At 38.4% G+C, this 144,179-nt stretch overlaps 5 protein-coding genes across 7 annotated transcripts in view; 3 read left to right on the forward strand and 2 right to left on the reverse strand.

Moving 5' to 3' along the window:
• Window positions 1-25,327: 25,327 nt before the first annotated feature.
• Window positions 25,328-33,001, forward strand: adora1b (adenosine A1 receptor b). Its single transcript, XM_057357657.1, has 2 exons — window positions 25,328-26,608; window positions 30,454-33,001. Exons 1-2 carry the CDS (start codon window positions 26,271-26,273, stop codon window positions 31,130-31,132), a joined length of 1,017 nt encoding a protein of 338 aa, XP_057213640.1. The 5' UTR covers window positions 25,328-26,270; the 3' UTR covers window positions 31,133-33,001.
• A 1,782-nt stretch (window positions 33,002-34,783) lies between these two features.
• Window positions 34,784-37,738, forward strand: dclre1b (DNA cross-link repair 1B). Its single transcript, XM_057356867.1, has 5 exons — window positions 34,784-34,938; window positions 35,232-35,532; window positions 35,693-35,858; window positions 35,967-36,149; window positions 36,475-37,738. The coding sequence occupies exons 2-5, from the start codon at window positions 35,341-35,343 to the stop codon at window positions 37,599-37,601; spliced, it is 1,668 nt and encodes a 555-aa protein (XP_057212850.1). The 5' UTR covers window positions 34,784-34,938; window positions 35,232-35,340; the 3' UTR covers window positions 37,602-37,738.
• Window positions 37,739-43,151: 5,413 nt separating this feature from the next.
• cpne5a (copine Va) lies at window positions 43,152-110,754 on the reverse strand. Of its 2 annotated transcripts, XM_057357366.1 has the most exons (21): window positions 110,259-110,754; window positions 100,271-100,311; window positions 98,817-98,863; window positions 95,495-95,598; window positions 93,703-93,742; window positions 93,049-93,063; window positions 92,825-92,901; window positions 74,289-74,352; window positions 65,888-65,991; window positions 65,552-65,656; window positions 60,398-60,439; window positions 60,120-60,195; window positions 59,318-59,371; window positions 58,794-58,855; window positions 54,269-54,315; window positions 53,934-54,115; window positions 52,313-52,440; window positions 51,513-51,615; window positions 47,875-47,932; window positions 47,452-47,525; window positions 43,152-47,025 (listed from the first exon to the last, which is right to left on the reverse strand). In XM_057357366.1, the coding sequence occupies exons 1-21, from the start codon at window positions 110,366-110,368 to the stop codon at window positions 46,837-46,839; spliced, it is 1,722 nt and encodes a 573-aa protein (XP_057213349.1). In that variant the 5' UTR covers window positions 110,369-110,754; the 3' UTR covers window positions 43,152-46,836. The 2 variants fall into 2 exon arrangements, with proteins under 2 accessions (XP_057213349.1, XP_057213350.1); XM_057357367.1 differs by lacking the exon at window positions 93,049-93,063.
• Window positions 110,755-140,485: 29,731 nt separating this feature from the next.
• Window positions 140,486-142,421, forward strand: lhfpl5b (LHFPL tetraspan subfamily member 5b). Its single transcript, XM_057357241.1, has 3 exons — window positions 140,486-140,903; window positions 141,331-141,601; window positions 141,784-142,421. The coding sequence occupies exons 1-2, from the start codon at window positions 140,486-140,488 to the stop codon at window positions 141,579-141,581; spliced, it is 669 nt and encodes a 222-aa protein (XP_057213224.1). The 3' UTR covers window positions 141,582-141,601; window positions 141,784-142,421.
• The window catches only part of srpk1a (SRSF protein kinase 1a), an 11,180-nt gene continuing 9,045 nt past the window's right edge, over window positions 142,045-144,179 (reverse strand). Inside the window, exons 15-16 of one of the 2 annotated variants that reach the window (XM_057357240.1) lie at window positions 144,149-144,179; window positions 142,045-143,185 (exon numbers count right to left, since the gene is read on the reverse strand). The exon at window positions 144,149-144,179 is cut by the window's right edge and continues 62 nt beyond it. In XM_057357240.1, the coding sequence (XP_057213223.1) occupies window positions 143,001-143,185; window positions 144,149-144,179 (216 nt within the window). In that variant the 3' untranslated portion in view covers window positions 142,045-143,000. Of the gene's footprint in view, window positions 143,186-143,439; window positions 143,533-144,148 lie in introns of both variants that reach the window. The other variant, XM_057357239.1, reaches the window with a different exon arrangement.

Here is a 144,179-nt window from a genome sequence, read left to right on the forward strand (position 1 = left end):
TGTGATGTGCTGTCACTGCCAGTTGCACATGGGGGTTGTTTTGGTCCTGTCATTTTTACCCCCATGTGGTGGAGCAATCAGCGTTAACTCACGGCGCTGCTCGCCCAATCGGCCTGCACCTCTTTAGTGGCAGAAATGCAATATAATATACATAACTACTTCAGAGGTGTATAAAAACCTTACATAATGAAGCGTTACGTTTTTATTACTTTAGAATGAGCTATTTCTATCTATAAACACCACGGGTCCCCTTGCATGGTATTCACCATGTTGTTTCTACAGTAGCCCTAAATGGACAAACTGCTCTATAGAGCCCGTTTGATAAATACGTTATCTCCTTCGACGAAGCAGCGAAAATGTGACAACATCTTAGTCCTGTGTCAGCCACCGTAGTGCTTCGAAAGGAAGGGGTGGAGTGAGCCGTTGGTTGAAATTCGCAACCTCACCGCTAGATGCCGCTAAATTTCATACACTGGACCTTTAAGAGGGGATGTTTGTTGCACATATTAGCCTCCTATCACAATGCAAATTTCATACATAAATATAGCGTGATTTTCTGCATCTTTGGTTTGAAAATATGTCCCCAACTGTCCCCCCAGTGAATCCCGGTCCTATAACGCTAAGTTCCTGATCAAGCGTATTCTCTTCAGATGACGGACAGAGAGAGAAAGATCTGTTTGTGTGACTAAGATTCCAGCACATCATTATGTCCAGCATTTACCCCCTGTTTGAGCACATCCATGAGTAGACAGCTGTCACAGTTTGCGGTCACTAATGAGATAGTTGCAGCTGATTTGAAGTCAGTAAACAGACACAGAATGAAAAGGCCTCATCAGAGATCTCAGTTACAGATTCAGTGGAAAAATAAACATCATTTGGCCTTTTCTCCCACCTTATCTTAAAACGGACAGTTCCCACACTAAATTCTGATGAGACATGTTTACAGCTATCGTAAAATGACCATAAACAAACATCAAGTTAATTCCTTAAGTTGCTATGCTGCTACACAAACAGCCCACGGTTAGATTGATAGATGATTTTAATTTTACGTGTTTATAAATAAAACTCACTCAACACTCTAAAGGAAGGATATTTTTTCTGTGATTACTCTGATGAAAAGGGAATTGTATGATGAACTCCATATGTTTTGATGGTACTAAATGAAAGCAATCAATTCAATTAAATGTGAGGTTTGAACAAGCTGTTGCGAAAACAAAAAAATGACTGTAATCACCAAGGCTCAATAAAGTGGCACACGAGAACAATCAGAGATATAAATGGCAGTGCGAATTGGGAAAATATAACAGAAGAAAACAGAATATCACAAATCAATTCTTCATCTTAATCAAAAATAATTGTATTATTTTATGAACCAACATTTTAGTCACCAAAAGTAACCAGTAATCATGGAGTTCAGTGCTGGTCTTGCAGGAAGGAAACAGAATACAAACTAGGGCTGGGCGATATGAATTTTGGTCAATATCTCTGTATTTTTTTGATGAAAGGCGATATCCGATATGTACGTATATCGATATTTTCTACAAAGTGGAATAAATGTTTACTAGCAAGTCAAAGCCTCATGTGAGATGTCACAATCACCTTTATTAAAATGGCTTGTGAAAAGAAATTCAATGACAGGGTTTTTTCCCTATTTGAAAACATACACAGGGTTTTTCCTGGCTCAAAATGAGGCGGAGGTGGTGCCAACCTGATCTTGTACACACACATGTAGGCCTACCGTACCTTTAAGTGGCTTAACCAAAGTGACTTTGACATATTAAAAGTTCTACCAAAATTAGATAAAATGACAATTATTAAGTATTATTATACTTTTATTCAACCAAACAGAAATGTTTTTTTTAATCAAATAAAGCATTTTTTATCATTTTCAACTAACTTTTCAGCCCACAATAGCCAACTGAATTAACCAGTCCTTCAAAATGAGCAAAGCTCATTCACATCTCTCATTCTCTGTGGTTCACTTTAAATGATTCAATGATCTCTTATATTCGCTAGTGACTGAAAAGTTCAATAGTTTAAATGAATCGGTTCAAATGAGTTATTCGTGTGCGAGTCGTTCTAAACGCAATGTGCGAACTTGCTGTGTACAGTATACGCTGATTCAACGATCCAATTGCACAGCTAAAGACATTACAATGATGTACGTCATGTTAATTTAAGAAATTTCAAGAAATTAAACGTACTTGGATGCAAAACAAACAGCCGTGAAACACAGGCTGGCTCTTGTTCTGCATCTCTTTTTAGCGCCTCAGTGTGCTGATAACGAAACAGCGCCTCCACTGTGGCGTAATATCGCAACTGCAGTTACCACAGTCATGTCCTCCTCTCTCAGTGTGACTCTTTTAGTGGGAGTGAAAAGTACAAACAAAGCATATGCAAATGCATTCATTTCCATTTCGAGCTTCGCAAGTTCGCATGCACGTGATCCCGGTAAGCGGCTGTACATTGCGCATGCGCAAAGCGTGCGCTTAGAAGACCCTGGGAAATCACCCAAAAATGAAAAAACTATAATTAGGGTCGTTATTTCGTTTTGGTTTATTTATTTATTTATTGGATTTCCCTTTTAAGGCTGAAATAAGAAGAAAAACATCGTTTTTTTATTTTTGTGCATACAGAAAAACGGAAAAACGAAATCGACTGTTTTTTTTCTTTTTCCGTTTGTAATATTGAATGGAATAATCAAATGATCAGATGATACACGAACCCAAACTTCCCGTTTGGTTTGCTGCAGGTATTTAACCAAATATTTAGCATTTTATGAAATGTTCAGATTATCAGTGAGGACGTCTTCAGATCTTATTGAATATACTGTATATGGAACTAGCAATTTCTTTCTTTCAATCTCAAGCAAAAGTTTTGCACATATAGTAGTTTGGTAAATCAGGCATGAACAGCTGTTTGTCTGGTGAGAGTGGAATATTAGAAAGTGAGAAACAGAACGAGTGGGCCATCTGTTGGCTTTGTACGGATATAATAAAACTTCAGCTGTTCCCCAACGAATAAACCGCTTCAGTAGTGTGTGCAAATCACACATTTCAGATTTTTTTTGTATTGGGCAAATTACATTCTATATTTACAAAGAGTGTTTTGAAAATTAGTTTATGACACTTCCTTATTATGATGACAGACGTAAAATGGTAAAATAGCACTATTGCACTCCGAATTATTGCTCAAAAAATAAACCTCAAATTGGGACACAATCTGAATGTGCATGTAAGAATTGGGCTTCAAGCAATGTTTCCGGATGGAGCAACTAAATGGAGACAATGTTTCATAAAATAAAGCAACATTATCATTTCCACACCATTAGACTGATCAATGACATTTGAATGTGAGATTTTAATGTCTTACAAACATCTGCCATTTATTCCCTCACCAGCCAGAAATGCACACAACATTTGCAACGCTGTATCCCTGATTACTACCATGAAGAAATAAAGATTAATTTGAGCAGCTTTCACTCATTTTTTACCACCTGCACCTTTGTACCGCTCATGAAAATCCAAGCAAATCCTTGGGAAATCTCAGCAATGATTGCAAGTGTTAGAAAAGGAAATTCTGCTTTCTGTTCCAATATTTTTAGATTAAACAATCATCCGAACATGTCGTCTTTAAATAGTTGAACCTCGACTGAATGTATGTTTACACAAACGCAGCTTCTGTTCTCCAGCACGCCCACCTACACATTCAGCCAATTTCGTTTGGCTCTTTCGCCTTCCAGACCCTGTTGGCTTGGAGTTGTGCAGCTTTACAGCAGAGCACCCCGCTCCGCACTGAGGAGAAGAAAGAGATCTTCACTCATCAGTGATTAAATTTGTAGTTTTTCAAAAGAAGCAATACAGAAAAACAGAACAGACGTGACAAAGTTCTTCTGGGACAAAGACTGATCTAGGTTACGAGGGCAACAATACAACTCTCAAAGGTGTACTTCTAGAAAGGGCATAAAAAATGCTTTACGCATATACCAATGCTGAGTGGAACCCCATTGAGACAGGTTACCATTGGATTATGTCGGCCTATTAATGGATTCAATGAGCCCTGCGCTGTGTCTTCAGTAGGGTTAGTCCTCTGTGAAATAAGCCTGCAAATCTCTCTTAATGTCATTATTTTGCAGCATGCTGACTTTTGTCTCCATTACTAGCCACATGAAGCACACAGTGCCCGGAGAGCTATGATAAGTACCATCCTTAGGTCAAATATACCATTTATCTTCATCTAGCGCACCTGATTCGACTCTTTGGCTCATTAGTCGCCACTATATCACCCAAATTGGTAAGACCCCTAAAATGTTCAGTGCCACAGGGATAGCCTATTAGAGGTATAGTTCACTCAAAAATGAACATTCTGTCATGTTTTACAATGGCTTGCATTGGTTTTGTGTCTGTACAATAGAAGTCAATGGGTACCGCTGTTGTCTAGCTACCAACATTTTTCAGACTATCTTCTTTTGTGTTCTGCAGATCAAAGAAAGTCATACAGGTTTGAAATGACAAGAGGGTGAGTAAATAATAACAGAATTTTCATTTTATATATTGAAAAATATAAGCACTTGGTTCCAATATATGGCAATATTTTCCATGATACTGCCATACTGTATGTCTTTGTTTTATGAGGGCAGTATTTCACGCTCTCTGAGTAAACACAAACCCACTGTGCAAACTAACTTTCACTTAAAAAAATTCTCAACAATTCCAACTCAAAACTAATTGTAAAAACAACGTATATGCAGTGTAGATTGAAAAACCTGTGCAAAACCTACAGTATACAGTACATATACATATTTATACCATGGTCTGTTTGAATACTCGATTCTGATTGGCTGGAAGGTGTGCATTAAAACCGTTTATACTATGGTCTTTTTTAAAATACTCGATTCTGATTGGCTGGAAGGTGTGCATTAAAACCGTTCCAGTCAGTTTGACCGATGTTTGAAATTAACTGATGAAAATAACTGTCATTTTCTTGGTCTTCACGTCGTGCATTAAAATCCTTTTATGCACGGCTAGCCCTGGATTATCCCTTACATATATATGTTAATGCAATATCGCTCGAGTAGGAGTGTATATAGTGCTCTTATATCAGCATGGCTGTGATTTGGCCAGAGGAGGCAATCACAGCCGCTTATACAACAGTTCGACGGCACACATGTAGATAAATCAGAAACAACATAGGAGTGTCTTTAAAACCCTCTGGTTTTTAAAGGAACTGGGGTACTACTTTCATCCACTACGAATTTATAGTGGAATATATCAAACTATAATTGTTTTCGAGGATATTACCAGCCTTTCATCCGCAGTCATTTCACCGGTAAAAATATCCTTCAGATCACAATGTAATATTTATCTGTTCTGGTGGTGTGTCTTGTTTGAGTTATAAATAGCTTCTTTTCCTCCAGAGGAGACTGAGGCTAGAAACTGTTCTGCCACCCGCTTTCTCAAACTGTGAATCTCTGCACTACACCCAAGACTGAACAAGGGCTCAGTCACTCAAAATAAATCACCTTTGTCCTAAATACGTGTACCTAGCCTATAATTGAACGCTATTATAAAATGTTGTACTTTCTGACGCTGTCTTAACCAAGAGAAGTGCAGATGAGAGTAATTTATTCTGCTTTAGTAGGACAGGCATAAACAGAGGTGCTACATGCAGTCCTTCACATTTTAGAGTGAGCCTCCCTGTGCACGAGATAGAGAGTGACAGTTAATTAAAACAAATCTCACACTCATTTTACACATCTCGCAGTGTTCCGATGAAGCTGGCTATGCATAGATTTTCTCTGGCAGTATTTTTATGAACTGTGCAGTGTGGTGCCATCTCCACCAGTCAGTAGACGCGCTGTGTTCTCATTACCGTTTTATGAGACCCAGTGTGCTGTAAGGCCACAGAACCAGTGTTACAACCGACCAGCAGTTTCACACTGAAATTGTGCAATAAATTACAGAGAAAAGGAAGAACGCTGGTAACCGAACAACATTGGTACTCATTGACTTCCATTGCATGAAAAACATGTCAAAATATCTTATTTTGTGTTCCACATAAAAAATAAATCATACAGTATAAAGGTTTTAAATGACATGAGGATAAATAATCGTAAAATATTTTTTCTTTTTGGGTGAACTATCCCTTAAATATTGTGCTAGACTTGCTTCACCTCATGAGACAAATTCAATTGATTACTTACTTGTCAACTCCTGACAGTACATGAGCTGGACTGTTTTATTCTAGTGATCAGATTACAAACATTTTTTCTGAGGCAGAAAATGTCTATAACCTTGAGGATAGGGCAAGAGTTGAAGGTGTCAAGATAAAATGCATTATCAACCTGTTCAATAATTGATAAAATGCAACACCAACATTCTGCTACACTGCATTTATTTGTTGTCTGCGATTCAGACAGCATTCTGACTAGCCTTCCGGTTCACAAAGCAGAGAGCGACAGCTGCCGAGATGAAAAATAGCAATGCAAAGCCTGGGAACAGAGAGGAACACTTGTCTTATCACACTCTGTGAGCGATAAAAGTGCCACAAAACTCTTTGCTCAAGAGGGGAATACCTGACAAAACCTTACTAGGAACCCATGACATCATCTGACGTTATCACTAGGTAGTGCATACACTCTCTCTCTTTCAATGGCTTTCTCATATCAGATGACACCCGGGGCTGAGGTGACGAGTTGCTGCTGACTGAGAACATGAACAAATGGTCTGGAACATGTTTTTGTTTTGTTCGGTATAAATCGCTGTGCGCTCGTGGCCTCCAGACAGAACCATTAGCATTACAAAACTCGCAAATTAGCTTAGTCAGAACCATGGTCAGGTTTGAAGACTGTTCCATTAACGTCTAAAATAAACACCACAAGCATCATGTGACCTTTATTCTCACCGATATATTACAAACCAAGGCGGATTTTTATTGAGTTGGACAGGTGCAGTGGGTCACCTTCAGCTAACCAGCATATCCGTAAGCAATGTGCAGAAGAAGAAACGCTATGCTAATATGACTGCATGGTCACGTAACACTACAATGAGGCCACAATCATCTCGCCACATTAAAAATAGTGTGAAAGGTGGAATCCAGTCTGACCTAAAGCCCTGTTAGTATCACAGATATTGAACTGACAGTTGACTATGTGTAGTGACTAGAATTTTTGGTTTGAAGGAAATAACATGCTGAAGATACAAATGTTTTTAGACAAAAACTACCTGCAATACACATTCAACTTGATTGTCAAAAATACAATTTTATAATTTTGGAAGTTAACTTAAAAGTCTTAGCAGACAAGTTCTGCCTTAGTTTGAATGTGCAGGATGCTTTTGATCCCTTCATCAGATTTTCGGAATAAACTAAACATAATGAGTCTGGAAGTGCGTGCCAGTTATTGACCGCACTGCCGGGAGACGAAATTTGATATCGAATTTGTACTGAATCATAGTGAATTATTGACTTCTGTATTTTTAGACAGCGGAGCATTTATAATTGATCATATAATGACTGGCAGTGTTTAACGCGCTGAGCTCTGATGCCATTTCAGGTCTGTTTTTAGAAGTGTTGAGGCTGAATAAATGAATGAATGAGCGTAAGAGAGAGACCGAGCGAGAGAGATTGGCTGTACAGACCCCCACATTACACCACACTCAACGGAAGCATCTGCTTCACATATGGTTCACAACTGTGTCAAAAGCAGTTTCCTACAGACATACCCTTCGACCACAAAGCAGACAAATGTTATGTATGCGGAAGGACCACCCCAGAAGGCGCTTTGCAGTCTGCTTACCAACCTTTCCTGACATGCCCATCAAAGAGCAAGTCAGTCAATTTAGGACTGACACTGATAGACAGCTGACAGGAAGAGGCATCCTGTCTGGGAATGAGCTGGTCTCTAAGGGCCTTCTGTCTGACTTCTGGCCTCGTGACTGAACCCTCGTCTGAATACAAACTTTAAAATGGAAAGTGTACCCAAATTAAAATTTACTAATGCTTTATTTATTTATTTTTAATTAAACAGATATATAGGGATGTGTTTACAACTACATATCTTTGCTGTCCTCCCAAACCTCAGATGTCCATTTTTTGAGAAAATGAAAAAAAAAACTACTTTTTACAGTAAATAATTAAATACTGTGTTGTCAAAGTAGACAAGCATTATGAATGCATTTTATTGGTTAGATTTTAGTGAAAAATATAAAGGGTGTCTATTAATAATGATTTATAGCGAAAAATAAAAAAATCACGAAATACAAGGTTTCAGAAGGACAGCAGTGATCAAACCAATTCTATTTTGAGATCAATGTGGATGCGCCTTTTTAAAATCTGGCAGCAGACATGGAGTAGATGCAATTTTAAGCAGAGATTATTATCAGTGATGGCTTTGGAAAACAAGTTTTATGGTGCTTTTATGGTTCTTTTTTGGAGCATGCAGTCAATGATCAGAGTGAACCACTAAAAATAAATGTAATATAGGAAAATATAACAGCACACAGGTTTGAAACAAAGAGCGTGAGAAATAAAGCCAGAATTTTAATTTTCAGGTGAACTGAGTCAGTGAGGTTACAGTGGCTGTGGATGGTCTTAATGCTGCCGAGCGTTTCTGATTACTGGAGGTAAAGATCACGAGCGTGACCTGATTTCCCATTTCATTAAGAGCTCATGCTCGATTTAAAACATCCTCAGGCAACTAAAACTGACAAGCCTTGAGCAGGTAAAAGGGTGTAATGTGAAAGATGAAATGTCATGTCAAATACAAGCACTCAATGACCTGTTTTCCAGTGCACTGCTCTGGGACGAGCACATGTGGTTGTTACATTTTTAACATGGAAAAAATGCTTCAGACCTGTATCTTACGTAATCTCAGCTTCTGTCTGCATGTTTATGAGAGCTCAGTGTCTTTGCTCAAGGTCAGACCTGTTCGTAAATCATTAAAAAACAATATACTGTCTAGCATAAAGACAAGTTTCTGTGACCTCCATATTTGCATGTAAACAATCATGAGGAAAACATCTATAATACTGGGTAAGTCATGTGTGAATAGGGAAAAATATATATAAATATACACAGTATATACTGTATATGTTTAAATAATGGCACAGGGTCAAGTAATCACATGACATGCAATATATGATATTGTTATGTTCTGAAATATTTGCAAAATCATCTCTGATTTGCTAAATGAATTAGTTTATAATTTAATTCCGAAGATGTTGATTCCATCATTTGAAAGACTATCCTGCTATGCTTTGACTCTTTATTGTCCATCGTCCAATCAAAAGGCTTATCTGTGTGCCGTTACCCGTAATCGGGCTCACAGAGAAACAGGATGGAGAACAACGGAGTACAAATAACCAACAAGATTTCTAATAAGTTCATCAAATTTACTGTGATTTAACATTCACATATCGATCCTGAACTGTCTCTTTTCTACTATTAGCATCATCAATTTTGGAACATGTCATGATCTCACAACGCTCTCACAACAAATGATGTAATTGCCTCTTTTGTGTTGGCAATGAATGTCTAATTTTCAAGCACGAATCCTCACATTGCTCAAATTGTTTTAACAAATGCAACTAAAGACTTGCTGGACTACTCTGTAGTTTTAAAACTGCAATACAGAATTTCCAAGAGGGGTCTAGCTGCAGCCGATGGGGCGAGTGGAGCTCCACTCTCAAACAGGAAATACGTAACCTCCACTCAATAATAAAGAAGGGGCAAAATGGCGCCGCTGAGCTCTCAGAAGTTCAAACTTTAACTCGGGTAATTTAATCTCAGCATCCCTACACTACTTACAGACTGACGCTGTATTAACGTGCAATGCAAGCACAACGCATATGGCTTCCGTGAAATTACGCAAAAAGGATGAATAAACACAATGGATTTATATATTTTTGACGATCAATATTGATGTCTCGCCAATGTTAACTCATGTTGCATGAATTTCTTTAAAATATAGGTTTAGAAAATCTGATTTTTTTATATAATCCACCAAAGTACTGAAAACCATGATGTTACACACCCCGGTACCGTAGGTGGCGATATACACCTAAACATGTTGGTTGCGACCCATTATTAAAAGGAAAGAAGAACGTTCGTTGATCGTTATTTACTGTTACTTGCAGTTGATGTGTTTTGTAAATATAGTTTGTTTTTTACTCAAAACAATTAAAACTTAAATTGTGGAAATTATTCAACATTTTACTGTGGTTGTTTTGTATGTTATTTTGCTTTAAATATAAAATTCCTAAATTATTTTTGTTCACATTTTTCATTTTTATAAAAATTAATTTATTTGATGTTTCATTTATTGTTCACTGCAAACTATTATAATGTTTACTTTCTAAATACAAACCTGGAAGCAATGTCTGGATTTAGTAACATTAAAAGTATTTAATAACATTTAAACAATAATTTTGTAGCATTAAAACATTACAAGTATTTATTGACATTAAAACAGCGCCGTTTCATAAATTACAGAATTAGGTGACGTACATCCGCTTGGGCTTCGAGTGGAGGTGACGTATTTCCGCTTTTGAGTGGAGCTCCACTCGCCCCATCGGCTGAAGCCAGCCCCTATTGGAATTTCCTCATACATCATTTTTTTATGTTTAAACAATGATGTCAAACTGACATTTTCTATGAAATGTACCCAACAGCTAAAATGATTATAAATTATTATAAGCTTACCATTATGAATCGGTAGGAGGTAAGCAGACATTTTTTTAGCCATTTGTTTATGTACTTTCTTCTGTTATTTTTAACCACAAGATTGAAAGATTACATCTTAAAATAAATAAAAAATTTTTTACTGTCGGTTCTAAAACGTTTGTTTGACCCTTTGGTAAAGAAAAAGGCCAAGCTACAGTATTTACAGTCCACAGTAAACTGACAAACATTGCATACATTTCTAGAAATAACCTTTTGACACTGTTGGTGCAAACACTGGGTTGGACTCAGCTACAGCTCCACGGATTGTTGAATCTGTCTCAACTTCAGGGTGCAGCCTGAGAAAGAGCTCTTGAATACTGATTTATAATTCTCACATCACTGATAGTCTGGAAAAGTCAGCGAGTAGTAGAATTCTAAAGTCCACAGTTATGATTTCTTGCAAAAATTTGTTCAGAAGCTGATAATTGTTGCCACTGAAAAGGTGAACCTACCTACTGATTTTAACTACTGTTAAATTTGACTAAAGAAATACATTTCCAGATGGAAACATTTTCCTGTACATTCACATTCCTGGTGGTTCACGTCAGAAGCAAAATAGGAATCTTGTATCGCTGTACCTTTTAAATACTTTCATAACTTAAACGCATGTAAACTAGCACAGTTAGTCTTTCACTGAATTATGATGGAAGTCCCTTGGGTTATACTTGTTATTCATGAAAGCAGATATGTTCTATGCCCTTGCCTTGCGATATTGAACACTGCTGAGTAAGTACCCCCCCTCCCCGGAGGACTGAATGAAAACCTTGACCTTGACTTTTATAATCTTGTTGCCATGTTAACTTCCCTTACAATTCACCTGCCCAGCAGAAGATTAAACCGCTGTCTTGCACATAAAAAAATCACTTATTTTCCTGTGCCTATCAAATTGTATAGCTCAGGGCATCTTGCAGGTTACCAACTGTGTAGTTTACAAACCCTAGAACCAAGGCTTCCTCCAACCTGAGGCTGTCTGCAGGATTCATGGTTTGAAGTACAGGGATCAGATTCTCTGAACCTTCCCGAGATGTAATTAGACAGACAGGTAGGTAGTATCCCAGGGAGATGGACCTCTGATATTCAAACTGCTCCAAGTTTGCCAAGTCTGTCGCAGTTTACAATAATACTCTAAATTCCTTGACAGCATCTCTTCTCCGACAGGAACACGGCTGCCATGATCCTGCCTCACCTTGTCATGCTTTTCTAGTCTTGTGGCAGGATCATGACAGTCCCAGGTGTTTTGTGTGGAAGCACACGGCCATTGTTTGTTATGATGGCCATGTGCTCTCCTGTTGTGTCTTGATCCTGCCCCCTCGTTTCCTCATCTAGCTTCCCGCTTGTTAATTATTCCACCTGCCTAGTGTAATTATCCCTTGTTAGCTCCCCTATTTAGTGCCCTTGTGTTTGCTGTCCTGTGCTGTTTCGTTTTGGTTGCTTTGTTTGCTTTGCTCTACCTAGTTGTTATACTTACCTCATGTCCTAGTTCTGCATTCCCAGTCTAGTCTAGTTCTTGTAAAGTGTTTAGTTTTGTTATCCTGGATACTCCTGTTTTTGCCCCCTCGTGGGAAGTCTTTGTTTTCAAGTTTTCATTGTTCAGTTACCGTTTTACTCCATTTAAATAAAGTTTGAGTTTTTGTACCTGCCGCCTGCACTTCTATTTCCTGACGTTCATGACACACGGCATACATTTGTATTAATTATCTATAGGGATGCCAAGGCCCAGCTGAATAATTCTCTGGATGCCTTTGTGAGACTCAGACAGGAATCTTTGCTCTTGAGAATCTTCGAACTAACTCATTTAAATCGTTTTGCATTTAAAATGTAGAATGGGTTAAATGTGCACATTATCAATTTATGAAATGTATTTAATAAATAAACACACAAGTACTAGGGAATGCGTAGGTTTGTTTGTGAATAATAGGTGTTTGAAATTTGCGGATACAAAAAGCGAAGAGAATTGAGTTCGTTAAGCTAGCTGGGTGAGTCTGCAAAGAAAAAGAAAACTTGTAAAAAAATAGGGATATCAAATGAATGACATTTTATCACATATTCATGCAAATATGGATAAAAGGATGTCAGTGAGAGGAAAATACTGTATGTTGAGAGGTAGGAGAGAAATAAACAGAACAAAAGCACACATCCAAACGTGCCTATTATTGTTGCTGAACTGAATGGCAGAATTTGAGTCCATCTCTCCTGCCGAGTCCGCCTATTTGCGGCTAAATGCATGCAAAATGAGAACACACTGTGAAATTATCTTTTTCGGCATTATACCTGAATTACCAGCTGTGCTTTCAGATAATCGAGGATTATGCTGGCTCCCACAATGCAAGAGAACACCTCTAGGTATGCTCCAGTAGCCACTGGACTTGAGATAGGGAAGGAAAGTAAGGAGAAAACTGTTAATAAATTTGTGGGGCAAGCAACCCATTGCCGTATCATATACATGCAGATCGAACTTTAGCGTACATATTACAAGATATTGCAACAGCGTGTTATTTATATGCAATTGATGAGAATGGGTTGGGTAACCTTATTTAATTCCTCGTGATTGCTGTGAATTTAGTGAATGCATTGGAAATTTGGTGTTTAATTAATTATCACTCAATTCCCCATATAAAATGACTAAGAAAATGTCGTACGCTGATGGATTTTGCAATTCTAAGGTTTTATCTTCATTACGTTCAAGGAAACCTGCCAAACGCAGCTTCCCTATGAATTAAACACACAGGAAGACTTTGACAATTCTATGCTTAAGGTGAGTGTCCTCTGATCTTGCTGAAGACCCATGGTACTAAGCACATTTAGATAAATCAAAATGAATCTGACTAGTCCTTCCCAGAATTAAAACCACACTAAGAAGCTTTAAAATAAACTCTGGATGCTGGATGGTACTGTATTTGGTACTTAACTGACTGTCACATCCTTTAAACATCGCTTAGCGCTTCACTGAATGACTGCCACAACATAATTCTAAGATCTTCTGCTTACCTGCCTGTTGTACTATTTGTCTGTCTAACCATCTAGCATAAGCTTCTAAACATAAATGTTACAATTTATTGCATCTTCCTTACACAAAAAGGCAAGCAATTCTCAAAATGCTTGAGTTGGGGCTGCTTCTCTTTGCAGGCTTGGATACAAGCAGTCCTTTAAAGAATAGTGTCCAATATCTTGCAAAGTACAAGACAAAAGGTTCCAGTTAGAGCCAAAAAGGTTTTAAAAAATGTACTATGAGGTAGCTTTTTCCAGTTTATTTTGTAAAGAAATCTTTATAATGGATGAACATAAAATCATCATGCTCGTCCGAAGAACCTGCAAAATAATGGTTACCCCAAATGCACTGTAAGTCGCATTAAATAAAACCAATTTCCAAATGCATAATGTACATTTATGAGTTATTTAACCTCTGTGCTACCATTATCCCAATATATAAATTGTTTCTACCTAAAGTGGCATATCTGATGTCCATTCTGTATTTAGTTTATGCTGTCAATAAAGATAACAGCTCAACAGGCACTCCATGCGGAATCCATCGAGGTTGGATAATCTGTGTCTTCCAGAGGATGAGCTACCAATTTTCAAATCATTGGAACATATTTGTATTAAAATATGAAGAGACATCAGCTCTACATGAAGCCTCGATCATTAAAATTGGCCCTGATGTCGTCTCACAAAGAATATCCACGTAAACAACACACTCTCCGCTAACTATTCACATGCTCCCTTATTCATTAATTATATGACTAATTACAGAGGTTCAAAGCTGATACCTTAGAGTAAAAGAACATCATGCAGAAATACATGCAGTCAACCACAAAAGACAAAAAAAGGCTGAGTAAGATCTCACATAAGATGATGAGATGCACGGGCTAAAATAATGAAAAAACATCAGGCTGTTTCAATGGCTTGCAGATGAAAACACCAGCATGCATTTACAAAGAACTCCAGAATATTGTGCTTCCCAAACTAGGGTGTGTTAGGTGATGAAGTTTCTCATAGTCAAAACAATAAATGTGTACACAAATGTTTGAACAATAAAAGTGTCCAAACAGCCACAAAAAAATTATTTTGCAGTCAGAAGTCTTTTGCAGTCAGACATGAATGTGCATTTCAAACTCAAAACTTCTCATTAAAAGCAATCATGACAAAGTAATGCAAGTCATTTCATGCACTAACCAAGTTGTTTATACAAAATTCCATTATTTTCTGAAATAACCTCTTTGATATAAAAGTGTTTTTTGCATTATGATGTACAGTATTGTATATTGTAATCTATGCTTCTGCCATCTATATTGTAACAAAAAAAGTTAAAGGAAATGATCCGACGACTAAAATGAGATATATGAGACAAGAAAATGAAAATGGTGTGTTTGACTTAATACAGTTTACAAACCAGACTGCCTTATTTGAATCAGGCTTTACAGCCTTTTGACGACAACTCAGGTTTGACCCATTAGAAAGGTAAAAATCTGTTCAATAAAAGAAGTCACGTGCAACCAAACCAAGAGACAAAAGCGATACAGAGATATTGTGTTTGAGAAATTACATTTCCTTTATGAAAGAAAAGTGTGGCTGCTTGCCCAGATGCTATTTACACCTCAACACGGTTTATTACTGTGTCTAAAACAGTCCCTGTGAAACCACAACTGTGACAACAAACAAGATGACATTGTAAAATCTCTATTGTTTTAAACAAGGTAGCATTGGACTAATATACAGTTATATAGAATTTTCTTTTTTCTTATTGTCAACTTTGTGTTTTAGTTTAAGTATCAATAAATGTTTAGCATCACACCAGTCTCTTATCCCATACAGTTCAATTAACCGCATGAAACGCACAGATATTTACCAAAGCTCATCGCTCAGAAAAGCGAGGTGTGCTGTGATTGGCCAGTTAACCAGTGCGTAGTGATTGGTCGAATACTGCAAGCGTGTGACGGAAATGTAACGCCTCTTACCATATTTAGAACATCAGGTTCCAAAGCAATTGTACTGACAGGTACGCCCACCTTACTTGTGTATACATTTGGGCGGTCTTAGTCAACTCATACCACGAACTGACGTGGATTGGTGGGGGTGTGGTTACACGAGGCGTTTCAGGCAGGTTCCGACACTTTAATTTTTGCAATTTTACGTGTCTAATACATGCATGGGCAACTTATAACACACCAAAGACACAGAAAAACATGTGTTCGCGCCATATGACCCCTTTAAAAAAGTGGACTCGGCAAGGTCATGCTGTACCTTCTTCAGAACTAGCCTCAATTTCCTAGCTGTTTTGTTACTGCTTTTATCCAGCTGGTCTCAAGGTGATTTTTTAATGGATGTATGAACTCAAGTTCATGTATGTTCCCCTCAAGTTCAGATAAATGCCCTTACACAGTATCAACAAATAGACACATATATTCTGGATCTCAGACAATTTAATGTTCTGTTTGAAAAACGCTTGTACTATTTATTTTAAATAAATGGCATTTGTTTTGATGTTTCTATATTATGACAAAAATACATAGAATATATGTAGTTTATAGTTTCCAACTGCTATCTCTGGGTCACTGAATCTGCTCCTATTGTTTTAAGTCAGCAGCCTCCTTTGAAGACCATGAGAGGACCTGATCGATGCCAAGGACCTGAAATCCTGTTTTAGAGGTAGCTTTTCCCCTGGTGCCCTTTATGGCTTCTAGCTTTAGAATAGGGGAAAATACAAAGTGAAAACAATAGCATGTCTTTTAACCTTTGGACAGCTTTTCGGTATGGAAACTGAAACCAGGAAGCCTTAATCAAATCGACTGTTATTCTTGGTCTCTGTGGCACACACGCTCACACAGATCACTTAGCGATTGCTGATGTCGTAATTCTGTCTATGTCAGCATCAGCAACTTCTTATGTTGGTATCCTATATCTGCCTGCTTATATGAGCTATTAATTCCTACTTCTTGTATAATACTCCACAGCTTGTATCTAAAACAGGCCCTCACTATTTAGTTAAAGAGGACATTACTTTGAAACACTTATTGTAATAGAAACACTTACCTTGAGATTTACTGTTTAAAGGGTAATTTGTAACTGCTGGACTTGCTGACCCTTAAGGGCACTTCAAATTCAAACACTTTTGGACACTAACCACACTAGCCTGTTTCTGTACTGCTACGCCTGTTAGTATGACCATTATGAACGACATGAAGAACGCTTAAGAAGCCCGTTTGAAAACTGTGTGCGTACATTGATTTTGTGATTCATTCTGGTGACTACCCTTTTTTGATTTAAAGGACCCATTGGGTTAATTTTTTTCTGTGTTTAAGTGCTATAATTAGGTCCCCAGTGCATCTAGCAACCCAGATAACGTCAAAAACAAGATCCCAGTAACTTTGTTTTAGTAAGCCTTTCTCTGCAAGCATGTGAGAAATCGAGCCGTTCAGATTTCGCTCCTGATGTGACGTAGACGCAGGCTCTTATTATAATATTACCACCCCTTAATCTACACAATTCCACCCACGGCGCTGCCGCCATTGTTGTTTTCACCATTAAATCATTCATCATTAAAGTAGCCTAATCCAAATTACTCCAGTGTATCTTCCAAAGAGAAACAATAGGTTTAGGGCTTATTTAGTGAAAATGAAATGGAAGCAAGCAGATCCTAGCACTGAATTCAAATATGGCGCCATGTCAATAACTTGTAGGTTCTCGCATGTCTTGTGAGTAGTTGTCATGTGTGTTCCATCACGAGAAAATAACTGGAAACCATTTTGATGTAATATTTTAATATAAAATTATTTGTTTGTGTGACGAATGGTAATTTACATCTAGCATGATATGAGGGTGAGAATTTTCATTTTGGCTGAACTATTCCTTTAATGTTTAGAGGCCCAATGTGTAATTTTTTGGAGAATCTGTTGACAGAAATGCAATATGATAAACATGACTATGTCTTCAGAGGTGTATAAAGACCTTACCCTAAATGGACAAATTGCTCTACAGGGCGCGTTTCAGCCACCATAGTGCTTTGATAAAGGGGGGGGAGGGGTGGAGTGAGCCGTTGGTTGCAATTCACAACCTCACCGCTAGATGCTGGCAAATTTCATACACTGGACCTTTAAGGTACAGTCGATAACCTAGCTAAACTGAGGCTAGGCTAAAACTTGAATGACAGTTTAGAGTAACAGGTTGCTATACATACAGCAGGACTGACACGTAAATGAAATGCATTATGCTATAACGTGTATCATTTCAGGCCCAGCACCAATTTATTCCCCTTTAGGGAAGAAGAGTAATTTATTGGAACACTGTGAGATCAACCATGCACAGAGTTCATGCTTGCTGCAGTTGTCAAGGAAACAGACAGAATGCACGGTGACAAGGAGTATGATGTGTGTACAGTTCATACATTGGGATGACGGTTAACCAATTTGGGGGTTAAGAAGTCCCTCTTGTGTTTTTGATGAATGGAGCGCTGATGCCTGCATGTGGAGAGATGGACTGCAGTGAATGGAGGACATTTATGAGGTGACGAGGTCAAGGAATGCCTTTTAAACAGAAATATTTCAAGATGTAAGGTATATTTGCCCTCAGACATCCAGCTCTATCTACAGAGCAGAGCTTATCCTTTTGACTAATTCAGGCCATTTTAAGGAAGAGAGAAAAAGAGGTTAGCCAGAGATCAGGTTTGATCCAAGATTATTCAAATCCTCATCACTTTCTCTATTTTCTAGCTGTAATCAATCAGAGGGTCAGAAAGCAATTTGTCATTCACAAAATGGATTGTGCCGTATCATAAACATAACCTCATTTATTAGGGCTTAATCTTCAATAGTATTTTGAAAGCACAAAGCCATATTTAATAAATACATCATTCATTCTTGTTCTGATTGTGTGTTCTTAAACTATGATAATGAATTCATCCCACAGTTTTCATTACATTTCCTTAAAGCCACAGTGAGGATGCATATTTTTTTATTCAATTTATCATCAGCCGCAGGCAGAAACTGGGCCGTGCAAAATGCATCAGCACCTCTCTCTTTCTCTCTCTCTCAAAAACACAATCAGCCCTGAGAGTACCACTCATCTCACAGCTCTACTGAGATCCTTCCCATATCCTGCTATTTTCAAAAGGGGGGTGGGAAGGGGGCAGATGGTGGGCTGGTGTGGATGTGTAAACAGCTGTAATTTAGAATAAATAATGCAACACCATGTCCCAATGTCCCTTAAGATGGTACAAACAATATGTGCATCCACGCAAAATAAATACACCAACACACACACAAATTAACGGTCTGTAAAGGTCATGCAGGACCATGACAGATACAACATATTCTTTCTGTTTATCCTCTAAAATATCCAAATGCATGTTGTTAATTAACCTGCTAAATGAATAAGTGTATAAGTGTATAAGCGAAAGTGTATAAGTGAAAAGAGCAAATGTGAAATGGGCTCTAGTCACACTAGTCAGAGTGCTACAAGGCCATTTCTCCTTTCTAGACCTGGCTATTTTTATTTTTACATGTTTTTCCCTACAATCTTAACTTTTCCAACAAATAATCAAGCTTCAGCTCAGCCATTGCATCTCACCGGATACATTAGGGACTTCAGCCTCAGAAGTGTGTTCTGTGTGTGTGTTCTGCAAATGCAGATTTCATGTTCTCTTCATTCTTCTCTTTTATTTTATTTTCTCAGTTGTCAGAGATCTGTCTGTGATCACATTATTAATGTGTTTTTTCCTCCAAACAGCATAAACCCATGCTCACTGTTTGCCAAAGAACTTTCTAATCTCCCTCGTCTCCTTAGCTCACCTAGAATATAATAAAATTCCTTGCACCATCTTCAGCAGAACACATCTGATCTATTTTCTCCTGAAATAAAAGCAGACAAAACCCCCCAAAAAATGTATTTGCAATACACTTAAATTGCAAAGCAAATGCTTCATATGAAGTGTAATAAATATTTTTCTCTAATGGCCTCTAGAAAGACATGCACACATTTCTACACTATATGGCACATATACAGTTGTGTTTGCAAAAGGAGAAACCTTTTTATTAATTCTTCTGACAATTTTTTAACAAAAACTACAAAAACTATAACATCTATTCAACACTATGGAATCATAACAGTCTCTTTCATCTTTAACTCTTCCTCTGACTTTCATTCTATTTTTCCCTCTACGTATCACTCTTTTATTTCTGTACTGTGTCTTTTTGAGCTCTTTTCTCTATTTCTCCGTTCTATCTACCACTCACATCTCTCTATCTCACACACTCTCTCTCTAATAATAGGCTCCTCCCTGCTGAAGGTCCTGCAGATCGTCTGCGGGGGCCACTTCTCTCACTGAAGTGTTCCCAGTCTCCACGTGACTCCAGGACCTGAGGAACTGCACTCCATTGCACCTGGCATTTTTCATCATCTTAGATATTGCTCTTCTGCTAACAACTTTGTTAAGCTGTAAGCGCCATATTTGTTATGTTGCTCCCATTCTGTTCAGTTCAATCAGATTTTATCGCTAATGAAATGAACAGTATGACAGAGAATAAGCCGGCAAGCCATGCCAGGGTAATGAGTAATGAATCTCCTTATGGTGTGTGAAACTGTGCCTGAGCACAGCCCGTAACTTTATTTGAAGAATACTAGAGCATCTCAGAGATTCTACTGCCTTAAAGATACAGTATACAGTAAGTTTGGCCGGTTAGTATTGGTCAGTTAGCCCCTGCTGGTAGATACTGTAACTTAAGATATTTTTGTGCTGTAACATAGCAACCTAGTAGCTAGTAAACGACCTGGAAAGTGTACATGCTCTCAGCCAATCAGCATCTGGAATCGAGGGCTCCACAGCAAACACTAATTGGGAAAATTAAGGGATAGCTTTTTACAGTTCTTATAGACCTTGTGTACACCTGATACCTTTAATTTATGCGGAACGATATTGAGTACAATATTTGATTTTCATGAACTGAGAAGGCAAATGTGTGTGTGTGTTATTCAGAGAAAGAAAAATGTGACAGAGCAAGAGAAGAGAAAAATAGCAGAGGGGGAAACAAAGAATAAGACCTTAAGGCAATAATCCTGCATGGTGAATGGTACAAGATAACAAAACTGCATGGTGCCCCGCATCATGGTGGCCCGGTCTCTCTCTTTATGTTGGTAAAGAAACACTGCTCTCTCATAGACCCCCAGCCACGAATTATATGAATCTCAGAAAATAAGTTCTCATTTCGAGTGCAGTAATAGCCTTGAAGAGCATGGCATCCGGCTTCCAGTTGTGGATGGAATGAAGTGGAAAATTGGCCATTTGAAAGTTTGAAATTTCCTGACTGAAATTTTACTTGCCTTGGGGAAATAATATTATTAAAAAAACATGCAACTAAATAAACTAACTAACTAACCAAGGTAAATTTACACAACAAATCCAGATGTGACTGGCATTTGGTGTTCTGAGGCAGCGGTTCCCAAACCTTTTCATTCCAGAATTGTTCAACATAATTTTTCCTACTATGGTAGTCAATGGGGTCCAAGAACTGTTTGGTTACAAGCATTCTTCCAAATGTCTTTCTCTGTGTTCATTAGAACAAAGAAATTTATACAGATTTGGAACAACTCGAAGGTGATGACAGGCTTTTTTTATTTTTGGGTGAACTATCCCTTTAAAAATGGAAATATGGTGGGGAATACATTTTAGTTCTATCAGCTGAGAATCGTTTTTATTTTCATTGTCATTATATAAGGAAAATGTTTAATTGCAATACCAAAATACCCGGTACATATATCAAAACCATAGCTATTGCTAGTCGTTAACTGGACTTTGTGACATCCAACTCATCCCACTGTGTGACCCATAAGTGGGTTCCAACTCACAGTTTAAAAAGCCCTGTTCTAAGGTATTTTGCAATGGTTACCTCATACAGTGTTAAAGTTTTGAGAAAAAACTACAGAACCTGTCAAAGATAGACCTATAGAAAGATTTCAAATGAGGCTAAATCTGACTATGCAAGATTTATCCCATTTTTTTTTTCTTTTAAACCACATCCAGACACTTTTTTACTTCTTCAGCTTAATAGAACTTCGGCTATCTATTTTTTTTAACTATCAGTGGGCTTGCTGAGGGACCATCTGCTGATGTTTCTAGCTTTAAAAATCTCGAAGCGTGATGACAAGCTGCTCTTGCTCTGTGGAGACAGAGAGAGCTGGCAGCTCTGTTATCCAGGCCTGTGGAGACGAGAGCTGGCAGTTTTTCAAGAGGTCATGCTTCTCACAGAAACTTCACATTTAAAAGCTTTAAACGATTATTTAATCACACACTCCAATTATTATTGTCACTGGTATATGTACATTTATCATATGAGTAGAGTTTGACTAAGTGAGTCACCATTTATAAGGCAGGGGAAAAACGAGGGATGTTAGTTTATGAAAATTCTTCTTGAGAAAATCCAAAAACGAAACTGAAAAAAACCCAGTAATATGGATGATGTTTCAGAGGGCTTACTCTGAGGGTGTTGTCATAGAAGTGCTAAAGCACTGCATGAATGTGAGGGGTAAATGACACAATTCATGGGAAAAGTGAGACAAGAGCTTTGTGTCTACAGAAAATTGTGATGTTCGCAAAAATAATAGTTAAATAAAATGCACAAAATATTGTTATTTCTTTGAATTATTGCAGTAATTTTCTTGGTTTTAATAAATAATATGTCAATGTAAACATTTACAAATACAGCCACGGAAATTCCAAATTTTCAACTCAAATTAGCTTTTTTAGATGTATTGCGGCCATTCCAGTCCAGTGTTTGTGGAATTTCAACAAAATCAAACCTCAGGAGTGACAAAGTCATCCAACAGCAAATGTGAAAGACTGACAGAATGACAAGACACATGAAAACTGTGATCAAAATCAAGATTATCACATAAAAAAAATACTTTTGAACTTTTCCTAAATACATGTACAAATATGACTGTTGTTTTACTTAAAAGTGAATATGAACTTGTTTTCTTTGCCGTATTTGAGGTCTAAAAAAATGCAGAGCATCTAATATGTTATTTTGACCCATTTGTTCATTTTCTGCAAATAAGTGCAAAAAGAAATTAGGTAAAAATATTGTTAGTAGTTCACATGAAACAAAAATGATCATTTTACCTAAACACATAAATAGTACATTTTAAAATCAGAAAAACTGTCTCTGAAATGATCTCTTAATTTTTTATATATAAAAATATTATATATATATTTTTTTATTTTATTTTATTTATTTATTATATATATTGGTTGCTATTAATTGTTTAAGGTTAGTATTGTTTCATATGCTTTTAACCTGTAAATCATGCAATAATTAAATTAAACTAAAATATTCAAAACTGAAAGATATTGTTTCAGAAGTCCACAATATGTCACTGCTATATTTAGTAAATGTTTATTGGCAAAGCTTCCATAGGTTAAGCACAAAAATTAAACGTAGGCGTGAAAATCATTTCTCAAGCATTTTACAGGCTTCATTACAGAGTTTGTAATTAAAAGCATTACACTAAACATTACTGTACAACCTTTATGCATTTTATAAAAATAGGTAAGATCTCCACACTTGTTTCCCTGGTTACCTACGCAGGTTACATACTTTTGTTTGTTGCTGTGACAATGGTGTAAATTTTAGAAACCATTGCTTGATTGGTAAAACTTTACATCAGATGCTTGGCTATACTGCTCATCTGCTTAGCAACAAATGAGTCAATCCATCATAACATGATTGACAATTTCCTTTAAAGACAAACAGTGCTAAGCTGACAGCCTCATTGTGAATGGTTTGGTGTAAATAGGCTGTTTGTCTGCGCTGTCTAATTGGCCTAAATGAGACCAGACAGAGTCAATTTAACAATGTCACCTGTGCAAAAGCCCAGGTGTTTTCTAAAGGAAACCCAGGTGCATGGACACCACGAGTGGGCCATTAAGGTGCAAGCAAATACTTCTGAGGGCATAGTGCTGTTTTCAAACTGTGGACAAAGCAAATGTTCCTCAGAGACAGAATGGAAGTGAGAGTCACGGACAGAACTGCACATCTCTGGCTAATCACTACAAAACGTCCTTAAAGTTTTCAAATGTTTTGATTGTGAACCTCAGAGATTTTACTTACGCATATACATGATAAGGAGGTCTAGGCCATTAAATAATTTACACAACTGAGCCTCAGAAGAATGGCCCTGCGGTCACAAAAGTGCTTTCCGCATTGGTTTTTCTGAGCTGTATTTCTTTTCAGGGACAACACTTAATCCATGCCATCTAAGGGCCCAAAACCGCCCTAAGGATTATGAGGAATGCTTGTAATGCTGTTCAAGGTGAATTATTTGTGCAAGATATAATAGACGTAGCAGGCGTAACCCTGCTATATATACGACTATCCGATTTGTGCATCATTGTCTGACCTCTCACCCTCTGATGTATGACCTTTTGACCTACAGTAACCCCAATCCAAAAAAAACAGTGGAACGCTTCAAAATAATAGCCCGGTAATCCTACCTGGGAAACAAAGAAAACATCATCCCCACAATCCTTAGTAGCCTGGTTTCTTGTTTGTTGATCGCTAATGTCTTTTATTATCCCTTGAGTGAGATTCATGTGGTCGTGCTCAGCTGGGGTTTCGGTATCTCAGTACCAACTGTATGCTATGTAAAAAGATGTTTACCATCTGGACTTTCCTAAGATACGGCTCACAGCACTGAACCTGCCTCGGTGCATGAAAAGGGCCCCTGCAATTTATTCAGGCGTAAGCTCTTGTTTCTTGACTCAGCAAATCATTTAAACACAAGGAATGGCTGATGAATAATTGGTTGCTGCTCATGCAGCCATGCATTGATCTGACAATTCACACTGTACCCTAGTGCTCGTTCGAGAACTATTAAACCGCCAGAAAATAGACATGAGCCCAAATTTATGGCCATGGACTGATAGGATATAAAATAAACCACTTCTTATTTCTAATTTATTGTATTTCTTTTTACTGCGTTTTATTAAATAAAATTATATATTTTTCTGCTACAGCTTCTTTTTTTCAGCATGTTAAAATTGATAGAAGCGCTTACATCAAGAGTGGTATTTTATTTATTTTTAAGAATAACGGGGCCTCTGTTTCCCCAGAATCGACAGGATAATTCACATGCCGGAATTCTGTGAAGTGCATGGACGAATTCATAGCCCTTGATGGATCACCTAGAATTTTCCCGTATGGAAATGAGACTGTCACTGTGGTGCAGGCAGCTTATTCTAGCCACGAATCTCTCTGCTTGCTAAATCACTGTGAGCTACCTGCATCTATGTAGAGGAGAGTGTGCACTTCGTCTTGCCTGAGCTCACATTCAGTCCTGGAGAGGCTAAAGCACTGAGCGGTCTTTGTCCGGGGCAGAAGACTTCATTATGATTCACCTAAAAACAGCTATGAATAGAGATCACATGGTGGTGTTTGAGACACAAACTTTCACATCAAAAGGACACTGCAAAGTGTGAAATGGCTTATTTTGAGTCACTTCCCTTGTGGGTTGTGGAAGAATGCAGAAATGCTTTTAATGGATGCCTTATTTGGTATTTAAATTAATATAGATCTTCAAAGCCATTCGTTTTGTGAAATATATTTGACCATATATTTCATATTTTTATAGGGCGTGTTTTCATTATTCACTGCTAATCAGACAGTCATCACCTGCTTCCCTCCAATCTCATGGGTGCAATGGTGTCTCATCTACAGTGCGCACTAATATTACACTAAACAAGGACACCGACTGCCACACTCATCCCGAACGAGCCTCTCTATTTGTAGGCTACTACACGAATACAACATTGAGAAAAGGAGTTCGGACCCTAAACAAAAGAAAGTAGAAAAGCCTCCGTGCATCCTCAAGGAGAGAGCGAACCCAGCCAGCACCGTGCTTGGGATGGTGGGGTTCGCCTTTTTTCCTCTTATCAAAGGGAAACCGGAACGACCTCTGGGTTTGACATTCTGGAGACAGAGAATCCACGCGAAGTACGCATTTTGCTCCAAAAAGTGCTTTAAATTGGCAAGTGGGCGAGAATGAGTGAGACAAAGGGCTCTACCCATCGACAGTTATTCTGGGGCACCGCATAGCTTTCGAGTGTTGGAAAGAAACGCTGCGCTCTGGACAATATCGTTCCCATTTCCAGCAAGAAATATGGTGCGCTATTTTATCTTTTTCCCTACCGTTTGGACATCCAGAGAACTGCCGGAGAGTTGCAGGTGACAAATGAATATTTTGAATTGGATAAATAAGTGGCGCGCGCCTGTCTCGCGCAGGTGGATCTAAACGAAGAGGTGCCGTGCAACGCGAAAAGAAAACGCTTAAAACTGGGCATTTGATCATTTTGTATTCGATTACTCTTGTGTGTGTGTGCGTGTGGTTTTTTTATTCAATCTCGTCACTTGTAAATAGACACGAGTGAGATACAGCTACTCTTTTGACGGTCTAACGCGAGGATTTCCCCCCTGGACTACAGTTAATGATTTTACTCATCACTTTCACTCGAAAGCCAGTTGTGGCGTGGACAGTCATCATCATATCGATTCTCGTCGAGTGAAAGCATGCCCGAAGACTCCGCGGCCAAAGCCCTCTACATGGGCATGGAGGTGGTGATCGCCGTGTCTTCTGTCATAGGAAACGTGATGGTGGTTTGGGCGGTCAAAATTAACAAATCTCTGAGAGATACTACGTTTTGTTTCATTGTTTCTCTGGCACTCGCCGACATCGCGGTAGGAGCGCTTGTTATACCCTTGGCGATAACGATAAGTATCGGACTTCAGACTCACTTCTACAGTTGCTTGCTGGTGGCTTGCACAGTGCTGGTTTTGACCCAAAGTTCTATCCTTGCATTGCTCGCAATAGCCATGGACCGATACCTTAGAGTCAAGATCCCAACCAGGTAAAGTTATCATTCTCTCTGATGCAAGAGTGTTGTTAAGTGCATATTTAATGCATTTGATATTTTCTTGTATGATACATTATGTTGACCCACAGTATGTAGGCTAAACATTATTTACAGTCAACTAATCAAAATGATAGCTCTTTTGACATATTAATCAGCTTTTAGAGTTATTTTTAAAGCAGGAAAAATGATTGAACCCCATTGCCTCTATTTGGCCAGAATACTGGATTTATTGCGGGTACAACCCGACAGAGGTAACCACATGCACATGATGACATATGACTCATGCCGTTCCATTTTGCTTACACCATATTCAGAGCTTTATATTGAATGCATTGTCAGGCTTGCAGGAAGCCTAAACCGACACCTGATTCAATAAGCACATGGGCCTATTTTGTTGTTGTTTAGTGTTTAGGTCACGACCACACAATACCCTCACAATAGCTGCAGTTCTAGCTATAGTATATCATAGTTACAAACACAGTGTGCAAGGAGTTAACCACTGTCCCAGAGAAGACTGAAAAATCGTACAATTTTAAAAGATGCATTTTAGGGGCTTTTCTGGGCTTTTACACAAGTGCACAGAGTGTTCAAATCCCCAATATTTCTTTAAATAATGGATAGTTCACCCAAAAATTCTGTCATGAATTACTCACCCACATCTGTATAAATTTCTTTGTTTGGTTGAACACAGAAAGATATTTAGACAAACGCTTGTAACCAAACAGTTCTTGGATCCCATTGACTAAAGGAAAAATGACAATGGTAGTCAAAAATCCCCCAGAACTGTTTGCTATCCTACATTCTTCAAAAGTATAAAGTTATTTTTCCTACTATGGTAGTCAATGGGGTCCAAAAACTGTTTGGTTACAAGCATTCATCAAAATATCTTTCTCTGTGTTCATCAGAACAAAGATATTTATCCAGATTTGGAACAACTCGAAGGTGAGTAACTGATGACAGAATTGTTTTTGGGGGGATTGTTCCTTTAAATTATGAAGCAACAGGGAAATTTTGGTTGCGTTATATCTTGTAATCTGAACAGTTTGATTATTGTGACCTATACTATATGCCGTATTGACATAAAATCCATCCCGACAATCGCAACTCTTTTGGCCTCTTGTAAGAAAGCGTTTATTATGAGCTGACAGATAGCCGAAAAAGTGAAAGGAAAATATAGCGCTTGGTGCCGCCTGCAAAGTGACACTTTATTTTCAATGAGAGGGGTGGAGATTCGGTAGAATCCTGTTAAATTGCTATAGATAGCGATAGAGAAGTCGAGAGTGAGTCTTTATAGAGTTCCTGTCACTGCACAATGATGACAATATTGCAAAACTATAGCAGGCCATTGAACCGGAATTAAAATTAAGAAAACTTGGTCAGAGTGAATATTCAGAGATGACATTTAATCCATTTAAATTCCTTAAAAGTTTTGATATGTTCCTCAATTCAGTATGCAAAGATTAACATGGCAAAATATACAATAGGGTGAAAATATAAATTTATTGTTTAGTGTTTTAATAGATTAGATCAGGGGTGGGCAAACTTTTTACCTCGAGGGCCACATCAAGTTTTCGAATCCATGTTAAGGGCCGCTTATTATTTGCTCATCAAATTAAACCTTTTTTTATTTATTCCAAACTGAGATTTGATAACTACTGTGGTGTATGGACACGCAATTCCTTCTACCCTGTGTTCTGTAAAGATTTTTATATTGAAAAAAATGAGACATAAGAGTAAGACACATTATTAGCCATAATAATTTACACTATACATTATTTTATTTAATTTGATCATTTTGTCAATGATTCCTCTATAATTCAGGGGTGTGCAATTAATCCCAAGGGGCCACATGAGAAATGTGACTGTAGTGGAGGGCTGAACCAAAAGGCTAAACGTAATTCTGCTCAATACTGAATTTATGGCTTTTAAAATGCAGTAAATATCTGATCTCATCAAACACTTTTATATTAAAAAAAAAAGAAAAACCACAACCACTAATACACTTTTCTGTAGCTCTACCCTTTGTGCATATCACTGGTTATATACATACATACAAATGTGAAATCAGATGTGTAATATACAGTTCTAAAAATAAAACAGTGTAATATTCCAATCCGAGTTAAAACATTTGGCATTGCAAACAGCTCTCAATTTAATTTATATCTATTGTGAGCCATATTTACAATTATTCTGGTTCTCGAATCTGATTGGCTGAGAGCCATGCCATATTTCACCAGTATCACTACAGGAACCATTTCACAGTCTGTATCACTCCACCACTTAGCTAAGTCGGACATGTGAAAGACTCAAGTGTCTCGAGACGTGCTTCTGATAACAGAAATTGCCTGTCATGCTATAGTAAACCAAAGCTCATAACACAGTTTCAAAAGACATGAGACGCAAACGCAGTGTTCAATGCAGCGTTTAAAGGGGTCATATGGCGCGAATACGTGTTTTTCTGTGTCTTTGATGTGTTATAAGTTGCCCATGCATGTATTAGACACGTAAAATTGCAAAAATGAATGTGTCGGAACAAAAGATGCATTCTATCTGAAAGCGAATGTTCACCCAGACCTGCCTGAAAAACCTTGTGTAACCACACCCCCACAAATCAGTTTGTGGTTTGACTTGACTAAGACCGCCCAAATGTATACGCAAGTAAGGTGGGCATACCTGTCAGTACAATTGCTTTGGAACCTGATGTTCCAAATATGGTAAGAGGCGTTACATTTCTGTCACACGCTTGCAGTATTCGACCAATCACTGTGCTCTGGTTAACTGGCCAATCATAGCACACCTCGCTTTTCAGAGCGATGAGCTTTGGTAAATATCTGTGCGTTTCAGAGAGGCAGGGCAAAGAGGAGATACAAACATGCACGGTATGTGGAAAATACAGCGTTTTTTAACCTTAAATTGTGTATACACATTGCCTTACATTTAAAACAAACGATAATATTCGTTTTAGCCCGGTCATTTGACCCCTTTAAATACGTCCGTCTAGCTAGAGCTGCATCGCAGACTCGCGCCATCTAATGGGTTTTGTTTGTATTACATCAAATTTGTTATTTTCACCAAAATCCTAACTGAAATGTTATTGAATACATTTAAAAACCGCCTCGAGGGCCATTTGAATTTGCTTGAGGGGCCGAATGTGGCCCACCTCTGGATTAGATACTACTAGATACATACATTTGAATGATATAATTAAAACAAATTAGTTCAGTTGCAGTAAGGCTAAAAAAATGGTCAGAAATCTTAACCACTATGTTGAATCTTAACAAATACCCAGAGTGCCTTAGGATGGAATAGGGTTGAGCGAAGTCTACCAAATTGGCATCAGACGATGTCTACAGTGAAACAGCTAGAGAGAAACTTGAAAGTCTGTCATTAAATCACCGGTACCTTTGTTCTGAAATCATCCCCACCGAGAGAGTTTGAGAGAGTAGGATGAAATGTAGGCTTAAAGGCATCTCAGACAAGCGGCGGATCTGTTTGGTGGAGGACAGACTTGAGTGAAGCAATCTCACAGATGATGACGCTATATCACAGATTGACTCTGATTCAGGGTTGACAGCGGAAACACAGAGATGTTTACATGGCCTTGGTCATTTACAGCCTTCACACAGGCTTTTAAAGATTTGCAAAGGGATCATTACTCTGTCAGTGTTATGTATGAACAGTAATTCAAAGACACAATGCAACATCGGTCAATCCAGATGATTGGTTTGCACAGTAGTAACTTTAAAATGAGGACGTTTTGATACTGTTGTAATTGAATTATTCATAATGCACATACTCCAGTGAAAACATAGTTCCATACTATTCTTCTTGTCTTGCAGTTACAAGCGTGTGGTCACTCCAAAGCGAGCCGGAATAGCAGTTTTTGTTTGCTGGATGGTGGCCTTCATAGTCGGCTTGACTCCCATGCTGGGCTGGAACAATTTAAGCAACCTGCAACGTAAAAACGCCTCGCTCGGCCCTGACCTCATCATCACCTGCCAATTCGAGAACGTCATCAGCATGGAGTACATGGTCTACTTCAACTTCTTCGGTTGGGTGCTGCCCCCTCTGCTTTTCATGCTGATCATTTACTCTGAAATCTTCTACATGATCCACAAGCATCTGAATAAGAAGGTGACCAGCCACGCCGAACCAAACAAGTATTACGACAAAGAACTGAAGCTGGCAAAGTCTCTGGCTTTAGTGCTTTTTCTGTTCGCGGTTAGCTGGCTTCCTCTCCACATCATGAACTGCATCACACTCTTCTGTCCAAAGTGTGAGAAGCCCATGTTCCTCATTTACATCGCCATTCTGCTCACGCACGGTAACTCTGCCGTCAACCCCATCGTTTACGCTTTCCGCATCAAGAAGTTCCGCACGGCATTCCAGAGGATCTGGAAGCAGTACTTCTGCTGCAAGGATGCCCCGCCTCCTGAGAGCTATCCGAGCGAGAGACTGGATAACAACCACTACATCGCCGCCGCTCCTCCTGAACTTCATTTGGAACATAACGTCTGACCGACGTCCCAGCATTCTCGAGGAGGCCATATGGGTTCTGCTGGCTGGATGTCCAGTGGTGTCAAGACCTGGTTTGTTTGTTTTAAATGTGAGGGTGTGGTTGAGATTTGTCCCTTTATTGGAATTATGGGCCAGCATTGATTTAAGACTACAAAGGGCCAGAGAAGTGAGTTTAGGTCACTTCGAAGAGAATGTTCAAGAAGGGAACCTACAGGAAATCTAGCTTTATGAAGCAGCCTTGAACAAACTTTTTTAAGTATTGCACAAATGAGGTATCCAACATGATGTGATGTTATCTCTATTATAAAACATCACAAAGAACATGGTTAATATGGAAAGATCACCAGAAATCACTACTTTTCTTTGAATGTACTGTATGCAGTACAGTACAGAAATGACAGCACACTCTCAGGTTCTTGGACATTCTGCTTGTATTTTGAACCTTTGTGCACAATTCCAGGAAGAGGATGTCATAAACAGTGACAAGAAAGAGGTGGTACAAAAGTTTTACATGTATTTCGTTCTCTTCTTGGTTTAAGGGGTGTCTCAGCACAGGTTATTGTGGTGAAAAACAAATATGCTCCAGGCAGCTGAAACTGCATTTTACTCACAGTCGCAGTGAGGTTCTTTTACCTTTTAGCAAAACTGTGCGTAGTGTGTGAGCGATTGAATGCATGTCGCAGAATGACTGGACCTGTCCTATTTATCCTTTTAAATGTGGTGACAAGAAACCAAGAGGAACTTGCAGCTGCCAACGTATTTAGCAATGTATTAAATCCTGTACTATTTGAAAGTTTTCAGGGTTAAAAAATGATCAATGATCATGATGTTAAACCATACAGTATTATAGTAATTTTGGGTATTTACGCATACACGCAAAAGACTGGCATGAGTATGTTACACTACTGCTAAATACTGAATGCTTTTTTGTGTAGTTCACACAAAATATGAAAAAGCTGTCATTATTAACTAAACCTCATTTGGTTTTAAACCCATGCAAATTTCTTGTAAGAAAAAGAAGGATATTTTAGGCAGAATGTACGTAATGCTCTTTTTATCCTGTGAAAGCGTACAGGGACCAGAAGCTGTCCACCTCTTTGTAATGTTTTGCAGCATCTATTGACAAAAATGCAATATAACATACACAGCGATGTCTTCAGACCTTACATAATGAAGCGTTATCTCTTTATCACCTTAGAATGAGTTATTTCTATTTACATACACCACGGGTCCCCCTGCATGGAATCCGCCATGTTGTTTCTACAGTAGCCCTAATCAGACAAACTGCTCTAGAAGAGCGCATTTCGTAAGTACGTTATCTGATTCGGGAAATAAGCGAAAATATGATGACATCTTAGTGCTGTGTCATCCTCCATAGTGGTTGCTAAATTTCATACACTGGACCTTTAAATTTGAAATAATATGATGGTAAATTAAAAGTGACATATTTTGGGGGGGGTGATAATCCTTTAAAAATGAAGTGTAATGAGTTCTTGGAAATTTTCCCTGAAAAGTATAAACACCGTGGATTTGTGGCACTATCAAAGCATTCAATTTGTCTGACCGACGGCAGATGTTCGGGATGTTTTAATACAGGTAAAAGTCATTTTTTTGCAATTCTGTTTGATGACTCAAGTGATGCAGAAAACATTACACACTTCAGCTTTACCATCTGTCTGTCACAACTGATCTCACATGTGGATGTACTACCTGTTCTCTACCTAATGGCATCCAAACCGAACATGTATTTAATCTGTACATAACAATGTAATGCACTATATGAATACAGTATGTTCATAATTGTTAAACAAACAGTTGTGGAATTACAATCATTTGTACATGAAGGATTTCTGAGTAAATGGGATTAATGGGCTAATTAAATCTGCCTTCTTGTTTTTTACTTCATTCCAGCAAACAGACTCAGAATTAGACAGCTCTATAAACTGTGGTTTACAAGAATGAGTTTAGCTATACATGGATGAGGAGGTGGAAACATCCTGTTTGACACCCATGCAGGTATAATTATATCAGATTGTCATCGGAAACATCTACGAGAGATGACAAACAGGAAACATCACTTTGCGATCAATGGAAAATTGAACTCCTCTTCATCATCATTATTTCAGCTAATCAGAGTGTCAATACATTTACAGTAACATTTATGCATTTGACAGGCACTTTTATTTAAAGCGATTTGACTTAAAGTGCAACCACGTTATACGTTTTATTACCATGTACAAGTATGTTGCCTTGGAATCAAGCTCACACCTTTTGCACTCCTAATGCAATGGCCTATCAGTTGAGCAACAGGAGCACAGCTGGAAATGCATGCATGGCATTTCAAAGACTAATCTCTTTATATATGTGTGTGTGTTCTGCTCTGAATCACATTTCTTTGTCTTATTTGTTGTACATATCATTACACAATTTTTTAAGTGTAATGGCTGGAATACACTACAAGACTTTAAAATCTGAACAGATTTTTTTTAAACTAGACATACACTTACAGACTTTTTAAAAGTTTCAGATAGAAACACACTAACTGATCAAATCTGCAGACTGGCACAGACTGAAAACCTGGGCAAAATCTGAGCAAAAGTCTTGTAGTGTATTTGAGCCTTAAAGGTCTGTAGTGGGTGAGCTGTTTTAGACACACCTTGGGCAAAGTTCTCCTTTATGGTAAGTGCTCAAATGTGTTTCCTGTGTGCTAAGGAGCAACCCTTTACAGAAAAACAGTACAGGTGATCTTAGTCATACAGCCAACGTCTATATACTGCCAAATTCTAATCTATTAGGCTAAACAATAAGGTTTAAAAATGATATGATGTTGTATGTGAACAGGCCTTTTGCTTCCAATACAAGATTTTTACAAGCCTGCTGCCTAACTGCTTAGCTTTTGTTGCTTAATTATCTTAAAAATGCCTCAAGATTTTCGAACAAAAATAATAAAGCTCTCAGTAGGGTACACATAGCAAAGTGCACCATACTGTGTTGTTATATTGACCTCTAGTGGACTCCGCAGCGTGAACTCAACAGTTATTAAAGAAAAGCATTCTAGTTATGTAACTACGTTTTTGTACGTTATCACGGAGCTAAATATAAAACAAAGCCTGCCGTAAAAAGTTGCAAAATTTTGCCAGGTGTAAACGTATAATAGACGTTAAAACTGATTTTCCTCTTAGTATTAAATATACATTTTAAAAATATTAGTAAAATTCTATTATGATCTATTAATAAAAAACATTTAAGGAATACAATCAGCAAAATCAAAATATGTAAATAAGAATATGAATTTCAAATTTTACTGTACAGTAAAGCTGCATAACTAGGACAACAGTGACACCCCGTGGATGAATTTCAATAAAAATATACAATTGGTATTTTGTTAATTTTTCTAACAAATTATTGTCTCTGTGAGGCACAAACGGTGTTAAATTCGGTTTATCAACAAGACGGATCTACGATACTTGCAAAAAGTTTTACTTGCAAAGAAAGAAAGAAAGAAAGAACAGAGAATCATTATTTGAAGAACACTGCATAATAAATAAAAAAATGGATGTTTGTGACATTTAACAATGGGTCATTTTGGGGTCAAATCTGAAAAATTATGGCAACGCGTGACGTCGGAGAGCCCATGCGCGATGTGTGGGCGTGGCCAGCAGCTGTGCATTTTGGCGCACAAAACAGAAACAAAAATAGCAATGCTTGAAACAACCCGCGCTTAAAAAATGACTTTGAACATACGCGCCAGTGACTCCAGAAATCTCACGTGTGGGTTCAGCAGGCCACGCATCTGCACAAATACGGTATTTTAACCTGCATATAGCTAACTAGCCTGCTAACACGTTTGGATGAACACTACTTTGCAAGCCGTTGCATGCCTCTGTGCGTTTCTTGTCATTTCCCATTCGGTGCTTTTGTAAGTTTGATCGCTGCTGTTGCTGCCATGTCGCTACTTCCAATGGAGGGAGATCTAAACAGTTAACTGCTAGCGCTGCTCGCTAATGCTGGTGCCATTTTTATTGTTTCATCAAACAGTTTTACGTTACAAACCTTTTACAGTAAGTGCACGGTGAATGAATGTTTTGTGTTTCTAAAGGTTACACGTTTTCGAACATGAACAAATCTCGTGTACCGAAATACGGCCATTGTGGACATTAGTTTGGAAATAAGTAATAACTTGTCTGAGCGTCAAACAGCAGCATAAAATGAATGGAAAACTCATACCGGACACTCCCATAGCCGTTGACTTTTGGCAGCTCCGTAAGTGCCAAGGTGTGCGTCTGTTTTTCCTGTCCCACATGCACGCGGATCACACCTCTGGCCTGTCGTCCACATGGAGTTACAGACCCATCTACTGCTCTCCCCTCACTGCTAAGCTCCTCAAACTTAAACTGCAGGTGAGCTCTCTCTTTCTACCCGCTTGAAAACAAAGCATACACCGATGCATAAATGGAGCGTTAAATACCCTCTAGAATTTTGTGATTTAATATGTATCATAAATCAATGAATTAATCTGTGCACGAACTGCACCTAAAATTGTGTCATCTTGATCCACAGGTGAAAGAGAAATGGATTCGTCCTTTGGAGGTTGGGGAAGCCCACATGTTGTTGTTGGATGATCTCGGGAAAGAACGAATGACTGTTACTCTAATAGATGCCAACCATTGTCCTGGGGCAGTTATGTTTCTGTTCCAGGGATACTTCGGCACCATTCTCTACACCGGTGTGTGATGGATTGATTCATCTTTTTATTCATAGATGACATATGCGAAACTATCACGTTCATTGTGTTACTGTCACATTTACCTTTGGTTTCATATGTTCAATTCAGGTGACTTTCGTTATACTCCATCTATGTTACGTGAGGAGTGTCTGAGGAACAACACCACTATTGGTGTGCTATATCTGGACAACACAAACTGTGACCCCACTCGAGCTGTCCCGTCTCGCAACCTAGCCACTCAGCAAATTAAAGAGATCATCAGAGCTCATCCTGGGTACACCGTTGTTATTGGTGAGACTGTCATGCTTTAACTTCATTTAAAGCTCATTTATAAATTGTTTGATTCACACAGTGGCTACTAAAAGTGTCACCTCACTTAAAATGTATTTATTTCATTGTACTAGATTACAAAGTATTAAAAAAATTGAAAAGATGATTGAAAACCTTTACAAAATGCTATCTTAAAATCATAATTTGCTTGTCATTGGTTTCTAATTTTCTTGTAATAATGTTTATGCATTTTTAGCATCTTTTGAGCCTCTTGCAATACATTAAGTGTGTTTTAAAAGTGTAATGTTATATTGATAATCAGAAGTCTTTTATCTGAACTCTGCAGGACTTTACTCTCTGGGTAAAGAGTCTCTCCTTGTGAAGCTGGCTATGGAGTTTAAAACATGGGTGGAGGTGGATGTGGAGCGTTTGGAAACCCTGCGAGTTCTGGAACTCCCCGACGTTTTTACCACTGAGCGCGGCGCGGGCCGCATTCGTGTAGTGAGCCAGTCTGAGATCAACGCCTCCAACCTGCTGGCGTGGAATAAGGAGCAACCCACCATAGCTATACTGCCCACTAGCCGCCCCATGGTCTCCTCCCACCCTAATGTCCATGTGGTGCCTTACTCTGACCATTCCTCCTACCAGGAGCTGGAGGACTTCGTGTCCGCACTGCATCCTGTCTCTCTTGTGCCTATCGTGGGGAACTGCTTGCCATACTTCTCCTCCCATCTGAGCCCCCGTAAGAAGCGCGAAGCTGTGATCATCCCAGAGTCAGTCCAACGTTGCATGATGAATGAGACTAACATTCTTGCCTCAGCAAACAGCACATCAAACATGTTTCAACGAACCTCTCGCCCACGGGGGGTGGTGTTTGATTCTCCAGGGTCACAAACAAGCCACCTTGCTTGTGATGGACGATCAGATCATACAGATGCTGACACAAACTCTGAGATGGATGAAGAGACTGACTGCATCCTTGTAGATATGAGCCCTGACTCATTCCGTCGAGAGAACGGCCACCAGAGCAAACGCCTGAAACTCGTCCGGGTCGCATCAGATGATGTTGTCACGATTGGCAGCAGCCTTCCTCCCGATGACAATGAATCTGTTAATTCACTTAAACATGCAAGATCACCTGATTCCAACTGCACGTACGAACGTGAGCGTGAGTGCACGCCTGCTTCAAAGAAGAGCCCTCAAATGGGCAGCACCAATTCTAGAGAGACATGTTTTTCTATGGACAGTATCAGGATCCACGACCGGGCCTGTGTTGCTGCCGAGGCCCCCTTGACCACCTTTACCTTGGAGAGAGAGCATATTGAGCAGTGGCTCATCAGTAACTTCACAGCACCTGCTGAGGAACTCAAGGGTGAGCAGGTGTTGCGGGGCCTGGATGAGTTTCGGCTCACTCCAGTCGATCGTCCTAAACAAGTAGGCGATCCCCTGGAAGAACCAATAAAGATGCCTTAATAGACATTTTTGGGATTAAACAAGCACTTTTAAGCAGGTATGCATGCAAACAAGCTGAAACACTTCATTTTTACTTTAAAAATATAAATCTGTTATTTCATCATGTAGTCTTTTGTTAATAAACAACAGTATTGTTTACCCAAAAATGAAAATTCTGTCTTCATTTACTCACCCTCAAGTTGTTCCAAATCTGTACAAATGTCTTTGTTCTAATAAACACAGAGAAAGATATTTGGAAGAATGCTTGTAATCAAACAGTTCTTGGACCCCATTGACTACCATAGTAGGAAAAATGTCTAAACTTCTTTGTTCTGTTGAACACAAAAGAAGATATTTTGAAAAATGTAGGAAAGCAAACGGTTCTGGGGAACTTTTGACTAACGTTGTAATTTTTCCTGCTATGGTACTCAATGGTGGCTGCAACTAACGATTGTTTTGACGATTAATCGGATAAAAAGTCTAATTGGATCTTTTGCTTATAACTAAATCAGAAATGGGAAAAGTATACACAACTGAACTCATTAACCTTCTCCCAAAATGTTGTGGATGACTGCCTAATAAACACACCAAGGTTGATGAGTTGATTCAGGTATGTCCTATTAGAAGCAGCTGACAATAGTCTCTCCCAAACGTGGGAGAGAGGGGACGGTTGGCCAAGGAAATCATTATTTTTTTGTGGCATGAAAAGTGAGATATTTGTCATTCAAATGTAGTGAAGTACAGTAAAAAGTATGCCTACTTAGAAAAATATATACTCAAAAAGTGTACTTAAGTACAGTACAAATAAATGTACTTCGTTACTTCCCACCTCTGAACCAAATAAACCCCCAAATCAGAGTATTTAGCCACAAATTGGGTTTTGTGGGCAATGTCTGTGGTAATTAAATAACCAATTATCTTCTGATTATTAAACAAAAAAATGGAAAGGTAGTTGTTCTAATTCACTAATTCAGACTGTAAAGTTGTGGTTTAACCAGAAGGTGGCAGAATAGTTAAATACTAAAAACTTCAACCTTTACATCCTAAACGCAACATTAAGTAGGAAATTATTCTGCATTAATCTTCTTGATTTTACAACTGCATGTGTATGCTTGCTTTCCTACAAGATTACTGATTGTGCCAGCACAATCTGCATAATTTTATACATTTTACATCAAGATTCGAAATGTCATTTCACTTAAAATGCAATATCAGACTGCGGCAATTTAGCCTCCCAAGGCAAAACATTTAGACCTCTGAGAGTGTGATTAGATTAGTGAGAATAAGATTAGCATTCCCCTTCATCTCGGTATGTTCATGCCTCACAAATGAGCACCGAGTCAAAAATTCCTACAACTGGTTACACACCCAACAACCCCTTTGGAGAGGGATAAAAGGGGATTATAATTCAGCTGTGACCAAAAACATCGAGCACATTTTTTTCTAGGTGTGCACAGAACAAACATGCCATCAAAAGTTTCCTCTATATAATTTCATATTTTAAATGCATTATAGTTCACCCCAAAATGAAAATTCATCATTTACTCAGCCTCATGTAATTTCAAACCTGTATGGCTTTCTTTCTTCTGCAGAACACAACAGATATTTTGAAGAATGTTGGTAACAGAAAACCATTGGTCCCCATTGACTTGCATTAGTTTTGTGTCCATACAATAGAGGTGAATGGGGACCAAAGTTTTTTGTTTACCAACATTCTTCAACATATCATCTTTTGTGTTTTGCAAAAGAAAAAAGTCATACAGGTTTAAAACGACAAGAGGGTGAGTAAATGATGACAGACATTTTTGTTTTGGGGTGAACTATCCCTTTAAGATCACTGATCAATGTAAAACATTTGAAGGCAAAAGTGTATCAAAGATATCAGAGCATTAAAATTAAACATTCGCATGGTTGTGTTGATGCCTTTAATACATATGAGTAATTCAAATGCTTCTATTTACCATTGTATACACGTACTGGGGGGTTGTGGGCAAGCGATTGAAAACATACTACCAAGTCAAGCTGTCCTATATCCGTTCCAGTGGAGGGATGTTTAATTCACCTCTGGTGTCTGCATGGGCTTACTCTCTTCATTAAGAATAAATGGTCAGAAGTGTCAGGGGGACTCTTTGCGTTCCAGATGAGGCCCGGCCCACATTAAAATGCTCTTCAGATGAAGCTGATCCTGCATAGACGTCTTTGTATCAGTCTAAGATCCTGTGAATTAACGACCAACTGCTGGCTCAAGCACCTCAGGGAAACAACAGATGATGGCCCGTGAGAGAGAATACATTTAAATTTGCAAGTAAATCAATTCCTCTGTGTTATCAGTGAATGGTCAAACATCAGACTCAGTAATAATAGCATTGCAAATCTACATCATATACAGTTTTGGTTGCCAAGAGTATGTGAACAGCCATTTCTTATTAACAGGTTGTCAGTTTTAGCTATGCATTACTAAACATAGCACAAAATCAAGCGTACAACCATGCAATCTTCATTTCTAGAAAAAGATTGTATTTTAAACCTTTTTGAGAACAGGGAGCATGCAGGAAGCCTCAAGCGAATTGAACATCTTTGGGTTCATTTGGAACGCCTGTGTTCAATTCCAAGAACAAGCACCTTAAATTTAAAAATGTATGTGCAAAATCATTTGGAAAAAAGGACAAGTGAATGTTAATAAAAACTGACGATTACCATTGTTCAATGAGCACTGAGGCTGACTTCATGCTGAAATCATTATAACACTGGGGTGTGTACTGAAATATCTTATTTCTGGTTTTGATAACTGGTGTCGAGCACACATGTGAGAAATATAAGAATACAACCGAGCTTGCTCGCAGCTTGTTTTCATTAATCTTCATCTCGCTTTTTTAATACCGACTCACTCAGCCCCGGGCATTCTACACTGTTTTCTCACACCAATGCAACTTACTGACCTCGAGTTCATCAACCTTGGAAGTGCTTCCCCAAACACCCACCCCACTCCCTCAACAAAAAGCCTCTTGCATTGTAGAAATCCATAGGAGGAGCAAAAGACAAATGGAAATAAACGATGCATTTGCTCGTGGTCTACAGTAGGACAGATCTAATACCTACCTTGCACGCCCTATTAGTTCATGTTAGAGGCTGCTGGTTGAGTCAGACGGGGGTAAGTATTATACTGAAGGAAAGAGTGTCTTGTAAAAAAAGAAATCTTTGTTGTAATGCCACTGACCCATCCTGCAGGGGCAGCTGATATTTGCGCGCTTATATCCGTTTTATTTCACTCCTTGTCTATTGACCTGCACATTTAAAATGTCATTGTTTCATTCCAGCTAAAACATTTTGGAATAATGTCGGATGAAATACATATCAGGGGTGATTTTTGTCTTTTAGCAATACTGGGGCACAGATTCCCCATGAAATAAAAACGGGCATATTTTCTATTGAGGTTGATCACGTTACCCCTGGGGCAATGTTTTTGCAAGAGACTTTGATGCAGTGTTTTATTTCTTTTTCTTGAGTACTGTGTAGAGATACAAAAAAGGATATGAGCTACAAAATTATCAGTTCTTTTTCTTATCTTCAGAACCGTAACCTACATAATTTTTGCAACGTTTTCTGGGCTTGGAGTCTGATGCACAACCTCCTTGAATATTTAGAAACCAAATAAAGGTGAGAATATAAATCAAAGGCTTAACACAATTCTTAGGATAAATCTGCGTTTTAATTCTCACAATTACTTCTGAGCTCTGAGCACACCTGCAGTAAGAAATGTTGTTATATGTAATGCAGTTCTTTTTTCTCAGTGTGTTGTTAGAATGAGAGCCTTGTGATTTGCGCCCTCTTCCCGAAATAGGGCATCTTATAACAGTGACTTACAGGGAAGTGTGAGCCAAGCTGGGGTGCTGGGGATTTAAATTTGGCATGGAGCTGTCTCACAGTCTCTGTTCCCACTGCAAAGCCTTTGATGGGGTTTCTTTATACAGTACAGTATGCAGTATACAGCAAGAGACAAGTCGGTATTAATGAGAGATTATAAACAAGGGAAAATAAGTCATGTGCATGTACTGTGGGATTTGAATACCAGTGAACACTATTGAAAATGACAAAATCAGTAGAACCCCACAAGCACATACTGTACTGTTGTATACTGTTTAACACCATCCAACACAGACAAAAAAAAACGTTTTTTAAACTATACCTACGAACAATGATATAATCTAAAGTATATTTTGGTTTGGCACAATTTAGATAAATTAGCTGCATGTCTGGGAGGTTGTTCTGTTCTACTCTGCGTAAAAAGAACATGTTTTGAAAAGCTTTTCCAATTTAATACACAGAAAAAAGAAACAAATTTAACTGCTCACTGCACTTGCGAATGAATTCTGTTGCTTCGCTCAAATGGGCCTCAAATTAACACAAATTAGATATAATGCTCTGCTTGATTTCCTGGTTGTAAATACGTAGATTTTATTCCGTTTCACCTCTTTAGGGAGAGTATTTTGATTTGCCATCTGAATACAATGCCAAGGGTGTTGTTATGTACTGTATGTAATAAAAGAAAGATATAGCTTTAAATGATTAATGCCACTTGGGAAAGAGTGATGTTGTATAGATTATCAGCACCTGTGATATGGCCACATCACAGCAGCAGTGTTGATATTAAAATGACAACATTATTTTTAAGAGTGATGTAGCAATTCTACAAGAGGTTAACATTGAGCAACTTACATTTCTCCTATTTCTGCCCTGCCAACCACAAAGCCTCAACAGTAGCCGTTGTACTTGTCAGGTACACTGAAATGTGTCTATGGCTAGACTTCTTAACTTCAGATGTCACAGTTTTCGTGTGACATCTGTGAAAATGTTCCCTAGTTTTTCTATTTTGGGCCCACGCTATTCATATGAGTGACTTCTTGTAGTGTTTTTAAAAGCCAAGCTGGCTTAAGGCAGGTTGACAGAGAGCATTAGTGTTTTCAGCGCATTGATGACCTCAGACCTGTCTTCCCTTCAGCCAAATCACATAGGTTGTGTCTGTGCAGCGATAGAGACCGACAGTAGATGAATGTGTGATACCTTGAAAAACAAAGCTAGAGTTGCTTTAAAATAGTCTCAATCAAGTAAAGGACTATCAGAGTCTATAGAGAGTCACCTGCTGTGCATGTGTTCATTTACATCTGTTTTGAGTCTGTTTCCTTAAGAATGTGTTGTGAAGCTCCGGTCTGTGTTTGGTTATTTAAACATATAACAATTTATTTTATATTCAATTATATTACTTTATTATTGTATATTAATTTTATTAAATTTAATGAAAACTAACAGTTTTTGATTCTTTAGGTCTACCGGGAGTAAAGTTTGGGCCACACAACATTTGTTTAATTTAGAGTTTAGATTTAAGGAAGTAGTAAACTAGCTAATGACATTTATAGTTACTTTTGCTGTTTGAAGAGAGAAGACTCCACCCATGTGCATCAGCAAAACGTTTCAACGGAGAGAGAATAATCACTCAGAATGAATGTGACAAGCCCTAAGGACGTACAGTGAATAGACTTATGTAAATGCACACCTGTCTCTGGAGGGGCCAACAAAGCCATCTAATAAGAATTAATGAGAAAATCTCTCTCCTCTCCCATTAAAGGCTGCATCGGTTTGTAACAGACTGTTACAGTTTGTAACCGATGAATTATTCATGAGAAAGATAGTCGTGCACAGAAAAATAATCGCTCTCCAATCTTCTCGAAAAATGTCGTCATTGTTTTATTCATTGTCATTTTTAAGGCAATCCATTACAAATTTCACACACCACGGGAATGACAACAGAAATGTTCTCTGTTTGGACTGGAAATAGCTCACCATGCATTTCAACTGAGATAAAGAGGGAAATAAGATGAGAAAAAGGAGAGAAGCATAGAAAATCCAGCAAGAATGTGATGCGTCATGCTCTGTATTAAGGTTAGAATGAGACAAGCAGCAAAGGTTTAAAACAGAGCAACAGGCCATAAGAACAAAAGACGGAAATTTTGGCACAATCATGCAAATCTCACAGAGGGAACGTTGGCACTGGACGAGGGCCACATCTTAAACAAATATACACACTGTCCTTCATTTTATGATACAGTTTTTCATTTTGATTTCAATCATTTATTGACTACTGATTTACTAAATTTACACCATGCCATAAAATTAAGCCATTACCATTCTCTGGATAGTGATATACTGTACATGTGTTTCAAGCTGCCCGTAACGTGTTCTCTGGATTTACAATCAGCAATGTTTCATGAATATTAAATAGGATTTTAAAAAGGTTCCACTGAAATGCCTCTTTAAGACAAAAGACATTTCCAAGCTTCTGGGCTATTAGCGATTAACTTGCCATTTACAATTTCTACTGAAAAGTAAATAACCCCTTAAAATCAATACACATGTTAACACATGCAAACAAATACTTTACCCAGCACTCCCTCTGTAAAACGTAATCTTCACCTCTTAAGTGATTGATGGATCACTTCATTCTCTGTAGCCAAGCATGTGCTAATGACTCGGGTCAAGAGAGAAAGATACGTTTAAACAAACTATCTAATTAGGAGCAGATTTTCTACATCCGCTGCAGACGAACACAACCATTCAGTTGGGTTAAAAAGCTTAGAAATAATGTTTGGTGAAAAAAGTCCTTAAATCTGTAAAAAAAATAATTGCAGTAACCCCTGGAGATTTTTAAATTACCTTTTAACTCAGTTCATTAGCAGCAGTTTAAAAACCACATATATGTATGTTGCATTAAAAGCAAAACATTGTTGACTTTACTGTTAGGACAAAAAAAAACTGTGGGTAAGCAAAAATGGCACTGCTGTTAAAGGGATAGTTCACCCAAAAATGAAATTCTGTCATGAATTATTCACTCTCTAATTGTTCCAACTTGAATAATTTTCTTTGTTTGATTGAACACAGAGAAAGATATTTGGAAGAATGCTTGTAACCAAACAGTTCCTGGCTACCATTGACTACCATTCAGTAGTAGAAAAAATGACAATGGTCAAAAGTGCCCCAGAACTGTTTGCTGTCCTACATTCTTCAAAATATCTTCTTTTGTGTTCAGCAGAACAAAGAAAATTATAAAGTGATTTTTCTTACTATGGTAGTCAATGGGGTTCAAGAACTGGTTGATTATAAGCATTCTTCCAGATATATTTTTCTGTGTTCATCAGAACAAATAAATGTATACAGATTTGGAACAACTCAAAGGTGAGTAAATGATAACAGAATTTTTCTTTTTGGGTGAACTATCCCTTAAAAAATAGTTTTGACTGTGGTTAATAATATACCCCAAACCTGGGCTGTAAATGCTTTTGTGATGTTTCTAATGCTAAATAACCTTGTACTATAGGTAAACAGAAAACATTTTCTGACTATTTTAGGTCTCTTAAGGTCTAAATCAATATCACAGCACAGTTACAAATACAACTATTTCTAAATTATGCTTTAGTCATCATCAGAAATAGGAAAATAATTCCCTAATGTGAATATACAAAAGAGTGGTTTGGTTTACCAAATGAGCTGTGCTTACCCAGTGATAGAATATTACAGTTTTGTTTTCACTGCGGGTCATTTGCATGCCACACCCTTACAGAAAAGACACACGAAATTCACATGTGCAAAAAACACATGTGATCACATGTGAAATGTGTGTTTTTGGAACATTTTGGTCTGAATTCCATATGAATTCCCATGTGAAACACATAGGATAACATGTAAAAAACCCATGGGATAACATGTATGACATGTCTCCACATGTGATCACATGTTCTTCACGTCACCACATGTTGCACATGTCATCCCATGGGTTTTTACATGTTATCCTATGTGTTTCACATGGGAATTCATATGGAGTTCACACCAAAATGTTCCAAAAACACACATTTCACATGTGTTTTTTGCACATGTTAAACACGTTGTATACATGTGATCACATGCGAAAAACATGTAAAAAACGTGTGAAATTCATGTGTCTTTTCTGTAAGGGACACATTTCTCATCTTTTGAAATCTTGTCACAGTAAATAATAGAAAAGTGTTTTGAACTTCCAGAGAATGAGAGGTCAAAGGTTCAGCATGGTTGGACATAGGCATCAGATGAGTCACACATGTGAGAAAAAAGATGTCTCATCTCATATGTATACCAGTGAGCTGTGAGTTTCTCTCCCTGATGGGCTTTGTGCGTCAGAAAAGTCGCTGTTGAGCATTAAGATACACTATACTGGCTGCAGGGCGTTCTGTTAATGTATTTACAAATTGTTTCTTGAGAGCTGTTTATACCTGAAAGTTCAGTCTGTGTATAGTATGAGTAATGACTGAATCCGTAATCTGTGTCTGATTTACGTGGTTTACAAATATTACACTATTAAGAAAATATTTGTGCTTCTAGACTTGCGTCCAAAAAGCTTTTTTAAACAATGGAATACTTTTTTAAAATGATTCATCTATAGTATGTTAAAACAATTACTACAATATATGAATGCAATGCACAGTTGATTTATGGATTTTATGCTTTAGAATAGAAAATCTCTTCACAGCTCTAAAAATCTATAAATGGGAAACTGCAATGAGACATTATTTTTGTATTAAAAATCCCAAATCCCTGTGGAAAATTAAAGACCATAACACAACCCCCTGCAAATTCTAAAACCAAACCAGTCCACTACACAGAGATAACCCATACGGGTGCAATATTTCAAGCAAGCACTTACAAATACTCCACAAAATTCTATCGCACTTTCTATTCATCCTTCCCTACGATGACTATAAAATAATTATAGATACATTTTTATATTCTCTTATATAATACTCTCTTAATAAACATAGAATCCTGACATGCGACAGACAAGAACTACCTTTCTTCAGTTGCTAATGTTGAAATGCTAAACGAGCTCAGAATTGGTGCTTGCGTTTGGTGATCTCTCACATCAAGTCACACTTCATCTGAATGACATCAAGCTTCACATGTATAAATATCTTTCAGTCTTGGCTTATTAGCCAAATATGGGGAAAACACAAATAAACACTGTATTTTCTGTACAAATGCCAAAACGCTGATATAAGGTTTTCCATTTCTCCAGCGTGCGAGTCCCAGAAACGGAGAACTGAAGCCACCCGCTCTTCCAAACAGCAGGTAAACTCATACTTAATGAGTTGTGTTGTCTTTGAAAGATCCAAATTGAAAGCGACATCAAGCAGTTATTTTCTGCCTTCGGTAGTCTGGAGCCAACAGGGTAAACTCATACGGTGGGTGTCGGGCTGAGCACAGGTGGGCTGTAGTCCGGCGGTGTCTGGTTGGGTTTGATGCCCCTTGATTTCATGTATAAGATTAACTGTTCCGGGATCTCAGCCAGGACATCCTTGGCAAGCCGTGCCATGCTTAGAACATGGTTACCCGTCCGGTCCATGTAGTCTCTAAATGGTACAAACTGCAGCCAAGATTTAAGAGTTGTCAGTGATAGATCTTTATTTATTGAATCTTTTTTAGCCCTTGAAAACTGATATTTTCATGTAAACAATGTAATAAAAACTTGGTCGGTTCACAAAAATACATTGTGGAATCTTTTATTATTTATGGGCTGCAGATGCTGTTGTTTGTTTGTTTGTATATATTTATTTATTTAAAGCACAACGCATCCTTTAGCCATGTGTGATGTGCCCTAAATCTGAGATGCCTGTAAATCTAGGTCACCAAAAGTTATTCCGTAAGAAACTTTCTCATACATTTATTACTTCCACAATGCTTAGGTTGTAAAATATTTGCGGCTGTGAATGTTTACTGGGTTTTCCCATGCTGATTGATTGTTATCCATGTTGAAAGGTGTTACAGCAATATTGAAAACCATGTAGGCTACCTGTACAATGTCTCTCTCTGCCAGCTTTCCTCTGGAGGATATTCTCACGTCATCACCATCCAGTTCTACCATGGCTAGAGAGGGAGATCATCATTATGAAAGGCCAAAATGAACACTAATAGCAGATGGTGGGACATGCTAATTATATTCAACAGCTGTGTGCTCAGTGAAGAGCTTGCTGGCTTGTCAGCCCAAAACCCTAAACCTTCCCAATTAGGTGACTTTTCATCCAGAAACTTTATACGAGTGTAAACTGTGAAGTTAACCTCCATTAATGCATTCAAGCTTAAAACCAACTTGCTTATATTAACTTTATTGGGATTGAGTTATGACATTAGATGAAACTGAAAAAGCTTTAAAGGCAATAATGGCTTGGAGAATAATGTTCTAATGTGAACAACATGCTATTGTCTAAAATCTTACCATCAAACTCCGCTTGGCCAACTCCAACTATAATGATTGACATGGGTAACTTAGCCGCCTGATAAGAGGAAAACAGAGAGACACAATCTATCTCAGCTCAGAAAACCATAGCACAAAGTAATGCATAATGCATTTAGACCAGTGGTTCCCAAACTGGGGGACTTGAGGTCATTACAAGGGGGGAGGGGGGAGGGCGTGCACGGCAAGGCTTAGGTAACAGTTGTGATTCCCAACATGAGAAATTCAACTGCCAGCTGACAATGTTGCTGTTTTTTGGCATTTGTCGGATCGGTGACACTTCCAAAGTGACCAGTTCCTTATTTAGGATTTTCAGTAAGATGCCATGGTTACTACAATGTTTCAAATAAAGCCCTAACAGTTTTCTCATTATTATTAATATTACTGCGTTTTTATTTTTAATACAATTTTAATAATAATATATTTTTTAAAGAAATCAAATTATATTGAAATCAAAGCAAAATAATTCAATAAATATTGTATAAGTTTGCAGGTAAAGGACGTTTCATGAGAGTGTCTTTATGTGGGTGTAGATAGATAGTGGGCATTCGGTGGGGCTCGAAAACATGTTTGGGAGGCCCGCCAAAAAAATGTTGGGAACCACTGGTTTTCAGACAATAGAATCTGTCTAAAACATGGTTTGGACCTATAAAAAATATATGTCATTATTTTTTACACAATCATATGTTATAGTAAAACATACAGACTAGAAAGTTTTATTTTAAAAAAGATTTTCTTTATGCATTTGTCTTTTTTTGGTGGAGGGTATTATCAAAATGAATTTTTTGGGGGGCGTGTTTACCTTAAATTAACCCTTACATTGTCTTACCTAAATCACAGTTAAATCCAAATATAAATGACATTAAATACAATTCATACACTCCATAAGCAAAGAAAAATTTAGCTTTTAAATTTGAAACGTGTCAAGCCAGTCACGTTTAGGAGCTGTTCACTTCACTCTGTTAGAAAAAAACACACTATATGCATTATTCAGACTCTTCTGTATCAAAACTCTCTCTCCTGTGCCAGCTGCCCCTGTTCCTGATATGGTGCCTGACTGACAGGTCAAATCCCCTTTATCAGAAAAGCAAAGAGTGAGTCTGTATTCAACTAGCTCAAATATGGCTTACCATTGAAACCGGATAAAAAGAGAACCACAGGATATTCAGAAAAACAAAACTCCCTGCAAAGCAACTTCCCGCTGGTTGCAAATGAAATGTTAATGCATATACACTAATACATTACACATGATCCCAGCAGAGCAGGAATAAAATAAGAATACATGTATACATACAACACTGGAAAACAAAGGATTACGATTTCTCTACAATACGTAATCTTGGAAGTTTACAGTGAAATATAGATTTAATGTACGTCAAATATACACCGTACCAAGTACCATTAAGGCTCCTGGGAGTTTGAATGTTAAAGGCCGTATACTTTCTTGGAGGGCCCAGTTGAGGGGAATGAATAATTTGTTGAATAAAGGTGGCCAGACACACGTCCTCAGTCACACTGATAAGTTTGTGGGCTGTAATGGAGTTAGAATTGGAATTTCACAATTAAGGGGCCACAAGCGCGCACACACACACAAACACATCACATAAGAATAAACCAAAGCCATTGGTTTCTGGAGATCTAATCAAACCAAATGAGTGATTTAGACCTTTAATTACAATGATTCAGAGATCAATGTTTTCAATAAACACTGAATTGTATATATATTGGAAACAAAAGGACAGACTCTATAAGTTGTGAGGACAGGCCCTGAATGCCGCTAATGCAGAATTGGCTAACTGGGTTCAAGGACCTGCTGTGAAAGACACATCTGCCTGCAAGCATTGTGCAGACAGCAAGCAGAAATCTAAGTGCCAATGGACAGAGATTATAAAAAACATTTATGGGGTTGGAAGTAGGTCAGCATTAATGCTCACGGGGGACCGAGGCGGTCATGTCTTGAAAGAAATAGAGCTGGGAAGACGAGTCTAAACAAACACCTTCACACAAGCAAACTTCATATATTTATTGCTCCATTCCTGTAGCTCTTTCTTTCTCTCGCCTTCCTCTTAAATTCACTCTTTTCCTTCCAAAAATCTTGGTGTTGAAATACGTGTAGATTACTGTGAATTATGTGATGCAACCCATTTATACCTAACCTATAATAAACTGTAAATCACAGGGTTCTTTAGTCCACTAAGGCAAATAACCTCTTGCCTGGCTGCGGTGCATTCTTAGATGTTCACTCACAGCATGAACATGCTCACATTAGCCGGTATCAGTAAGAATAAAACTTCTTTGAGGACTTTAATAGTCATTAGAGACACATTAAATAACAAGTTCACCCAAATATGAAACAGCCTGTCATCATTTAAGGTAAGTTATGAGATTTTTAGTGGTTAAAGGTTTAATTTTACTCATTACGCAGCCATCCAACGGTTCAAGAAGACTGTTTATAGGACCGAATAAGTCATGCTGACTTTTATGGCTATTTGTAGATAATTTCGCCTTTTCTGTTCAACAACAAAAAAAAAGGGCATATGGGTTCCAAATGAAAGAAGCAAATAATTTATGGGTGAACTTTTGTTGTACCTGTGACATTTTCAACATACAAAGCAGAGATCAAGAACAGCCAGCGAACAGTTTGTAAAACCGATCGAAATGAATAACAGCAACAGACGGAGTGACAATACAGTCTATGAAATAACCAGTTCGCTTAAAGTGACAGTTCACCCAAAAATGAAAATTCTGTCATCATTTACTCACCTTCGTGTCATTTCAACCCTTTATGACTTTCTTTCTTCCACAGAACACAAAAGAGGATATTTCGATGACAGTTGGTAACCGAACAGCATGGCCCCCATTCACATCTATTGAATGGACACAAACCAATTCAAGTGAAACAACGTTTTTCAAAATATCTTCTTTTGTGTTCTGAGGAAGAAAGAAAGACATACAGGTTTGAAATGACAAGAGGGTGAGTGAATGTTGACATCATTTTTATTTTGGGGTGAAGTATCACTAAGTTATACGCTCAGAACACATGAGTGACTAAATTTCTGAGAGTGCAGAGAAGGGCAGAATAAGAGAGAGGTTTTACTCTTCAAAGTGCTGAGTTTAATCTAATCGCTTAGAAAAGACTAGAGCAAAAGTACAAGAGCAATTTTCACAGCACTCCAAGTAATCATTGAACACCGGTTCAATAAAATCACTTGGAGCTACCAGAAATGCACAAACGTTGGAGTTATTCAAAGAAGAATTCACATCAGCTTACAGTGCGTGTTATTTCAGATCCGCGGAGAGAAGGTGAAGTACCGGGTGAGAAGATACAGAGCAGCAGGCAAGATCTTAAAAGGAAGGTGTGGCTGTTCTAATAAAGTGACTAAACAGTCGCAAATTCCCTTTAAATCCAGTCTGCTGGGTAACCATGGCAACAGTGACGGACGAATTCCATTAGCTGGGGAGCGGTGGTGGAGTGGACCTCCAGAAGACCCTAAAAAAATCCTCTTGCTAGGGGACACTTGTGAGGTCATGATGCACCAGAGTATGAAAACATGAAGAGTTTGCTTTGAAGAGACACAGAAAGAGAGATGGTCTATAGAGGATTGTTGAAGATAACTCACATTGACAATGGCTTCTTTGGTCTGAGCCATGTCTGATATCACACCGTCTGTGATGATGAGAAGCACAAAGTACTGAGAGCCATCCTGAACGGCATCTGCATACCTGCCAACACACACACACACACACACACACACACACACACACACACTTTTATATCAGCATGTTACAGACATAAGCAGACATTGTAATGATTTCTCAGGCAGTTCCAAATCACCCAAATTAACTATAACCAAAACTCAAAAACACCTTTGATGGTTTGCGTTTTAACATTGCGGATGAATAATGAAAGAATAAACATCATGATTAAACGCTTGGTATTCAGGAACCGAGTCTCATGCATTTATATATTTGCTCTGGGATATCCCTGAGCTATTGACACAGCTCTTCTGTCTTCATCAAAATCTCATAACGCTCTTTGTGATGCAAAATAACTTCCAGAATTTATGACAGGGCATGTGGCACATCAGAGGTCTGCACATTTTCACACACAATACAATCACTATTGCAAGAATCCATTCGCTCTTTATTAGGGCCTGGGACCACATATTAATCATGACAATTACATAGATTCAAATTTTGAGGACCTATTTTTTTATATTCAAGCAATCAATCTGTAAAAGCAAGAGGAGCGAAGTCTAAGTGAGTCCAGTGCTACACTAACTGAACATTTAAGGTCTGTCATGCTAATAGTTTTTTCGGGTTTTACATGACAGTTTTCACTTGGTTTAAGTGCCTCTTCTACTGTCCCCGTGCTGCTGTAAACAGCTCACGGGTGTAAGTGCTTTCGTGTGTTTCTCACCTTGCTACATGGTTGACAACTGGAGCAAAATTGGTGGGTCCATAAAGCTGGACAGTCTTTAGACTCTGGTGGTAAGCCTCCAGGATGCCCTCCATCCCATTGCAGTATGGATTATCTACATTCCCATTCTGCAAAGGGAATATCACAGATCAATCAATCAACTTTGGAAATCCGTATTCTTCTTGATTTTAAACTGACACGGTTCGTTCCACCCTCACATAAAATCAAATCGTACACATTCTAGTTCATCAAACGCTGCCAGAAGTTTTTCCAGTGTGGATGATGTTGAGAATCTGATCAACATTTTATGATTCATAATTAATTATTTGTGCTCTAAAGATTATCCAAGTGATATTCAAAGAATATGGACGTAATGAAGCGAAGCTATGAATAAATATTCACAAAGTTCCAGCAATAAATAACTCGACACAAGAGTAGAGAGGTAGGAAGAAGGAGTGGCTGATGGAGGAAAAGAGAGAGAGAGAGATGGAGCGAAAACTAATTAACAGTCTCAAAATGCTGAAATGAGGGTTTGGTACAAGCACATCAGCAATGCTTGGCTAATGATAATGAGCGCCAGGAGAGCCTTATTTACACTTTACATCAAAATACACCCATGCACTACTGATTACAATATCATAAACATATACACAAACATCTGCATAAACAACTAAATAAAAGATCAACGTTTGTTTCAACAGACACAACATTGGTTCTTGAGTATAAAACTTTGAATGAAAATGAATGAAAAATACAATGTTTGGGTGCAAGCTCTTTTTAAAAAAAAAAAAGAGACTCAATATGTGGCAGAACTATCAGAATAATGTGAATTTTGTATTATAAATATCGACAAATCCAAAACGTTTTTACCTTGAACGCTGAAGGCAAACTTTAGTTGAATTTGTTGTCATAAATTTCTTATGGTTTAATGTTTTGATTTTTTTCATCTGGTTATGGATGAGAGTGGGGATGCTTTATTTAAAAGTTTTTAATTAAAATGATTTAAAGTCTCTCATTTTGTCAAGAAATGTATGTACTCTTTCTTTAAAGTGTCTTTACAAGATATCGCTGTCCTTCCAATACCTTAAATGTCCAAATTTCAGGAAATGAAAAAAATCTGTGTGCATTTTTAAATGACTAAATGCTGTGTTGTCCTAGTTGACAAGCACTTTTAAAATACTTTTTATTGTTTAGATATTTGCAAAACCCAGTGACAAACAATGGGTGACTAATAACAACAATCTATGGCAAATAAAAACCACAAAATATGGAGATACGAGGTTCCAGAAGGACAGCAGCAATATACTTATTTTTGTTTATCTTAATTTTCATATATTTTGTTTTCATTTTGTATTTTGATCAGACTTGGCTCCTGCGAATTTTGATAAAATCTAATAAATATGTACATTTCTCTGAGAACAATCTAGTGTCATGATTCAGTTATTTTGTTACCCTGCCTCAAGAATCAGTGCTATACTATTTTACAAACAGCACAAAGCAACACTATTCACATCCAGCCTGAGCATATAAATAACACTGCATGGAGTTAAACAGAAATGACGGTGGATATGCACCAGGTGACACATAATCCACATAATCTATCATATCTAGGAACAGGTACCAGGGGAAATTCATGGGAAACCCTGCCATCAGGAGGAAGTTTGGCTCCGAAACCCAGTGCTGGAAACATCTTATCGCTGTCGTAGTCCTGAATGATCTCGCCAACGGCTTTCAGCGCCATGGCGTACGCGTTCATCTGATAGGGGTTCATGTAGTGCAGAGAAGTGGACTGAGAAGGGTTCCCTAGAGTGTACAGAGAGAGAGAGAAACAGACACACCATAAATTAAAGCACAATCTAATTTAGGCCATCATGAGTGCTGTGCAGATTCTAAATTTGTATTGGGTGAATCTGTGACTCAGCAAGCAAATTCAACACAAATATATGAAATCCTTACCATTGGAAGCAGTGAAATCGATGGCCACTGTGAAATGGATCTGGGTGCTGAGAGAAAGAGAGAGAGAGAGAGAGAGAGGTGAGTAATTAAAAAAATAAAGACCTGTTTAAACATAAACCAACATGTGACATCCTGACACCAAGGTTTAACAAAGGTTATGAGATTCTGATTCACCCCAAACTGTGGTGCAGATTCACAACACTCCAGTGCAAAAACAAAGAGCTCTCGCCCGCTGTGTGAGAGGTTGATGTAATTACCATGTCCAGCACAGCATTGTCCTTTCTCACCTGACAGGGAGACGGCCAACCTCCTGTCCAGCATTCAGACATTCCTCACAATTAGCTCTGCCCACTGGACAAATGCAACATCTGCTTAAATGCATTTTTTCACATCCGCCACTATAATCATAGACACCAGCTCCAGAACAGTGGCGGAGGATGCCCTGCCACTTCAATGTCACTGACATCTGCTCTGAAATCAGTGTGAACCTGCATGGTAGGTACCTGTCCTGAAGAGAAACTGACCGGAGAACAGTTCATTCACCAGACTCAGTGTGAAGCCAGCGATTACCCACTGATTCTGATGGCCAGATTGTAAAGAGTTGCAATGGCCACCAGTTTACTGCAGGGACACGTCTTTGAAATAATAGCCCACTGATTCACAAGCGGTTTAACTCACACTACTTGAAGAAAAGGATATGTATTGTAGTCTGTGAATGCTGATCTGAGAATGAAAACATATTCAATACAGAATATGCTTTAATGAAAGCCTGCATTTAAGATGACATGAACTCCATCTGATGATCATATTACATGAAAAATTACATTCAATAAAAGATAATAATATCGGACATTTGGTCAATGTGGATCACACCGAACAAAGGTCAGATTTACTTACAGATTTCCATATTGTCATTCTGGATCCAGTGTATATTATACGCAGCACGTACAATGCATTGAAAATAGTCACTAAAGCAATTTAATTGGTAAAAAAAAACATTTTTACGGATTCGTTTGCTTTTGGTCATCTCTCTTTCACTAAATAACAAAAGCACCATGAATTAATCAAAAGCTTAATGGAAAGACAAAAAATAAAAGCGGTAATATTCTGGCAGCTGAGGCGTCAGAACAAAAAACGTAAAATGACATTTAAGCATAATAAAATGTACCATGTTTTTTTTATGCTATTTTACACACGACATGCAAATGTGTAGCCTTTTTCTGTAATTTAACATCTTTACGGCATTTAAAAAATACATGAAAATAACAATTTATGAAATTAATTATACTTTTTTATTAAAATGTATCTTCTTACATTATTAACTAATCAAAAGTTTAGAATGGAAAAACAAAAACTATTTACACGGTAAGGTAATGTAAAATATCAATATTCTGGCAGCTGGGGCAGAAAAAAACATGAAATAACATTTAAGTATCATGAGATGTATATGTTTTCATGCAATTTTACACCTATGTGAATTTGCACATTTCTATTTCAGTAATTCGACACTTACCTGAAAAAATAAATGTAAATGTATTCATGAAATAATGTTTTTATTAAAATGTAATGTTTAAATTTGACATCTTATTATATAATTACATTATTAATAATATTATTTAATGTATACAAATTACAAGTTTTTTTTTCAAGCTTACAGCTCAAGCCAAGCTAACAGCTTTTTCAGCAGCATAAGCAGGGACAACAATTGTACAGATCACCGCTAAAGCGCTGTGAAATATCATTACTACATATCCAATATCTGAATCTCAATGGCATTCTTGAACTCTGCACAGAATCTCTTACACCCTCTGAATGAGCCCGAGTGCAAATGAGAAACGAGATCTGGATGGAAATGTGCAACCGGAAAACACGGAGGACGAGGTCTGTGAATATTTATGAAAGATTTCCACACAGACAAATAAAGGATCCTCATGTGTGAGCGGGTAATACACCAAAACGGTGCGTGCGGAATCAGAATCAAACGAGATTAAAACGGGGCCCCTGACTCCGATCGGCAGGTTGTCATTCATAAGTAATCCCAGTGGTGGTGGATATTTCCCTGAGCGCCGATTCATCAGGGATGGGACAGTGGACAGTAATCACATACAGTATTTACATCCGCAAACATGATCACACATCTACTAAACAGTATTCTAAGCCAAATCGTATTCGCAGAAAACTCAAGGGGGTTGCATTTATGCAAAGACCTTCAGGAGGTGAAAAAAACAATATCCCTTTTTATCTGGTCTTTTTCCAACTCAGCACAATATTAACAGGAAGTGAAGGCGCAGCACAATGCTGATTAACAAGCTCTGTTTATCCTCTTTCATCTTCATTCCTTCGTTTTTGTCCATCTCAAGTTTTTCGATTAGCGCTGATGTCTCTGCACAGAGTCTGGGCCGCTGCATTAATCTGCATTATACTTGGAATCTCAGCAGCTCCACTGGTGGAGACGGGAAACCTTGAAGAGTGTTGTACGAGAGCACAAAAGACATTTATCTTAATGATCGAATTTTGCATGTCAGCTAGAGAAGCCAAAATACACTGTAGCCTTGAATTATGTGGCACGAAAGCATCATGACTGTCAGATCAGCTACAGTGCAGAGAGATGTGTTTACGTCTGCTGGGTGCTAGTTCTGCATCCCTGTATGCTTGAGTTCTAGTATGAGCATCCAGTCATATCTGCTTTGGTCTCAGAATACTGTCTTTTGAGCAATGAAAAAGAAACTTTTAAGTAATAAACACTATATAAAATATAGCTTGATTTAAATTAGAATAACAAAGCAATTCCTTCCTGCAGACCATTTCTTTTTAAAAGATAATTAAACATTTAATAAGCTCTCTGGAAAACCTCTATAAATTTTACATTAGCTCTGAGAGCGACACGACGCTGAACCTTTACGACCTGCAGTATATATTAACACTTTTAAGACAAGAAACTTTCACTCAATCACAGCTGTAAAAGGACCATGATATGATTCAAGAACGCACAGGTTATATATAGTCCTTCCTATGAAGAGAAAACAGAAGGATACCTGTAGCAATAGGAAATCCATACGAAGGTCTGTTTTTTTAGTATCAATATTAAAGGTCAGAGTCTGATGGAGAAAAATAACAAAGGTGAAAAAGCTGACAGAAAGCAGTTTGAGTGTTGTGACGTGGTGTGAATTGCTGATGTCAGAGTGATTTGGATTATTTGGGAGTAAAAGGTCAGCCGTGTCCTTTAGATACTCACTGATAGACTGTTTACACTTCAGGCATCCTTCTTACTTTCTCTCTCTTGTATTTATTTACAGGCTTTTGTCACTTTTTATTGATTTATAAAGAAGGAAGGATTGCTGGGGAAAGAGACGAGATGGGATTGGGTATGTCGCAGGCAGGGCTAGTTGAATCAATATTTATGGGAATCACATCCTTTACTGTATGTGCCAATAAATCACCTTAAAGTGATAGTTCACCCAAAAATAAAAATTCCACCCTCTTGTCAGTTCAAACCTGTATGACTTTCTTCCGCAGAACACAAAAGATATTTTGAAGAATGTTGTTAACTGGCCCCATTCACATGCATTGGTCCATATAATAGAAGTGAATGGGGGCCAGTGCTGTTCGGTTACCAACTTTCTTTAAAATGTCTTGTTTTGTGTTCTGCGGAAGAAAGTAAATGATGACAGAATGATGACAGAATTTGCATTTTGGGGTGAACATCACTTTAACTATCCACAGGTTTGCATTTCTACCCTTATTCTCTGAATGTACTATCAACCTTTTAAAACCGATTTTTTTTATCAGATCAATTATTCAAAAAATATTTTCAACCAATCCTTGGGTCAAAAAGAGACAAACCCAGTGGTTGAGTTTTTTTTACTTCAACCAACCAGTAAACCAAGCCTATGTGGGGATATTATGTGAAACCATGATCACATCTTTGCCATTTTCTTCTGTAGCAGACGGGATGTTAACAAACATTAGATCTGGATGTGCCTTCATGCTCTTTTACCTCTACAGTATTACCTCTAATATTTTCATGTTTTCAGACACTCTTTGCTAGAGATAACACAAGATAAGTTATACTTCCTAAACCCAGAGATATCAGCGGATCATGAGCAATGGTTCAGAAATATTTTCCACAATCCTCGCTCCTGTGTAGAAGAGAAACCTTTCATCAAAGCAAACTAGAGAGGACCTGGCAACCCCTGACTGATGATTACTGTAACTACTAAAATAACCTTGTTTGTTGTTCCAGTTTAGCATTTAAAGGTACTTTTGGGTCTTGTTTACTGAAGCCGTTTTCAAAAGCTATTACTCTGATAACATCCTGATAGCTTTACAAAGACGCTGACCTTTACATCCACTTTCGCTTCTCTATAAAACATGCTGTAATATGAATATTGTTTGGCATGATCAATCAGGATTTAAGAAGAAATGTTTATTCCTAAATTTGTGCTCTTGTTTGTAGGAATGCGTGCACCTGTGCTTTTGTGTTGCAGTGTGTATTTGTGCACGCTTGTGTGTATTTTGTCCATACCCTGCTTTGATGTAGTCCAGGAATGTGTGTTCGGCCTCCACAGTGAACGAAAGCAATGTCACCTGGGTAGTTGAGTAACAAAGAAACCAACATTTTACACACGCTGAACGGCATATGTATATAAATCACATCTGCCACAATCTATCAATACATTATTCAAATATACACTCTCAGCCGTCAATTCAACACACACTTTTTCATCAGTCTTGTCATTACAGCACCACAATCTTTCCGTGTTGGGAGAGAAACAGGTGATAGACTATTCATTTGAGTTTTGATTACAATCTCTAAGCCAATTCAAGTCTTTCTGGATCATCAATCACTGTTATTCACCCACACCTCCAATATAACTTTCTCCCTGCTCTTCTTATAAGAATTGAACAAAGAACTATACAGTCAATGGACGTATGTTTTTAGTGTCAAATAATTTATATAACTGAATTTTTTTTTCAATATTTATTATTTATATTAATATACTGTATATTTTTACCACAATCCTTTATCCTCAGTAAAATACTACTTACAGTCCCCGAGTTGATGTATCTCCTCTTTTTCAGTTTCTTTTTGGAATTCACAACCTGAAACAGCAAATTTAGAAACAACAGATGATTTAAAGGATGAATGGATGTGTTTGCAAAACGAAAGAGAACTGGTCTCTGTGATCTGTCATTTCTTGCCATTTCACTAACTTTTCGAGCGATAATTGATTTAAATGCTTTTAAGAAATCCAATTCAGGTCGGTTTCATACACAACCTTGCAACAGTTTGAAAACCGGGACACTGCTGATTTGTATGGATTGAGGTTCTGTTGACCCGGCACCGCAGCTTCCTGTGCTGTTGGCCCAAACCAAACCCCAAGAGACCCAAAATCCTTTCAGTCGACTGCTGAGGCTGTCACACTCCTTCAGAACATCTCACCACGCCCCCAACCCACCACTGGGTTAATGCTGGGGTGCAAACCCACGCACGCTTTCACACTCTGTCTCCCACGCTCTTTCCCATTTTATCTTTTGTTCCCTTACAAACAAATAAACACTAGCTGTGTCCAACACCACAGGAAGCCTAACAAACCATAATTTTCTGTTAAGATCACTCCTCAACAAACTGGTTTTAATCCGGCTTCCAAAGCACCATAATGTCATGTCTAATAACATGAACATATTCAAAAGAGCTGTAGAAACAACCAAGCAAATATTTAATGACTACAGTGATTATTACTTAGTAAAAACAGAGTCATGCATGGGTAGAAATATTAATCAATTATTTGATGTGCACCACCAGATCTAATATACACTGATAACTCAGCTTGCGATGGACTGAACTTACCTCGTATACGTTGAACTGGCTTTGACCACGGGAAAGCTCTCTGTAGCTGGTGGTGAACTCGCCGATGAAATCATGACTGAAACAGAGAGACTGTTATCGTCTATGATGATTTCAGGATAGATAGCTCATAAATAGACCAAATTATGTTTTGTAATAAGGTTTTGTGTGATAAATTAGCTGATAGAAAATATTATAAACCTTCATGAAAACAATAGAAATCTACTAGATGGTCATATGGTAAAAAACTGTGTAAGCACATACACGTGTGTGCATTATACCTTCCATCTCTGTCCCAGTCATATATCTCCACTTTAATTGACCTAAAAGATTAAAAAAGAGCATTTAGGAACACGGTATTGCTATAAATTGTGTGTTGTGTACATGTCTGTGTATGTATGTATGACATCTCGGCTCTGTGCATGTGACCATGATTATGTGTGTACTGTATATGCGCTACTCTCACCCCATGCAGCACTGAAAAGAGAGACTGACAAAAAGAGTGAGAAGCAGCAGCTTTTAGATTAAAAACAGGTCGAAGAGACTCCCTCGCTGAGCTTTTCATCTCCATACTAAAACCAACCAATTACAGGCCATTATCCAGACAGTGCGCTCGGAATTAAACAGCAGTCGGCAGGGACTGTATTCTCTGGCTGCGCCGCCGAGCGTCACTTCACCTGACGGGACACGGGCGAGTTCAATTTTAACATTAATTATGTCTGAAGTTTTGAATAATTAGAAACTCATTTTGTTTAAATCAAGTTAACGCAATCAATTACACAGAGGCAAGCGAGATTTGTAGCTTTGTTAATAAACATCGTGTGACACGCTTGCAATTACGAAAAGCATGGAGGTGCTTTTTTATTTTTAATATAATATTTAACTATTATTTCTATATCATTTTTGTTTCTTCTCATCTCTTCTGTATTTTGCACAAATAAATTCTTTAAAGCTTTGCAACATGTACTGTGAAAAGTGAAAGAAAATATTTTTACACTGAATTCATGCATTTTGTCATGATCCAGTCCTTCTGGTCAAGAGATTTCTAGTTTTGTGGACTGGGTCATGACAGTATATGTCCTTGTGATTGTTATGTTATGTGTGGAAGTACGTGGCCTTTGTTTTGTTTGCCTTGTGCCATGTGCTCCCCTGTCGCGATTCTTAACCCCGCCCCCTCGTTTCCCCGTCTAGCTTCCCGCCAGTGTTTCATTCCCTCACCTGCCCTTTGTAATTATCTCTTATTAATTCTCCTATTTAATGCCCCTGTGTTTTCAGTCCTGTGCTGGTTGGTTTTGGTTATCTCCCATGTCTGGTTGTCCCGCTCCTGCCTTGCCCTTGTTACAGATTCCTAGTTTTTCCAAGTTTTTGTTTTCGTTTTGCCCCCTCGTGGGAAGTCTTTGTTTTTTCAGTGTGAACTGTGAAGTTTTGATTTTGCCTTGTTCCATGTGTTTGCCCCATCGTGGGTTTTTGTTTTTTCATTAAAAGAGTTTTTGAGATCACCTACTGTCTGCGACTGGGTCCTGTCCTTCTGATTCATGACACATTTATGGGCATATACTGTATTATAAAATGGTAACATTAGGCTATTGAGAATTGTTACAAATAGGGATGGGTACCGAAACCCGGTATTAAACGGGCCCCGGGGCAAAATACGCCCTTTTCACAATGACGTCACTTAACTTCCGCCTTTTTGCAAAGCAGTGTATCATAACATCCGTCTTGCAACAAACAAGAAGAAGAAGAAGAAGAAGAAGAAGAAGAAGAAGAAGAAGAAGAAGAACTTCCGTTTTGCCGTCGCGCTGGACTTTAACAACAGTGAGAAAAAAAACTGACAGAACACGTATTCAAGTACTTATCCTAGCACCTTCGCTAACACAAAAAGAAAACAAAACACTTACCTTCATAATCAAACAGGTACTGTTCAACGAAGAATTTGTATCCTTTCTCTAGCTTTGATCTTGTCGTTAGCGAAAATTTGTCTGCAAGACGTTGTACATCATCTAGACGTATTTGTGGCAGATGTGCAAGCCACTTGGTAAACTCCATTCTGAGGCGCTAGCAGAAGTAACCTCTTCTTCTTCTTGAGTTTTACTGGCGGTTAGCAAATCAGCTTATAAGTGCATTACCGCCACCTTATGAACTGGAGTGCTAGCGGAAGTAATGATACACTGCTTCGCGGCAGAACGGAAGATGCGTGACGTCATGCGAAAAGGGCGTATTATGAAAGACCGGAGCATCGATAAACTCCGCCCTTATCGGTTCTGCTTTCGGTCCTCGGGGAAAAAATCGGTAACGCTTTAGATTACGGCCCATGTACCGAGTAATTTAAAAGAATTTACAGCGTAACTAATTGTAACAATAATGTACCTCTACAGTACATATTTTAATATAATACAATTCAGTTCCCCAAACTTTACATATTGTTCCCCTTTATCTACATAAATGTAGTGTAGAGGTACATTATTGTTACAAGTAGTTACGCTGTAAATCCTGTTTAATTATGCGGTACATTGCGGGCCGTCTATCTTGCACATTTTATCTCAACAATAGTTTCTAATTTTCAAAAACACCAAGAATTTAGTCTTTGGTGCAAGCATATTCGTTATTCCCAGCAGAGCGCGCGAGGCGGCACGTCACGTGTCTATCGCGCAGTTTGTGTCTACACAGCGCGCACCCACACGAACACGAACATCTGCACAGAAGAAAGACGCTCTTAATTCGCGACGATGGCGAAGAGAACTAAACGTTCAAAAGTGTGGTTACACTTCACCAAAGTTGATGCCGACAGTGACAATGCTCGTTGCCACAAGTGCAACAAAACCTTTGCTTGTAGGGGTGGAAACATAAGTTATCTGTCAAAGCACCTGTCAAAAGTGCATCATGTACAGACAGAGAGATGCACTGTTTTTGACTGCTTAGCCCTTCCTTATGCCCCATCTACGTCAGGTATATATGCTGAATGCTAACAGACGTTACTTGAACTCTGACATTCTTTATATAATATATGCTAATGCCATTCACCCTATTTAAAACAACTGTAAATTCGATCTAACTGGTTTCCATAACCTTACGTTAATATGCTAATTCCACATAGGTGAAAGGAAATTACACATTTAATCCATTTTCTATTAGTTAACTACTTAAAAAAAATCAGCCTATATGTGTAATCATTTATTATTACACAGAGAACTGAAATAATTCAGTGCAGTATACACAAAATAAACATGTACAAATACATAACTGTTTAGAATAAATTTAAATTACCCTTTAGACAAAAAATATGACAAAGGAACTTATGAAAATGAAGAATTAATTTTGTTGTAAATTGTTTATTTCATTTAATTAGAATTATTTATTTATTGTTAATTATGTTAATTCAAATAAAGCAATGTTAATTCTGATCCTAATTTGTTTCTTTTTATATCAAAAAGTACTGATAAGAATACCGTTACCAGACCTATAAGCAGTATCGATAAGAGAGTAATACCGTTAAAATCTTAAAGATACCCATCCCTAGTTACAAACTTAAGTTTAATTTCTCAGTGGAAAGAGACCAAATGGCAATAAATCAATACTTAACAGAACCTAAAGCCCCAAAGTGTGGCGATACACTTTTTAAAATTAATTATCGAACTAATTATAAAATTATATAAAATTATAAAAAATATAATTTATTATAAACTTTAATTTATTATAATTAAATTTATTAAGAAAATAAGTTTCAGTCAGACATACTTAATATAAAAGGTTGTCTGCTTATCAAGCCTAACAATTATTTTTATTATTTTATGTTTCTTCATAAAAATAATGTTGATAAATATGATTATAGTCCATTTTCAATTTTCTGCTGATTACAGCACGCTACTTCTAGCATAAATAGGCTCACTGCCGAATTTTACTTCTACTATGCTACAATCTGGTGCTTATACAGGCAGCAAAACTGTAACCCACTCTGAAGAAAATCTGTTTATGCATGTGCTGAAAAACAGGTGTTATAGGACATTTTGGAGGTTTTGAAGGATCTTTACTCTCAAAGGCATTGATCAAATCTTAAAGGCACACAACATTATGTGATTTGATGAGAGGAAAACATGGGCTCGAAACCACTGAGCCTCCATTGAAGATCTCCACAGAGAAGATTGAGAAACCCTCCATCTGTCGCCTTCAGCAGACTGATGCAAAACAGCAGATGTAGCAGATGCACCAAGGTTTATGGCCCATATCCAAGAATATGTTAAATGCAAACCTTCTTCCTAAATATGGTCTATAACTTCTTGGATTCCCCAAAGAAGGGTCAGGCATCCCCTCCAGAAAGCACATAAACGTACAAACAAGTCTCTGTTTCAAAGCTAAACTGAACTCTTCGGAAGAAGATATTTTGAAGAATGTTGGTAACCGGCACCCATTCACTTGCATTGGTTTTGTGTCCATTCAGTAGAAGTAAATGGGTGCCACTGCTGTTTGGTTACAGACTTTCTTCAAAATATCTTCTTTTGTGTTCTGCGGAAGAAAGAAATCCAAACAGGTTTGAAATGCCAATAGGGTGAGTACATGATGACAGAATTTTATTTTTGGGTGAACTATCCCTTTAAGCTCAAGTTATGGTGATATAAACTCAAAGTCCATCAAAATTAAAATTAAATATAAATGATTAGCTTCAAATTATATAACAGTTCTGCAATGGTATTTAAATTTTGTTTCACAGAATGAGCAAAAGTAAATCAAATTAGTCATTATGCTTCTCAATTCTATACTAAATTTCTTGTTTATAGTACTGGTGTATAAAAGCCATACCACATAGAAGCTGATATTCAATCATAGGTTCTTCCTAGACATGTGTTAGTATTCAGTAATACAATCTAATACGCTTAAGAATATTGTTATCGTGCACACCTCAAAATACCTTGAATATTATGAGATACCTCATTATCTGAATTGTGCATTTCAAGAATGTGCATTAGCTTCTTTCCCATCAAATGCTTCAAACGTATGAAGGGCTGAATGAAAATGCGCAACATCTCTCATTATGAATTTTTATCTGTGAAAATATTCCAACTGGAACATAAATACTCATCTCCACTGGCATCTGTACAGCAGGAAATAATTAGAAGAGCAGCACAACAGCTGGAGATTCTCTTTTCTTTTTTTAATCACGTTTACTCTCTCTCTCTCTCTCTCTCTCTCTCTCTCTCTCTCTCTCAAACACACAAACACACACTCGAGATCAGATGCCAGGGAACTTGGTGGCAAGCTGTCAGTGATCAAATACTGCTGATGCAATGAATATCAGCAGACTGAACTGAATGAAAGAGCACAAAGACATGATCCCTCTCTACACACACATATACAGTTACACTTCACTTCACCACATACACAGTGTGTTTGTGATGCACTGGTGCATATACATGCATATCAATGTGTTTGTGTTTGTGTACCTGTCATAGTCTCCATTGCAGAGTGCTCTGACAGGGATGTTGAATGGTTGCCACACAGGGTTCAGTGTACTCTTTACTACCTCAGTTTTATGGCAGATTGTGAACCTGAACAACACAAACCAGTCAAACTAAGCAGTATACATCATTCTTTTTTATAGTATCACACGCCATTTTACTGCTTCTATACTTTATGAATATGTCTGCATGTAATAATGTTTAAAAGATTTGCTTTAATTTACTAGCTGAAGAAATTACATTTTCATTTGACATGACAGGCATGACAAGAGATTTTTCCTGTCTGTGGTTTTGTGGGATGGTGAGACTGAGGTAACTCACGTTCCGTCCTCATTACTTCTGTAGAACACCATGAACGGGTCTGAGCGGCCGAAGAAGTCTTTCTTATCCAGTTTATTAGCACAGAACTGCATTGCGGCACAGTCCTGGAAGAAAGAAAGAAAGAACGAAAGAAAGAATAGAAAATGGAAGGTAAGCTGTAACAACAGAGAAATCCTTTTCCCGCAGCTTTTTCATAGACAGTTTGGATGGATAAAGAGACTCTGAACCCTCAGGCATTATGTGCACACCACACACAGTTTATAAAGCGATGTGATTCAGACACCTGCATTTATGCAAGTTTAAAGGGAAAATAACTCTCTTTGCCTATTCTGTGAAATAATTCGTTCCTCACACAAACACCACCGGTCCTGACTGAGGTTCGATATTTAGTGCTCAAGAAATACAGACCCCTCACATCTAATCAGAATATTTCACACCGTGTTGATAATGACATCTACTACGATTGTAATTTTCTCATTCTGATGGACATAATTTTCCTCCCCTCTCCAATAACACTTTTCTCAATAGTGGCTACATTGCTGCTTTTTTAAGTCTTCCTGAGCCTTATTAAAAAGTAAGCAGCTTCGTTGACACGTTTTTAAACAGTTTATCATTACATCATGTTTCATAAAACAACATTGCCAATGAATATAATAAAACATTATAATTGGTTAATTCAAGGTCACTTATATCAATACAGTTTCTTTATTATGACAATTGTATACTAATACATTTTGGTTTAGAGCAAAGAAAAAAACTTTGAGGTCCCTAAATGGTTATTTTCTGCCTGGCATTTGCAAACAACAGTTCATAGCTGGCAGACTATGAAGCAATTAGCTGCTAAACACCATCTTGCACTGAGAGCGCCAGTCACAATGATGTTGTGAAATTACACTGAAGTCAAAGAAGACAGGAAGAGTGATTAGGAGAAGAAAAAAGAAAAACATCTATAATTTCTAAAAGAATCATTCACGTGACATCCAGCCCATTGTGTTGTTGATATATTACACTGCGGTAATGACTGACATCAGTCTAAACTGGCTTGCCGTGGGCTTTTAAGGCTACAGGGCTATGATTAACACAATAGAGACCACTGTCATTAGTGTTAATGGTATGATGTGAGGTCTCAATGGTATGAGGTGATTAGTATTAATGATATAGCCACTGATGAATATTGAGGGGGAACAGCCACTGGACTTCTCATGCTCTAGAGACCATTTACCTCATATTTAATGATGAAAGAGAAGCTCGCTTTTATTAGAATACATTTGCTTGACATGTTTCTTGACTGAAGCAGAAATGGCGTGTATGGAAGGCTTAGCGTAATCATTTAAAACATGATTATAAGCCCATCAATAGGAGCTCGTGGCGAGATAAATTTACGCTGAAAATTATTTGAACAGAGAAAAGGCATTCAAGCTCAGGGTGGTTTTTGAAACCAGCCTTTGTGAATTGTGCAGGACGTGAAAGGCTTCCTTAAAGGAGCAATGTGGAGATTTTATTGGCATGTAGCGTTGAGGTTGTGAATTGCAACCAACGGCTCACTCCTCCCTCCATGTCAAAGCACTACGGTGGTTGACACAGGACAAAGATTTTGTCACGTTTTCGTGTCTTTGCTGAAAGAGATAACGTATTTACAAAACATGCTCACAGTTTGTCCATTTAGGGCTACTGTAGAAACAACATAGCGAATTCCATGCGTTGTATGTAGATAGAAATAGTTCATTCTAAGGTAATAAAAACATAATGTAAGGTCTATATACACATCTGAACACATAGTTTTGTATATTATATTGCATTTCTGTCAATATTACACAAAGCACATTTAAGGGAATTTTAAATCACAGTATAGTTAGTCAGTCATACTGATTCATGACATAACTACTGTATTGTACATTTTGCAGAATTAGACTTTTTCCATTCTTCGTATGGTTATTGCAAGCTATGCACCTTCCTAAAACGAAATCGACATTTGATATCAACAATCCACTTTTCCGTTATAACCATGTCCACATGCTGCCCTTTATTCTGCCCTTTATTCTCATTTCCTTACAGCTGTTCAATGCATGTACCTGATCAAAACCGAGCCTTTCAGAACATCTTGAAAAATCTTTTGATGTGCCTTATTCACCCGCGCAAAATACATATATATCTAGCAGATGTACCACTATATTATCCTCACAGAGGGGAAAATCTTTTTGAGCATTTGAAATGAGCTCGAGTGAGCCGGTGTGTGAGCAATTCACTGCACAAATGAGCAATCCTTGGAGAGTGTGTGTGTGTTTGAACCTCTAGCCAATGTAACATTCCAACCCAGAAAAGCTGTAATTTACTCTGGGCTGCTATTTCAGCCCTTTAATAAGTACTTTCACCGGTGACAGTATAAACTTTACTAGACAGAGAGAAGAACGGTAAAGATGCCATCCTGAAACCTTCCAGAAAGAGAACATTTTAAAGAGATACTCTTGCAGAAACTCCTTTCTCTTCCAGTCACGAAAAAAGACAGTGTGTCTGTTTATTGTAACGTCTTCACTAAAGTTGCATTAAATAAACAAATATAAAACACAAAAAAAGATATACAGCATGTCCTTCAATTCACTATTCACACACTTGGAAATGCGTCAAAATACGGACGTAAAAACCATCGCAACTTCCAGTTCACGGGGACTTTATGTCTGACTCAAAATGAACTGTTTTGAGTATGTAAAACAATTTAAATTGAAACAAAAAGCAAAAACATGAACTATTAATTAAATCTTGCATGGCCTGATATTAACATGTTCAGAGGACAGATTTTTTTCAAAATACTTAATTTGCATTTTAATGCTTGTCATTATTCCAAGCCATCTCTCGCATTTAAGCCTCTTATCATAACCATCCAGTGCTATTCACCATGACTTCCTCGAACTCTTTATTATCCAGCAACATTCGAGTCTGACACACCAGATCAAATCTAAAATGCATAATCGGAATATAAAATGCTCCATGGCATGATCCCCTCCAAGTAGTTTGACCAATGTGTGGTGTCTGAAACTCTGGCACTAGCTGCTACAACATTCAATTCACTCTATGCACGGCCACTTCCGCGTTTAGGCTCAGTTGTTATCTAGCTTCCAGCGTGCTTACCAAAGCGTGCTTACAACCAATGCTTGCCTAACGTTTTAATGAGCTGCTGTTAGGACACAGCAATATTAAGACATCGCACCTGCACGACGAAGGTATTTAAAGCTTCTTGAACTCATTACTACAGCGATGTATTGATAAAATATATAAAACAGGTATGCAACAAAAGTTAATATATACAGCATATATAATATAATATAATATAATATAATTAAGTGAAATCGCTAGTTAATCAAAATATGCAAATATAATATGCGAATATGCGAAAAAAGACCACGCTAGGACCTCGTTTTGCTGTGGGAGAATGTTATACCGGAAACCCGCGTAAAACTGACATATGGGCGGAAATACATAAGCAGCAGGGCGTGCATACAGTGAATTGTGCATCCTTATCGAAAACCTTGTTGCCAAATCCATAACCCTTTGATTCAATAGGAGTAAGGTTATAAAACACAGGTAGTATCTAATCCGAGTTAAAATGAGGGAGACAGATTTCACTTTGCACACTTTCTACCAGTGACGTAACTTTGTTTTGAAAAGTGGTGGGGACAGAGATGACAAAAACGATACTTTTTTTTCTATTTAACTGTTTCTGTAATAAATGGTTGGGAATATTTATCATATATAGTGGGCAGTCCGTTCATTGGCTACTCCGCTTTTCGACTCCACTGTGTTCAGCCCCGACAAAACATTGCAAAACGTTTTTTTAAACGGAAACGGTGGCGCGTTGAACAACCTGTTCTGATGACGCAAGAGGCTATTCTTTGTGTTCTTTTTAAATAATTTTCAGAGCCTGATGAAAAAGGTATAAATACGTGTTTAATACTGCAAAATACATTTCTTCAAATTGTTGCGAGCTGCAGCAGGCACATTTGTAAACGACTTTACTTGGACCCATTGTGCGAGCTGTCTCTTTAATATCGCGTGGTTTATGTAGAGAGATTTAGATTCAATTTATTGTCATTGCACATGTACAAGGCAACGAAATGTGACCTCTGCATTTAACCCATCCAGAGAGTAGTGAACACACGTACCCCCGGAGCAGTGGGCAGCTATCACTGCAGCGCCCGGGGAGCAAGTAGGGGTAAGGTGCCTTGCTCAAGGGCACCTCAGTTGTTACCCGCCGGCCCTGGGAATCGAACCGGCAACCTTCTGGTCATGAGTCCGACTCTCTAACCATTAGGCCACAAATATACACGGTGTTGCCAACTTGGCAACTTTGTCGCTAGATTTAGCGACTTTTTAAACCCCTTTAGCGACTTATATTTTAAAAAGCGACTAGCGACAAATCTAGCTACTTTGCCTTGGCGATTTAGCGGAACATTCTGCTTCACTTCTACTGCCCCGCGAGAGCAAGTTTTTCTTTCCGAGTTTTTTGAGATACGTTTTGTCGGGGCTGAACGCGGCTATCCTGATTTTGCCAAGTGGTTGATGTCCTTAGGGCAACATCATGTTGACCCTGGGACAACATTTAAATCAACCAATCAGATTTCAGAAATAAGTTTACAGTTTATTTTAAGTTTAATCTTACAACCAGGATTAGGTGCTTCTAGACCATTGTTTTTCACTTATCATTTCCCTCTAATTTTAGGGGTAAGTTATGGTTAGGGTTGGGGTTTGGTGTGGGTTTAGGTTTTATTTATAAAAATGTTGTCCTTAGGTCAACAAAATATGTTGCCCTGAGGACATCAACCACTTGGCAAAATCAGGTCGAGCACTGAACGCAGCCCTTGTCAGATACTACTTGAGGCTATCCTGATTTTGCCAAGTGGTTGATGTCCTAAGGACAACATCATGTTGACCCTGGGACAACATTTAAATCAACCAATCACATTTCAGAAATAAGTTTACAGTTTATTTTAAATTTAATCTTACAACCAGGATTAGGTGCTTTTAGACCATTGTTTTTCACTTATCATTTCCCTCAGATTTTAGGGGTAAAATTATGGTTAGGGTTGGGGTTTGGTGTGGGTTTAGGTTTTATTTATAAAAAATTTGTCCTTAGGTCAACAAAATATGTTGCCGTGAGGACATCAACCACTTGGCAAAATCAGGTCGAGCTACTACTTGATGACGTCCCTGATATGCGCATTAGCGTGTGACATTATCTGGCGACATTTAGCGACTTTCGGGCAGGCTTTAGCTATTTTCCATTGAAAATAGTTGGCAACACTGTACATGTATTTTAAGTGAAATGCACCGCAACATGTTGCTGCTGATTGGGCTGACATTTTTGACACACCCACCAAACAAGAGAATCTCAAACCCCATTTCACACAGTTGCACACCGTTTCCAGGAAACTTGTCGTTCAACTTGGAAACCTTAGCAAAACGTTGCACACAGGTTTGAGCTTGAACGTGCCCCAGCTCTCACAGGATGTGGTTCCCAAACTGTCACTTGGGGAAGGTCACTTGGCTGTTGCGGTGCATTTCACATAAAAACAGATTATTCCTACGACTAAAAAGTCACTTGTTCATTGGTTTACGCGTTTTTGTGCTTGGACACTGGATGCACAAGCAAGCACCGTGAGTGAGTGCAGATGATGCACGCATTTTTATACTGGCTGCGTTTCTGAAGTCGCGGCTCTCTGTCTTCTGCAAATATAACTTACGAGTGTGAGCAATGAGAGATGGTGAGAAAGCGGCCCATCCTGTGTTTTCCATGCGTTTCAGATATTAATGCCGCCTAAACAATACACACCTTCCGAAAGCATTTCTTAATTTATTCCAAAAAGTGGTGGGGACATGTCCCACCCGCAAATTACGCCTATGCTTCTACCCAGAAGGCAATCATGCCATTTTTCAGCTCAGTATATGTACAGTATAGTTTCCATTTAGAGGTACAGATGAAAAAGGCTGTTAAAGGGATAGTTGACCCAAAAATGAAAATTCTGTCATCATTTACTCACCCTCGGGTTGTTCCAAACCTGTATAAATTTCTTTGTTCTGCTAAACACAAAGGAAGATATTTGGAAGAATGTCAGTAACCAAACAGATCTCATCCCCCTGCCATACTAGGGAAAATAAATATTATGGGAGTCAATGGGGGATGAGATCTGTTTGGTTACTTACATTCTTTCAAATATCTTTCTTTGTGTTCAGCAGTACAAACAAATTTATACAGGTTTGGAACAATCTTAAGTAAATGATGACAGAATAAAAATGTTTGTGTGAACTATCTCTTTAAAAATTCCTTTTACTGTCATTAACTCCACAATAGACCTATTTCACAGCATGACGTGTACCTAATGGGCAGTCGTGGCCTAATGGTTAGAGACGTTGCCGGTTCGAGCCTCAGTACCAGCAGGGATTGTAGGTGGGGGTAGTGAATGATTAGCACTCTCCTCCACCTTCAATACCACGGCTGAGGTGAGACCCTTGAGCAAGGCACCGTTCCACCAACTGCTCCCCGGGCGCCGCAGCAATGGCTGCTCACTGCTGTGTGTGTGCACTTGGATGGGTTAAAAGCAGAGCACAAAATCTGAGTATGGAACGCCATACTTGGCCTCACATCACTTTCACTTTTTTTCACAAACCGGAAGTAGGGTAAACGCTTGTCAGGTCAATGCTCTAGCTCCGTTCACTTCACAGAACAGTTGTGGAGACTAGAAGCAGTTAGGCATGTAGCGCTACCTTAATGCTGATATACTGATGTATGCTAAAATATATCAGACCTTGATAATAAATAAATCACTCAAAAAACAATGTTTTTGTAATGTTTGTTTTCCCTATTTTTACATCTCCCAATAAACCATGAACAAATGAGACAACATATGCTACTGTTGCTTTTGGTAAATAAAATGAATGCCTGTGAGAAAACAAGCTGTATGAATGAATGAATGGCTATGGCAGCAATGCGACAGGAAAAAGTTTTTCCCTACTTCCAGTCTCTGTCGTCATTTTGTGAAATAGGCGAATACACAGGGGCGGACTTACCCATTAGGCAAAGGTAGGCAATCGCCTGGGGCCCAGAGCTACCAGGGGCCCCCAAAAGGAAGGGGTGGACTTAACCAATAAGCCATGTCAGCAGCCACGTAAAGCCCCAAGTAATCATCAAAATAGTCGGGATATCCCTGTTAACGTTTTACGTTATTACATCTGTACGAAGGCACTCCCCCCATTATAGATTAGAGTGGACCATTCCATTAGCACCGTATATGCGCGAGATGAGTTCGACACTAGCTAGAGAAACGCAGCGGCGGAATTAGTAGAACTGCCCACAGCAAGAGTGTCACTGTGTGGTACATTAGCTGCAAAGCGAAGTTAAAGTCGCAGGGAAATAAAACAACAAAGAAATGCAGCTACACCAGCGGAAGGAAAAAAGATGATTTAGAAAAGATTGTTGCCAAAGTCTCTGCTTTTTCCCCACACAAACTCCACCGCTGCTGCCTCTCTCTCCCGCCAGACACAGCACTCTCCCGGCCATGAGCAATGATAATGTGCCGGTGAGTATTTCTCCATGAACACCGACAACAGTTATAATGACTGACGACCAAAACAACTGTCAAACAAAGAGCGCTGTGCGCTTGGTAGGAAAGGGCTAGTTCAAAGGTAGAAAGGTTGTTTGACTCCGCTGCTCAGACCGATGGGCACATAAAGACATAATATAATAGCGTCAGTGCAGTGCTAACGATACATACTGTACGCACTAGTACAGAAATTTGGTCACATTTAAATGCATGAATGGTCGGAGAGATGGCACACTTTGTATATAGTAATCCCAGATGTATTTTTTTCTGTTTTTCATTTGGGAATTCATTATTATTAGTTTTTAAATTAGTGAGTATCTGTGTTTATTAAGCTTAGTTTTCCCCTGTCACTTTGACTGGGGGTGAAAATTTGTGTGCTTTGAGGAGGAAGAAAAATAAGGGTTGTAGTAAAGTAAAATGGCACATTGGGTTGGGGCCTCCATACATGGATTCGCCTAGGGCCCCCAAATCACTAAATCCGCTCCTGCGAATACAAATACATGTAATGATGTAAACCTGTCTGTGAATACAAATAAATGGCTTATCTTATGGCACTGTTTATGTTTCTGATGTTATGATGAAGGGTTGGGAAAACAGAGATATTTGTCAGCAAAATGGAAATGAGGGTATTGAAAGATATCTTTGGTTTTCAACCGGTTTTTGAAGATTTTCCCATGTCTGTGAACAGACAGCATCTTTCCAGTTCATTTCTGAAACACTGTATCTGGCAGTCTGACAGTGAATGGTTTGATTTAAGAATAAAACGCTTAACTTTCTAATCATTAAGTAAATAAAGAATTAAAACTTACCCTGCAGTTTCCTAGTTCCTCCGCAGTGAGAATAATTTTACCACAGTTCTTTCCAGGTATACCACTACAAGAAAAACACAAGCAGTGCATTAACAAACACAATTTTGTTTTATATCATAGCAGGAATAAATAAAAAGTATTGTGACAAACACATTTTAAATTGACACAAAATATACTTCAAAAACCTACATTGAAGTTAAAAGGATGCAATACATGAGTTTATATAAAGTAAGTGTTTTACTGAGGAGATCAATATCACACTGAAAAAATGGATACTACAATTAGCTCACTGTTTCAGCAAAAACACATACAGAACACACAGCATGAAAAAATGAGCCATCAGGTGTCACAATGACTGTCGCGAGACAGGTTAGTTTTACCCTACTGATGCCGTGTTGTTGCGACAGTAATCCTGCTCAGTACGAGAGGAACCGCAGGTTCAGACATTTGGTCGCTTGACTGAGGAGCCACTGGCGCGAAGCTACCGTCTGCGGGATTACGACTGACCGCATCTAAATCGTAATCCCTCCTGAAGGCAGCCATACCGCAGCGCAGCGGGAAGCTCGATAGGCCACGGATAGCCGGGGGCCCATCCCCCGGCGGAGAGCCTGACGCGACGGGACCGGGGAGAGGCCCGACACGCGCCTTCCCTCTTCCGCAAGTTTGTGAGAGACCCAGTGCCAAATGACTTGTAGACAACCTGATTCATAAATGTCGTCATTTATGATGACATTTATGACGTAATCGTTTATGACGTCATTTATGACGTCGTCACTGTACGTCATTTATGACGTCATAATTTATTACGCCTTTATGACGTCATCATTTAATACGTCATTTAATACTGCATCACTGTACGTCTTTGTTACGTCATCACTCTACGTCTTTATGACATCATCATTTATTACGTCTTTATGACGTCATCATTTATGACGTAATCACTATACGTCTTTATGACGTCATCATTGGACATTGGGTATTGGATATTGGTATGGATATTGTGTAAAAGACCCAGGCTGAGGAGTTAATTAGTCGCAATATAACGGAGAGATATTAGGCTTGTTCGACTTGATACGGCACCGCAAGACCCGACAGGCGGATGACATCAAAGTACCGCGAGAGGGATTCAAAAATTAGGCTCGTTTGAGATGACCAAATTCTGCGCAGAACCGATCACCGGTGATCAGCGCGAGATGCATGCCGGTAAGAAATGTGTCCGAGTTACGTCCGCCTTGCTCTGATGTCATGCTGACGTGTGTCAAAAAACTCTCACGACGGCCAGGCGGCTGTATCGGATTCTTCAGTCTGGCACAGTTGCTCTCCACCGACTGCGCTGATGAAAAGCACGATGGGAATCAACTTGCTGACGACACAGCTTAAATGCTCATTGGGCGAGAATGTCAGCTGATATCTTTTTTCTTAAGCGTTCCATTAATAAGTCCATTAACTGAAGTAGCCTAGGTTTTGAGATCTATATGTGGAAAAAACACACCTATGTGAAATATATAGTCCTCATAACCACCTTGATGTAAAAGCAGTGGCAATTCAATTGCAAAGATTTCATCTGCGATAAAAAGCGTTTTGTTATTAAAGTATAACAAAAACATTACAAAATAAGATGGTATACAGTTTACATTCAAAAACAGACGAGAAAAAATAATAAAAGATAAAACAAAAACAACAACAAAGACAAAAAAGAAAGAAAAAAAATCAAAATGTTCAAACCATCCATATTAATAAATTCAAAACAAGAAATATAATTTATATTATCGAATAAGTCTAACAAAACTCCAGCTTTTTATTATTTGCTTTTGACAGCATTTTTAAATATTGTCCCAAATAATTCTTAAATATAAAAAAATATATATTTGGGAATAAAATTCTTAGCTAACAAAAGTAAGTTATTAATATTAAAAGAAAAGTTTGACCTTTTTCACCGTTTCCATATTACATTTTTTATAAACAACATGTTAAATTCACAACATTTTACTCATTTAACCACAATTATTGCACTTTGTCCAGGAATTAAAGAAAAATATGCTCTGAAAAAAGGGGTCTGTTTTATGGAAAGAATTACAGAATTTACACAATATAGGAACTCCCCAGAAGGATAAATATCACATACAATTTTGAAATGTATTTTTTGGTGGGGATAAACTAGAAACTTGAAATCGGAGGTTCTAAGTTTAAGCATTCGTTTGTCAAAGAACATATCTAAATTCTCTCGTACAGCGTTGACATGGTTGAGAGTTTGTCTAATATACGATTTAGAACATTTCTCACTTTTAAACTCAGTTGGCCCAAGACAAATGCGATAAAAAACGTGAACGCGATCTATTCTGTTAAAAGATGGACTATTGAAACAGAGCAGGATCTACAAGCCTGTTTCTCTCTCACTGATTGGACTGTTTTTGAAGCTGTTGCCACCAATCTGGACGAGCTGACAGAAACTGTAACTTCATATATCAGTTTCTGTGAGGATATGTGCATCCCTACCAAGTCTTATCTAACTTACAACAACGACAAACAGTAGTTCACGGCAAAACTCAGAAAGCTCCGTCAGGCCAAAGAAGATGCTTACAGGAAAGGGGACAAAGTCTTGTATAAACAGGCCAAATTCACACTGGAAAAGGAGATCAGAGGGGCAAAGAGGAATTATTCTGACAATTTAAGGAACAAATTCTTTTCCAGTGATCCTGCTTCAGTGTGGAAAAGCCTGAAAGATATCACCAGTTACAAGACACCATCCCCAAGCACTTTGGAGAACCAACAACTAGCTGACGACTTGAACAAGTTTTATTGCCGGTTTGAAAAAACACCCCACACACGCCCTGAACACCTCTCCACACAACCATTCACACCTTCAGCAACACCCCTCTCTCCCACACCTACAATTCAGATCACTGAAGAAGATGTGCGCCAGGTCTTCAGAAAGAACAAAAGAAGGAAAGCACCAGGCCCAGACGGTGTGTCACCAGCCTGCCTAAAAATATGTGCTGACCAGCTGGCCCCCATCTTCACACAGATCTTCAACAGATCACTGGAGCTGTGCGAAGTCCCCTCATGCTTCAAACGCTCCACCATCATCCCAGTCCCAAAGAAACCCAAAATTACTGGACTTAATGACTACAGACCTGTGGCTCTAACGTCTGTGGCCATGAAATCATTTAAAAGACTGGTTTTGGCCTATCTGAAGGACATCACTGGTCCCTTACTGGACCCCCTGCAGTTTGCCTACAGAACAGACGGGTCTGTGGATGATGCTGTCAACATGGGACTGCACTTCATCCTTCAGCATCTGGACAGACCAGGGACCTATGCGAGGATCCTGTTTGTGGACTTCAGCTCCGCTTTTAACACCATCATCACGGACACCCTTCAGAATAAACTGGCACAGCTCTCCGTCCCCACCTCTGTCTGTCAGTGGATCAACAGCTTCTTGACAGACAGGCAGCAGTTAGTAAAGCTTGGTAAATTCAAATCCAACACCTGCACCATCAGCACTGGAGCTCCTCAGGGCTGTGTTCTCTCCCCACAGCTCTTCTCCCTTTACACGAATGATTGCATATCTAAAGACCCCTCTGTCAAGCTCCTGAAGTTTGCAGACAACACCACACTGATCGGCCTCATTCAGGACGGTGACAAGTCTGCTTACAGACAGGTGGTCAAGGAGCTGGCTGTCTGGTGCAGTCTTAACAACCTGGAGCTTAACACACTTAAAACTGTGGAGATGATCGTGGACTTCAGGAGAAAGCCCCCTGTTCTCCCCAAACTCACCATCATGAACAGCACTGTGACTGCAGTGGAGTCATTGAGATTCCTGGGCACCACAATTTCTCAGGATCTGAAGTGGGACACTCACATTGACTCTATTGTTAAAAAGGCCCAGCAGAGGCTGTACTTCCTTCGCCAGCTGAGGAAGTTCAACCTGCCACAGGAGTTGCTGAAACAGTTCTACTCTGCCATCATCGAATCCATCCTCTGCACTTCTATAACTGTCTGGTTCAGCTCAGCTACCAAATCTGATCTCAGAAGACTACGGAGGGTAGTCCGGACTGCTGAGCGTATCATTGGTACAACCATCCCCACTCTCCAAGAACTGTACTCATCCAGAATGAGCAAAAGGGCTGGTAAAATCACTCTGGACCCCTCACACCCAGCACACTCCCCTTTTGAACTGTTACCGTCTGGTCGATGCTACAGAGCACTTGAGCACCAGAACGACCAGACACAGGAACAGTTTCTTCCCTCAGGCAATCCATTTTATGAACACTTGACATTAAACGCGGAACACACAACTCTATATTACATTATTTGTTCACCAAATTTGCACATATCTACATACATAATTGTATATTGTGTTACATACATAATTGTCTATATTGTATATTGTGTTACATACATAATTGTCTATATTGTCTATATTGTATATTGTGTTTTTGCTGTTTTGTACATTGCCTATTTCTATATTATTGTATATTGTTATTTTTTTTCATCTGTGTTCTGTCCTGTTGCTGTCTTTCTGTTGCACTGTGGAGCTTCTGTCACTATAACAAATTCCTCGTATGTGGAAACATACTTGGCCAATAAAGCTCATTCTATTCTAGTCTTCTATTTTATTCCATTGCTGACGTTTCCAGTCGACTCGACAGCGCGATTTGGGAAGTGTCCGTCTTGCCTGCGCTCTTTTCACTCCTCCCCTTACTGCAGCCGCCTACTCACGTCTTCTTTTCAGGCGAGGCGAGGTGCATCTCAAACAAGCCTATTGTAAAAAGTTTGGTTTCGAATCCCTCTCGCGGTACTTTGATGTCATCCGCCTGTCGGATCTTGGGGATAAAGTACTGGCAGAAAATTACCAGTACATTTTCCATTTATTTTACGGACATTTCCGTTAATGCTGAAATGTTATTTAATGCAGTGCAAAATGTAAAATACAGGTAAAACAACTGTAAAAAAATGAATACGTTGAATTCCTTCATATTAATACTGTATATTGTGCCCTGTTTTTACGGATTGTTCAGAGTGTAGTTTTCATTCCTTTTGGGCAGGTTTTGATGGGTCATTGGGCTAGAAATATTACTTGGACCTGGCAACCCTGGCGCTAGATGTGAACGCAGCGTGTGGAGCAGGTTCGCTGTATACACGGACACGGGAATCGAGCTGTAACTGAGACATCAGCTCCAGATTGTAATGTAGTGTGCTCATGTGCGTCTGATAAGAGTGAGTACAGACAGGTTTATGTGTGTTCACTTGGATATGTTTGTTATTATTAGCACTAACGTGCTATTAGCTACACAGCTGTTCATAACTGTGCTACGTTATCTGTATTACTGTCTATCAGTGTTGTTGATGAAGAGTGTTTGTTTCATTACATCAATAGTGTAAACTCTGGTAACTGTGAAAGAGATGACATTTGAGAGACGAGTGTTATATATTATATTGTTATGATGTATGAGGGGAGAAGCCATAGTTATATCTGTTAATGTGTTAATGGTATGGATGTTTATTTACAATAGTGTTGCCTGTTTAGGAATCCTGTTGTTATCTGTTACAGGGAAACCACATCTCCACCTGCATATGATCTGGCCTGGCTTACAAATACAGCCACTCTTACCTGGGAGAATCAAGAGCGTATCAGTCTGTGTGAGAAAAGGAACATTTGCTTATCCTATGCACGGCTCTGGATTCATTAAAGCGACATTAATCGTATAAGTTACACAGTTAACCTTATCACCGCCGGTGTTCTTTCCATTTATGCTACCCATCGAATTTTGCTACCCTCGTGTTGTGATTGGGTTGGGGGAGGGGTAACTTGGGTGTAAGGGTTGGGTTGGGGGAGGGGTTAGTTCTGTTTTGTATGAAGGTAGCAAAATTTGATAGGGTACCATAAATTGTCAGATCACCGGCTCCAGTGTTTCCCCTATCATTGCCTTATCAATGCGCCCTGCCCCCCTTGAAGGTCAAGTTAATTTTATTTTTTATATAGCGCCAGATTACAAGAGAAGTAATTTAAGGCTACCTTTCCTATATAACATGTCTATACCTTGTTCTCGTATTAAACAAACTAAATAGCATTATGTTATTTATCTTATTTACATGGCGGCATAGGCATGTCATCTCTGTTTCTACATGGTCGCTTACAGTTCTCCTCTGCTCTCTGTAACGAGTTCCGCCCCCATGCTCTTGCACACAGAGACACGTGCGCGTGCATCTACAGGTAAGCACACTCCCACCAATGGACAGAGAGCGCGTGTGGGAAAATATGTCGCGTCAACCACCTGAAATTTAGATACAAGTATTGGCATTTTTAAACGCTCCCAGGGTGGTGAAAATGGCAACATTCGCTCCCCTGTTCTGAGTCTAAGTACAGAAAAGACACATGCCCTGCCCCTGACAAGCAACAGTCCAGTTACCACCAGATGACAGGTCTTCGCCCAGCTTATCCTTCGTTCCATCCGGACCGGGAGACATAATAAACCATTAAAAAATTAGACTATTTCTGTAGTCTAAATTGAGCAGCACGTCTACATAACTGAGCTGCACACATCACGCACACTCAGGGAAACTTATGTTGATTATTTTGCCGATATATCTTTATTTAGCGCGTTAAGAGCATTCAGCATGTTAAGAGCATTTCATAATGGCCCGGTTTCACAGACAAGGTTTAAGGCTAGTCCCAGACTTAAATGAATGTTTGAGCTGTGTCAACTCAAAATAACTTGCCCTAACATATCGTAAAATATGTCAGTGCCATTGTTTTGTCTAAAGATGCACACAGGTAATGTTTCTTTCTAAAGCATTTTTATAAAAGTGACTCAAATATCCTAATCCATCTAAGGCAGTGGTTCTCAAACTGGGGGCCCCCAAGATGGATCCAGGGGGCCACAGATTTTGTGGCATTTTATGAAATATAGAAATTTATCATAGATTTTATGCAATCAAACATCAGAAAAATGACACCACCAACCAAAAGAATTGAGGTTCCAGCATTGTATAACTGAATGTTTTTGGTTTAATTAAAATTCTAAGTTTAAGATTATACGTCTTTATATGGGGGGGCCGCAAAGCGATGCACTTAACACAAAGGAGGCCTTACAACAAAAAAGTTTGAGAACCACTGATCTAAGGCATAGTCCTGGCTTAAGCTAAGCCTTGTCTGTGAAACCGGGCCAATGAATCATGTTTTAATCAGAAAGATTATTTAGAATCAGTATGAATGGCATGGAAAGCTACTTGTTAGTAACTTTATAAGTACTTCTCATGATAAATTCATTTCAGTTGTTACATCTGTTGTCAATAGTTTTTTAAATATTCAAATAGACTACTAGGACTTCGCTTCAGCACCATAGCCTACAACACATTTTATCAGTTACGAGGCCTTACTTTGGTTATCAGAATATAAAATAAATGGCCTGATAAAACATTAGATTGATTGATTAAATATTATTTATTAAAAAAAGCATTGTCCGGACCTCCGCCGCAATAAAATATAGAGAAAATATAGAGACCACACCCCCCCCCAAAGCCATAAACCTAGGGGAAACACTGAGCTCTTGGATTATATCATTGGATATAAATATATTTTCCCTTTGATATTAATATATTTGTTATTTGACACTCAGTACTGTTGATACTAATTAATAAATATGTCTGATATAATTTATTTGGCATTCTAAACCAAATAAATAGTTAACTACATAACTGGATGTCTTGATGACGTCATCATTGGACGTCATAATGACATCATCACTGGACTTCTTTATGGCGTCATCATTTGATGTCATAATGACGTCATTACTGGATGTCTTTATGACATCATCACTGGCTCACTGTAATGTACTGGCAGTGACGTCATCACTGGAAGTTCCTTGGTTCCTGGCTGCCCTGCTGCTTGCGGTTTGTTTGTATCCTTGTATAGCACTTCCCTTTGATATTAACATATTTGTTTTTTACTTTTTACTTAATATATTAATATTAATAAAATTAATATATTTGTAAAATTACACTTGCTAGTTAGTTTGCTTGTTCTGTTTGCTAACTCTGATAGTAAGAGTGAAAGGGCCATAGAAAACACTTTGGATGCGATTTGCGCACATAATTCGGTTCCAGTTGAAGATCCCCTGCAAACTTTGTGACCGTGAGACGGCGTAGTCGCAAGTAAAAAAATCACTCAACCATTCCGATTACAGTCTTGAACAGGTTTGCCCCGCTCAGTGACGCACCGACTGAGAAACCTGCTGAAAGTGCCCTAGTTATTGGTGAATCTATTGTTCGGAATGTTAACATAGATGCACCAGCCACCATTGTCCAATGTTTACCTGGAGCCAGAGCGTCTGACATCAAATTTAAATGTGCTGGTTAAAGGTAATTGTAAATTCAGTAAAATTGTAATTCATGTCGGCACAAACGATGGTCGATTCCGTCAATAGGAGATCACAAAATATCATTTTAAAGAGACGTAAACCATTGACAGGTAAGTTAATCAAATAAAAAAATGAACATAATCCAGATAAACATCTGATACGACTCAGTTTGCTAAATATTAGATCTCTCACTAATAAAGCACTTTTTGTTAACGATATGATCACAGATCATAAAATAGATTTGCTCTGTCTAACAGAAACGTGGCTAAAACCATATGACTGTATTACTTTAAATGAGTCTGTTCCCCACAATTACTGTTATAAACATGAGCATCGTCGAGGTGTTGCTGCACTATAATAATACTTTTAGCATTACTCAGAATTCTAAATTTAAATACAATTAATTTGAGGTGATGGTACTTTGATAAATGATAATAAATGATAAATCATTGTATATATGCCACCAGGGCACCACACAGACTTTATCAAAAAATCAAAAATTCTGTGACTTCTTAGCAGAATTCTATTCTATAATACAAATCCTCTAAGGGATTATTAGGCTGAATTATTTAGAACAACCGGAACCAGGAACACTTCCTATAACAACTGATGCACTTGTAGAACGATATTCTGCTCTCAGTTGTCTTTTCTCATTGTTTCCGAGGTCCGTAAAAATTGCAACTGCAACCTGTTTTTTGTTTTTTTTCATTTATTTAGCCTAGTTGTGCAATCACTGTCGAGCTTGTAGAGATGCAGCAGCAGTGTAGGCTGGGCCTGGGTCCTCCAAAGGTTTTTATTCTCCACTGGAGTTTTGGGTTCCTCTCCACTGTTTGCACACTGGCTGCACTCGTTTTGCTCACTGAGGGGCTGCTGACATCAGCTTTAGAATTTTGTATGGTCACACTTTATTTTAAGGTCCAATTCTCGGTATTAATAAACCATTAACAAGACCTCCGTAAACTCCCAATTTGCTTTATAAGTACTCATAAACAGCCAATATGCTAATAATAGGCATGCTAATAAGCAACTAGTTAATAGTGAGAATTGGTCCCTATACTAAAGTGTTACCTTTGTGTTAATATTATTTTAAATGTAACATTTTGTGTGAATTATTACTACATCATAGGAATTTATTGTCTGCATAATATATTAGCTGTGTCTTCTGTCTCTGTGTGCATCCGTGTGTGTCCGTGTGCATGTATGTGTGTTTTGGTGTGTTTCCCCATTAACTTTCTGGTTTCTAGTGCAGAATACAATGAGGGTATCTGTAATCTTGCATCCAAATGGTAGGGTAAAAGGTCAGCTGTGCAACTGCTCATCTTCCCCTGAGTTATTACAGGGCACCTGTTTTATTAAACCTACTGTGCTTTGACCGTATTTCCTCAATAAACCAGAAATACAATTATTACAAAAAAACGTACAGTACTAACCTTTAACGTTTTGTACAGTGCTTCTACCTGAGCAAATTATTTTTTGAAACATTGACACGAGTGGCACGATTTACAGCCAAACAAATTCTTGGACTCAGTTTTGGACGTAAACCAAAAACAAGTAAACAGGGTTAAACGATAGAAGCCAGCTCATTTTCTGAGGGTCAGACCCAGACGGCTGGCAAATTAGAACTTTTTTGAGACAGGTTTACAAATGCCAGAAAGATGAAAAGTAGAAAAACAAGATTAAACATCTAGAAGATTAAAGTAACTTTAATTTGTTTAGAAGTAGCTTTCAAAAAAGGAAGTTTGCAATAAGTGCATACAGTTGCTATTTCTCTTCATTTTAACAAATTTCAAACACTGGCCTTTATGAACAATTATAAAGCTTTATCTGAGCTTCATCCAAGCATCTCTGTGCAGACACACGTAAATTCATTCATAATTGAGAACAACCACTGTTCGACAAAATCCAGTGAAACTGACAAAGCACTAACAAAAGTATGTATGTCATGAAGGCATTATAACAAAAATGTTGCACTGTGATTGCAGACACCAACGAATTGACAATTGTAACGCTAGCGTGGCTGTCTCAGTAGAAAAAAAAGCCATTTATAACCTCATTCACTGAGAGGCTGCTGTATGCACAGTCGTTCAATGCGAGAGGAAGTCTGGAATGATGAAACCCTTCGAAATGTGGCATTCAATTTCCTATTACAACCCCAGTGGTGTGGCCGGTTGTTTATTTGGAAAGTGGCTTTTAACACTCCGTGTTGGCCAGGCTCTGCAGAAGAGCAAAATCAATGGCGCTCACGCCCTTCCATGCTGCATTCCCAATTGATTCGAGCCTGATCAAACATCTGAACCCCTCGGTGCCTTCAGCTAATATTGAACTACTGCACGCTATTTAACTCTTATTAATGCAAACTCAAGAGTTACATTTTCCTTTCATCTAACTTAAACCGAAAGGCTAGAATGTTTGAAAATGCATTCTTTATTTGAAGCAATATCATCACCTGGAACCAAGCAAGGCAATCTAAACCAGTTAGAGTCCACTCTGGTAGAAAATGGGCATTTCTCAGCCATCAAACAACTGTCAAACTGTTAAAGTGGACTTTTTTCAGTTGTGGAGAAAGCTAATATTTTTTTCTTGATGTAGAAAGTGCAACTGAAAAATGTTTAGCCCAAAATGACTTTATGTCAATCTAATTCCATAATTTATTTCCTGGGAACAAAAAAAAGGAAGCTTTTGTTCAGTAGCTATTAGCAAATACCTGTCAATCAAGTTTATAGAAACCAGGGGATGTGAAAAAGCACAAAATACACTTGTTCATATGGACTTTTTACACTTTTAGAAGCTTGACAGCTGTGATCACCGCTGTAAAAATGATTGTGTTGAAACAATACAATTTCTGGGGGGATTTCTGGGACAACACACTTTTACTTTTAACTCAACTTGTGTTGTCCCTTTAATTTATTTATTAAATAATGTTGTTTCTACAGTAGCCCTAAGCAGACAAACTGCTTTACAGAGCGTGTTTCGTAAATATGTTATCCTTTGGGAAAGAAGCAAAAACATGGCGACATCTTAGTTCTGTGTCAGCCTCCATAGTGCTTCGAAAGGGAGGGGTGGAGTGAGCCATTGGTTGCAGTTCGCAACCTCACCACTAGATGCCGGTAAATTTCAAACACTGGACCTTGACTGTAACTGTCATCAAGACCTGTATAAAGATTTCTTGAGAAAAAAACAGCATACTAATATGAAAGTACAGAATTAGTATTTTTGGGAAAACTGTTCTTTTAAATCTTGAGCACAAAAACTACACTACCAATAAAAAGGTTGCATTGAACATTATTTTTGTGACTCATAACTTCACAACTGTACCTTCATTTTTTTAATGAAGATGAAATGCAACAATTCAGTATAAGCCCGACACAAACACACAAAACATCTCAGCATAAACTACCGTGCATGATTTGAATATGGGCAGACTTTGTTGGCATTTACAACATTGTACCTGTCAAGGGAAAGCTCGATAATGTTGACAAAAGCAATAATAACGATCTAGAGCACACATCAGCAAAGGAGAGCAAGGTATCTTTTGCACATAGCTTACAGATTGATATCAACTCTCTAACCTTAAACTAGAACCAATAAACATCAATCAGACCATCCCAAAGCTGATTTTCGAAGCCAAATGACTTATAAATCAACATCACACAGTCCGACCCGATCACTATGATCAAACAGTACCTTAACAAAGTATGCGCACAAAGCTCCATCCTTAAGGAACAGGAGGAATATATTAACATACTGATCACAGATGAAAGAAAGTCAGGCAGAGAGAAAGAGTCAGGCAGCATTATGTGGAATATCTTCTGTCGACGATGCTCTCAATGCTGCCTCTTCTTCATCACGGCATCCGCGGCTGCCCGCCGTCTCATTTCACATGGGCAGGCCTGATTTGATCAATTCATGCGAGAAGAAGAGGTGATTTATGGAGGTACTCGTCAACCTAACAAATTGCTCCGCGCTTGCGGCTCGTGAGGCAATTCTACATGCTATATCAGAAACTATTCATCACAGTGTTGACAAAAAGTTTTTGACAACAAAAGAAGAGTTTTCGTCACACTTGTCCCCTAATGAGTCGTACAATGTTAAGATTAAAAAATAAAACAAATGTCGTTGTAATTACATACAACATGCCAATGATGTCATGACCTTGAGACTTCTAACAAAGTGCACAAATGTTATCTCACATGACTGGGAAAGATGCATAACAGAATTTAACGCTGGAGGGTTTTTGCACGTATCATCATTAGGATGAAATATTACGCTATTACGCTGGTATTTAAACCAGCAGCAGGTTGACAGGTGGCAATGAAAAACAGAAAGCTACGGAGGAGATTCAGAGACGGAGAGGAATGATTAGAGGAGAATATGTGATGAACAACAGTAGAATGAGAATCAAAGATGGATTAAATATTCATGTGTTTCCGAGCATGCAAACGTGTACGTATGCATTAAATAACTAGATCAGCTGATCCAGGAACAGTCTGAACAGATATAAACAGCTCTGGGTGAGAGTGATAAGCCGTGCATTCACAGACCATTGGGCCGGTAGGAAAATTTACATTCATCTTTCTAACAAAGAGATTAGGCGAATAAGTTTATCCGGACTCATTTCACGTGAAACTAAGACAAACAGAGAGGGCAAAACGCAACAGCTCGTTGCTAAAGCACAGCTCTGAAACTCCACAAGGGATTGAAATGAGATTATAAATTGAATCCAATTGCTTTTCATATTTAGACAGGCATCTATAATCCTTAAATACGATAGAATTAAGAGCGATGTGCCGTTTGCCGCCACTTGTTGAGTTTTGCATCTCGATCGCCTTAAAATCCATACAGTGCCATAGCAACAGAAAATATCTGAATAAAACTAGGACTAGAGACACCTGGAAAATGCCTTTAAGCAAACCTTGAAAAATCAAAGCAACACACCGCTTTGTGCTGCTAGCCAACATAATCTATAATTTATATGAAACCTCCAAACTAACCGACCATCCCTTTATTATAATGAGGAATCATCTTCTCTATAGAGCTACTTAAGAGGTACTGCAGTTAAATGAGCTTGGAATGAACTATTATTGTTTATTGTTCGAAAATGCATGCTTGCAATTAAATCGTATTCATGAAAACATATCTTGTATGGCTACAGCCACAAAATAATGATAGAGCCGAAAGCTCTATCTCAAATGTAAAGCGTTCATCTATGGGCTAAGGAGAAAAGATGTCTAAGACCTCTCTTTTAAATTTTGCTTTATAGCGTGGATATGAAAATTACACAGTAAAAAATGTATGTAGCTTTATTATTCAGCGACTACTTCAACCTTCACTCAATCTTTCTCTCCCAGTGGTACCTGAATTCATTTCTATTAGTTGGCCCAAACTCGACTCCAATTAAAAACACTTGACTTATAAGTATTTTTAATTGGAGTCAAGTTCAGGCCAAATGAGACAAAATACAATACTTTCGTGGAGAGCGAAACTGAGTGAATGTTAAAAAGTGGAACTAGGCACTGTACCACGGCTTCGATGGTGATTATATTTCACCATTTTTACAGTGTATCCTCTATGGTGAAATACTGAAGTGATTCACCAGCACTCAATATGATTGTTTTGTGCGATTTAGCTTATGCATTTTCTGTTTTGCCTCCCAAAGCTACCTGACCTTGTGTAGTGACTGATGACTTTCATATCTGTAATTCTGTTACCTCCTCTGCTTAGTCGTCGGCTGGTGTCTATTGTGGACTGCACTTTAACAATGTGCATGTGTCAGAGGTCTCTTAGCTTAGAGAAAATAAAGACTACTAAAAAGTGTGAAAGCCGCTTTTTTGCTACACATTGGGGGTCACTGTGATAGTAGCTTTTCCACCCCATAAGATATTTCATCTTGCCCTCATTTTGACCTCTAGGTGAATAAATAAACTGATGTTAAACCAACGACAGGAGGAATATCCATAAACTAAATGTGCTCCCAGTGCTGGAGGCTTTTTATGTGGTCCGTCTGCAATCTAAAAACTCGGCTGAGAGCAATCAATGTATACATTATGTGGACAATTGCCTTTCATAAATGACCCTAGCCCAGAGTGCTTCTGTAGATGGAACGGTAAATGCATTTCCTGTCCTCATCTCTCTAAATGTGACAGAATGGCTTAAAATTTAATTCTGTGAAGGGTACCTATAAGAACACTCGGAAACGGCTCATCCTTCGGTGTGAATGTTTGCATATTTGCATAATATGGAGTGGCTTAGATGATCACAGACTCCTGTGCTATACGTGTGAATTCCAATTAAACTCATCCAAGATGATGGATCAACGTTGACTTAAGTTTAATCTGATTTATTAGACGAGACATGCCCTGGGTCGCTGTTTTAATTGACCATAGCTCGGAAATATACCACTGTGCCATTTGTTTATGATCATTTAAGCAATATTTTATTTTTTATTCTTTACGCTTTTAGGGTTTTCTTTATGCATTACAAAAAGAATGTTAAATCCAGTAACCTAATAAATGTAAGTAACACAAATTTCTAGCATAAAATACTACTGAATGAATCATTCAGAATGTTGGGTTTCACCAACAAAAAGTCATTTTTATTAGTCAGATCAGGTAAAAACAACTGCATAATTTCAGTGTTTGCAGAACAGAACCTTACTTTACTCTCCCTTACCGTAGTAATGTTTCATATCATCACAGCACACATAGTTTTAGATTTTTCTTTCATTGGGGGCAAATGCTTCAGTGGATTTCTCTATTCTGCCGTTGCACTTAGTCTGTCTGTTGTGGTGTTTTTTCTGGTTAGCATTTAAATCTGAAAGCCCCTTTTCGTCAGTAAAAAGCTCAAACAGCCCGCGGTCAAAACACATGTGATGTCCCTCCAGAGTAGAGCATCTGAGGCCTAGATAAAACTCGCTGGCCCATTTTTCTCTCTCTCCCTCTCATTTTCTGTTTGTCAATGCAACAGAGTCAAAGCATACTTGGGCACAAGCTCAATCTATCAGCATGACATAATGACCTAATGCCTCGGGCCAGAAGCATCACTCACATTGAATGTGCACGTGCCCTCTCATGTTTTTAAGCCGAAGGGGAAATAGAATGTAACTTCTAACAGATAATATATGTATAGTTAATAATTAGGTTGAAAAGTCAATACAGGCTGAAAGCTGTTTGTCTAAAATGCAGAAATCACCTACTCACATGCTGAAATGCCACTGGTGTAAAAATAATAAATAAATAAAAATTGCCTACTGTACCACCCCGCCAATCATGTTGCCGTTAGCTCTTAAAACAAATAAAGTCATAAGAAATTTCCATTAAAACATCTAAACTTATCTGAAAATCAAAATCCATCTAATAAAATATTTTAAAAGTATGTTTTACGTTTTTACATATTTCGGTGAGTTAACCCGAATACAACACCACCACTAAAATGAGAAGATCACAGGCATTCACAGGTGATGTATTGTGCTGTATTCAATAAGGGTTAGATTACCTCCCTTCCTATATCTTCTATATAAACAAGATCTGAGAGATGTAATTGAATCTACAGCAGAGGGATGTTTTGGTGTTCTTTCAGAACAGAAGCAGCGGAGGCGGACCTAAATGTTGAAGATGATAAATTAACGTGAATTCTTTGCAGTAGACATCAGATTTCACTTTATGGGTGTACATAAACATACAATTTTGAGCTTTGAAAATTGAGCTGCCAAGTGTGTCACCTTTGATTTACTTATTTTAAAAGAATGGATACTTGCAAAGAGATGAATGCTTCTATATAGACCGCACTGAATGGATAGAGACAACACTGTAGCCTGTTTGCTGCAGTGGATACACTAAGACAGCTCTATGGCTATGGTGAATTATTGAGGTGTAGAAAGGATGATATTAGGAGTGCGCATAAGCGTGTGTGTGTGTGAGAGAGAGAGATGAGAAAGACATGCTGTTCAAAAGCAGGTCATCGTGTGCTCTGTGACAAGACTCCATTTAGCTGTGGTTAACAGATTTCCAAATTTCTGCTAGAATTTGATTTCTCAGTTACACACAAATGCATTCACTTCTGGTTTCATTCCAAGACAAACACCCAATTTTCACTAAATTTCTTTATTTTTTTAGCTTTTACTCACTTTTTCTTACTGTCTCTATCTAATCTAACACAGTCTGGGGAAACCGTACAGACATCAGGGGCTCCAATTCTTCCCTAAAGCTTCTAAACTCACACAGATTCTTCATTCACCAGCTGAGCAGCCCAGTGTCCCTTCACCACATCCAAAACTCTCCAATACAGTCTGCACAGATAAGACCCATAAATAAAAGCAATTCACACATCCCATCCCACCGTGAGCCTTTCGGGTTGATCAATAGGGTCTGCTTCACCTCCGACCTTCTCTTTATTTATATGTGCTAACCACACTCTGCATATCTACCTTGTAAACTTCAGCTCTTTGCTATTTTCACACCATTATATACAAGCAGCAAGCGCCATTATAAAACACTTACAGGCTGTGGAGTGGTGATGATGTGTATGTGTGATCCAGACTGCAGCAGTGTTTGGCTTCAAAGGGCTCGACAAACAACAATTATAGACTGCAAGCTTTTTCAGTGGCTTGGATCAAGTGTTATCCCCATTCATTTTTTGTATAGGGATTTCACAAAAAAATGTTTGAATGACATAAACGAACCAACAGTGATACAATATATCGAACAACTGACTTTGTCATTCATTCAAAATGTAAAATATTAAATAAGAAGGTTTAGTTGACTACAAAATCTTTAAGTATATACAAAAATTGACTTCTCAAAAATGTGTCTTGTTTTTAAACCCACAAGCACATACAATTTCTTAAAGTGATAGTTCACCCAAAAATAAAAATTCTGTCATCATTTACTCTTTACTCATTTACCCTGTTGTCATTTAAAACCTGTATGACTTTCTTTCATCCGCAGAACACAAAAGAAGATATTTTGAAGAATGTTGTTCACTGGCCCCCATTCACTTGCATTGGTTTTTATGTCCATACAATAGAAGTGAATGGGGGCCAGTGCTGTTCTGTTACCGTAACTTTCTTTAAACTATCTTTTGTGAACTTTTGTGTTCTGTGGAAGAAAGAAAGTCATAAAGGTTTGAAATGACAAGAGGGTGAGTAAATGATGACAGAATTTTCATTTTTGGGTGAACTGTCACTTTAACAATGTTGGAGCTTATGGTATAGTATGTCTCTCTTGACAGGTTAATTCCTTACTGCTAAAAATGATTTTGTCTATGGACAAAATAAATGGGATTTTTACTTCCTGAACCCTTCTGTCGCTCACTATGGCAGAATGGATGCCTTTGGTTGTGTTCAATTAGTGTTTGCAATCTACAATGACTAGCCTAATCTGCTATTCTGACATACATCTGTAGGACACAGATGGTGAGGCATAGACGGCGGTATCCATCATCGTTCCACAGCCATAATGCTCCGAACAGGAACGAAAGACTAGGCTACGGCCCATTTCAAGCAAGGTCTGAACATAAAGACAGGCTAAAGTGATAGAGTGCATTGCATTATGGGCAATCAGGCAAGGTCAAAAATGCAAGGCCCGTGCATTTCACAGAACTTATGAATTAAAAACAACCTCATCGCATGCTTAAGGTTTAAAAGAATATCTGTTATCATTTACACACCGCCATGTCATGTTAATCCTGTATGGCTTTCTTTCCTCTGCCTTACACAAAAGAAGATATTCTAAGGAATGTTGGTAACCGAACAACGGCGGTACTCATTCACTTCTATTGTATGGTCACAAAACCAATGCAAGTCAATGGGGACCGCCTTTGTTTGGTTACCAGCATTCATCAAAATATCTTCTTTTGTGTTCTGCGGAAGAAAGAAAGTCACACAGGTTTGAAATGACAAAATGGTGAATACATGATGACAGAATTTTCATTTTTGGGTGAACTATCCCTTTAAGAAGTGAAAGACAAGTTACTAGTAAATAAATAGGCTTTGGCGCTGGCTGTGCATATAGCTGAGCCCGAAATAATTCATGAATCAATAAATGTGACTAGATAGACAGCCAGTCAATAGGAATGAATGCCATCCACCTGAGAAGAGTTTCATGTGGCTAGTAATCAGTCTGAGACGGATTCAAGCACAGCTGCTAAGTCCCAAAGAACAGTGCATTAGGTTCTTACCCCAGAGGCTTTTCCAGACGACTGCCTGGTGAACCCACTATCTCTCCCAGAGTGCAGAAGGTCTGACCCAGGAAGTCCTACACAACGGTGGTCCAAACCAAAAACGCCCCATGGGGTGGATTGGCATACAGGAAGTAAAGGAAAAATCAGAATAAATCAGGGTGATACTGGATAGAAATTAGATGTACGGTTAAAGAGTCTAGGAGTGCAAGGCAGAGACGTACGTTGAAATCGGAGGGCTTCCAGGAGGGATGTGAGGCCGCAAATATAACAATAACAACAGAGCATATCATGTAACAGAACAAGACAAACAAAACAAAATAACCAAATTGAAGGCGTCAGTGAATTCAGGCCGTAGAGGACCAAGAGAAAAAAAGAGAGTTAGAGAAGGACAAAAAGATTTTGGAGAGGAGAAAAAGGGGACGAAACACCCAAAATGAAATGATCACTGAGATAAAACCAAAGAAGAAAAGAAAGAACTGTGGGAAAACCAAAACGTAAATCAAAAATTCACTGTGAAATGAACACAAAAGCACATTGGGATGGTTCGATGCAAAAGATAATTTTACAATTTTTTTATCATATATTATATCTCCTAAATAATTTTTGTTTGCCAGTTAAAAAGGGAACATTACAGAATTTACAAATTTACCACTTATTTGGTGACACACCAGACTGAACAGTCCAGACTGTTAGTTTAGAACTTGTTTTTCTTTCAGTTCACAGAGTTTATCAAATGTGACAGTCTTTTAAATAACTTGCAGAGAACCAACCGCACAAACACAAAGAAGCATGCATATCAAATGTATAATTTCACTTTAATACACAATCAGGCAAACAAACACATGCACAAAAACACACAGCATCGCTATACTCACGTGTTTGGTCAGATCTGGACTTTTGGAGTCGATGTCATAACTGAAATGGCAGAAAAAAGCTTTTGGTATTGATCATGTGACTACAAGAGCGCTCTCAGGTGTTGTGAAAAGCATGCTCAACAATTCTGAAGTTATTTGATCTGGGTTACCTTAACTCATAATGAAAGTATCCATAATTCTAAACAGCTGACTACTACAGTAACTACTAACACAACTCCTGGTGGTACGGTGTAATTATGTCAATATTAAATCTCTGCCATTAATGAAAGTCATTAGTCAAACTGATCCAGAGACAGTGATTCAGGGGCACCTCCTTCTGCCTGAGTTACATGAGGTGTAATTAAAAATGTTTGCCAAGCTGAATGCTATACTACTCTACAGCAGCTGTACAATTCATTTGGTAAAGGAACATATATCTTTAAAGGATCAGTTCCCCAAAAATGAAAATCCTGTCTTCATTTACTCACCCTCAAGTTGTTCCAAATCTGTATACATTTCTTTGTTCTGTTGAACACAGAAGAAGATACGCATTTTGAAGAATGTAGGAAAGCAAGGCATTTTTGACTACCATCGTAATTTTGCCTACTATGATAGTCAATGGTGGCCAAGACCTGTTTGGTTACAAGCATTCTTCCAAATATCTTTTTTTTCAGTGTTCATCAGAACAAAAAAAACTGTACAGATTTGGAACAACTCGAGGGTGAGTAAATGATGACAGGTTTTTATTTTTTGGGTGAACTGTCCCTTTAAAAAAGACATTACAGAACTCAGGGTGGCCAATCAAAACTAGCCCAATGACCCCCGACCAAACACGAAAATTAAAACAAAAGCTAAAATACATATTTTGCAGTCACTTTTCTCCTTGAAAATCACTATACAGCAGTAAACATAATGACGCCTCTGTTTCATAAATAATTCAATTTTACCTTAAAAATCACTAATGATGAAAAGAATCTTTTCGCCTTTAACCCGCAGAATAAAAAACAACCCACGGCTAGAGTATAAAAGTAGCCCGATTCCGCAGGAAAAATGCATACTTGGCAACCCTTATAGAACTGCACTGTATGTAGATTGGCTTTAGACTACTTATTAATTTAGGTTATGCTATATATTTTGCATTAAACATTATTTGATTAAAGCCTCAACCAGTGCCGTGAGTTCAGGTGAGAGCAATCATCAATTTTGCAATTCCATCTGGTTTCATTACTAGCTATCGAAAAAATGACACATTTCACCTTTAAATTAGAATTTAAATAGAACACCCTTAGTATGCATATAAATTCCTGGCAGTATTGAAAGTTGAATTGAGTGGAACTCCGGGTCTGGAGCACAGTTGGTTGGCTCTGTGAATATTTGCATTGGTGTAATTGGAAGTGGTATAGGAGTCAGCATGAAGGAGGAAGGTTTAACACCGAAGGCACTCTGAATTCTCCAATTAAGTCCACCCGGTATTTAGGGGAGCCCACTTAAAAGGGTGAATGAGCATGCGATGGACACACAGGTGAACGTGAGAACGCTGTGTAAATCTTTCGGGATCCAGCGTCATGCATTTGCTTTCGAGCGGCTGCGTGAAGATTGAGGATAAAACTGATCTGAAATATGTATCGCCCTTTCACTGATCCGGCCTCTTAAACATGACAGTCAAGAGAGATTCACCATCAATAATTACAGAGGAGGATGCGCTGGGGGTGAGGGTTTAGAAAGAGAGACAGAGAGAAACAGGGGATGGAGTGGGACAGGTCTTCAGAGAGCAAGGCAGATTCCTGTGTCAGCACCAAAGGTAATAACTCACATGTCAAAGCGAAGATTCTGCTTCTCCTCAAAGAAATAGTCCAGGATGTACTTTCTCACAAAATCCGGGTTCAGGGTGTTGTCAATGACTTCAGTTCTCCCAAACTAGACAAAGAAAGAGCACAGCATAGCATAGACATAATAAAGTTACAGTTCGGCCGCCAACATGTTTATGTGGTTGCTTAAAGGAATACTCCACCCAAAAAAATGAAAATTCTATCATCATTTACTCACCCTCAAGTTGTTCCAAACCTGCATAAATCTCTTTGTTCTGATGAACACAAAGAAATATATTTGGAAAAATGTTAGCAACTGACATTTACATCATTGACTACCATTTTAATTTTTCCTACCATGGTAATCAATGATGTCCTAGAAATGTCAGTTGCTAACATTTTTGCAAATATCTTTCTTTGTGTTCAACAGAACAAAGAAATGTATACAGGTTTGGAAAAACTTGGTGGGGGGGGATTCATGACAGAATTTTCGTTTTTGGGTGGATTGTCTATTTTAATGGAGACAGGAAGCAAAAACTGGACTGGACTAAACAGAAAATGGAATGGAGTGTCAACAAACTATATAATAAATAGCCAATAATCTATGCGGCATTAAGTCAGCAGGTGCAAAGAAAACTAGAACAGGTGAATTTTTAGCAGGATGTTTGGAGAGCTGCTTTTGATAAATGAAGGAACTCCCTCTCATAATCAGTCTTTGTGTGGCATGTATGCGAGTGTTTGCATGCAAATAAAGGGCACACAGGCAATAAATAAACATGAATATTCAGAAGAGCAGCTCTCCGAGTTTATGGGATGTCACTTTAATGGCACATGGTCACAGTCTATTCATATGAACATATGGAGTACTGAAAATGACTGCAATTTCTATGATAATAAAGAAGCAGAGCTCAGCTTTATGTATGAATATTACTTCATAACCAACTGTTTCACTGTAATGTCCTCTAAAAATGTGGAATCACAAACTCTAAAAGCATCTCTTTATCCGCTATAGCCGCTGGAAGGGTCTGTCCCTGTTGGTTTTAAAGCAAAACTGGTGGTTCTGAATCAAGTGTGGGTAAATATTTCTGAACCTACAGCAGTCAGAGAGGAAAGGAAAAGAGAGGGGAAGAGAAGAAAAGAGAACAGTTTTACAGGAGCTTTCATTCTTTGCGATGTATACTAAGAAGGTCTGCAGCTGGTTTCCTCAGCTAATTGTGTTTTCCATGAATAATTAAATATGAGAAGTCAGATGAGAAATGAATAAATAAATGAATCACCAGAAGGGGGGAAACTGTACTGGCCAGGCAGAAATTAGGGTGGAGAAAGATTATTAGGGATCGTATGATAATCAGGTGATTAAAATATAAAAACCACGGCAGAGTTTTCTCATTACAGACAAGTAACATAATGTAAAGATGTATAATGTCAAAGACATGTAGTGTAATGTAGCCTACTGTCTACTAATCTACTATTATGAATCCGTTTCCAAATGTATGTACATGGCCTGGCCCATATGTATTGCTCTGAACTCTTAGCCTGTTAACATCCCCCATAATATCTTTCCAAAAAACAAAAGGAGAACATTTACTGAAATTTATTTTTCAAGGCCCTAAACATTGAAGAAGAGACCGCGTCTGGAATGACTTAAACGCAGCTCTTTGAGAGGAGAACACAAGCAGAGTCTTTAGCATTCACAACATAATGTGTCATAAACACTGAATACGATTACACGACCTTAAATTCACACTTCACATCACTTCAACGGCTGTTATAAATCATTCTATTTACCTGCTGCTGTGTGCTGTAGGCTATAAACCTTTGTTTATTGCTAGCTTTTATACTGTTTGGCATAAGGTGCAGTGTTCTGTATGTATTATATCACAGACATTCAAATTAGTTCTGGGGAGTAATGCCATTAGCGAGAACAGATGCAAATAGAAACATAAACTTCAGGAAATGCTTTTGGAAATGCTTTTTTACTTCCGTTCATAATGGAGAAAAAAGTGATTGAGACCATACATGGATGAGGGGGACACAAAACACAATAACGGATGACATTTGCAGAGATGGAGAAGTGATGGGACAATAGGAAAAATTTCAACATGGGAAAAATAAAAGCAGCGAGAGCTGCACAGAAAGAAACTAATCTGTAATGAGATAATCATTCAAATGATGACACTAAAAACTAAACTCAAACAGTGAAGTTATGACTGAAAACACACGTGCACCCATTAACTTGTATTGGTTTGTGTCTAAAAACACCCCACAGCAAAACATAGAGCCTCTAGTGGGTCATTTCATTCAAGTGTTTATAGATAAAGAATCATAGTTCAAATAAGTAAACATAATAAAAGAGTGTGGGGAGAGAACATGGGCCTGTGAACACATTCGCTTGTAAATCTCTCGGCTAAAGTCAGGCGTTTATATTGTTTCAGAAACAACCGGAGATACACATACACACCTAAATCTCCTGCTGAAAGAGGTACACATACAAAAAATGTCTTTATCAATCCTTCACAGCTTAGCTTTCTCCTTTCCACAGTGGTTGGTATAACACCCAAACAACAGGTGTTTTACACCGAAGGGATACGGTGAAAGAGTCCACAAAGCTAATCGGAGTTAGCAACCTGCTTAGTATTATGTAAGCTGTTGTAGTAAGAGAGGAAAAGCAATCCCAGAAAAACTGTGCTGTCTGATAAAAGACGACCGACACTCCAGCAGTACTTATTATTAGAGCGGAAAAAAATTCCTGACATTTCGAAATTCAAGTAGACTTTGAGAACACCTGCCTGAACAACTGTCACCCGCTAATGGGGAATTCAATTAAAACGGGTTTCTCTACACAAAACCAGTCCAGCAAAGGAGCACCGCAACCCGCTTGGTCCAATTTAGATCTTTCCTTTTTTGTGTAAGCTCATTGATGGACATGATTCCGGAGTCAGATTTTCTGCTGATTGCAATGACCTGCCAAATGGGAGCCAGGGTGCCCTAGCTCAACACAATTTAAGTGTGAAAAATCGGGACCAGCGAGCTGGGAAGCATTACAAATGCGTTGGCTGGTGACTTTAGAGCCAGATCGACTTTAATGCTAATCGGTAACGGAAAGTGTACAATCATCTTAACAGCCAATCACTCAAGGCCGTGGGGACAGATTCATGAATATTCAACAAGGAAATCAATGGGCAGTGGAGGGCTGCGGAGAGACTGAAGAGGGCGGATCAGAGAGGAGTGAGACGGTGGAGGATATGCAGAGGTGATTAGGAGAAATGAGGGAGGGAGTCTGTGTCAGAACTGATTGTCGGTTCGTTCTCGAGTGTGGACACTTACCTCGCGCCACTGCTTCGACTCCGTTCCCTGAGTGTAAAGAATACACACTGAGAACAAAGAAAAGCAAAGAAACAATTTGCATCAATACTGTAAAACAACCTTGTTATAGTTAGATCAGAAAGGTAAAAAACAAAAACAAAATCTTTCAGGTTCAGGATTAACTCCAGTAATTAAATGTAGATGTTTTTGCTAGTAATAAGATTAAGATTTTTTTTGTCTGTGTTTCTTAGATAGTTCTCCTACAGAAATCTAATAAATGGTTCCACTTGACCTAAATGGGATAGTTTGCCCTAAAATGAAAATTACGTCAACATTTACTCACCCTCTTGTCATTTCAAGCCTGTATGACTTTTTCTTCTGCAAGACACAAAATAAGATATTTTGTAGAACCGAACGATGGCGGTACCCATTCACTTCTATTGTATTCACAAAACCAATGCAAGTCAATGGGTACCGCAGTCGTTCGGTTACCTTCATTCTTTAAAATAATCTCTTTGTGTTCTGCAGAAGAAAGAAAGTCATATAGGTTTGAAATGACAAGAGGGTGAGTAAACGATGACAGAATTTTCATTTTGGGGTGAAACATCCCTTTAATAAGAGATCTCAGCCATGTCACACAAACAGAGCTCTGATTTGCCATCAAATATCAATATTATTGACGATTTCAATCTGAACATAAAATTGATCTAAAACCAGATTATTTTATACATCATTTCGGAAGATGTACAGTACGCTAGTCCAGAGGAACTGTTTCAGTTTTTAATACTACACAAACGTTTAAACAAAATACAACCAACAGAACATGAATTTCGTTTTAATTATATATGTAAGATTAAAATAATAATAGTAATCAAATAAAAAACTGAAACAGGAATTGATCCTAGATCCTTTTTATACATTCATTTTATAGCGCTGTACTATAAAGTATTTAGTACATGAATGAAACACAACTGATCTATGAAAGAGCAACCTTTGAACAATACATTTTTCCTCTAGGTCTCTATTTTATAATCTGTATGTGTTTAGTAAGAGATTTACTGTACAGGTCTAAGAAGACCCCCAGATGCCCCTATAATTCATAAAGCATTTGTATTCAGGGGCCAAATTCATGCTCTGCATTTATTATATGGTGGTGAAGAAAATCTGTCACATTGTGATGCAAATGCTATGCATGCGTTTAAGGAAACTTGGAAGAAACAGCAGAGTAGACAAATTGCAGGCAGAGTGCAGAAAACAGAAGCACAACTGAAGTGTGTGGAAGAGACAGAACTTGAGAACGATGTGTCAGGTACAGAAAGTTAGGGGCCTGGGGACTTTGGGGAGCCTGGGAAGTTTCTATAAGTGTGCGTGTGACATGTACTGCATGCGCAGTAGATTAAACCAATAACTCCAAAGCACTTAGCATACCCACAAATTCTCGTGTGCTATTGTCATAGAACACGAGATGTACTTACAAGGATCAGACTTGGAGAACGTGTCTCGATCTAACAGGTTTCTGGGGAAACAAGAGAAAAAGGCGGCAATGAAGTTCTGACAAACTAGGTCATATGGGTCAAACAGTTCAGGCATAAAATGAATACCGCAGCCTCACACAAATAAACCAGATGGAGCTCTAATTCAAATGTTATTTCAAAACCCAATCATTTGGATCCTTCAGTACCCATAAAAATTGAGAAGAGAGGTTACACTTCCATTATGCCCATATATGAAAGAAAAGTGCCGTTTTTCTTTTTGTACATACACAAGTTGTTCTCCAGTTATTCCAAATATTCAGAATAGTCCATTTGAAAGCATAAGGGGAGGCATATGGCAACATTAGCCAAGCACTAAGGATTTATTCCTTCGTAACGCTTCTCATTGCTTATATTAATTGACATTCTGTGCACAAATAGGGCCCAAAATATACAGTTTTGCAAACTCTTCAGACAGCTCTTGACATTCATTTCATTCTCATCTTTTGGCTGATCGAATCTGAAAGGGTTTCTGACATGCTGGTTCAATAAACTCTGAGAGTCACTAACAGATAATTGGTCTGGTTATTCAAACCTTCTTTTTTATCAGTAGCACTCTATAAAAACAATTTCATTCGGTTTAATTTGACAGGCTTGAAAATATCTGATTTCTATTGCAATATCAGTTTCAGAGGAATTAGTCGTAATTCAATTTTATGTGTGCCTTTGGATTTTATAATGGCTATTTGAAAACTCTGAAACAGGGTTCTCTGATTCTTATGAGTGTCAGCTAGACATTGTTAGTGTGCTTCAGACATTGACAGACGAGAAACACTGTCAATTCAACTAGTAAACATTCCTGCAATTGCAAAGGTTTTAAATGAATTTTTTCACCCGTGGTAGACTGAGCGCTGAGTGTTCAACAAGAAATGAGTTTTTAGAGACGTTTCAATGGAAAACGAATAATTTAACTGCACCCAAGCAGTCATTTGGAAAACTGAATAAACTCAATTCACAATCAAATTTTAGACTTGGCTGATAGATGTGGGGTTTTTATATTATTGATTTTTTATTCTTTTTTCCACGCAGACTTATTGTTATACCAGGTAGGTCTTCAAAACACAACCGAAAATCTAAACTGCTATCACAGAAAGGACAATTTTCTTTGATTCAGCCACAAAGATATTTCATAAGTACACACATACTCTTGTAGTACTCTGCAAATCAATAATAAGATTCCCATGCTTACGTATTCTTTCTGTATTCACACTTTCCTGCCTGAGCCTTAAGGTTAAATGTTTGCCTTTCTGAATGAGGGGATATCAAAGATTCCATCTGTAATTAATTATTAACAAGAAATAGGAAATGACTCTGAGGAATGAATTTGGGGGATTTTAAGATTTCAATGCTGAACAAAGGACATTTCTGAGGAAACTTTTGAATTATCTGATTTATCGACATCATTGTATGCATCCGGAAACACAGAACATTAGATACCTCAGTAGTAGTTTTCTTTGACGTGAGGCTTATGAAACTTGTGTCCTACTGCTGCTAAAATAAAGTTGGGCTTCCTTAGAGACATTATGCTATACTCTCTAAACATGTAGAGGTTTTGACAGATCTCTGACGTTCACACACCAAAATGATAAATTGACTCCTTTGGGCTTTGAGACATGACTGCATTCCGGGATGAATCCTACAACAACTAAGTGTTACAGGTTCGTGAGAAGGTATGAGGTTCAAGCCATAGAGATTGTATACAATCCTTATTTTATAGTTCTTTTTGTAATGTCCATCTTTAATGTTAATAACAATTCTTGTTATAAAATCACTCGCAGTTAAGTTTATGTCACTTTTGCACCTTTCCACTGAAACAAATGAGCTGATTTTTTGCTGTTGGGCATTTTAAAGACTTTTTTGCATGTGAAATGAGATACATTGCTCTGCAGCACATGCTTGCTATCTGCAGGTTTGCTGTCGGCTGCAATATGGTTTTTAATTGCCTCATCCTTCAATAACAGCCTCTTGGCAAAGTCTGCTTTACATTGTGATAGATTCACAAAACAATCCATGCTGAAATGTGCCGCCCAGACCTCGAGGATTATAAGCGATGAAAGATAAACGTTGGCCATTCTTTTCTAACGCTGACATTTCTCAGAAGGAAACGAGGCGCAGTAGGAACTTCATGCAGCTAAATGTTTGACCATCTTTTTTATATTTTACTCACAATCTTATATTAGGAATAACAGTATCTAACCTTTTTATGCTGTATTAATTAAAGTAACTTAAATGTGGAGACACTCTTTTGGAAGTACAAAACAAATTATCTATGCAGTTTAGTTTCCATGAGTTTTTTTTTTCACCCGGAAATTCTAAAGTATAAAAGTTAGTTGTTTTTATATTATTAAAAAATTCTTTCATCTCAAAAGATCAAGGAAAATGGTTCCTCATAATGAGACTCCTTTAATGTTTTTGTAACTATCACTGACCAATTAAAAACAATAGTAAAAAGAATGCACACGCATTACCTGGAACACAAAGCTCTGTTTTGATGTTTTGACTGATTTATTTGACTCACATAGACTCACTCGAAAAGGTACTGGATATTGGCACCTCATATCAGTTTTTTAATTTTGCTAAAGAAGTGGTCTGACACCAATGGACTTGTGATCCAACCCCCCTCTCACCCATGCTCTACCAGCACCTGATGGCACTGTAATTGGCACCCTCATGCAGGAGAAGCTATTCCAGTCAGCGGGATCAAAATAGATTCTAAACTCCTCAGCCAGCCAATGAACTTTCATTGGTTCAAAGAAGCAGAAAAAGCAATTCAAGAGTCCAAGTCACTATCAAGTTAAGAGGGGCAAAGAGAATTCTCAGTGTGCGTCTGAGCTGAAAGCTATGGACCTGCAAGTAAAGGTGAACAAAGAAAGACAGGATGTGCTCACTGTGTATCAGAAATGAAAACTCTTGTACACTGGCAGGGGTATAAGTGCTCTGTGTGAATGACTCTCAGGTCTGTAGGAGATGTTTGACATGGCTATTTGTTAAACTTTGAGTAAAGCCTTGAGAAGGATTAAATAATAACTAAAGCATTTTGAACGTGAAAGAAACAACTGTTTTGATGGTATCCATAAGTTTGAATAACTTTACCAATATACAACTGTTAATGGTTCATATTGAGATCATAAATTTAATTGTTTCTATGATAAATGAGATATGTAAAGACTGTGTTTAACTCTTGTTAGGAATAGTTAACACATTTACCAACTTTCCCCATGTTATAGATGCCATCAATGCATTGATAGCTTACATTTCAGTACCACTCCAAACAAACCAAATTGTGCATGTACGCTTTACAATTTAACAGCTTCAAGAAAGACAACAACACGCTGACATTTCCCGTAGATTGAAACAAAAGATGGGCAGAAAGGTTAAGAGTATAATTTACTGTCCTGGGTCCCAATCACCCAAGCAGAATGGACACTGGCATCCAACCGGTGTGTTATTAAAACGTTTCTCACGGGTCCGTGGCCAGCTCTAAGACCTCCGAATTCTTGTTATAGTGTTTCATTAAATACTATATGATCTACAGTCCTTCTGGTCTTCTCCACAAGGGATAATTACAAAAAAAAAACATCAGCGTTTTTCAGCTTATCAAAAACAAGACAGGAACCCTGAGCAGACATCGCTCATAAACCGGGTGTATATCACTGCAAAAATCTCTAGTAAAGTAACAGACCATGCGGCCACCTTGTTCTATACACGCCTCTGGCATAACGGCTAAGAGAGATGTTTGGTTAACAAAAATGATGCTTAATCACTGTTACGCAGTGCCGTCTGATGTATGACTCTCATTTAAGTTGAATTACCACTTTAATGGCTGAATTAAACATTTATTTGATTACAGAGGACAGCAGAAATAATCAAACAAAGGCTCAGTAATACAGAAATGATGAACATCATAATAATCAAAAAGTACCCTTAATAAAGAAAATCCTTTTTACATGGGTTTTTCAGGCTGAGATGATCAGGAAGATATGCCTTTTATATATCTTTGACTAAAAGCTATTGTCATGGTAATGAAGTAATTGAACTGCTCATTTACGTCACTCAGATATTTTGGGATTTATTGGGATGTGGAAAAATAAGCCACCGTTTAAGGTCTACAGTATGATCAATAGCCTCCACTTTAACAACTCTGTAAATATTAATGCATGTATTGACTTAAATTATCACTCTAAAAATTCTAAATACAAATGCTATAAACCGAGATGTTTTTATTGTGTATTGTATACTTTATGCACACAGGGTGATGACGTACATCCGTTAAAATCTCAGCCAGCTAAGCCACTTCCGCTGTCATGGGGCTGATGTGATTTGTCACCAAGCGATATGCATGTTTACCTAAAAAAGAGTAAAAATTTCAGGGAACCAACAGCACTAGAGCTCAGCATTGTTGAGTGCCTCTGTGATCAAGCCTCAAGTAAGTGCAAAAGTTTACGTCATTTTTTATATTTGTGGATGTAGCTTTAAACGTATAGCTTGAAGCCTTTCCCCCTTTTGGTTGTCGATGTATGATGTAGTGTTTGGATAATATGACTCACGACGTTGACCGTAATCCTAGGAGTGAAAATGTCATTGTTCCCTGGACGCTACGTGTGCTGGATGTAACTGAGCGGACTGAGACCAATAGAGTCTATTATAAATCTAAATAAAAGGCCATGTGAGAGTGAATAGTTTTTATGCCAATTCTATTGTTTTTGCATAGAGTGTCACGACTCTGCCTTATCTTGTCATGGTTTTCTTGGTCCTGTGGCAGAGTCGTGACAAAGCCTTAGGTTTTATGTGAGAAAGCCATGAGTTGTTTACGTTTTTACATCTCATGTGCTTTCTCGTGTCTTGTCTTTGGCCCCGCCCCTCTCGTTTCCTGTATTGCTTCCCTGCCGTGTCTAATGTTTCCCACCTGCCCTCATTGATTACCCTTCGTTTGTCTTTCCTATTTAATGCCCTCATGTTTCATTGTCCTGTGTCGGTCATTGATTGTGTTTGCCGTGTGAGCTGTGCGTTCTATGTTTTGCTTACCTGTTTCTCCCATGCTCGTGTTCCTGTTTGGATTGTCCCGTCAAGTCTAGTAAGTGTTTACTTTAGTTTGTAAAGTGATGTTTAGCTTAGTTTAGTGTGAGTCAGTCTACGTCCTGTTTATTATCCTGTTTGTTCAGTTATACCCCATCGTGGGTTTTTGTTTCGTTTTTTTGTGTTTGAATAAATATCCCCTTTTTGTTAATCCTAAACTGCTGCCTGCAATTGGGTTCTTCCTCACATTTCATGACAATAGAGATGGTGAGATACGCAGATTATGATTCATTTTAATATTTTACTACAAATGCTTGAGAAAAAAATCAGCATTAACTAACAGCAACAAGACTGTCAATATTGACTTAATAACAGACTGGTCAGAGACCAGGAGATATTTCTACAACAATACTTTAAGGCAAACAAACAACCCAGATAGCAAAGATAATTGATTGCAATTGATGTTAAATCAATGTTGGGAATAACCTTGATTATAACATAAAACATTGATTCGACATTAAATCAACTATCTTTGCTATCAGTGTGTTTATTTGTATTATTTATATGAGTAAAGTTTGGACTTGTAATAGAATCATGTTGTCATTACAGTACAGTATTTTACAGCATTTATTACATTATACACCAGCTGAACGTCTGAACCACGCAGTAGGGACAAAGAGTTCAAGAGTTCACTTGACCATTTTGATCTCTTACATTCAAACATCCTCTGCTGAAACACAAGCATTCCCAGCCAACCCCACACACTCAGTCTAATAACTCATTTTTACACTTACTACTGTACATCTGCCAGCACAATTAACAACTGGCCTAGCTCTCACCCAGCCCATCCATCCGTTCACCATCTGTTGACTACTCGCTGTATTAAGAGCTTCCCTCAGTGACATGCAGAGGTCAGACACTCAGTCCCTCCTCTCAAAAACATTATGCGCCAGGATATGATTTCCTTCTATCCACAGACTGGACATACTGCAGTTTATTCAGACACTTGTTTATCCTCAAAGCTATAAATCGGACGATTCCACAAAATGTCAATCATACCACTCAAGATCAATATTACAGCGAAAAAAGATGAAAGAGAAATTAAGTGCATAGTAATCTAGAACGAAACAATTGATATTCATGTGACTGTACATTTCCACATTTCTCTCAAATCTTTCTTTCTTATGAGTTTTTGGAAAAGTATATGTATTTCATTACATTATCTGCTTTATTACCTCTTATTTCGTTTTTGCATAATGGTGTTATTGTCTTAACCATTAATAATGTTCATATGCGCAAGTTAGAAGCATTTAAGGGTTAGTGACCATTACCCTCACGTGACTATTATCTGTACTTATTTTTGGAAGATGCTCTGCTATTCTATTATCAGATGATACAATTCAGCCATTAAGGTCAATAGAGCTAAAAGAACAATATAAGGGCTTACAATAGCACATGGCTCCATTTGAAATCAAATCACATGCTGAGAACGAAGCTGAACCTCGAGTTATTCATCTCCAGGTTTCAAAAAACCCACCAATCCAAAGAAAGCCTGACAGAGCTCTTCTCAGCAGGATCGGAGCCAATGCAGTGGAGGGGTGGAATGTGAATGTAGATGTATTCCATGATCTCGTTCCTCACCTGCTGCAAGGTCAGCTAAGAGGAGAATGTGGATCTGCAGTGAAACTAAAGCTTGCCAACAAGTACAACTATGCGCCTCCACTGACACAATACATTGAGCTTCCCGGGGGAAATAGTAACAATAGGGGTGCAGGGATTGGACATCTTCGGCATGTTTCCCAACAGAAATGGAAAACAAAACATATCTTTACAAGAAAAATCTAAAGGACAAAAACAAATTGGTTGTAAAAAACTAATGATGTTATGATGTTTTAACATCATATGTTAATATGATGTTAAAACTAAACCTAAATTCAGTTTATTGAACATAATCGTGGACCTTATTCCGGTTTGACACTAAATTTAATTTAAAGGGAATTAAGATAACAGTATAGGTCAAGGGCCAGTTTCAGAGACAAGGATTAAGACTAGTCCCAGACTAAAATGAAAGTTTGAGCTGTCTTAACTGAAAATAAATTGCCCTGACATATCTTAAAATATGTCATTGCCATTGTTTTGTCTCAAGATGCACACCAGTAATATTTTTATCAAAGGCATTTTAATAGAAGTGACCTAAATCAAAGACCAGGCTTTGCTTAAGCCAGGACTATGCCTTAGTTAAATTAGGATATTTAAGTCACTTTTTAGAAAATGTTTTATAAAAAACATTATTGGTGTGCATCTTGAGACAAAACTATTATTTAAAATTATTTTCAGATAAGACAGCTCAAACATTCATTTTAGTCTGGGACTAACCTTAAGCCTTGTCTCTGAACCTTGACCTATACTATTATCTTAATTCCTTTTAATTAAATTTAGTGTCAAACCAGATTAAGGTCCACGATTATGTTCAAAATACTGAATTAAATGTTTAGATGAATGATCATCATGAACTGAAGAAGCACTTTAATGACACTCCTTTTCAAATAAGGCACTTATTGCATGTTTAATGGAAAAATGTGGATTATCTAAAAAGTTAGTTATCAATTAGTTTGTTTATTAGTTATGCAAGACATTATCCACATAATGCAGCTTCAAGCAGCGGTTACAGTAGTAGAACCTGCAAATAACCAATACTTGTGCCACCTGAGAGACATCAGAAGAGAGGAACACAAACAAAAAATTTTTAATGATGTTTGAAGTGGCAGAGAAACTAATGCTGTATTCCCAAAAGTATTAATCAGGTACTTCTCGAGTTTCAGGAGTGGTATATTGTCTCGTGTTTTAGTAAGTCTGTGGATATGGGAAATCATGGTGGGCTGGTTGAACTTGACATCAGGTGCATCCAGATAGCTTCTTCCTGCCACTTACAACAGTACAATACGAGCCGATCGCAAAACACAATTAGGTCTAGACAATTGGATCAATCCCATATCTCATAGCCACAGAACAGCTCTTGTTTCTGATAAGGCTTTCCTTACAGCTTCTGGGTTTGTCAGCCCAAACTTTCTGTTCTCCAATAACATCTGCAGGTTATTAAAGAATCTGGTGGGGGAAGTGAAGCAATTCAATTCCACGTCTACCTCAATCCCCTGATAACCAGCCCCAAACTAAATATATTACAGAGAACAAACGCAGGTTATGATTTCCATCACCGCCACGCCAAGTCTCATCAATGCCCCGGTGAAAATGTTCCCAACAGATGGGGCAATAACTGTCCAGAGACAACAGCTTATTAATGCATTGATTCAATTTTAGGAGTAGAGGTTGCGAAAAATTCAATTAAAAATAAGAATGCAAAAAAATTCATCAATTGATCACAAAAGTGATAACAGTAATGAGTTTTATAGCTTTTGGAGTTACAAGATTAGCACAATGAAAAAAATACAAATGAATATAAATGGAATTTTATAATTACAACTTGGAATGAATCTCAAAGGATCAAACATCAATCCTATAAGATTCCACATAAAATCTAATATGATACGCCATAAACTAAATTATCTTTTCTGAATTTTTCTTTATTCAGTGGGTATATTATGTTTAATTTGTCCAGTCCTTTTGGCTGCTTTTATTTGAATCCATTGTATGAAATCACATTAGCAATCCACTAGCATTCCTATAGGATTTCTGGCAAGGGATAGAGGTATAAAAAGAGAGATTGACAGAAAATGAAACGTAAGCCTGGTTTTGGAAAGCCATGTTTTTAAGTAAGTATTGTAAAATGGCATTTTGGCTTCTTAGCCTACCATGAAGCAAGTAAAAATGTATTCCAGTCTAAAAAGCAATTTACATCTGCTCCAATAAAACAGTTGAGATCACAATTTAGCTAATACCTCGTTTTGTAACTGAGATGTTTATTCATCTAAAAATCAGTGACGAAATTACACTCATATTTAGTATACAGTCTTTCACTGCGCAGACAGCAGGCGATATTAACTTGCAGATGAGAAATTGGCATGCTTATGGTTATTAACCACTTTAAAAGAAAATTGTTCTTATTAAAAGATGGTTTGACAAATAATTTTGTCTAAATTGGACTGAAGCATGTATAATTGGCTATAAACGTCTATTAAAGACATAACTGAACCGCCAGCACTACCCATTACTTCTCCAGATGATTGAAAACCTAAACCAACAGCCCACCTATTACTCTGAGCAATGAGCTGGCTGCGATCCTGCCTGAGAAGCCCCATGACTGAAATTTATTTTCACCTCATCTCAGATCATTTTTCCAGTAGAAGAGTTTGCGTGATAAATGAATATTGCTTAGTGTCAACTCAGAATGCAACATAATAATATGCAACACATGCACTTACAGTATAATGCACACAAGCAAGCACCAATGAAAAAGCACAGAACAGAAATTAGTTTGAGGGCGACATACTGTACAATCAATATTCTACTGTTTTGCACTATAATGTAAATCTCTGGTTATTTTTATGGTCCTCATGAATATTCATCATTGTTTACTTCAAGATTACAGCTGTAAAATGTGTTGAGTAGTGAAATAACAGAACGACCCAATAAAAAGTATCTCTTGAATTATATATATTACTGGGTATTTGCAGGGACTTGTACACTCTCATCGCATTAGTTTAATGCTCATATCAATTATATATAGACAGAATGACGTGAACTACTTCAGAAAGTCTATTTTGCATTTACCTAAAATATTAACCCCTTGCAAACCAAACATATATACTGTATATAGCCTACAAAATACCTTCGTTAGATGAACAGGAACCATTCATTTTAAATATACTATTATACATTTTGTCTTACTTTATTGAGCTTTGATTGGATATACCAGTCAAATAAACTTAAATGAGTCAAAAGTGATTTGACGCGGTACCTGCATGAGACGGTGATCTCCACTTTGGTGGCGGGGATATCCCCCGTGATGGGGTCGAACTCGCACACTGAGGCCATGTCCTCCAGTTTATCCATAACGTCCCCTTCCATGGACGCACGGGACGGGAGGAAGCTCTCCACTTCAAACAGTTTGGCGGTTCTGGGTACTGGCAGCGTTTATGAAAGTCTCAATTCTCCGGCTACGGGTGCGAGTGCGCGCGAGTAACGCAGCGGGATGACAGAATCAACGTCTGTGTCGGAGGACCGCAAATGCTCACGAAAAATCACATCAGTATCATTACAAGAAACAAAATAACCGCAGGGCGGATTTGGTTAAGCAATTCGTTGTACAGCAAAAACTAAAGGAAGAGTGGAAGTGTGTGCCTCTCCTGACAGCAGTGCGATCTCTCTCCTGCACTGGACAGATTGTAAAGTAAAAGAGCAGAACTCCACCCCTTTCGCATTCTTTCACATATTCGCCTCCTTGAGCTCGCTCGGCGCACGGTATCGATCCACAGCTATGGTTCATTACAGCCCCAGCTATTTACTAAGCGGTTCGCATTTGACATCACATATGAAAACAACTTAATTGAACTGTTAATGGAGTTTTCAAAATAAAATATGATAATAAATGAATCACAAAGCAAATGTCTATAAAGATATAGAATATTTCTATATGCACTGTATACTAACCTTGTATTAAGCTCTAATAAAACATGGTAATCTGTTTTAGATGAAATAAAAAATGAAACGGCTGATAAAAAATGAACGGCGCGAGACAGCCTCGCAGAGTCATTCCTGTTGTAACTGCGTTTCAGCACCACAGAGCTGGACAGCTCCGCCCAGTACTGAAATCCTACAGTATGTTTCTGTAACAAGCAAAATTTACATGTACCAACATTTATGCACTCATTCCTTATGAGACATCAAGAAGTATCTAGATGCAGAGGCAAAGTGTGCAAGGCCCTCTCTCTACCCCAAAGTTCCCAGGAGTCAATCATCTGTCAGATTTAATTACAGCTACTGGTGTCACCCCTGGCCTAATGTTCCAGAAGGCCTTCTAACTGCAGTAAACCCTCTCAGATCTACATTCTGCTTCCTCAGAGATACCCAGCGGGGCTGCTATGGTAGGGCTTAAGGTGACAGCACGCGGGCTGCATTCTGACAGAGCTTCAAACTGGAGCAGCATATAGTCCCTCTGACAGATATATAAGCTCTGGTGGGGGACCCTGACTGACAGTGGCATTGCACTGGATTTTTTTCACTAAAGCTCTGGAGCTTGGGTTAAATAGATGAGTATGAAAGACAAAAGGAACACTATGCAACATGTGGTGTGTTTTGGTTGTGAGAGGAAATTAGAATAATGTGCATAGGCACTAGATGGTAGCCAAATGAAAGAGTGCCCTCTTGAATTACACTTCAACTCAGAATGCGTATTTCCTATCAACAGCATCTGATATTGTTCCTCTTGCGCCAAGAGCAAAAACGGAGAGACATTTTATTCAGTGTCTTTCCCCTTGGTTTGGATCCAATTCCACAGAGGACTTCACAGATTGACATTCAGCCCTGCCTTTCAGTCACACATACCAGTAGATCAGACACAGATGGCTTTCCCCACCCTGACACACCGCCTCTTTTAAAATTACATCTCTAGAAATCACTCACCAATATAAATGGGAATTCCAACAGAACACAAGGCTGAACCAGACACAGCGACATCATTTCATGCATGGAGGAAAATTAGTCAAGTGACTTTACTGAAAGTGACAATGTTTATCCACAGGGCAGCTCACCTGGACAAAAAGTAATGAGAGAGTGTGTCACAGATTCAGTGTTTTATCAAGATGAAACGTTAAGTAGAATCTGTGTAGATATTCATAGCAAATAATCCCTGCCATATTTTCTCAATGAATCCTGATGCACAACTTCATCCAGTCGTAGTGAAAATGACGTGGCCATAAATCTTTCACCTTGGGTCATGTTAGATTCAGAAAAAGCTTATAGTAAGTCTTTGTGTGTCTAGTTATCCAAACATTGACACTGCAAAAAGTATGAATAGCTATCATTCACCTTTCAGGAGAATGTGATTAATTTCTTTAATAACTTCTATAATTACTCTAAAGCAGTTTTGATTATTTAGATCATTGTTCCTTAAATTTGAATTAAAAGCACTATTTTGTTGTGTTGTTGCTTAATAAAATATAAAAAAAGATGAACTGATAATATCAGGTCAGTGTACTCTCCATTTTGAAACCACTAAAGCAGTTCATCTCTCTGTTATTTTGCCACAAGCTCAATAAAGCAGCTGTGCGAACTCAACCACCAGTCGGAACGGCCGATCTCCCCAGCACGGATGACTCATTCTCTGAGATCTTTCTGGGTTACGCCACATGTTGCCACATTTTACTTTCTGCCTTCTGTCCCTGTTGGCCTAATGGGTATATAACAGTTTATTTGGCGATAGTCAAATGGAACTCAGCCGTTGGGCAGGAGCCCATTTATATTGCACCTTCTCTAAAGCTTTTTGACAAATAATACCATTTCCCACCGAGGTTTGTGGGCAGTCAAGAGACACAGATCCATTGATTTGATTAAACAGGAAATTCAATGTTTAACACAATGTCAGATGGCTAACAGTTTTTTTCTCGTTGGCTAAGTTTAGAAATGGCAGGAAGACTGCCGAGAACGTTTTATTCACCTACAAGCTGGTTTAGAGAAACAGCAGCATGAAAGCTGAAGAATACGGTGTGAAAGGAACAGTCTGTGAAAGCATTTTGATGGAGAAGTTATACCGTAGGTTTGTACACACCATTTCTTGTCCACGGCACCCTGGCTAATAGTCTGCATATGAATCTAAAACAGTTCAATAAGAGAGCGCTAGAGAGACCCAGTTCTATTATGACTACAAATCCTCTGACAGATGAGATTTATAGTTTAAACGCCTGCATCGTAACACCGCTGTTGAGGTCATGTGATTTGGTCACACACTGAAGGACTGTCTGCTTCTCTTATGTTAGTAATCTGTTCCATACTTAGGATCACCTCCAAAGATAAGAAAAGCACATCAGCACATATCCACTGGTGCAGAAAAAACATGCTCAACACCGCTTAAAATGGCACATCTCACCAGCCTTGTGAATGTTTTTGTAAAAAAAAGCAGTGTGGTTGTTTTAAGTGTGGTCTATATAACTGTCAATACATGGCCATTAAAGTCCCCATGTATATACACAAACAAATATTAAGAGACCATTCCAAATTTTCTATTAATCAGCATTTATAAATGTATTGTGGCCATACCAGTCCAGTGTCTGCTGAATTTAAGCAAAATCAAACCTCAGGAGTAAAGTCAAAAAAGCAATGTAAAAGACTGACAGCATGAAAAGACATGAAAACTGTAATAAAGGTTATCACATACCTTTTTCCTTACTTTTCTTAAATGCATGTACAAATATTTGTCACAAAATCGTGTGCGGAAGAACCCAAATGCAGGCAGGCAGTGGTGAAGGGGTTAAACAAGAAATATTTATTTGAAAAACACAAAACAAAACCCACGATGGGGGAAAACTGATAACAGGGAAACAGAATAAACGGGACGAAGACTAACTTGCACTAAACTGAACGAAAACAACACTTGACATAAACTAAACTCAAACACTTACTAAGACTTGAAACAGCACGACAGGAACAGGCAAAACTGGACCACACTGGACGAGCAACAAGACGCACTGAATACAATGACCGAGCACAAGACAAAGAAACAAGAGGGTATTTATAGGAAACACAAACGAGGGATAACGACATGGGGCAGGTGTGGGACATTAAACACTTAGGGAAGGACAACAAGGAAACGAGATGGCGGGAACAGAGACGAGACACTGGGAAAACACATGAGAGGTAAAAACAAACATCTCATGGCCTTCCCACATAAAACCCAAGAACTCTGCCCAGATCCCACCACACGACTAGAATATCATAAACAAGACGGTGGGACCGTGACAGAGCCCCCCCCTTAATGAACACCTCCAGGTGTTCACCAAGGGGTGACTAACAAGACCTGACAGACTGGACCAAAGACAAAAACCAGACAAACATGGTGAACATGACAAGGGGTAGACAGGACAACAAGACTACAGGACTGGGGTGGCATAACAAAAATAACAAACATGGGAGGGGGGGTGGGGCAAAACAAGAGTTCATAGGGGGTAGTCCAAAAGGGTTGGGGGGAACAGTCCCAGTCCCCGGCTGCGCTCGAGGGCGCTGAGTCCTGGGGGACTTAGGAGGAGTCCCGGGGGGAACAGTCTTTGGCCCTGGGACTCTCCCAGGGACCGGCTGGACATGGCTCGACGCCGGCTGGAAGGCCAGCTGGACATGGCTCGACGCCGGCTGGAAGGCCGGCTGGACATGGCTCGACGCCGGCTGGAAGGCCGGCTGGACATGGCTCGACGCCGGCTGGAAGGCCAGCTGGATCGCCGACTGGACGCCGGACTGGACACCGGACTGGACACAGGACTGGACACAGGACTAGACACAGGACTAGACACAGGACTAGACACAGGACTGGACGCCGGCTGCACCGGACTGGACGCCGGCTGGACCACCGGACTGGATGCCGGCTGCACCGGACTGGATACCGGACAGGACATCGGCAGCACCGCCGGACTGGACGCCGGCCGCACCGGACTGGATGTCAGCCGCACCGGACCGGATGCCGGCCGCACCGGACCGGATGCCGGCCGCACCGGACCGGATGCACCGGCATGGACGCTCCTCCGCTGCGCCTCTCCCTCCTTCTCCGCACCACCGGATCAATAGCCGACCTTGGCGAATCCGTGGGGACCGGAGGGAGTTCCGCGTAGGTGGAGACCGCAGACGTCATCCCCGGGTCACACCTCACCCACTCGCCACAGGCACCGCCAGGAGAACCGGGGAACGTGGGGCTCAAGCCGATGGGTACTGAGTCCCCCGGGCAGCGGCAGCCAGGATGAGGCCCTCCGGAGCGGTCGACCGTGGGGCGAGGGCTCCGAGTGGAACCTCACCCTCGGGACCGTCCCGGTTGGCCACGAACCTCACCATGTCCGCGAACCCAAGGGGAGCCAGCAGCCTCTTCTCCGACGGGGCGAGGCGCTGAGTGAGGCAGCAGTTGAAGATCGCCTTCAACTCCGCCTCGCCAAACTCAGAAGACCTCGCCACCGTCGAGAATACCCCGGCGAACTCCCGGTTCCCGTAACTCCCCTGACGGAACCCCAGCAGCAAGTGGGCTTGGGCGGCCCGCGAGGACGACGCCGTGCCATCCATTTTACTGCCCGCTGGGTTCTGAATGGGCTCGGTCATTCTGTCACGAAATCGTGTGCGGAAGAACCCAAATGCAGGCAGGCAGTGGTGAAGGGGTTAAACAAGAAATATTTATTTGAAAAACACAAAACAAAACCCACGATGGGGGAAAACTGATAACAGGGAAACAGAATAAACAGGACGAAGACTAACTTGCACTAAACTGAACTAAAACAACACTTGACATAAACTAAACTCAAACACTTACTAAGACTTGAAACAGCACGACAGGAACAGGCAAAACTGGACGAGCAACAAGACGCACTGAATACAATGGACGAGCAACAAGACGCACTGAATACAATGGACGAGCAACAAGACGCACTGAATACAATGGACGAGCAACAAGACGCACTGAATACAATGACCGAGCACAAGACAAAGAAACAAGAGGGTATTTATAGGAAACACAAACGAGGGATAACGACATGGGGCAGGTGTGGGACATTAAACACTTAGGGAAGGACAACAAGGAAACGAGATGGCGGGAACAGAGACGAGACACTGGGAAAACACATGAGAGGTAAAAACATAAACATCTCATGGCCTTCCCACATAAAACCCAAGAACTCTGCCCCGATCCCACCACACGACTAGAATATCATAAACAAGACGGTGGGACCGTGACAATATTACTGTTGTGTTGCTTAAAAGTGAACTTCTGAAAAAACACAGAGCATGTTTTCTGTTATTTTTACCTGTTTCTGCCGTTTTCATTTTTTGCAAATAAATGCAAATAGAAACAATATTTATATTTGAAATTTGGAAGAAATAATGTTAGAAGTTCACAGAATGAAACAAAAATGATTATTTTACCTAAACACATCCTACAAAGAGTCAGTTCAGAAAAACTGAAAATAGTCTAAACTGGAAATGGTGTTCATTTTTCCGCGCACGCGTGTGTGTGCGTGCGTGCGTGTGTGTGTGAGCGTGCGTGCGTGCATACAGTATATGCACAACTACAATTAGTAAATGCAGAAAAATCTCTTGACTATCTAAAGCTTACATAATACATAATAAATTAAATATGGAAATATGTAACAATTTGATTTAAGCACCAAATCCAGACTTTACAATACGAAATGCACAAGTGAAAATGACTGTCATGTCAGCAATCGGCTGCCAGACACTACAGTGAGTCTCATATCACAGCATGGTAAACTGAGGCTCAGTTAAGTCTGTGATAAAAAAATCTAACACCTCCAACACGTCCAATCACACATTTCTAAAACCTGTTAAGCAAAACATTGCCTTTACCCCGAAGTAAAATTATTTTAAACTAAGCATGACATTTAATCTCAACAATGGGACTTGAGGTTCAAAAACATGTTTTGAGACCAAACGGATGTGGATTAAAACAAGCGTTAAATAAGATACAACAACTAAAATCAATATTATTTTGAATATTTTTAAGGAATATATATCTTTTAAGTTATATCAAGCTTTAGAATATTCTATCGGATGGGCCTTCAGATCATTGTGGACAATGAAGCCAATAAAGTTGACATCCACTGATATTCTAAACCGATATGACTTTCTTTTTTTCAATGGGGTCCAGTGTTGTTTGCTTAAAGACATCCTTTAAATATCTTTTGTGTTCTGCAGAAGACGTTAAGTCATACACGTTTAAACTGACATAAGGGTGAGTAAATGTTCGTTTTTGGATAAACTATCCCTTTAAGGCAAGTAGTAAATCCAGTAAATTATGGTTCAGTAAATCTAGGGCACAATGAGAAACAAAGTATATCTGGTGTTCCTGCAGTAATCTAAAAGTCTGAGGCATTATACTGAGAAGTTTTGAGAGACAAGCTGTCTAGAACACAGCGACCTTTGGTAAAGATGGTTCAAGGCATCGAGACGGTTTAAGGTGTCAAGTATAGCTTGCTTCTCTTCAGCACCAGCACAGAATATCACACCATTCTGACCCAATTTCAACATCTTCTCTCAGCGCACAAATACATATTCATGAGCTCACTAATCAGAGACCAACCATATGCATGCAGAAAAGAGAAAACTTTATTATCATCATCTAGCTCATTAAGTATTGGGTACATAATAAAGAGATGAATGCGTATGACAGTGACAAGTGGCTGGACTCTGTTTTTCATTTATATTTACTGTAGGGAGATACCAGAAAGATTACTGAGGAAAAATTGAAAATGTAGAGGAAAACACTAGGGAAAGTCATGAAGAAACACACATATAGTCATTGAATAATCCACATTTATTTATATTTTCATTAAATGCACAAATGGTACAAAAATATACAATAAAGACTTTTTAAAAGCAGTCTGACAACGTTATCAACCAACCTTGAGAAATATCCAAAGTATGAAATCAGACAAAACAATTCATGCTCCAGAAGAAACTTGGTGACATTTCAAGATCACAAAGCAAAATTTTGTTTATTATTAACTTAGCCAATAAATGTTCTTTGCGGGGTCCAAGGGGTGCCAAAAACACAAACAAATATAGTCTGAGTCACAAAATCATTACTTGTTTTTTCATTCATTGCTAGCTGTTATTCTATGGCAGCTATGTGAATTGCTGTAAAAAAGGGCAATGGCCGGAAATTCGAAGGCAAGTCAGAATCTTTAAACATTGCTGGTTTCTTCGAAAACCTTATGTGAACTCCCACGCAGCAACTCTGAGAAAAATGTCAGATGTTTTCTCATGTAAACAAACACCCAGCCTCCAAATACTATACATTATAATCACAACAAGCAAACACAGTCCTACACAAAGTGTGGACCCACATAAATGTATTTAAACACCATAAAAAATCTGTAATGTTATAAATACACCTACTTATGTATTCATTGAAATTACAGAAGAACACTCAAAGACAAATGTTAAAACTTTTACTAGTTCCTCTACAAACCTGCCACTGAGCCGCTGTGATCGAGTAATTATCCCACAAACACCAGCTGATGATAATCCTGTTACCCGTGGACACAAACCGATGCTAATGTGGTTTGATGTAAACAGAGCCAATTCCTTTCCATGAAATGAATCAAAATGATTTATGAAAGGAATACAACGCAATTTAAAATAATATTTTGCTATTGATTTATAAGGGTACATTTTTGGATCACATAAACATTATGAATTCAGGAGGGTGGTGTTGAGATAGCTGGAACAGCAGAATACTCCTGTGTATTTAATTCTGTTCCATTCATTTCACCCAAAGGTATTGATTACAATTCAATGACAGTGGATAGAGACGTATCAAATAAAAAAGGCCAGTAACTTCGCAAGAATTCAAAAGACAGAGAAAATCATTGATATAGGTGAGATAACAAATCTCTATCAATGTTATGAGTGTAAAAGTAAATTAATTATTAAGACTTGTTGAAAGCTTTGGCTGATGTGTAGGAAGGCTTGGATCCAACTACACAATCCAAAAGACTCATACCCTATGCATCACAAAACTTTGGGAAAAAATGTAAACATTAGTTTCAATCTGTATCTTTCTTCATTAAACAAACATACATAAAAATCATGTTATTAAACAAGTACATTAAAAACGTTGCCTTAATTCACAATGGTAAGATAACACAAATTGAGCTGATGAAAAAAACATTGTTCTTTATTATTTATTTTACCCATAATTGATTCTGACATATTTGCACTGTTATTGCCGTTTACGTTATCGCACTCTAGAACATGTTGGGTCACCATCATTGGGTCAAAAATAGACAAACTAATTAACCTAAAATGTTCCTTTTTTCAACCCAAAATGCTTTAACCCATTGTTGGGTCAAATATAACCATATCCTGGGATAATTTAACCCAACCGTTGGGTTTGTCCATATTAGAGTGAATAATGCTTAATTGAACAAAACTGGATTGTGCAATATTATTATTACTATAGCATTCCTTCAAACTAAGAAAAGTCAAGCTGTGGCGTATCGATCTTCTATTGGTCACACTTCATCGCGTGATTTCTTTGCAAGAGCTTGGTCTACTGCATTCACATGCATATGAATTAAATCAATGAAGCTAAAAAGCCTAATTTGACCACGGCATTACAGACATACTGACACAGCACATCAGGGAAGAATCAAACTACAGCAGTACACAGTGTTCTTTTTGAAGGATAAGTTACACCTTTCTTATAATAGACCAAAAGGTCAGACACATGAATATGTGCACATCACTCAAGCTTTGGTGACATTTCCAACAGAACTTGAGATGGCTCTAATATCACAAAAGCACACTATAACTGCATCATAAAACCTCTGGTGTACATCATCATCAACATATATTATAATGATCTCACATCACGGCCTACCAGCTAACATCACTACACATCCATGCACGAGCGCCTGGGGACATCATTAGAGGAAACAACTTAGTGAGTTAGTGTGTGTGTGTGCGCGTGTGCGCGCGCGCGCGTGTGTGTGTGTGCGTGTGTGTGTGCGTGCGCGTGCGTGCGTGTGTCTCTCTGTCTATGCGCCCCACAGAGGTGTGAACTGAGGAGTTCAACTCACAGAGCTCTGCTAACTTCAGATCTATTTCCATCCAACCAGGTGATGTGTCCAACTTCAGGGAGTTTGAGCAGATACAAAACCAGCAGCATTTTATCATGGGGAGGATAAAACAGTAATGTGTCCACTGTCCAGTCCCCCAACAGTACTGTATATCTTCATTGCGACCGAAAAATCACATTGGTTAAAATGCATCAGTCATGGCTGAACTATTTGCTTTACCCCCCTTGGGGTTTGAAAACAGTGATCAATGGTGACCAAGAAGTGGATCAGGTCTATTAAAGGCATTCACTGAAAATGACAGATGGATCTAAACATGAAAGTAAAGTTCCTGCGCTCCGATTCTTGCTCGTTCTATGGTTGGATCGATGCGCTCACAGTCACTTCCCGACCTTACTGACTGCACCACTGACGGGTCACAAAGCTCTCTGGGGAATTGACCGCTAAATAACGACTCATCCTGACATCAATATTCAAGCTATACCCATCTCTTAATCTGAGCGCCACACAATGGAAAATGAATGGGTCCCTCACCGGGGGTAATGATGGTGGTAAATACAGTAAGGCTACCGCAGAATGTCGTTTCTGAGAAATGTTTCTTTGGTTGTTGCACTGCAGTGACTCATAACTCACACCTTGAGCAAGCAAACAAATTTTTCACAATGCACATAGAGCAAAGATGCCCTCTGGTGATTTACAAAACAATTTTTACTCACATCATGTGTCAGTGTAAAGGTTGCTCTGCTATATCTCAAACCTCACAAATACGTAATCTTAAAGGGGTCATATGACACGGCTAAAACGAATATTATCGTTTGTTTTAGATGTAAGGCAATGTGTATACAAGATTTAAGGTTTAAAAACGATGTATTTTCCACATACCGTGCATGTTTGTATCTCCTATTTGCCCCGCCTCTGAAACGGGCAGATTTTTTACAAAGCTCATCGCTCTGAATAGCGAGGTGTGCTATGATTGGCCAGTTAACCAGTGGGTAGTGATTGGTCGAATACTGCAAGCGTGTGACGGAAATGTAACGTCTCTTACCATATTTGGAACATCAGGTTACAAAGCAATTGTACTGACAGGTACACACACCATACTTGCGTATACATTTGGGCGATCTAAGTCAAATCATACCACGAACTGATGTAGATTTGTGTGGGTGTGGTTACACGAGACGTTTCAGGCAGGTCTGGGTGAGCATTCGCTTTTAGATAGAATGCATCTTTTGTTCCCACACTTTAATTTGTTAAATTTTACATGTATAATATATGCATGGGCAACTTATAAGACACCAAAGACACAGAAAAACACGTATTCGCGCCATATGACCCCTTTAAAAGAATAAGGCTGATAGGGCTTTGATCTCATCCAAAAATAAAAATTATTACATCATTTACTTACACTTGTGTCATTACAAACCTTTATGATTTTCTTTCTTTTGCATAACACAAAAGAAGATATTTCATTCTGTAGAATGTTGATAACCAAACAACATTGGACTCCATTGACTCCCATGGTATGGACACAAAACCACTGAGGCAAAATATCTTCTTTTGTGTTCCACACAAGTGTCATAGATATACATAAATGAGGACATCATTTTTATTTTGGGATAAACTATCCCTTTAATATCACATTACTAATATTCCTCTGTCACATTTAAACCTGTCATACATAGCATTTATGGGCTCTGGGCTCATGTGCAAATGACTGACATTCCCTGCAGTTACACAAAAAAGATACACACACACGCGGTGCGAAACTTTAGGGTGTGGGATCTAAATTTAGGTATGGGATCTAAATGTAGTATTTCAATCCAAACAACCAAACTAACCCTGTTAAAGGACACAACTAGATTCCCTGTTTATAAATTCCTTCCGATGCAGGGTGACAAATTTTAGATTTGTATGCAGTCCATCTTTCAACATTCATCTGTATGAATATGGGTGCCCAAACATTAGCGAGAAAGGGGTGGGAAGCTTTAGGACAGAGCGAGAGAGTAATATCAGACACTTCAAAAGAACCCTGCCCATTTCCATCAACACATGGCCACTTCTTAGAATGGGAAGATATGTGACCATCCAACCAGACGAGACGCAAGCAAAAAAAAAAGAGTTCGACATTTTCAGTTACGCATATACAGTGACATGCACTCCATTCAATGTACACATTTTATCAATTTGTGTTCCCCTGGGAAATAAATCTATATAAACACCATGCTCTACCAGCTGAGCTACAATATGTTAACTATTAAAGTAAAGATGTATTGTGTCTATAAAAGATTAAAAGCACCTAACCACACACATATTAAAGATTTAAAAAGAGATCATCTTAAAGATGTGCATCTGTGAAAATCTTTTCAGAGCACAAAAGCTATCTGAGTGGTATGACATGGACAAACCTGAAATAATGTAATACATTTAATGATATTGGTCTGACTGTGCCACAGGGTAGAAGTAAAGCATATGAAGAGCATGCGTATAATAATGACTGTTTTACTTTAATGATAGCAGTGCACCGCACACTACGACAAAGCCCACCGCTTAATACCTATCAGCAATTATGTTCAATTGTTCCCACTAGCAGCGGTCCATAAACAGAATGGGCCGCCGTTTAGCTATCTTTTGTAGAGTGGATGAGGGAAACTCAGGCAGCAAGCCTACTGATGGTGCACAACTCAAACAAAGCCATTAACAATAAAAAAAGAGCTCGTACACATAGGATGACAGAGTCTAGCAGTAATGGATAGACAAAGAGCAGCAACTGTCTCCTATTTACTATGCAGGTGCACAATGAAATGGGGAGAGGTTTACTTGATGTGTTAAAAGTGCAAGGGTGTAAATTGTGTAAATATGAACAAGGCAAAGTAGAACAAAATGCAAGCCAGGTTTACATGCAACCATAATGTGTTTGGTGCTGTGAATTACTTGGCTGCCAAAAGCACAAATCCATTAAAACTCAAGAGACTAAAACTCAATAAAACATTCCATCTATGATGGTGAGCTCTTTTTGTATTGTGTTGGTTCGCCAATTGATGCTCATGTAAAATTTGGCCCTGAAGCAGAAGTATTTGAGAGCCACTGCTTTATATCTTCTAGAGAGTAAAAATCTCAAATATTCCTGCTAAAAAGACATCAGTCAATGATACAAGGTGAGAGAAAATGGTCCAAAGCCATGCTCGGCTTTGAAGTCACAGTGTAGCAATGACATGCCAGAAAGCAACAACAGGGGTAAAAGGTCAAATATTACGTGAGGCGACAGGCCATTGATCTGAGGAGTAAATTCCTTTGAGAATAAAAAAATCACCTTTGAAGCCTATGATATGAGCATGAAAGAAGCGTGAAAGAAACAAAGAAAAAGATTTGATGTTGTTGCTTTTTTGTCCTGTTTCTTCTTGCAACTTCGAAGTAAGAGACTTCATGAAAAACACAAAATCTTCAACTTAACAGAACAGTTAACAAAACAGACTGGTTGTGCTTAAACTAAAAGATAACTAAAAATGATTCTGTAATGAAATTACTCTTAATGTTGTCAGCAGCTCGTGGTAACAGAGAGCGCTTTTCCACCATCATGCAGAATCGTTCTCGCTGCTTAATCGTTCCACACCTTGCTGATCTGGGACAGCCGGTACATAAATGGTTTCATTTCCACCACAGGACTGAACGGAAATCTTTAGAATGTAAACACAAACGCGTCAAGCACTGCCTTGGTAACGCAAGAGACTGAGCTATAACGTTTCTGCACGCATTCTATTAGCGGTTAGACAACCGTGCCGAAAATTCCGAGCCGAGAACAGTTTGTAATCGTGCCATGTCGAACCAGGCTCACGTGGAAACATAACTGTAACCGTTCCAGACCATGCTTAGAACGGTTCGGCGCGATGGTGGAAAAGCACTCAGACATTCCTTATATAAACAAGGAAAACAAGAATCTGCCACAAGATGACAATTAATTTCAGCATAGATGCAAAGTAGACAGTTTTATGTGAACTGAGCAATGTCCAATCTCATGTTTACTGCTGAAAGCTCATGTGTCAAATATGACATACGATATCATTACAATCCCAATCAAAAACCAATACAAACCTTCTTTTACTTTAAAGTGGCCATAACTCAGACAGTTTCTGCATATCTCATCTTAATCTTGAGTCCTTACAGAATAGTATCGCACCCTTCACCCTTCGATCTCCAAATCCAGCGTTAAATCCACCGTTTAGCCATCCATCCATCACTAAAATGCCGTGAACAAACAAACACACAACCCTCACTATCACAAGAGTAACGAGCTGCAGCTGCAGGCCCACAGTGCAGCCAATCTTAATGCAGCACAGCCATTCTTGATGGTAAGTGGGTCTCGCTGTCGGTTGATGCGTGGGCGGGCTATTTCTTTCGCCTTCCCGAGAATTGCCCAATAAGGGACTACGAAACGGATTTTCATGTTCGAAAAAAACTATCTGAAACCTATACGAACGCTGGGGGAGTGTATAGAGCACAGAAGTAGGGCTGAAACGATTCCTCGAGTAACTCGAGTTATTCAAATACAAAAAATCATCGAGGCAATTTTTGTTGCCTCGAAGCCTCGTTGAATTTCTCTTGCTGATAAATAAGTGATAGCTTATTGAAATGGTGAACTGATATTTTACTTGGTTTTAGTCTATTTTGCGAGTGAAACTTGTTTTCCGGCTGCATTGAGTCCATAAAACTAGATTCGGACTAGTGGATGCCGAATCATGTTATTTACACATGACATCTGTCTGTTCTGCGTGTCTGAGTGAATGAACTGCACAGTTTAACATGCTACACACGTGATGCTCATAAATTTGTCTGCGTCTGCGCTGAATGAGCACATGAACTTCACCTCCAGAGTTGCTCTGAGAGTTTATTTCAGAACATTTTACTGAGTGAAGCTAATGCACTAAAAAATAAGCGTCTTCCGACGACCTGCCAAAATAAAAGTCCGGGTAACTCTGTATTTTTATGTGGACAAATATATTACTATTTAATAGTAAAAAAAGAAACTAAAACTAATTTAGATAAATTAAATGCATCATGCATAAGCTGAAGTTAGTTGTTTACCTTTGAAATTATTCTTTCTATTTTGATCAATGTTTCATATTTATACATTTGTATTAGGCCTATATTGCATTTTGAATGTAATATGGCAATGGAATGTACTAAATGGGTTTAGTTTTCACAGATATGAATGTATGCAATTTCAGCAATAAATATGTAAATTTTTCTAAAAAGGAAACAAATTAGTTGTTCATTTTAAGAGACCTGTCTTATTTTTTCTTGTATATTTAGTATTGCTCTTTAATAAAGAAAATGTAATTATTATCCGAATACCCGATTAATCGATTGAAAAATCAGTAGAATACTCGATTACTAAAATAATCGATAGCTGCAGCCCTAAACAGAAATGCAACGTCATATGTCCAACTCGTTTTTTGACAAGTTGACCATGTCAAGACAGCACGTTTTACATTGTAAAGAAGTCAGAATGCATGAAACACCGCTGCATGCCCCCTTTAATAAATCTGTTAGCGAAAATGAAATGAAGATGAAAGCAGGTCTAAATTGAAAAAGAGCCTACAGCTTTGGATTTTTTTAATTAGTCACTGACCTAAGATACTTTATTCAACAATATGATTTACAACTCAAATCAATAATGCTTTATATAAACTCTGTAAATGCTAGAGAGAGTAATATTTAACTATGCAGCCTTGATGGGGGAACACCTAAACAATTTTAACACATATGAATCATTTTATACCAATGCATATGACTTTAATTCAAAGTGATGTGCAGTTCGTATAAGTCATGCATTTTATTAGTATGTGACAGCACAAAAAAAGAAAAACTGTATACTGTGCAGAACACACTATTTTTATTATTTTCTAAAAATGTTCCTTGTTCGGGTGTATGGTTCCATAAAGAACCTTTCTGTTTTACAAAAGGCTCTACAAACTATTAAAGGTGGGAAAAAAATTCAATATGGTTGTTTGGGGAACCAAAATAGCAGCTTTAAGAGTGTATACAGCAATGCAATAGCATTTCATCACAAAAAGTCATTATTTTGTAGAGAGAAATGCTTGGAATTGTGTATACTATTAAGGTCTATTATAAATTACTGAAATTATTTGGCATGCATGCTTGTATTGTTGCTTTGGGGCAATTGTGTTATTCAATGAGTATGAAGAAGCAGACAAAATGTAAAAATAAGTCCTTAAGGGGGTACAGTGTACGAAATTGTTGGTAAATAACACAGTCAATGTTCTTTCCCTGTGGGGAGAATGAAATTAAAAGCAATACATTTTCTTACTGGTTTCAATAAACTCAAAAGAAGAGTACAGAGCCTCAACATCCAAACTTACTGCTTAAACTCAAAAATAGGTAAAAAGAATACAGTCTAAAGATTCTTACACTTTTTTATTAGACATTGCAAAAAACTATACATAATGTTGAATTTAAACTTTTTATGTATTTTTGTCAGTTTTAGAAGCCCCCTCATTAGACAGCAGCCACAAACACTAATGAAATATTCTACACTACAGTGTGTCTGACACAAGTACAATCTGTAAGTGTGGAGGAGTGGCTACGAAATAAACAAGATCAATCATGTCGCATATGCATATCCAAAGGATCATATTCATCAAATTCCTTTACAGTATATTGACGACAGGATGTAATATATGTACAGTATGTAATATAGTCCAATCCATTACTTAATGTCACATTCAGCCGATAGGCAATAATCAGCCTGTAATTTGTTGACAAAATGTGCGTGAAAAGGCGTAACATAAGGGAAGTGATGAGTAAGACATGATCAATTGTTTAATCAGACCTGTGTTTTTATGAAAACGTGGAAGTGTTAGCTCGGCTCAGACTAAAGCTGCTAGAGAGTCATCAATACCTGATAATGGCTGTACGAGTGGAAGTATATTTCGTTCATGCAAGCTGTTTACATGTCTTCTTTGAATTCTGTGATGTTGTTTTCGCGGTACCTCGTGGGATAACTAAACTGTGTTTATTGCTCTTTTTTAATGGGACGCGCTGGAGTTGTTTTAATGGAATGCAGCCATCTGGTGGCGGGGCTCCACATAGCATGTCAATGATGAAGTGCGCGTGATATGTTATAGTGAATATAAAATGTACATTCTATATGTAAAACTAATTAAATGTTGAAATACTGATATTTGTCAGTATTATACTGTGCACGTCTGTCTTATATCTATGATGTTCGTGAAATAAATAATTGTTAGAGTAGCACAATTCTGTTTCACACTTTTTATATTGTACAGTCAGATTACAGCTGAAATGGCTCTGGGCGTTTTTCTCTAAATGAAACAAATCAAGTAATTAAATTGCCAACAAAGTATTTTATTGTGAAATATAAAACAGCGCTTAAACACGAGCTAGTACTTAACTTCATTATAGGACCGCGTCACTCATTGTTAGTCGCGTCACTCATTGTTACTTACGTCACCACGGCAACAGAGCAGTGACAGAAGTTCTAGATAAACAGATCAGTAAAAGCGGCGTTTCTAACTCTGGGTTAATTTTTGCTGACCTTTTCACTATGCAATCCCGCATACAACATGCTTACAGCCGGATCATCGATTTAGGAGTCTAATGAAGAGGATATCATATCATTCTTTTATTCGGAGTCGAGAAGAATCATCTGCCGGACGGGACACCTCCCCCCTGGCTGTGAACTCTTATGAAAGCAGGTTATGTTAAGCTTTTATCTTGTCCTTTATGTTTTCTATGCTTTAAACCTGAACTGTTTTGGCAGTGTCGTTACGTTATATTGTCAGTTGCGTCGTCATTAATCTCAGCTGCATATTTGCATCTCATACCGGCTTTTATGAGTCCGTGATTTTGTCCTGAGCGGTGAAGCTGCCCACTGTTCTTGGCAAAAATCCTCCAGAGTCTGCACGAGCTGTATGATCTGCACGTTTTCTTTCTCAACAACAGTGGATCCAGCTTTGCTGACTTTAGGATGAGTTACGGGCTCCTTTTTACTTTATGCAACACGAAATATTAAGAACCAAACGCTCAAAATGCTCCAATTACGACTTAGGACAATATTTAACAACCTTATGAAGGGCCAAATTACTCTATGATTATTTTGAAATACTTTAAACGAATTGTTAAATAAGAACATTGTTAATAAAACATGAAACTTGTACAATTAATAACTTAACATGTAATATAATATAGGCCTACTGTCAAGCCTAAAATGTAAAAAAATTGCTGCCTGTCATATAATAATTGTAATGATTCAATAGTATGATGTGGAGATACCGTAAGTTTGTTTTTTAAGATTGAACAAAAATGTATTAGATCATCATCACCTTCAAGGTGATGCCGGACGAGTTCAGGTGATGAGTATAACATAAAGGCAAGAAAAAACATTTTGCGTTCAACACTTTGAGGAAGTGTCTTGGCAATTGGTGGCCCTTGAAGCTCCAAGAGGACAAGTGGATTCACCAAATGGATGGACAAACGGCTGGACAAACAGATGGAAGACCGGCTCGACGGACGGATGGACAACCGGCACGACGGACCGATGGATGAACGGCTGGACGACTGGCTCGACGGACAGATGGAGGAACGGAGACAGCTGGACGGATGGAAGGACGACCGGCTCGACAGACGACGGACAACCGGCCGGACGGACCAATGGAGGAACGGCTGGACGGAGATGGCTGGACGAACAGCTGGACAGAGACGGCTGGCTGGACGCACGGACGGATGGATGGGCGACTACAGCTCCAGTCCATCTGAGGAGAAGCAGCCCTTCACCATCATGCCTTACAGTAGAAACCATTTTTGGATGTGTAAATGCTGAACATTTTGCTGGCTGACTGTCACTCAGACAGGGGTAATAAGATTTTTGACATGTTTTATCTTTGTATGCCTTGTCTCAGGTTTGTGTTGAGCAGTGGTGCTGCACTGTTCTTGGCACACGAACTCCAGTACTTGCATGTTCCTTCGGTTCCTTGCATATCTGCACTTCAGCTCTCAACAACAGTGGCCAACTGATTTCAGGGCAAACTTTGAGACAACTGTCACTGAATACTGCTCTGTATCATTGTGTACAATTATTCAAATAGTAATGATTTGCCAACACTGTTTCCAACACTGTCACCCAAAACATAAGAGAATCAAATTAATTCACAAATTAATTGTAAAAGATTTTAATGTGAACAGGGTGACAATAAAAGCATTATTATAAAGGCATTAAGATATCCCAGTATTAAGACTTTAAAGTAAACAGAGTGGCAGCAAAAGTATTATGAAAGGATACAGTATGATGAAACCTGATGAATCTAAACCTCTTCTGTCTGGTGGTACAGTCAGCATTGTTCAGGTGGAACGGGTGGAACTCACTTATAATACGCCAAGTAGGGCTGCACAATTAATGGAACAACTAATCAGGATTACAATTAGGGGGAGAGCGGGGCACAAAGTAACGCAGGGTTAACTGTAACATGGATGTTTTTCATAGTTACAAAGGGTCGACCGAGTTGTGCTTTCAGTCTTTTTCTCTCATTGCAAGATGACAATCATATGTGATTTTTTTTAAGTTTTGATGTGTTTTCATGGAGATATTGTACAAAGTGTGTTTTGGCATCATGCAAATTACATTCGCCAATTTTCATTGGCCTTTTCTAAGTAGTCGGAAGCGATTGGTTCTCAGGGACGAACCCCATCTGTCGGTTCGACATAACGTCGAGAGACCAACAGAAAGGGAACCAACCTTATATAAAATGGCTTGTTGGCTAACACATAGCACCATATTGAAACATGTCAGCCACTCCTCAACTGTTAACTAGGCTTCGAAAAAAATGTTTACACAGTAAGGATTGTTGTAACACAGTGTTACAATTAATCCCAATGTGTGAAAATGTATAAGACAATGAGATGAATCGAAATCATAACTGAAATTACAATATTAGCGAGAGTAGTTGACAATGATGATTTTTTGGTTATAATTGTGCAGTATTTTCTCATATATCTGTTCATACTGTATGTATTGATGTATAATGGAAGGATGGTTAGAGGAGGATGGCTGGAGGATAGATGTAGATGTCTGTCTGTTATAGACAGATGTACAAACAATATCCACCTTTAGTTTATAGACAGAATGATATTGAGTTATTTGTGTTGAAACATAATTTTCTAGCAAGTGTTACAACTAATCCTCTGTCTGTTACAATGAACCCCACGCATGGGGTAAGTTGTTAACATTTGAACTTCTGTCACTTTTGCTGTAATTGTACAAGAACAGTAGTTTCTAGAAACAAACTTCAAGTGTTCATTTGTAGCCATCATGTGTATGTTGCTTGTGTAAAAATCTGATTAATGAAGCTTGAAACAGAATTTTCTAGCAAGTGTTACAACTTATGAGTGATTGCACTACAACCAAAAACCGTTACGTTGTGCCCCGCTCTCTCCACGGGTGAAACAATTACATAATCGGCAAAAGCCTCAATTACAGCTGTCCATTTGTGCTCATTTTTATGCGTTTTGGCAGTGTGTCCTTTAGCTATTCGTTTAGGATTTTTAATTGACAACATACAGTAACTCCCATACTTATTTGTTATTTACATTATATTATTTCGTTTTGGATGTTTATAGAAAGAATATGGCATGCAGCCGAGTCACAGAAAGTTATAAAATTTAAGATGAAATTTCCTACAAATCCCTTTGAGATCATCAATATTTGTGGATTGTCTAGACTGCATTGGCCTCTTTAGGCTTTGATACAACATCTCATTCAGGAGAAAGAGGACCCACAGCAGGAACACAGTATTGGTATGAGGTCAATTCAACAGATGGTTTGATGTTTTCTCTGGAGTTTTAATCGGCCATAATCGTCTACGATTTGCAGAATTTGTTTTATTCATATTTTGATAATCGTTTTTTTATATATTTATTTTTCATGTTAATTTTAGTTTGATCTTTAGCTATTTCATTAAATGCTTTTGTCATTTTATTATTTTTATATTTTTATAACAATATAATATAATGTGGTTCATTGGCTTGTAGGCTAATCATAGAAAGACAGAAAATCATAGAGATNGTTGATAGGTTCTCAAGAGCGAACTCCATCTGTCGGCTCGACACAACGTCTCGTTCCCTCCATCAGGGAACTGAGGTTACATCCGTAACCAAGACGTTTTACGCTTAACATAAAAGCATTTGTACTCATACATACTGTGCTATTGAATTTGTCTATATGAATGCAAGGTACAAAGCGAAACCAAGCTAAGTCTGATTCACATTGCTTGTCGCGTGTGGTTGACCCGACACATTTGTTAAAAAGTAAAACGAACCCATTCAGCAATAAGATTCTATTAATTCTTTTTTTTTTACATTTTATTTTTTGCTTTTATTTTCTTAACACAGCAATATACAGGAACAGTCAAAGGCATCGAAAATAACGATTAACCCCCCAAAAGCAAAAGTAAATAGATTAATCATAATAATAATAACTAAAATAATACTAATAAAACAAATAAATAAATGAAGATAGTACAAATAAACTAATTGAATACATATGGGTTTTGGCACTTCAGTATAACTTTACACAACTATACAGGTCATATATGACAATATGTTTTCTCCTTCATACACTTTTCTCAATCAAAGCAAGAAAAGAGCCCCATATTTTCGTGTATACATCAAGGCGTCCTGAAACTCTAAATATCACACGTTCATAGCTAGCAATATTAGACATGAGTTCTAGCCATTCCTCAAACGATGAGGATGAGGTAGATTTCCAATGTCTCAGGATGATTCTATATCCAGATACCATAGCTAGATGGCACCATTGTCTTTGTTGTCGGGAAAGGCACAGATCCTCTGGTAGGATACCCAACATACAGTACATAGGGCAGGGTTCTTGTATAGTGTTAGGCTGAAAGTGTCATTAACAAAATGTACAATCTTTTCCCACATTTCTTTGACCTTGTCACATTCATATAACATATGACTCATAGTACCAATATCAGTATTACATCGCCAACACAGATCATCATCCCTTAGTTTAAGTCTAGCCATCCTGCTTGGAGTCCAGTAACACCTGTTAAGAATTGTATAGTTTATTAATTCCGATTGGATTTCACGAACACAAGAATGCCATTTTGATACAACCTGCTTCCACGTTTCATCCTTAATTGTTTCCCCCAGATCTCTTTCCCATGCCATTTTAAGTCCACTTAAACTAGGTGCATTAACATCTCTAACTAAGCCATAGAAAGCCGAACAACGTCTTTTCTTATAGCCACTAGTAGCAAAAATGTGCTGTATATCCGTTAGTGGGTCAGGGCCTTTTTTAATGGTTGAATGGAGACAATGCCTTAATTGTAGATATTTCCAAAAGTCATTGTTCAACAAATTATATTTCTGTTTCAGATGGTTAAATGAGACCACATGTTCTCCTTCATAGAGGTTATCTAAAAAACAAATCCCTTTATTGGCCCACTGTATCTAGAGGAAAGGTTTCTTGTTTATTCTTAGTTTTGTATTATGCCAAATTGAGGCTCTAGGAGTCAGCCACGGACTTTGTTTGATGTTTTGATGATAGAATTTCCAACTTTCTCTAACAAATCTAAGAACCGGATTCTGGTCAGGAATTGGTCGAGCGTTCTGTGTCCGAAAGGCCTCTGCTGAAAAAGGGGCCAGTAAATCTCTTTCAATATGCACCCATGTGGGGGCGAGACACCACTTTAATTAATAAACTGCTTTATTATGTTTGTGATGTGCTAAACAATCGGTGTTCATGTGTCGATTTTCAAAAAATGCTTTATATATGACATATTTTACCTGTGTTTTACACCGTAATCTCGATTCTCAGAAAACCGGCTGTTGAATTCCTGGTTCTATGAAGAAGTCCCTCCTTCCGAAATGTTATGATTGGTCAAGATGAGCCAGTCTTTTGTGATTGGTCTATCGCTTAGAATGTGTTTCAAGATTACCCTATCTGTGTTCCAGGGGGCAGGGTTTAGGTATAATTTGGCTGTCATGATGTAACTACTGCAGGAAGTAGCTCATTGTAGTCCCAACGAGCTGTTCATCATTGTCTTTAAATGGTGACTTCTGTTAAAGAAAATTCCTTCCTTTTCTGTCAACTTTGTGCGTTGCGATTTGGCAGATGTTGTTTATGCTCAAACAGCTATACTTACTAACTAAATTTAAAGAAGTGAAAATCGAATCAGACCCCCCCTTTAAATGTTTTATATGGCACCTTTGTCAAATGCTCCTCTGTAGAATCGCATCCGGTGTAGACAGGGTGTAAGACAAGGCTGTATGCGCCAATTTACTCAACTCTTGAATCAGCATAGTAAATCCAACACAGTCTACTTGCGCAGCATTTGCACATTGACAACTTGAAAACATTGACAACTTTTCTCCAAGTAAACAATGTATATTATATGCCCAGCAATCCACATGCCCTACTGAAAAAAAAAACTGCTAAAACCAGCCTAAGTTGGTGAAGCTGGTTTTAGAGCTAGGTTTGGCCACATTTTTAGCTGGTAAAGCTGGTCAGGCTGGAAGACCAGCTTAAACCAGCTTTGTCAGGCTTAGTGGACCGGTTTATACCAGCTAATTACATCTTTAACCAGCTAAGACAAGCCAACCATGCTGACCAAGTTTCCAGGCTGGTGTTTGTTTTCCAGCCTAATCGGCTAGAACCAAACTGGTAGGCCAGCTAAAACCAGCTGTTTTTGTTTATTTATGGTGATCTACAATAAAATGGGATTTATCAGATAAGGTAACCCTTTTTATTGCCCCGTGGGCAGCCATGATGGTCACGTGTCATACATTGTTGCCATTCTTGGCAGTGGACAGGTTCTCATGGGCTATGCAGCCCCATACACAGCCATGTGTTTTGATACCTTGCAGCTTCTATTTCATTCAGCTATTTGAGCTACATCAGCTCATCTGTGTGATAGTACTATGGTGGTTTTTCCAATACAGAATTGGGTTTTTATTGTGTTTTCTAATATAAAATAATATGTTTAGTTAGATATAAGTTTCATGTATTTCTCAGATATAATATGGGCTATAATAAGGCCCCCATGTGTGAGTTTGAGCACTTGAACATCTGCAAGCACACCAACATCTTATCACACTGAAGACAGGAACTGCATGTATACCACACATATTTTTTAGACATGTCTAATTTATTGCACAAAGTCACGGACACTGGGTTGCTCATTATTACACTAAACCATGAGCTCATTATTACACTAAACCATGTGCCAGAGTAAAACTGTGATAAATCATGTATCGTCCGATAAGCCCAGGAAATGTGTCCGGGAAAGTGTAGTTTGAAGGGCACATGATATCTGTGTTTTTCTTTTTTAAATCCTGGGAGGCGCTTGCCACGATTAAATTCTAATAAGGTATGCCGGAAACATAACTGTGGCGCAAGAAGGGAGGGCCAAGTGGGCCTGAATGAAATATAATAATGGCAAATGAGAAGGGGACGGACTAACAAAAAGACGATAATCATGTGAAACCTGATTGGTGAACAATGTGAAAAACAACTTGAGGTTTCTGTATAAAGTATGGAGTCAGATGTGTATTTGTTAGATCACTTCAGATGAACTCTGAATATTTCACTTTGCTTGCTCGAGCAAATAAAGTTTAAACTCTTGGACTTGAACTGAAGTGACGTTAGCTGCAGCTAATGTTACTTCTACACACAGCAATATAAACAAAGGTGTGGGCATCGAGGGGTCTAGTCTTTTTATGTTATTTGACTAAAACTGTTAATACTTTGAAGTATTATTATTACAGTATTTACAGAGTGCCTTCAAAACAGTTATCAAAACACTGGTAAAACAGGATTATTCTGTTTTTCTTCTCAATTATAATTATCAATGCTGTTTTTGTTATCATTATCATTTTAAAAAGTGAATAAATTCAGAAGAGGATTAGAACAGAATTATATTTTCAATATGACAAAACTATTTTTTCTACAACAGCAAAGACAGTAACATCCCCAGCAGCCCCCTCAACATCAGCTGCTCCTGTAGGTTATGTCAGCCCACAGTGTTTTAAAGCATATTGCCTACAATACAATATGTCATGATACAGTGGACACATTTATTTCAAATAGTGACGTCCTACAAAGTTTACTATAACACCTGTTATTCTGTACAACAGAGAGGAAACCTTAAAGGGACAGTTCACCCAAAAATGAAAATGAATTCATCCTTCACTCACCCTCTGATTGTTTCAAACCTATAAATTTCTTTGTTCTGCTAAACACAAAGGAATATATTTGGAAGAATGTCAGTAACCAAACAGATCTCATCCCCCATTGACTCCCATAGTATTTATTTTGCCTACTATGGCAGTAAATGGGGGATGAGATCTGTTTCGTTACTGACATTCTTCCAAATATCAGGTTTGGAATAATCTGAGGGTGAGTAAATGATGAAAGAATTTTTAGGTGAACTATCCCTTTAAGGTTTGGACAACTTAATTCACTTTCTAATCTGCTCCAGTCAGTCTTGTAAGATGCTCTACACAGTACATTAAATAAATTTTGATGGAGGAACTTACAAACTCGAGTGGACTCGGTAATGTGAAATAAATGTCCAATACTGTCAGTTGTGATTAAACTTTAGATGTATTTAAGTGAAGTGAAGTGAAGTGAAAGTGACCTATTAGTCGGATATGGTGACCCATACCCGAAATGTGACCTCTGCATTTAACCCATCCAGAGAGTAGTGAACACACGCACAGCAAGTGGTGAACACACGTACACCCGGAGCAGTGGGCAGCTATCACTGCAGCTCCCGGGGAGCAGGTAGGGGTAAGGTGCCTTGCTCAAGGGCACCTCAGTCGTTACCCGCCGGCCCTGGGAATCGAACCGGCAACGAGTCCGACTCTCTAACCATTAGGCCCCGTATTATAGATACTGTATCGCTAATGTAGCCATTGTTGTCTCTGACTGTTAAATTGGGATACTGTCCAAATATCTACCTAAAAACATTTACCTAAACCCTATGAACCATTGAAACGTCTGTTATTTATTCAAATAAACTTGTCAATCAGTGAGATATTAGGCTGAGAGTGATCAAAGTGTTCTTGAATTTCATATGTTAAATGGGAAAGCAAAAAGATCTGATTAAAAAGTGATGAATAGGTGACTGGCTCACACCTTGAACTTCTGGTCATATTCCCAAACCACTCCTAAACAATTTTTCCTGTGTGACAGGGTGCATTGTCCTACTGAAAGAGACCAGTGCCACCAGGGAACATAAATGCCATGAAGGGCTGCAGGTGGTATGTGTCACAGTAACATCCAGTTTAAATGCCAGGATCCAAGGTTTCCTAGCACAGAGGTTTTCAAACTTCACGATCTGAGGGACCCCCAAATATGATGAATACTTTGTGAGGACCCCCTTCCTAAAATACACACTCATCTATATGTATATTTTCTTTTTTTGTATAAATACACTTTTAAGCTATGCAAAATAAATGATAAGTGTGATATTGTAAACACAACATATTAAATAATTGGCTAAGAGTAATGTTGGATGTATAAATCAGAACTGAACAAATTTCAATTCAGATGTATTTGTAGTGTAGCAATTTTCCTAAAATTTTTGCAAAGCCTATACTTTACAAAGCCCAGTGAGTGAAATAACGAGAACTGTTGTGAGAAATCTACTACTCAATTGGATTGACTCTTATCTCACAGGCAGATCCTATGGGTATCCTGGAGAGGCGAGACATCCAGATCTCACCAGCTGACAACTGGAGTTCCTCAGGGATCAGTTCTTGCTCTTCTTTTCTATATATACCACCTCCCTGGGTCCAATTATTAAAGCACGTGGGTTCTCATACAATTTTTATGCAGATGATACGCAGCTTTATTTCTCTTTTCGGCCAGATGACCCCCTCATCTCTAACCCGTGTTCTGGACATCTCTTCTTGGATGAAAGAGCATCACCTACAACTCAACCGCTCCAAGACAGAACTCCTGGTTATACTGGCCCACCCCTCAATTGAACACCACCTTACCGTTCAGTTCGGATCCTCAACTATAACACCTATCAAGACTGCGAGGAACCTGGGGGTGATGCTCGACGACCACTTTAAATTCACCTCTCACATCGCAGCAACCTCTCGAACTTACAGGTATGTGCTCTACAACATCAGGAAAATCAGGCCGTTCCTGTCAGAGTATGCCTCTCAGCTGACCAAGCTCTGGTCATATCAAGACTGGACTACTGCAATTCTCTATTGGCCGGCCGTCCATGTAATGTAAATGTACTAAAGTGATAAACACTTAGAAATATGCATAAGCAGTTCTAAATGAAACTGTAATAATGTTCAGTAGACTTTATATGCTTTGTCTTTTTACTTCTCTCAGATTTTCTGGGGACCCCCTAGAATCTTCTGGAGGCCCTGTGGGGGTCCCCGGACCCCAGTTTGAAAACTCCTGGCCTTATTCACTTAACAATCCCCTTCTTTGCATTTAAGTATTTATTCACTTGTTATTTTTTATGTAATGTTCGTTTTGACGGAGCCACAAGGGCGCTAAAATCCTGGGATGCAACTGATTGAGCATCACTTTATCTGTTGCTCTCCACTTGAGTCCCATGCAGTTCGGAGACCATTCAGGAAAAGTAAGGCAAGGAAGAGGGGAGCAGATGAAAAGCAGTCAGGAGGAACATCCTCATCAGTGTCCTGATGTGGGAAAGAATGAGCTGGTAACTTCTTATTCTTAAATTCTTATGTTTTAATGTGTACATTTTGGAGGGTCTATTGACAGGCATGCTATATACATAACTATGTCTTCAGAGGAGTATAAAGACCTTACATAATGAAGCGTAATGTTTTTATTACCTTAGAATGAGCTTTTTCTATATGTACACCGTGGGTCCAGCCACCATAGTACTTCAAAAGGGAGAGGTGAGCGGTGGAGTGAGCCGTTGGTAGCAAATCGCAACTAGATGCTGCTAAATTTCATACACTGGATCTTTAAAATAGTAACGTTCAGTCTGTTTCCCCACACAAAGCTGTTACGTTGTTTCAGAAGATTTGCAATATATCACGCAGGACAGGTTACTTTGTGTTAGTTTGATGTTGGTTTTGTGGTTTCATTTTTTTACTACTCTTAGTATGACTTCCTAATCACTGAGACTGTTTTGGAATAGTCTACTATAAATCATGTAGAAGGGCACAGTATATCATAGTAGAATGTTGGTGCAGTTTGATTGTACAGTAGTGTTTTATATGATTATTAACAATGCTTTTCACATTTATTAATCATGCTTTTTTCATAGAACACATGTAATCTGATAAAATTCACAACGATCCCTTTAACAGTACATGGACCCCAGATCATTAAAGTACAATAAAAAAGAATCATCATCAACTTTGGGGGAAATAAATACTGTTTTCATCAGAGCACCACCTCCAGCAAGGATAACAGAATATATTAATTGTTTTCATATATGTGATAGACACACGTATTATTATAGCTACTATACAATTTTGGTATATCTGTGACAATGTCAAGTGTGCCACATTGCTGACTGGTACAGTGCTTTCATAGATTTATTAAATGCAAACACTGTGAACTATGTTTCATGTGTCATGGACAATTGTTTACTTGACCTAAAAACTGTGATGATGGAAAGTTTGCCTGTGTGTTATATTCCTTTAAAACTTCTATTTAATTTTGTTTTCTTGTATAAACTCTATTTTTCCACCATGCCTTCTGTGGAAAACTATACTGCTCTTATTCTAATTCTTATCCTATTAGCTATTTTTGCCTATAGTTAATTTCAGTAAAGTAAATTTTTGTGTGTATGTGTCATTTCAACTTTATTTTAAATCCTGACTATTGATGAAACCTTTCATTAATTTTGGTAAGTTCAAGTAATTCAATATATGTTATTTTTTACATCAGGACATTACATAACTCACGACATTGCATAACTATACTTACAGTGCGTTGAGTTAGATTTTTATTTGTAGCTTAAATGTTAATATAAAAACAAAGACGGTGACGGAGTATGTGACAGAAAAACAAGCATGACATGTTCTATGTTGAATGTCTTGATGTCTCACAGTATAACCAAAAGGCACACAGCACATTGATCAAAGCTCTGTTCGCAGTTTTCCGTACAACCACACATTCTGATGAATACCCAGTTGCAAACTTTTGACTTTCATGGCTTTTATTACTCAGGCCAGTAATCTTTATGATCCATGGCGTAGGCATTATGTGTTTTTTTGCATTAGGCTTTTATGATAACATTGTAAATAATATTTGCAAGGCCTGTATACACTCTCAGAAAAAGGCACAAAAACATTTTTCACCTAAGAGTATATACAGTATTAGTACCTGAAAATGTAACTAAATATTACATTTTGGGACCTTTTTAAGGGTACCGTACCACTGATAGCATTTGATCATTTTTATTTTGATTGTCTTTTAGAGTTCTAAATATAGTATCCATAGTTGTTTTGAGCACAATTTAATATATCGCTGTTGAACAGATGTTGCAATGTTATTGCAGCACGTGCAATGCACAAGGGTTCAGTTTATAGATCAAGATCACAGCGTCTTTGATATTTTTGTAATTTATGGCCCCCACAGCAAAGGTTTCACATCACGCCCGAGAGGAATGCAAACGTGAGAGTGCAGACTTTTGTGTTTTACAAATTCTCTTGTGAGCAATAAATCTCTGACAAATGTGAAGTTGTTGTTTTATTCGTGTCGGTTCTAAAACACCATTAGCAATGATCTCTTATTTTATCTCTTTTTCTCTTTCTCTGGTGGAGATTGTTGTTTGGAGTACTAAACAAAAACTTTCTCGGCTGCAGGGAGTTCAGAATAAATAAGCAAATGAGAGGGTCTCTTTCTCTGTTTAGATATGACTTAAATATTGACAAATTATGCACTTAAAACACAATTTTTACAAAACAAATAAAACTAGGCCTACATTCATTATTTACAGTGACATTTTTAAAACACGTGACGACTGCAGTATTTTAATAGATAGGCTATTAAAAGATACACATAGAATGTGCTTAATGTTGTTATACTGGTAACTTTAAAACAATGACATTTCATTTTGTTGTGAAATAACACGTATATCTGATTACAGTTTCTAAGAGAACAGGTTATTGTCACCTTATTCCTCTGCTTAATTTACCATGAATAATTAAAAAACTGACACCTTTGCTTGGCAGCAAAATCTTCTCTGGCGCTGTCTCCCGATGACGATCTCACCTGCATTTGAACTCCCAGAACTTGTGTAAATAGAGATTTATTCCGTGAGTTTAAAGAGAACTGAAGTATAATTGGAGCTATCCGTCGTGCTGGATTCTAAAACGCTTGTAAATTGATCAAATCATGGCGAACGAGAAAATGCTGCCAGCCCAAGAGGCTGCCAAAATCTACCACACCAACTACGTGAGAAATTCCAGAGCCATCGGCGTCCTGTGGGGAGTTTTCACATTATGCTTCGCCATCATTACTGTGGTGGTCTTTATTCAGCCCTACTGGATTGGTGACAGCGTTAATACCCCGCAGGCTGGATACTTCGGACTCTTTCACTACTGTATTGGCAACCCCATCACCTCCGAACTGGTCTGTAAGGGAAGCGTTTTTGACTTTGGCTCGATCCCATCTGGGGCTTTCAGAACTGCTATGTTCTTCGTAGGCTGCTCGATGCTACTTATCGTGGGTACGATTGTGTGCTTGAGTCTTTTCTTCTTTTGCAACGCTGGGAGTGTGTACAAGATATGCGCGTGGATGCAAACAGCTTCAGGTGGGCAAGTAGAATTGTCACGTGATTTATCGTACATTTTAAATCTTTCTATTTATGGGGTTTGTTTTCATAAACCAGGTGTAGTAGCCTATCGAAATCTTCCTCCCTGTGAGACTCATTTGTTTCCCGCTACTATGAGTTTAGGATTATTTGAGGGGTGGGCTTTAGGGATAGGAACCATCGGTCAGCAGCTTCCATTGAATTAGCCAATCAGAAGTATAGGACTTAAAACTCACAGGGAGACAATTTGAACAAAGTGCTACTAATGGTTCCAATAATATTGTATGGCTGTATGCAAAAAAATATATTTGTAATATAATGCTTTATTTCATATTTTTTACATTCATCATTACCATAATATCAAGTTTGTTGTATAAGAGTCATGTAGTTTAAAGTGCGAGTTGATCTTTTGCATTTGTTGTTCTAGCCGTGTTGATGGTGATGGGTTGTATGATTTATCCGGATGGCTGGGATGCTCCGGAGGTGAAGCGAATGTGTGGTGAGAGGACAGACAAATACACGCTTGGGAACTGTACCGTGCGTTGGGCTTACATTTTAGGCATCATCAGTATCCTGGATGCGGGTTTACTGTCGCTGCTTGCTTTTACTTTGGGCAACCGGCAAGACAAGCTGCTGCCTGAGGACTTTGAGGTGGAAACAGGAAAAGACAGTGAGTGAAGAGCTCAGCCATAAGAAAGGTACTAAAAATCGATTTTGAGATTAAGAATGGATTATTTCTACATTTTGTAGCATGCTATGAGGTCACACGTAACGTAATGTTGAACTACCACTAGACACACACAGCTGTAAAATCCAGCACAGAATGGTAGGTTGCAGATATTTACACTTTTTGTTGATCAATATTTCCATTTGTTTACAGATAAAGACAGAATACAACACATGCCTAATTTACACAACTGCACTGCAGTGGACATGAAACAGGAGTCAGATGACTTTGAATTCCCAAGTTATATGGAAAACAAAACGTTTGTCCTCATGCCTTGTTTTCTTTTGCTCTGTATTTAGAACAATCGATGTTTTTTATTTTTACCTATCCAATAAATTAGCACGCATTACAGATAAAATGAACCAGCTTTCATCTCCATTTGTAACAATTTGAGAACAACAAAAAAGGTACACCCATCTTCCAAATGCTTTATTAAAACACTTCTATCCAGCTAAATAATCTTAGCATAGATGCAATAGTAGGATTTCTTTTAAAAACTGTACATGGCTGTAATATACAGATCAAGGCAAACTCTTTGGTACACATATATACAGACACACTCACATGCACATGCGCGCACACAAGCAAATACACAAACAAACGCACTCATACTATCGTTTTGTTTTGTTTTTCCTGCAAAAATCCCATTTTGGTGGCCTTTAACGGTTGCTCACTGAGTAGAAGCTTCTTGTACACATTTACGTACTGACCCATAAGTGAGAAGACTTTAAAATCGAATCTGCGACAGACAAGATCAAAACCTACTTAACTAACGCACACACGCACACGCACACACACGCACACACACACACACACACACACACACACACACACACACACACACACACACACGCACACACACACACACACACAAAGAGACACTTGTATAGTTTCGAAAAAGAGAACGAAAACACAGAGGTGTAGAGAATCGATGCAAAACAGAATCTTAAATTATACTCTACAGTCATAACGTAACCTACCAATTCCCTTTTCATACCCCACATTCCTTCCCGCCTCAGTTACAATTTCTTGTGCATTGCACTGGAGTCCGACTTTATCTCAGGTTTGCATTGCACATAACTTGGAAGTTTTCCTCTTAATGTTTTAGAAAAATTATCTAAATGGGTTTCATCTTTTGCCAAAATAAGAGGGACAGTGTAAAGATCACAGACGGCACCTCTCAACTCTGAAAAAGCGACATTAAGAACAAAACGGACAGATTATTCAGGTGAGCCAAGCGTACGAAAACACTCAGATGAACATAAAAATAACTACTCTGATATACCATAAAAATTGGAAAGTGATCTGTTGCAGTCTCTTGAGTTTACGGAGAGATAGCCTGAAGTATGTGCAGTGACGTCGAGAAGCCACTAGAGGGCGAGCCAAGGGTGTCGCAAACATTCAGCAGCCGTGGCTCTTTTCTCTGGCAGGAGATCTAGCATTGGAAGTAAGAAATCGGTGAAGGTCTCAGCCTCTTCCTGAGGCCACTCGTATTTATCCATCAGTACCTCCAGCAAACCCCACGGCTTCAATTTAGTAATGTGCTTCAGGTCACCTATGGAAAGCACACCATTAGCTGCCCAGGTTTACCACTAAACAAGCACATCTGTAGGTGCATTAACATAGACACCTCAGTTCAAGCATCATTTATTGCAATGTGTACCATTATTTTTTTTTTACATCTTGCAACATGCACAACACAAATACACACAAAAAGATCTAAACACTTGTGTTAGTAAGACAGTTAGATCTTTTCCACTTGCTGGTTCTGCGTACAATTTCAAGAATTTATCACAAATGCCACGTTACCTTTCTTGGTGAAAAAATCCTTGGAATATTTTCCGGTCAACATGAGTTTGCGTGGGACGACCCCCAACAGTTCAATGATCAAAGCAATGTGGTCTACCGTCGCACAGTCACACACAGACAGTCGGGGAGGGAAGGGTGAGATGGAGGACAAAACAAAGGACAAATTGATGAGAGTTAATACAGTCATTCATCCATCCTGAGAGAAGAGAGGAACGAGGAAAGGAGCCGCAGTGGCCACGTCTTGACAGCACCACGATAACAATCACATAGCGAAGCACTTAGAGATCAGAGGCTGATCAGATTTAACTTTCTGAGAACTCGACCGTATAAAGCCGAAGTCTGTTTTCAACTTTCAACTGCCTTTGGGTGCTTTATGCACATTCAACAGTCACGCAACACTTTTGAAGCTGAAGACACTTCATTTGTCTATTGTGTTGGGAACCAGTCAGTGGGAACAGACTGCATGTGCAGCAACACGGAAATAATGATCAAAGCTGAAGTCAGATTGAGACAACCGTCTCTGCATTCACTTGTAAGAAGAGTTCGATCCTTTCTGTAATAGGTTGTTCATTTTCTGAAAAATCTTGAGTTTGCCAAACAATAAAGGGTTGATGTGACCTAAGGGTGTGCTGTCATTGAAGCTCCTGCGATCTCCGCTCTCTTAAAACTCCTCCCTCAGGGCGGGGCTCTACCTGATTGACAGGCGTACCTTGCCAGCTGAAGTATTCCTGTGAGAATTT

This window comes from Triplophysa rosa, linkage group LG17, assembly GCF_024868665.1.
Source record: "Triplophysa rosa linkage group LG17, Trosa_1v2, whole genome shotgun sequence".
In the NCBI taxonomy this organism is placed as follows: Eukaryota; Metazoa; Chordata; class Actinopteri; order Cypriniformes; family Nemacheilidae; genus Triplophysa; species Triplophysa rosa.

What these genes read in the sequence shown, in the direction of transcription:
- adora1b (XM_057357657.1), top strand. Translation starts at nt 26,271, where the DNA reads ATGCCCGAAGACTCCGCGGCCAAAGCCCTCTACATGGGCATGGAGGTG. An exon ending in AGAGTCAAGATCCCAACCAG is followed by an intron (nt 26,609 to 30,453) that starts GTAAAGTTATCA and finishes CTTGTCTTGCAG; the next exon opens with TTACAAGCGTGTGGTCACTC.
- dclre1b (XM_057356867.1), top strand. Translation starts at nt 35,341, where the DNA reads ATGAATGGAAAACTCATACCGGACACTCCCATAGCCGTTGACTTTTGG. An exon ending in TCCTCAAACTTAAACTGCAG is followed by an intron (nt 35,533 to 35,692) that starts GTGAGCTCTCTC and finishes CTTGATCCACAG; the next exon opens with GTGAAAGAGAAATGGATTCG. An exon ending in CGGCACCATTCTCTACACCG is followed by an intron (nt 35,859 to 35,966) that starts GTGTGTGATGGA and finishes TGTTCAATTCAG; the next exon opens with GTGACTTTCGTTATACTCCA.
- cpne5a (XM_057357366.1), bottom strand. Translation starts at nt 110,368, where the DNA reads ATGGAAGGGGACGTTATGGATAAACTGGAGGACATGGCCTCAGTGTGC. An exon ending in CAGAATCTTCGCTTTGACAT is followed by an intron (nt 93,743 to 95,494) that starts GTGAGTTATTAC and finishes CTGCCATTTCAG; the next exon opens with TTATGACATCGACTCCAAAA. An exon ending in CCAAAGAAGCCATTGTCAAT is followed by an intron (nt 47,933 to 51,512) that starts GTGAGTTATCTT and finishes TCCTCTTATCAG; the next exon opens with GCGGCTAAGTTACCCATGTC.
- lhfpl5b (XM_057357241.1), top strand. Translation starts at nt 140,486, where the DNA reads ATGGCGAACGAGAAAATGCTGCCAGCCCAAGAGGCTGCCAAAATCTAC. An exon ending in GTGGATGCAAACAGCTTCAG is followed by an intron (nt 140,904 to 141,330) that starts GTGGGCAAGTAG and finishes TTGTTGTTCTAG; the next exon opens with CCGTGTTGATGGTGATGGGT.